Here is a 101,032-nt window from a genome sequence, read left to right on the forward strand (position 1 = left end):
TTTAGACAAAGTTAAGTGATTTTTCTTTGTTATACAAGAAAATAATTTAATTAACTTTTAAAATAAAAATTGAATGATCATATATAAAATTTCACCTACTCAATTTTAATTGTTATTTAGGGGAATTTCGGGCATAAAGTCTCTCTTTAGCCATGTGGGGATCAGATTTGCCATTTTTCCCATTGAGGTATAAGATATGATTATCTCAAGATAAAATGTAGGATTATTTTATATTATATTTTGTTGGAAATATTAGATAGTCTTGAGACTATTTATTTCACAATTTATATCACAATAATGAAATAAGTTATTTTATATACATAATAGAATAACTTAACCCAAAATAATTAATCTCAGAATAACTTATTCCTAACTAAACGATGCGTCTCTCTATACTTTTCTGTTTCTGACCTTGTCAGACGAGTGGCTATGCATGTTACTTGTACCCAACAAGAGTTTTAGTAGGCGTATGCATGTTATGCCGAACCTTGCGTTTGGCGCCGACAAGTGGATTACCTAGTGGTATAAATATTTCTAGTAACTGCTCAAACCCTGTATAAACTACAAGTCTTGAGAATAAATCATAAATAAATGATGATATAATGAATGAGAAAAAATAACAGAAAAAAGTATCATTACTAATAGAGAGACCCAAAAAAAAGAAAAAACTAATCTAGGTCTACATCATTCTGCCGACAAAGATAAATCTTCCATTTTTATTTCTTAGAAAAAAAATAAAATTGTATCGTAATTTTTGTTTCATTCACCCATTTTTCTCATCGTTACAAGTAAAAGCAAAATAAGACGTGAAATAGTTATCATGTCCTAGTCTTTAAGTTTCATTCAATATTCAGTATTTGAGTTAAAGTTTAGTGATTCGATTTCTAAAGACTAACTCGCACCACATAACGAAGAAAGCGCTTTCGGCCGAAATTCATTCTATTAACAAACCTTGAACATGAAATCTTTGTGATGGCCTAATATCTTTTGCTTCAAACGTGATAATGCTGACATATAAAAAGATAAAGCACCTTGTCTCAAATTACCACAAGACATGCAATAATTTGAGGGTCCTAGGATTTCGATGAATATTAGTACTAAATATTTGTCTCCATCATCAATGTTTTGATTAGAACTTGGAAAGCGACTATTAAATTAAGAAAAACTAAATTCATGTAGGCAACATTTTGCACTGTATAACTTTATTTAAGTGGACACCTGAGAGAAAGAAATTTACCCGCTAATGTGGCAATCTAAAATGATTATTTATATGGATGCGTGGTCGAGTTGGTTGAGCAGATGATCTCCAAATGAGAATCAATAATTCAAAAACTCTGCATATTTTTCGATTGAGCTTGTTACAAAGGACTTGTCTGGTATGATTCTCTTCAGTGTGATGCGAGCTATTATAATAAAAGCGGGGTAAATTATGTGCACCCAAAAGATAGTGTGTCAACAACAACAAAAAGGTATAGATTATTTCAAGTCCAAAGTTTTAATTAAAATATTACAAATATATGGAAAATACAAAATAACCAAAATGTCCCCCCATCATGAAAAAAAGTGAAGCGCTTTTGAGAATAAATTGTGTATAGTGAAGGTGATTTTCTTGAGCATGAAGCTTAACTAATGGAAGACTTTTAATTTATAGGTTAATTAAACTTTAGTATATATATATAATTGAAAAATAGTAATAGGAAAAGGCAAAGACAATGAAACTTCATTGTGACCCCAATAGCTAAAAATAATGTACTCTATTTAAGTATATATATCTGCCGAAAGCATAAAATAATTGCATGCACTAACAAAGTAGCAGGCTAGCGGCCTTATATATGACACATTGAGTTTGCTTATAGAAGTTTCCAAAATCTCAAATCAACTAATGATTCAACTGTTGTCATACCAAAATCTTTTCTCTTTTTTACTATTATGTGGTAGGACAATCTTACATTAAAATAACAACTTTTGATTCTTTATTCATAAAAGCTATTAGCAAAAGTTAAAGATTCTACTCCTGTGCTGATGACAGTACTCTCTTGTTATAGAAGCAAAGCACATCAATCAATTTATAATATCAACAATCTGCTGGATAAAGAAGGGGCATAATACCTTGTGTAAGCTACTGTACATATTAGGAATTCTCTTTTCACATTAGCCAAAAACAAAAATATAAATAAAGGGAAGGTAAAAAATACTCTTAATTATAATTTCTACGGTAATATATACTTATAAGAAGAAATAATAATTTAAAGGGGATAAAGCCAGGTACAAATTTGCCTCAGAACTTTGTGAAATGGTCCAAATTTACCCCGTTCATAGTTAGGGTTAAATTCTCCCTTGAAGAGAAAAGGGTTCAAATTTGCCCTTAAACTATACGAAATTGTCTAGACTTGCCTCAAAACAATCACGGCTAGAAGTCTACAGTTTTTTTCACAGACGTTCATGTTGGAACACCATCAGAAATTCCGTGGTAAGACGGAAAGAGACTCATTAAGTTGAAATACCAAGTAATAGCCAATATGTGAGATGTTCCTGGCTAAAGTGCAGAAACTTCACCTTAAAGTTAAGGGAAAACTCTGTTTTTTCCCCAAGTGTGGCTCATTCATCACATATTGGTGAAGCAGAATTGTGATCGAACTCATGAAGATGTTCAATTTCTACCAGAAAAAACTTTCTGACAACAGTAATTTACTGAAGCTGACATATTATATAAAATACTAGCTCCTGTTATATGCATATACGTGGATTCTTAATGATACAATGAACCTCAAAAGAAAAGAATTGAAACTAGAATGACAAAGACTTGATTACAAGTTTCGTCCTTTTCGCAATATCCTGAACTTTTGTCCCCTCTTGAAAGACAGAGACAAAGGGAACAAGAACAGAAAGAAAAATTACTTGCAAGCTAATGAATTACAATGTCACACAACTAAAGAGCTTCTATAGAAGAAAAATACAATCTATCTATTCACTAATTCATCTGTTTTATCGTCTTCTTCTGTTTTCTGTGCTAATACAGATATCTCTTTGCTCTTCGTTCCTCTTTATCAGCACAGTATCTCTACGAAAATTCTCCAAAGATTTTGAGTTTGGCATCCTCTGAAAATGGTTGCACGAAAGCACTCAAACATTTATTTTAGTGTACACGAGTCAATACAGGATGATTTTTTTTAAAGTTTCTGCTATTATGAGGGGACTATGGTGCCAATGTAGCCAAATCCAGCAATTGTGAAAGTGATGACTTGGAGGAAGATGTAAAGGAAGTAGTGGCTTTTCCCATAGAGGACATCATAGCATCCACAAAAGAAAAGGAAAACTGCGAATCCCAATTCTTGTGGAAGAATCCTGTACAATTAGACCAACCGATAATGCATGGTTAACAAACTGATGCAATATTCTAATGGTTCAATGATATCAAGAACATGAAAATAAAGCTTCACTCAAGAGAGTTTCTCACCTGTCTCCAAATAGAGATCCTCGGGGTTTCTTGGTTTGTTTTGTTTTTTCTTTGTTCTTGAGAGCATCACCTAATTTCTCCGTGACAACCCATTCGTTAGCTCTTTTTGCTTCTAGCAAACCGATAAATGTAGCCTTGGTTCGTTGGAAAGCCATCACGTTCTCAAAGAGAATCCAGTAGAAGAGTAGATGAATTGACCTGTCAAATTACATAATCAAATTAGAAAACTTCGGGAGGAAAAAATTCAGCTGAGAAGTAAACAAAAGAACTTTTTAGGCATATTTATTATATAGACCTTGGAGTTCCAACAGAATTCAATGTGGTGATAATGCAGGGGATGTAGATGGCACCCCATGTAGGGATTTCAACTTCAGGAACTAAAAGGCTCAACGGAAGAACAACGCAAAAGAAGAAAAATGTGACCATGTGAGCTATGATCTTTCGGACGAAGAAGAAGCTGTAGATCACGTAAAACTTCTTCCAAATGTTCACTCTCTGTAAACACGAAAACGAAAAAATTCAGAATCTGTATTCAAACAAATTTAGGGCCAACTCTGATACTATGTAAAAAATGAATCTTGAACCTAACTCAACCCCAAAAGCTAACTCGTAAGGGGGGTTTGCTCAAGTCCATATAAGCAGACTAATTAACCTCATCCCACCCGATGTGGGACTCAACATCATTTCTACACTGCATACCTTGTTCCTAACAATCTCCATCACCATTTTCCTGAACAAATTGGCGGGACCACACGACCAACGATGCTGCTGAAATCGAAATGCTTTGAATGTACTAGGTAGTTCACTTTTCACCTAGAGTTACAAAATTCAGTTTAGTAACAAGATAAATCTTCAAGTAAAATAAGGCAAAAACAGAGTTCTTCTATGAGGAATTTTATCAAACACCTGGAGATCACCAAGATAAAGAAACTTCCAGCCTTTAAGACTAGCTCTAACTGCAAGGTCCATATCCTCTACAGTTGTTCTGTCTTTCCATCCACCAGCTTCATTAATTGCTGCTATTCTCCACACCCCTCCTGTTCCTATAAAATCGAAGAACGAGGTTCACTATCAGACCTCTTTATAACAATCATGCTATGTTCTTTTTTATGTTACTTTTAGCAATAAAAATATTTACTATAAATAACGTTGTTATAAAAAAGTGTGACGTTACCATTGAACCCAAAGAATGCATGAGTAGATGAACCCACTTCTTGCTCCACAGTGAAATGGTAATCTAATGACATCTCTTGCATTCTCGTTAATAAGCACTCATTTGCATTCACTGTAATAAACAGAAGGATTAGCTCAGTTAATTACAAGTTACCACATAATTATTAGTACTGTTTTTTAACTCTAACAATATTCTAGTCACTTGGATGAAATGAATTAAAGTTTATATTCCATGTCATCAGACAGCCTGGAAATATCATTTTCAGTTTCGATTTTAATTATGTTGTCTCATTAAATTTTACTAATGTACACATCATACAACATGTTGTTCGAATGGAATAGTCGGAGAGAATTGTAGATAGCATAATAGCACATGTAGACACTAAAAATGACGAATCTACCCTTCCATTGACCTCACAGTTGACAAAATGACAAACCTACCCCGGATATTTAGCAGTTCCCCGCCGGTAACTGCGGGGTCTATGACTCGGTCTCAATAAAGGGAAAGGATAATAACGTCATTAGCAAATGTTGCTGACGCGACTGATACTTTAAAATAAATAAACCTCTGACAAAGTCTTCACAAAAATCTTTTTTAATTTCCCAATATTAATTGTGTTTAGGAAATCTTAATTCGGACTAATCATTAAAGAATGAAACTAATCATAAACTATAATTCTTTGTTGCATGCTATATACGACCACACTTAACACTTTAAGTTTGCATGTTTTTGTTCTTTTAAGGCGTCCTAAATCACTGGGCTTAATTACATTATTATGTCAAGGCTATTCAAAATATGTTATTTAACTATTTTATTTATTATTTTACTTATATATACAATACTTACTCCGTCTCATTTTATGTGCGGTAATTTGATTCAGCACAAAGTTTAAGAAAGAAAAAAAAACTTTTAAAACTTATGATTCTAAATAAACGATAGAAATTTGTGTAACTGTAAATCATTTCATTAAGGATAAAATAGACATTTTATAGTTAAATTGTTATTTAATATAAAAATGTGTCATTCTTTTTTGAACTGACTAAAAGAGAAAATAAATCACATAAAATGGAACGAAAAAAGTATAATTTTTCAACAAAGAATATCCAATTGAACACCTTACATGAGTGTAGCTATGCCATGAGTTTAACAAAATTAATGAGAGTTGAATTGGAAAAAAGAAATTAACCAATTCTTAATTATTGTTCCCACCACCGTGATTGATGGATTCTTCTTGGACCCACGCAAAAATAATTAACCAATCTTCTTTAAATAATCCTAGTGTCACTTCCAGAAAAGAAATTGAGAAAAAAAAGTTTCCCCAACGGGGCACGAATATGCGTAAGCATAAACGTACAGTAAAAGTAATTAGCAAGTAAACAGCAACAGTATGTGGAGTAAAGAGCACCGACACTTTGGTTTAGGAACATAATGTAATTTAATTAATTCAACTAATTGAGTAAATGATTAGCTTAATCATGATTAAAATTTGATCTTACCAAAACGCCAACGACCTTGAACGAGTGCAATTTCCGAGTTATGTACAAGAAAAGGGATAGCTCGCCGGAGAAAATCCGGTTCAGGCCGGAAATCAGCGTCGAAAATGACGACGTATTCGCAATCTTTAACATAATCACGTTTTAATCCTTCTTTAAGAGCTCCAGCTTTGTAACCTCCTCTGTTCTCTCTAATTTGGTATCTAATGTTAATCCCTTTGTTTGCCCATCTTAAGCATTCTTTCTCTACCAAATCCTTTAACATTAATAAATAAGTCATTAATTATTTATTCATAAATAAGAAAGATAAAATAATAATAAAAAAGATAACAAAGGAAGGGAACCCATACTCATTTATTGAGTGTATACTACATGAAGAATTTGGAGGAAATATGTAGGTTGTGGTGGGTGAAAAATGAAATGTGTGTAGTAAAAGCTGGACATTCTTAAATAAATTATAATTAATAAAAATGACCGATTATTATGGAGCTTAGAATATATATGAAAAGAAAGAAACAGAGAATTTTAATTAATAAAACTTTTGCTTGTTTTCCACTAGGGTTAAAGTATTTGTTTTGAGGTCTGACTAATTAAATTTTTCGTCTCAAGCACTTCCTATCATAATTTATTCTAACTAAAAATAGAGTGATCATATCCATCCCATCAAGACTTGATAATATATATGCTTAATGAGATACCTTAATGAGAGGATCAGTAGAATCATCAAGAACTTGAATGACAAGTCTATCAGATGGCCATGAAAGATTACATGCAGCTCCAATGGAGATCTTGTAAACCTGTCTTGAAACACCATAACTCAAATATTAGAACACTCTGTTTCTACAACTCAAAAACATAAAACAGAGCAAGAGAAATTTAGACCTCTTTTTCATTGAACATAGGGATTTGAACAAGAACCATAGGAAAACCTCCATTCCCAATCTCCAAATCATCTCTCATTGGTTCCCAATTATACCTTTCATCTGGTTTTTTCATGAAAAGTTTAACAAGAACAATGACTATACCCATATAAAGCCTTTCAATGAAAAGCATGAGTTCCATAGCTAAACAAATGTACACAGCAGCCCTTAATAATGGAACAATTAATGGAGCTTTAATCAATTCCCACATTAACCCAATTTGCCCTGCTATATCTGCTGCTGTCCCCTGAAATGTCTCTGGAAACAGAGCATTTGTAGAAACCTCTGTCATTTTTTACTTTCTTTAACTCAAAACAGAAACAAAATAGATATCTGCTTCAGCCAAAAAGCAATACTCCTCTAATCCTTTTCTTTTTCTATGTTAAGATAGAAGAGGATTGCTTCATTATGTAGAAAGAGAGAGAATATGTATGTGTGATTTGTTGAGTGAATAACTGAGAGTGGGAGAAGGGGCCCTGTTTTATAGGCAAATTTTGAGCTTATTTTAGACTCGTCTACAGTACACTGACTTTTATTCAGTTTTTACCCTCGATTAATATCTCATATGGTCACTCAACTTTCAATGCTTCTCTCAGAATGTCACTCAACTTAGAATAGTTTACTTGGAAAGTCACTCAACTTTGTTTTATAACTCAAAAGTTACTCAATTATAAGTATTTCATTAAGAAAATCACTTAACTATTGATATTTTACGTAGAAAGTCACTCAACTAATTTAAATATTTTTTAATTAAATTTTGTTAAAATCAATTTTTATTTTAAACTTATTTTTAGAAATTAATAAGATGCTAATTTTAATTATTTTATTAAATTTTGTTGAAATATATTTTTTGTTTTAAACTATTTTTTTAATAAAATAATAAGATTGCTACAGTTTTTTTTTTTTTTTTGGATTACTTTTTAACTTCTTGATTCCAACCTTTTTAAAAAACAAAAAAATTATTTTTCAGCATTAGTTCCAGTTAGACAATTGCTAGAATAGAAAAGAGAATTATTTTTTTGGCAGTCGCTACGGTACGTTTTTCACAAGAAAAATATAATTAAATAATTAGAGTGAGTGATAAGATAATTAAAATAGATATTTTATTTCAACAAAATTTAATGAAAAAAATATATTTAAATTGATTGGGTGACTTGATAAATGAAATATTAATAGTTGAGTGACTTTCTAAGTGAAATACCAATAGTTGAGTGACTTTTGAGTTATAAAACAAAGTTGAGTGGTTTTCTAAGTGAACAAGCCTAAATTGAGTGACTTTCTAAGTGAAGTATTCAAAGTTGAGTGACCATATGAGATATTACCTCCTCTCCTAGTGTTTCTCTTCTCTGTTTTTTACAAGTGGTTTGTGATCTTTTGTGTTAATTACTTCTTCTTTTTTTTGTCTCAATTTATGTAGTATCTTTTGACCGGGCATAAAAATCTAAGAAATAAAGGACATCTTTATTATGTTTATCAAATTGTTCTTATAAAACCTTTTTAGTTCTTACTTTTAGTTGATTTTTCTTCGCAATAAAATGTTAAGTAGGATTACATAAGGGTAAAACGAAGATTGTGCCGTAAAATATTTACCAAATGAGGAAATGTGATTTCTTTAGACTGTAAAAGAGAGGATATCGCATAAATTGGGACAAATAGAGTAATAATTTAAAGTGTTAAGTAAAACTACTGATGAGAATGCTCCACATGGATTGGGACGAGAACTCTAGCCTCATGTAAGGTTCAAAAAACCTTATTTCTTTGAGCTAGATTTTAGGATGTGAATTAGGTCAAGACCTAATTTGATATGGTATCAGAGTCAAGTTCATTGTGTCTGATTGATGTGAGGCCATGGATCGTGTGGGGTTGTGAATATACTATAGTCCTTGAATGTCATGCTCCCTATCAGATAAATAATATTTGGATTCGAGCATGTATGGGTGTTGATGAGAATGATCTACATCGGATCGGGACAACAATCATGGGCTCCTTTAAGTTAGCTTTGGCGTGAATCAGACAAAAAACCTAATTTGATAAAAACTCATATATTCATATGTTTTTCTCATTCGGTGTGCTTTGAACTCCCTACTAATTCAAATTTACCTTCATTGAAAGGGAAATGCTCCCCGATAAAAAAAAAAAGTCAAGGCTCAAACTCAATCTTTGAGAGATTTTTATCTATCCTACCAATTTTTTCTTTACGTTCATGATCCATATGGAAGGTAAAAAGAAAAGAAAAATGAGGCACTAACTCTATCAACCATTCCAATTTCTGGTGCTAACCTACCTTTCTACCAAAAACAAACTGAACCAATAATGAATAGGTCAACCTTTTTGCTTTTGGTCATCTGAAACACTTTATGGGGTGAAATTGAACATTTTAATAGAAATAAGTACAAAACTTAATTCATTAATGATTTTTTACACAATTATTATACTTAAAACATATTAAATATATCAATGTACTTGCTAGTAAATCATGGTAATGTGACATCTTCACCTTTTTTCTTGATCTTACATTAATAAGTGCATATTACTTGCTATTTATGATAAGTTACTAATTGGAGCTAGCTATCATAGAATTATCTTCAATTAGCTTATAAATAAGTTAATTATGTAAACATTTTTTGTGTCATCAGTGTGTAGAGAACTTAAATTCATGTGAAGAGTAGTTTGATTGGATCAAGATTCATGTGAAAAACAGATAGACAAATGCATATGAAGTTTTCCACAACCTACTATGCTGTCTCACCTTGTTTTTTTTTAATGTTAAGCCGCCAAATTTTTCTTTATGTGAACTACATGCGTCTGCGTATTTAATTTCCCTTTTCTTTGGGTACTTCTTTTATATCGGTTGAGGGTGATGTGATTAGGTATATTTATTATTTTATGATTTTAAAAATAAATAAAAATTAATTTGGAATTTGCAAGTCTGACACTCGTAAAGCTTTTTGGAAAATTAGAAGGTCCTTTTATATTATACTAGTATATAATTTGGAGAATTTCTTAGCTAAATTTTTGATAAAATATAAGTAATTCTAGTAGCGAAGATCGTTCAAATATAATAAATCTTAATAAAAAATGGATCTTGAATTGTCAAAATTACTTTCTAATAACAGTATAAAGTAGTTGAAGATTGATTGAAAAGACATGCTCAACCAATTTTATAAACGTCAAAGATCGGTAATAATATTGTCATCATAAATGTGGCAAGTTGATTGTCTCATATAAATGGTGCTTTTTTTTTTGTTTTGTTTTATTAAATCATGAAAATGACTAATGCTTCTCCAACAAAGCAAAGGACGATGCTAGGTAAAATGATTTAAGAAAAACTTTTAAGTAAGAAGGGAGAAAAGACAATGATACTATTTCCTTGAATTAAAATTCTGTCTCACCGGAAAATAGTACTAGAAGGTATTAATTATTATTGTCTATCTATTAAAAATTAAGGGATTGGCAAAATTTTACACAAATTAGCTTCTCCTAAACAATAGAGGCAGAAGTAATAATAGTGTTGCTTTTTTATTTATTTATTTTGTAATAATTATTAAAAAGTTGAAAAATAAAAGTAGTAATAGACACCAATAGTATTGCCTTTTATATATATATATATATATATATATATATATATATATTCTATAATTAGTATATAAATATTGCATTTTTATCTTTGGCAAGAAATCCTGACAAGGAAGGCCGCACTAGTTTGGGCGTAATTTAAGCATGGAGCTTTGTGTATGTGTCTCCCTCATGCATGCGCCTTATATTACTTGAAACTAATCCCATTAAATCCTGGAGAAATCATTGAAACTAAAAAATATACAAAAAAATAAAATAAAATTGACCAATTCTTTTGGCCCTACTCAAAATTCAAAATATAAAATACAATAGATGAATGTGAAAGAAATATAACCAAAGTAGTTCAAAAAAGGTTTTGGATTCGAGCTTTTTAAAAAAATCTTGATAAGAATCAATATTCCTTTTGAAGATCTTATGCTACATAAGAATGTGAATTATTCACGATATGATCAAACACCGAATGAAAAATGAAAAAAGTTTGACGGACCGTCAAAGTGGTAGACCAACGACCATAAAAGCGTCCACTAAATTCCAATCACGTTTATTCATTTCCATGTAGTTATAATATAACTAATCTCAACGGCGGCACAGAAAAGCAAGACCTTAGGAACTGAAATTATGCAACAATTGATGTCTACAATAAAGTCTTCAATATATAGAAAGAAGATACGCATGTTTTACTTTTTCTTTTCGAAAATTGCTGAGTCAAAAGAAATAAAGGCCCCAAATGTGTATGAACAACCGCAGGAATTGGCGCAATTTGCTCTAAAATTTTGGATACTCTACAGTACAATTTACTGTGCCCAAAAATAAGTCATCAAGTTTTGTGCACCAAATTACATTTGACCTATAATTATTGAAAATACATCATTTCGAACTTAATATCATGAGTATATATATATCCACATAATTTATATATTGTTTTTTTATTGCCTTGATTGTTGCTGTAATATATGCCCAACTGCTATATTATAAAATAGCATGGGAGGATCGTGGTTGAAGTATTCGATTTTTTGACTTAACCTTTTAACAAGATATGGCATGTCCGTTATGCCTGTAACATGAGTAGGGGTAAAGGGCTGCAGAATCTTTGAAAATTTAGTCAGTAGGAGTAGGAACATTTATTATGATTTTTGTTAATTTTGTTTTTTCATCATTGTGTGCATTTGGGGTTTCATTAATCTGAATTAGTGCCGGTAAAATGAGCCCATATTTTGGTAACCCGTCCATATTTAATGGATTGGGTGAGTGACTTTTTACATGAGTAAAATATGGGTTGATATCCATATTCAACCCATAAAAATATGGGTAAAATATGGATTAGCCAAATGAGTTAAGCTTCTAACTTTTATTCACTCAAAATTCATAATATTATCAAATATATTGTAACTTCTCTTCTTCTATAAAACTAATTATTTTTCTCTATAATTGAAAATGTGAAGTCTTTGGGCCTTCAAAAATATCTATTTTAAATGTACATTTCTTTTGTTAATTCTATTTTTTTTATTTGTTTAATTTTATATTGGATAATAAATAATAGTGTAAAATAAGCAAATCATGTACTAGTATTGACATTGCTTAAAGTGCATTAAGCATGTTTTAGGGTGTGTTTGCTATGAAGGAAAACATTTTCACCCCTACCCTCGACCCCCCCACCCCTTACCACCCCCCCTCCAAAAAAAAATTTAAGTTTATTTTTAAAAAATATTTTGAACTTCACATTTTTTCAACCCTACCCTCGACCCCCCATCCACCCACCGCCCTACCAGCCCCTCCACCCCCCCAAAAAAAATAATTTTAAGTTTGTTTTTAAAAAATATGGCGCATTGAATTATTACTCATTTTATGTTGACCCATTTTCAACCCACCCAAATTTGACCCAACCCGCCCATTTGCCACCACTAATCTGAATATGCACGAGAAATTAATCTGAATGCGCACGAGAATTCTACTTTTGTGTGGTAAATTTGATTATATGTGTTCAAGTGCATATTCATAATTCGATCATAAAATTGAAAGTCTGACTTGATTATTCTTGATAACTTGTTACCTGTCAACGATTGTCCAAAGAAGAGTATTTGTGTAATCGAAACATTATGGATGGGTCATTAGATAGTAATGGAAAAGAAAGAGAGGATCAAAATATTTACTTAAGCATCTCCATTAAGCTTAATTAAGCTAATTAGGAAATCATTAAATGCTGACAAAGGAAAACCGAATATATACGAAAGGTTTGATAATATTTGGATTGATATTAACAATAGACAAGCTAGTGCCTAGTGATTATATTAAGGAACAAATCTCATATCTAATGTTAGTACTTGTTAGTTTAGTATTACAAGGTTTACATAATTGACTCAAGAGTCTATAATTGCCAGCATATTAATTATGTATAATGCTTATTTAGGGAGTAATAATTGTTAGTAATCCCATCTGTACAAGTAAAATAAAAATGTACCACTACCAGATACTAATACTATATGGCATTCACAAGACACCTAGATCATATATATTATTACTAACAACTTTTGATAACAAAACATATAAAGCAAACTACATATATGTACACAATCTTATATCACTCCATGTCCAAAGAAGTAAAAAATATGTTTCAATTTTGATAAAGCAATTCTAGAGTACATTCCTCTTCCTCCAACAAAAAAAAATCCAGGTCTCTTGCTACCTCACGAGGTCGACTTTTATTAAAGAAAAAAAAAAAAAAAAACAAGAGAAAAAAAATGACGAGGTCACTTTTTTTTACCTAAGGTTACTTATTTTTGGTCGATTTTGATTGTTTTATTAGTAGTGAATTTTAATTTGTTAGGACAATATTTTTTTTCTTACTAAACGCCATAAAATAAATTCAAAAATTATTTATTTATTATAACAAATACTAAAGTTACACGTCTTTTCATTATTTTGTTAAAAATAAATTCTTACGTTGCTAAGGTTACTATAAGTCAAATTGATTCTCCTTTCTTGCAAGAAAATCCAAGCTCAAAAAGTTAGTAGCCTTCACCATATTCACCATCTAATAATACTAAATAAACCCATGAGCTATTTCAATGACATAAAAGGCTGTACTCTTATCTTATGTTTCTCATGAAGCCTCTCCTTCTTTATGTCAATAATTTAATTATTAGTATATTACTAATTGTCATTAAGTTTTATATACAATATGTAACCTATACACATTTTTTGATTGGATCAAATTCATAAATTCATTTTTTTTTTCACTTATGGGTCCAAGTGTATGTCTAATCGCATGAAGAGCAAATTGTCACGTCCCGCCATTTCACAATCAAATTTTGCAATCGGATAGGGGCGGAAGAGTCTAGAGTTATGGAGAGGTTTATAGAGAACTCTAGAAGTCCTTAGAGTTTTCAAGAAGGCTTAGAAATCCCTAGGTCCTTCCTTAGAATTATCTAGAATGCCTTAGATATTTTCTTGGAAAACCTTAGAAATTCCTAAAAAGTGAAGAGATTTCTAGAGAGGGACCAAAGTGTAAATAGTCTAGGGCCTTGTAAAGTAATTTTAAATTGCACTTTAGTCCCTAGGTGTTAGTATAAATAGAGGTGCCCCTCATTTGCTAGGCACCAAGAAAGAAAGAAAGCAATCACTCAAGTGTAAAACAATCTTCCAAGCTAAATACAAAAAGTCTTCTTTCAAAAGCTCTCTCTTTTGTTCTTTCTAAGTCTTTCCTTTCATTTTCTTAGCGATCATAGCATAAAAGGCTTACTTGAGTTTACAAGATCTTGAAAGACTAATAAGTAAGTTGTCAAGTGCCGCACGGAGCTTTAGTAAGACTCTAAGTCCGTGACAAAATGCTATCTTGTGACTTTTGAAAATTAGAAGTCAAAGAAATGTGAACATTTATAGATTGGAACATGAAAAATAGAATTACAATTATAACTATAATATATTAATGTTTTCTGAAATCCTATATAAATTTGATGATAATGTCACTTAGTTCTTCTTCTTTTTTTTTTTGCAAAGAAGGAACTAATCTTGGTATTTATAAAAGATTTTCTAAAAAAAGGTTTAATTTTTCAGAGGCATTTGCACAAAATTAATGGGGACAGAATTCAAAAGGTTGCCTAAAGAGGCCATTAGATGCAAATAACCAACTTTTCTTTAGCCCTCTAGCTGGGCTTGGCTTACTTCTTACTTAGGCCCAATGGACATGATTAAGAGAATCAAATCACACTCTTGGGTTTAGACTTAGGGTCATGCTTTTGCTAACCTTTTCAATTTTTGGTGTCGAATAGTGGCGAAGTTAGAAATTTCATAAGTGTATTCAAAATTAATATAAAAATAATTTTGGATTATATACATTGTGCAACTTTTTGATGAAGGGTGTAAGCAAGTCATCCTGCACTACATGTAATTACGTTTCCCAATCTCGTTTTCCAGATATACAAATACATATGTATCCCAGTTACATATATACAATTATTTAACAAATATACATATACAATTTGGCAGATATACATTTACAATTCGCCTCTATCCACTCTCCGCCCTCACTCGCTCGCCTCTCCTCCCTCTCCCAATCTCACTCACCTCTCTCCTCCCTCTAACATGTAGCTACGAATTGCAATTAACAAACTATAGCTATAAACATGATTAAGTTATTTTTGAGTGGCTATATGCGAAAATTCTCCTTTTAAATAGCTGAGAGTTTGAGATAGTTAAAGATGAAAGTAGGAACCTGATACGCTCAAATTACACCTCCTTTCAGAAGCATAAGCGATCGTTAGAACCCAACTTGTAGGTTGGGATCGATCCCACGAGGAAAATGGTTTAGACTTTACTTTTAACAAACAATTATATTCAATTAGTCAAATGATTTCCAGAAACAGGTAATAAAAAGGGGGGTTGTGCTTGTGTGAAACGAATAGCAAGACTTAATATTGTAATCAGTAATTAGATTCAACTTTGGTTGTTATCAAGATAAGAGAAATAACTAGGGTATACGTGTTCCCCATAATCTCATAACGCAGTACTCCTAGTAATAGCAATCATTTTCTAGTGTATTACATGCAAAGTGATAAGTTAGGTATCTCTAAATCCTTGGTCCGGCATCTAGAGAATTTCACCCCGCACCTTGGTCCGGCTACGTGTGTATAATTTACTAACCCTTACATTTACCTCATATTAGACATCATAATCGATGTTTGGCTTAGTTATTACTTCGCACCAATCGACACTAGCCTATTAGATAATATCACACTAAATCTATATTGATAATTCTTTTCTTGCTAATTACCTCCTTGGTCCGGCAAGTAGTAACAAGGCGAGTTCTAACGTTGGCCACCGTTAAAAAGACTTTTAAGCGAAAGAATTATCAATGCATGCAAAATACTAGTCAAGAATTGCTTATTTACTATTCATACATTGTTAATCGATCATGGTTCCCACAACCCTAGTTGTGGATTTAGTTACTCATATTAGCAAGAACACAATTCATAATTGTAGATGGAGAAATCATGAACTTACGTAAAGAGAATAATAAACCCAGAGAATTAACTTGAATTGCAAAGCCAAAATCTTCAAAAAATGAACTTGGGAGATCAATAATTGCTAGGGTTGCAAAATAATCTCCAAAGTTACAAAGCAAAAATAGAATAATAGTGTCTAACCCCTAAAAACGAGGTTTACATGTCCTATTTATAGAAAACAACTCCTAAATAAAAAAGGAAACAAATTAAGGAAAGTTTTGTTCAGGAACGCGTCTTCGATCCACGAGACTGACTTACGGACCGTCGATTGATCTACGGTCCGTAAGTCCCTTCCGTCTCGGGACTTAGAAATATTTCAGCATCCAAAAATCAGCTTCTCTGAAGCAAACGACGGACCAGCAGCACGGACCGTAGATCGACCTACGGTCCGTCAATCCCTTCCGTAGCTCCATACTTAGCATCTTCAAAAATCAGGTACTGGAACCCTCGCAGTCTCATTCTACGGATCAACAGTACGGTCTGTAGATCAATCTACGGACCGTCAATGGGCACCGTGGTTCCACACTTGGTCAGATTTCCCTGATTTGTCCTCAACACATTCCTGCTGATCTACGGTCATCACCTACGGACCGTGAATGGACCTACGGTCCGTAGATGACTTCCGTGGATGCCTTTTTCTGCATTTCCTTCAGCTGTCTCTAAACTTCCGCGCCTGAACACCTTTCCTGCAAAACATGATAAAATACATAAAAACCAATATAAAAAGGCCCTAGACACACACAACTTGTAAGTGAAATGTATTAGAAATACCGTAAACTCACGGTATATCAGAACCAAACTCTAACTTTATATACCGAATGATATAAACATAATTTATTATCATGCACGAAAAAATCTCAAATCGTTAAAAATCAATAACCTGAGATTTTTTTAAAGTTATTACCGATATCTTCAAACCAATAACTAACTATTCATAAATTAATAAAAAAAAATTCAATTTAAATTATTAATTTCACTTCATTTTTGAACCGCTCTAAGTTGGAAGACAAAATAATCATTTAAATTAGGGATAAAGGTTTGAAAAATACCCCAACTTTGGTCGGATTTGTTGTTGCGATACTAAACTTTCATAAGGACCTATTACCTCCCTAGACTATTTAATACCGTATTTTTTACCCCCTGAACTATTTAATAGTGTATTTTAAAGGTATATATGTGCCCACGTGGACACATTACTATTTATAATTTTGCATTATTTTTTATGTACACGTGGACAAATATATATATTTAAAATACAGTATTAAATAGTCTAGGAGGTAATAGGTCCTCATGAAAGTTTAGTATCGCAACAACTAATTCGACCAAAATTGAAATATTTTTCAGACCCTTGTCCCTTTAAATTAAGTTGGGATTGTCGATGAAAAAAAAGAAGAAGAAAAGAAGACAGTTAAAAAAATAGTAGAATTTCAATTTATTTTTTTAATTTCTCGGGATTCAAATAGCCTCACACACCGCCAAATTCGCCCGAGTCACGAGTTTGAAACTCAGAAAAACTGAGTTACCATATATTTCTAAGCCCACTAATTATATAAATGGAGAACCCTATTCACTATAAACTCCTTGTAGCAGAGTGTGGTTTTTCCGTTTAGGGCAGAGAAGCCTCGTCACCGTTCACGTTACAACTCCTCTCATCGCCGGAACCGTTTCAACTCTTCATCACTGGCGCTGCATCTTCTTTAACAAGGTATGTGTATGTGTGTGTGAATGTTCAATTTATCTATCAGTTTAGTGCCTATGTATGTGTGGATGAACACATTCCTTTTTCATTCGAATATAACGGTAGCCGGAGACTTATATGTTTAAGTTGAGTTCAAACCTTAATATCGACTTAAATATACAGATTGAATGCTTCATAATCTGCTGATTTTTTGTTGTTGTTGTTTTGAGTTATTGCCATCTATGGACAAAACCCTAACATATTCGTTGTAAATGTGAAATAGGTGCAATCCAAACCAGTATAAGTAACAAGGTGATCATCACTGTGGTGAATAACTGTTTTGTGTTGTGTTTTAAAAACAAAATAAATTGGTGTATGGTGTGATTTGGATAGATTGTGATTTGATTGGTAGAATGAGGGCTTCCGTGGACAGATCAGTGAGGCGAGGCAGAAAAAGGCGTCAAAACTATGTTCAGAATGATCAGGTGGATCCGAATGGAAAGAAACAGGCTACAGTGTTGAGGCCTAAGGCATTTTTGGGAACATATGTTAGGAAGGAGTTTAAGGGCTGTGGGAAATACATGGGGAAGATCATATCTTATGATACTGGTTTGTATAAGATTGTTTATGAGGATGGAGATTTTGAAGATGTGGATAGCAGTGAAGTGAGGGTGGTTTCGTTTGAAGATGATGAGTTGAATGGTCAATGGTTGAAAAGAAAGAAGAAGCTAGACAAATTAGTTGCTAGGATGGAGGCAACGAGTACTAAGTCTTGTGTTGAGAATCCAGCTGAGCCAGTTAATGGCGTAATTGATAAGTTTGAGCCAAAAGATCGGGGCATAGGTTGTTCAGATAAACTTGAGGTCAACCACCAAGGACGTGATTCTGATTTGGTGAGTGATTTGTCTGAATATTATATGGAGCAGGATTTGTGTTCGGGGGTAGAAGTGCCTCTAATTCCTGCACCTCAACTGCCTCCTTCATCTGACAGTATTGGTATTCCAGAGGAGTATGTATCATACCTCTTGTCTGTCTATAGTTTTTTACGGTCGTTTAGTATCAGATTGTTTTTATATCCGTTTGGACTTGAAGATTTTGTCGGAGCACTCAACTGCTCTGCTCCAAACACATTGTTCGACTCTGTTCACGTTGCCCTTATGTGTGCTTTGAGGCGCCACCTCAACAAGCTGTCGTCTGATGATTCTGTGCTTGCATCAAAGTGCCTAAGGTAAGCATATCTAATAATTTCATGAAGGAATTTTTCATCATGTGGTTGATTGTTTAAATGAAATTTTTGATTGTTGAATACTTCTAATGAAATTCTGTTTTCATACTTATTCCTTGAGTGCTGCCACCAGTCTTCCACAAAAATATATGAAACCAGAAGAATGTCTAGAGATCTGCTTGCAGAAAGAAACTAAAAGCTAGATAGTTAGACAGGGTTATCAAATTGATAAGCCCAATTTACCTATTGCATTTATGACACTATACAGTTTCATTTCTACTTGTTCTGCTGTCTGCCTGCACTTGCACAGGGTTGTTCTGCCGCTGATACCTACCTAAAGACATTGGAATGCCATGATTTTCTGATAGCCCTTTGGCTAAAAGTCAATCTACTCTAGATTGTGAATGAACAATTTCCACAATTCCACTAAAATCATGCAACTTTATTAGCAGAAGCCAATTGCCTTTTGGTAATGACATGATAATTCAACTGTCCTATGTTATTCTTATTGATTTACATTGCTCATTTATCTTTCTATGGATGAGCAAAAGTCGGGGAACTTCCCTTTGCATTGCATATTTATGCTTATTATTCTTAGATTATTTCATATCAGGTGCATTGTTGAACACCGACCGATGAAAAGTCTGAATTAACTTATGCTGCTTGTTGATAGGGGCATTGATTGGGGCTTGCTTGATACAATGACTTGGCCAGTGTTTTTAGTTCATTATTTAACAGTAATGGGATACATAGAACAACCTGGTTGGAAAGGTTTTTATCCCCATACTTTGCAGAGGGAATATTACTTGTTATCTGCTGGAAGGAAGATCATGGTTTTGCAGATTTTGTGTGATGATGTTCTAGAATCTGAAGAAATAAGAACAGAAATCAACACGCGTGAAGAATCAAAGTTAGCTATTGAGTCAGATATACTTACAGATGTTGCTTGTGTCAGTGCACCAAGAATAGTGCATCCTAGATATTCTAAAACTTCTGCCTGTAAGGAACAAGAAGCAACCGAGCTCTGTAAAGAAAATCATGAAAGAAAGCAGGGTTGTAGTACCGATAGTTTAGGACCCAAGGTTAGTAACCAAGATTATGTCTCTGGTGTAGTTCAAAACAGTAACAGTGATGAATGCTGTCTCTGCGCCATGGAGGGGACTTTGCTTTGCTGTGATGGGTGTCCATCGTCTTACCATGCAAGGTGCATTGGAGTTAGGAAGACACATATACCAGAAGGGGAATGGTATTGTCCTGAATGTACAATCAACAAAATTGAACCAAAAATTACGAGGGGAACAACTCTGAAAGGAGCAGAGCTTTTTGGTGTTGATTCGTATGGAGAGATCTTCATGGGTACTTGCAGTCATTTGCTTGTGTATGTCTCTATAACTTCTTTTCGGATAAACTCTGTTCAGTTTCCTTATTTGGCTGTTGGATGATCTTCTATTTGGAGATATAGAATGCAATTAATCCTTTATAGTTTATGCTGCAATCAGCTTTAGCCCTGTCTCTTTCTGAAACACATTCTGATCTTTGGTTGTAGGTTGAAGGCCTTGGCTGGCGCAGACTCTATTTTCAGATACTACAACGAGAAGGACATTCCCAGAGTCCTGCTAGCTCTTAATGCAAATGCGCAGCACAGTACTTTATATCTGGAGATATGCAAAGGAATAATGCAATACTGGAAAATTCCTGGCAATGTCTTTTTTCCTGATGGTGAACTGTCTGAAATTGGTTCCGACAGACCAAATGGAACAAAATGTACTAGTTTCTCTACATTGTCACTTAGTTCATTGATCAAGGGAAGTGCTGAACAAGTTGGAGTGGAATATATTGCACCTGGTGGTTGCCTTTACATGGGGTCATCCTTTAAACCTCAACAATACATAAATAGTTATCTGCATGGAGATTTTGCTGCATCTGCTGCTGCAAATCTAGCTGAATTTTCTCCCGGAGAAAACCAAGGTACTGAGAGTCATGCTTCAGACAATAGGCAGAAACTTTCTGCCAATGCTTTACTTCAAGCAAAAGCTTTCTCATCAGCAACAACACGCTTTTTTTGGCCGAATACTGAAAAGAAGGTTGTGGAAGTACCAAGGGAAAGATGTAGTTGGTGTCTTAATTGTAAGGCTGCTGTGACTAGTAAGAAAGGATGCTTGTTAAATGCTGCAGCATCAAATGCCATTAAGGGGGCAGTGAAGATACTTGCTGATCTTTGTTCTGCAAGTGTTGGGGAGGGAAATCTACATGGTATTGCTACATATATTATATTGATGGAGGAGGGCTTATGTGGTCTGACAGTTGGTCCTTTTCTAAGTACAGCTTTTAGAAAAAAATGGCGTAAACAGGCAGAAGAAGCTACTAGTTTCACTGTGATAAAGTCTCTTCTGCTTCAAGTAAGCTATTTAGGAAATTTTATTTTGTTGATTTTGTTAGCACTTTGTGTAAGTGTCTGTCACAACATGCTTTCTTCATCAATTTCAGTTTCTTGGTTGACTAGATGAAAACTAGGTTTGTTTCAAGGAAGGATGTGAACACCAAAGAAGGAAAAGTTGGTTAGTTCTCTTAGGGGTCAGAACTTGATGTGACCACAAATAAGGAAAAGTTGGTTTAGTTCTCTTAGGGGTCAGAACTCATAATTTCACATAATTTATTTTGTTATAAATGGCAGAGCTGTATACCTATCTAGTTTTATTCCTTCTACTTCCAAACTACAAGGGTAATATCAGTTATCCCCTCTTCTTACCTCCTCTCCTCTTGCCACTCTTTTTTCACCTAATCCAAACATTATTCCTTTACTGGACTATAAACTAACAAGTATTAGACATTGTAGTGGTTTTTAAGATAAACAACATTAGCATTCATTGTAAACAATTTACATTTAATAATACAAGAAAATCTAATAAATTAATGTTATTGCTCAAGGAAGCGACTTGTTTAGTATATGTTTTATATTATTAAGACAAATGTTGTTGGTATCAAATAATGAGAGAATCACATGGGAACTAAATGGAGGAAAAGTTACCATCAGGCATCAGCACTGAACAACTTCTAAAAAAATCTGTTGCTGGACGAAGTTCAGAGGTGCATCCACACTATTTGCACATGAAGCTTTTGCCCTCAACTTTGTGCTTGTTCATTGAGGAACTTTTTTTTTACCGCAGTGCAGTAGTGACATGAGCCTTGTGCATTGATTACACTAGCGGTTCATCAAACTAAATTTCAATAATGAATCTGGCATAATACTACATTGCAAAATCTAAATTTTCTTAAGTTGCACTCTTGATTTGATATTTTACGAATTTATGTGCTAAGAACTGAATACTTGTTATTTATAAACTGGTACCTTTGCATATAAATAAGAAGCCTTATCCCAGTTTAAACTTTTTCTATGAGTCCCCAACTGTTGATTTTCCAAAGTGCTATTGGATCCTACTGTATATTATAGCTATTATTTACATATGATATTACCTATACAAAGTATGTTCTTCATGCTCAAGAACATAGTGTATGCACTGCAGTTTGAGGAGAATATCCGGTTTGTTGCTTTTTCTGGGGACTGGTTTAAGCTTGTTGATTGTGGGACATCTGAATCTTCCATCACTCATTCAACTGCTGGTGTTGTGGAATCATCTCATAAGCATAAATCACAGAAGCGAGGTAGAAAACCATCGTTAATGGTTAAAGTAACAGCTGATGATTGCAAAAATAAACTGAAGGACTTCACTTGGTGGAGAGGAGGCATACTCTCGAAGCTTCTCTTCCAGAAAGCAACTCTACCTCAATCAATGTTGAAGAAAGCAGCGCGTCATGGTACCTTGTGTACCCAATGAACTTATTTTTGTCCTTCATAGAAGATTTAATATTTTTTGTTTTCATAAATTCAGTGAAATACAAATTTTGGAGTGGGGAAGAATCCACTAACAACTTTTACTCGAGCAGGTGGTCTGAGAAATATACCTGGTATTTATGATGCTGAAGGGTCCAAGACTGCCAAAATAAGCAGGCAGCTTGCTTGGCGAGCTGCAGTTGATCTGTGTAAGACAATATCACAACTTGCACTTCAGGTGATTTATGACATTGCAATAGATGATTTAATTCCTTTCGTTCTGCAGAGAAGTCTGAGTCAGGCTATGTATTCTGATAATGTTTGGTCATGTAACAGGTCAGGTACCTAGATATGCATGTGAGATGGAGTGATCTTGTTAGTCCTGAACAGAGCCTCCTGGATGGAAAAGGTCCCGAGTCAGAAGCATCTTCCTTTAGAAATGCTTCCATATGCCATAAAAGAATAGTTGAAAATGAGATTAGATATAGTGTTGCTTTTGGAAATCAGAAACATCTCCCATCTCGTGTCAAGAAGAGTATAATAGAAGTAGAGCAAAGTCAGGAGGAGGGAAAGGAAAAATATTGGTTTTCTGAGTCGCGGATTCCTTTGTATTTAATAAAAAATTATGAAGAAAACTTGGAAAAAGATCTCCCCTCAGCCAACAAGTTTGCTGATGCACTTCCCAAGTTGCAGAAAAGGTGCTTGGTGGCTTCTTGTAAAGATATATACTCTTATCTTGTACAGAAGAGAGATGGCAATGCTAAATATTGTTATGCTTCATGTGAAGTGGATGTGTTACTTAGGTATCCATTTAATGTTTATTTCAAATTTCCTTTCAGCTCTTTTATACAATCCTTTATTGATGTGATCTCTCTTTTCCAGAAATGTAGTCAAGTGCAATACATGCCAAGGTACCAATTGATTAGCTACTTAATGTATTATTATTTTTGGCTTGCACGTCAGTCAGTGTATCAGCAATTGATCTATTAAACTTCTGAGAATTTTTCTTGTAGGTCTATGTCACAAGCAATGTACCATTAGTTCAACAGTTATTGCTAATGAGGAGACTGAGTTTATGACCTCCTGTAAACAGTGTTATCAGAATACAGCTTTAACACAAGCTGAAAGTAGTCATGAATGTCCTACTAGTCCTTTACTGATGCAAGGAAAAGACATTCCAATTCCTGTGTCAGCCAGAAAAGGAGGAAAAGTTGGTAGTTCTAGCAATCCATCTGCATCCACTGCGACTCTAAAGCATTCTTCTAAGGTGAAGCATGCTAGTTCAAATTTGGTGACACGATGGAAGCACCACTGGGGCGTTATTTGGAGAAAGAATAATGAGGATACTGGTGATTTTAGATTTAAACACATTCTTCTGAGGGGAAATCCAGATTGTGGTTCAGTAAGACCTAGTTGCCGCCTTTGCTGTAAGCCATATGATCCTTATCTAATGTACATCCATTGTGAAACATGCACATGTAAGTTTTTTCTATGCAGGAATCTTGTATGTTTGTCTTGAGGTTGTTGGTTACCTTTCTTTGGGTTGACAATTAATCTTGTGAGTCACAGATTGGTACCACGCTGAAGCTGTTGAACTTGAGGAGTCAAAGATTTTTGAAGTGGTGGGGTTCAAATGTTGCAAGTGTCGTAGGATTAAAATGCCCATCTGTCCTTACTTAGATCCAACAAGCAAAGAAAAGAGGATGTGCGCAAGGGCTTCAAAGATGGATAGACAAGGAATTGATTCAGGGTTCATTTCAGAGCTACAGAAAGATGAGAATATGGCCACTCCAGCTTTAGAGGATAATAAGCCTCTTTCTGCTGTTGAAGAACTTACTGAGCACTTTCCAGTGGGTGATTGTGAACGGAATGTGGAAACAATGTCTGTGCCAGGTCAAAGAGAACAGTCAGTCAGAAGTCATATAGAGAATGAGACTGATTTGAAATCTTCTGAGTTATCCACTCCTCTTGGAGGAGGAAACAAAGTGTTCCCTAAAGATGAAATGCCAACTCATGTTGAACCGGGTGCTAAGCAGCCAGTAAGAAGACATGTAAGACTTGAGAAGGATTCAGATACCCCTTTTGCAAGCGATCCCTTGAATGTTCTGAGGAATACTTCAAGGGAGAGTTCTGAGGAATATAGTCATGGATGCAAGTATATGGAGTTTGAGCCTCAGACCTGTTTCTCTTTCAATGAATTACTTGCATCGGATGATCTTGGCCCATTGGATGGAGTTGACTCGTCTGCCACTTTAAACAAGGATGTTGAAACATCATCAAGGTTTCTACCCAATAAGAATGCTGATACGTCTTATGTCGAGCACGAGCCTGCAGTTAGTACAATACCTACTGCTGCTTTTGCAGTACCGTGTAAGATGTGTTCACGTAAAGAACCATGCCCTGATCTTTGTTGTGAAACATGTGAAATATGGATCCACCGTCATTGTTCACCTTGGAATGATGAGGAGTCTGGAGAAGATGATTGGAAGTGCGGCAACTGTAGGGATGGAGATGATCGATGCTTAATCACTATGTAAGGTGGTGCATCTTGGGCATACACAATGGCTGATTGAAGGGGCTTACACCATTGCTACTTTTCATCACAATTGGAGAATGAAACAAAATGAGAAAGCCCCTCGTGATGTCTGCCAAGTAAATTAGTCAGCTGCACCTTTTAATCAAGTTCCATCATTTGGTATCACTGATTTTGTCATAAAAAAGGTATAATTTCCCCATGATACAGGAGTAACTGGGTTGATTCAGAAAGACTTCACCATGCACAGATTCTTCGAGAAAAGATTATTAGGAGGCTGTGGTAATTCGCTCCAGCCTTGATGGATAAGCAACCTTTCTCATTGGTGCTTATCTGATATTTTTTACTGTAAAAAGAGGCCCTTCAGTTACCAATTCTTTTCGTTATTCTTGAAAGATCTAAACGTTTAAATAGAAAGAAGACATTATGATGGATATGATATATTTACCAGTTGTTGTCCTGCATTTTCATCCACTAGCCTTAATAGCTCAAGACAAGCAATAACGAAATGAAAAAAAATCCTATGCTGCTGAATTAACAAGCAGTCCGACAGGACAAGTTCAATTTAGATTATTGAGTGTTTATCATGTGAAACGCTTTTAACACATCTTCAAGACAACAATGGGCAAGAAATTCAATCAACGCTCTTTCTTTTTCCTAAGTATAATTGTAGGAAACTAAAATACATAGGGGCAAACCAATGTGTAAAGCCTGACTAAAGGCAAATATAAAATTTAAAGGAGAAGAAAGAAAATAAATTCACATCTAAAGACTACAGACCTCACAAAAGCACAAGATATATGTGCAAAAGAATCTCAAAACTCCAATTTAACGTCCCAGAAATCCAATGATATGCTATGCTGATCAGAAGTCTCACCCTCTCTTCCGCCAGCCCTGGCATCCCATTTCTCAATGTCCATCTTGCCTTTGGGACTTGTGGGTGTGCAATATAAACAAATTTTACAGCCGTCGTTTGTGGACAAAGTCCACCACAAATTGAAAACCACTTAAAGCAAACCAGCAAGCAGTGCCCCAGGGTCTGATACTGGTGGAGGTGGAGAGGTTGGCTGAGGAACTGGTGGTGCAGCAGCCGTGGGAGCAGTAGGGATAATAATCAATTGTTCCTTAATGAACTCCTTCAACCTACATAGTAAGAAGAAAGTTTGAAAGTTAATAATAAGTTGGTTATGAACACCAAAAAGTCACATTACAAATGCACATTTTGGTCGTACTCGAGTGTCAGAGTAGGATCTCCAGAAGCAACTGTCATACGCAGTTGAGTTCTATCAGCTGGATCTGTTTCTATTCTTACCTGTATACAACCATAGAAGTTAGATAATAATAACCATATGATACATTATGCCACTGACATCCTATGTAAGGTACAACAATTACCACCTCCAACAGAAGGAAATGACAACTTTTGACTACAGGCAAATGTAAAAGTTTGTGAACAGCTCTAACCAGTCACAGTTACCATATCATACAAATACAAGTCATACAATATCCAATTGAATCACTTTCAGATTAAGGACATTTCACAGAACATTAATGCCCAGAAACCACAACCCTTAGCTTACCAAACACAACATGGCACGTGTACTGTCAGAGTAGAAAGTTGTGCTAGCAACCAAATTATTTGCATTTGGATCCTGAATAAGAAATCAGAAGGGCAATTTAAGAAATAAATTCACATGGACTGAGCCAAACTAGAGGAATGATAAAAGATCAAAAACTTACAAGCCCTGGACAAACCATCAGGCGTAAACTGTTGAGCAGGTTTGTCATTTCCAGAAGTGACATTGGTCTTACACCTCTAACCTGGTCATATTAGCCAAATAAAGGGATGGTGATTGGGATTACAATAGAAACTACATACACAAAGAAAGAGAGAAGTTCCGGATTTTACTAGTAACGTTCTTATTCTAGTACATACAGATTACAGAAAGATATGTATATTCTACTAGTCAAGCAAGAACTAAAAAAAGACATACCACTTCTTGGAGCTTCAGTGGCGGCCCAGATAGTGATCTCCACTGCGGGAAAAACTCTTCGGCAGATACTGTAATAGGCTGAAGAAACTTATTCAAGATGGCAGGGAGTCGAAGTTTAACATTGACCTGTAAATGCAAAACTACGTCAATACACATATAACTATAAGAACTGTGGATTGATGATCAGAAAATAAATGTCTCATACCAACTGCACCCCAAAATTATATGAGAAGTCAAGAACCGCCACATCCCTACTTGGACGGAGGTTGACTACTTCAAGAGGACATTGAACCTGCAGGAGTTCATTTCACTAGGTAATCAAAAGGTGAAAAATGACTTACAAGAACAAAGTGCAGGAAGTCCAATCCTAATAGAAGCACAACAATAATCTAACCTGTGCACGAGGAGGAATTGTCTCGGGTACTAATGACAGTTCTATTCTCAGATGAGATAGGGGCAGTATCAGAGCCTGAACTGAAACAAGCGGAGCCGTATTCTTGTTTCCCAAGAAGAGGATCAGTCGTCCATGATGTGCTCGCCACTCTGCTTTTGTGCCAATCTGGAATTGCATAAACAAACTAAGCTAAGAGCTGAAAAGCCCATCAGTGATAGTACCAAAAAAATGACAGAGCAAGTACCTGAATATAAGGATCCTCATACAGTATACCACTGTCTTTGAGGACCAAGGCTTGAAACCTTTCTGCAATATTTCCTATTGGCTTCAACCATGAATCATAAAACAAGATGCTCAGAAGCATGAACTTAGAGGTGACAAGGGAAACTGAAGCAAAATTATAACTGTGGCAAACAAGCTCTCTGAATTTGGAATGTGGATCATGTCAGTCTTAGACTAAAATCAGTTAAAAGAACTTCCACTGGCCAGAGCCGTGTATTTGTGGTCATGGCAAGAATGCCCCTATTACTAGCCAAATACTATTTGGATCTTATTTTGAATTTAGTTAAATTACCATGGGAACCACAGACAGAAGGAGAGGGCAGCATCTTTCTTTCACATAATTAGAAGTCATCACATGAAACCCAGAAGGTAAAGCAAAATTACCAAAGTTGGATGGAAGCAGTACCTGGACTGTTGCAGTCTGTTCTTCAATAGGTGCAAGTGCTAGCGCATCCTCTGCATTTGGAGCAATGCCGACACCGGAACTCAAGTTATGGGCAGGTTGAGGACCTTCAATAGCCAATGGACCTAAAAGATCTCCCAGGACATCAGGTGAAGGTACTGAAGGAGGTTGAGGATCCACAACAGTCAAAGTTCCATCTGGCTCAGTCTCCCCTTGATCTGCTAAGTTACGATCCTGACCATGTAGTAAATGTTAATTACGGTCTTATACTCACCGTTAAAAAATTAAATCCACACTTCAGCATAATGGTGCAAGAAACATCTTACCGTGTTGGCCATGCTTGGAACCTTCACTAAACCAAGGTGACTGACTGGCAGAGTACCATTAGCAGAGGGTTGATCTGTTACTGCTAGAGCATTAGAGGTCTGCTGCTGTGTACGCAGCCTGATTGCGCTTTGTTCAGCAGTATCGGCCTCAGTATCTTCAGCCTTTTTAATTAATGAGGACTACATCCAAAGAGAATTTGTGGCTAAAATCAATGATAACTAAAAAAGGAAAAGAATAAAAACAATATATTGTACTCTTGTGAGGGAATAATAATGTAGCTGAAGGCCATCCCTCAAACCAAAAAGGTCAATTATGCAAACACAGTGTAGATAATAATTAATCAAACGTAAAGTTGGTTTCATACCTGTCGCTCAGGGAACTTAGGCATTTCAGCTAAGACATCCATTAAAGCTGCCCCTTTCTTACTCAACTCTAAGTATTCCACAGCTCGTTGCTGTATTTCAGCATCGATGCAACTCTCATATCTAGGATATTTGTGCAATTTTATCCATTAGCTGAATATATTTGGATATATTGGCACACTGAATAACATAAAGGATGCACAAATTACATCACTCTTAAAACTTACTTTCTGAATATTGCCAATATCTGATTCTGTAGCTCCGGATCTGGTGGTTGTGTGTGCATCAAAATTTTTGCATATGTCGAAAGAAGAATAGGAATTGTTGAAGTCCTGAACAATATCACTGGTGTAAGATAACAGAAAAATGATGGCAAACTGAGATCAAATGTTAAAATGCCCTTACGAAACAGTAGGAAGCTTCTCATGAATGAGGCTGAAGATTTCCTTTGGACTACATCCTGGCCTTCTGGCAAGAAGATGGCTGTATTCTCCAAGGATATATGAACTTACCTGTTCCATCATACAACACCCAAATTAAATATTCCATTAGCTTCGCAATAATGTTTTGTTTCCATCATTGACATGAGGTAGGACCCGCACACATCAAGATTTAGAGTAGAAACATGTGGAAAAGAAATTTTGCTCGTTGGGAGTTCATGTTTGCACTATTGCAATTAGTCTGTAAAACTTGAAAAGAAACTGAACACTAGGCAAAACTCTATTGACACATTTTTTTGTTTGTTAAAACTACATGACAGGGTTAGATATTGTAGCCAACAATGAAATACAAGGCAACCCATGTTAGTTAGAGGAGGCCATGCAAACCTTTTTTGTAGGTGTTATATGCTTGAGCTGCAATCTTGAACAAGAAGAGGCCCAAGCAGTGTTATTAAAAACCATCGCCTTTTCGTTTTAAGGCAAGTGTGCAAAGTGAGGTTATAGCTTCATGGATTAAGTCATGCGCTTCAAAGAAGTGTGCACTTCAAACAATAGCATGCAAAGTGAACCCTACTACGGTTCTATGAACTCTCAACTTCAATGAGTTGGATTAATACCGGCATTATTGTACATTGAATATAAATTAATTATTTTAATTGCAACTTGATAATTTTTATTCTAATTTTTTTTATGACAGGGTAAAACCCCCGCTCCTATGCAATAGCTCGCAAACCACATAGGAGAGGTAACCCGCACTAGGCAAGCCCAGTGCGACAAGCTCGACCCAGAAGGCAAACCCCTTGCTTTCGCTGGCAAGGGGTTTCGAACTTGAGACCTCCAACATGGAAGTCCCAAGCCCAAACCACTGGGCCACCCCGAAGGGTATTGCAACTTGATAATTATATCATTATAGTACTAAATTTATATATGTTTGGTTCTTTTAGATGTTGTAACAAAAAAGAATTGTGTTTCACATATCGCTTTTCACTTCAAGCCCCTTGACCTGGTCACCATTTGCACTTTTCCCTATTAAAAGCATTGGGCGCATTTAAAAGAGAGACATGCAAAACCGTAGCTAAAATTGATAAGGACATGGCTTAACTTTTGAATCTTCAAGAGAAAACTATTCCTTGTATAGGGTATGCACTAGACCAAGGTGAAGATCATAGAGAAGAAGTTGTTTACTTGTTTCCAGTGGTGTATTGACATCTTAGGGACATCTCAAGTCAACCTCTCTCTAAATTTTGTGGGAAGGGACACGTTCAGCTACTCTTCCACCTGGGAATCAAATATCTAAGACTTGGTTTTCACAACTAAGCATGTGCCTTCAGGTGATCGGAGCAACCTCTAGTATTTTATATGTCAATTGCCATTATTCAGATGTTCCGAGCACTCGTGAGTTCAAATAGGTAAAACAAAATGCAATCAAGCCTATGCAAACACAAACCCCTACATTAGATTAACCCCTTCAAACAGTTTACTCCAGTAGTTAGATTTCAACAATTTGAATTCCTGTCATAGTAGACACTGCACTGCAGTCTTAGTATCATGTGTTCTTACAGCTCATGCAAGTGTTCAGCGTATCAAATTACGGGGTTAGCCATTCCTATTTGCAGCTAGCAATGTATTGCATCACAATTACGCAGCCAAAATATCACAATTATGCAACAACAACATCCACAGGGTTTATAATTTATTATTTTGAGAAAGTAACATTTGTCGTATAATATTAACTGCAGCAAATAATGTTTAGCTGTCCATAATTACAGAAGAAGAATATAGAAAGATGTTCTAATCTATTAACAACTAACAGAGAACATCAACAAAAGATTCTGACTTCCATATATTCATGTTTACACCAAAAATAGTAAAGGACTAAGCAATATCCTCAGCTTCTGGATGGTTTATAATTATTCATTAACATTAACAGGGTAAAGTGTTATTGCAAAAGAACGCACCTTGACCATTGTTTCATGAATGGCAGGCTTATCAAGATATTCTCTGGATTTCAAAGCTGCATAAGGCTGAGGAAAGAAGTTTGAAAATAAGACACAGAGAAGACTGACCTCCACCTATATAGAAGCTAAGACCACACTGCACCAATGGAAGGACAACTATAGTTACCTGAAGATCTTCATTGTTTGTAACAAACTGCACAACACGGAACCAAATGTCATCACTGACAAAATCGCCGGCCTTGTCAATTAATTGAAGGATGACATCGACATACCTGCATGTGAAACAGGAATACACTCTTAGATGTCATCACATCATATACCAACAAGGAAACACAGTTCGCAGAAACATCTAGATCTGAGTACTCAACAAAAACACGAGATCTTTGTATGAAACAATCTCTCAAGCATGACTTCACATAGTACATGAAAACAACGTGCATTTTCTGTTCCATATCAATTTCATACCATGACAGATCAGGAGCAAACTTCTCTGCAAGAATTGCTATTTTAAGTGACAGTTCTTCACGCATCACGAACTCCGCTGTACTGAGATACTGGAAAGACATAAAGTTAGTTGCATATTTTCTCTTAACCTTCTTCAACATTTTCATTCCATAGAGGAGATATCCAAATACATTGAAAAGAAAAATACAGAAAAATTGAATATAACTCAGAGTCAGGTGGTTATATACCTGTAATAATTCTTCTACTATGTCCTTTGCATTAGAAACATCACACATTCCATAAAGTAAATCAAGGGCACGTCTCCTAATGCTGTATAGAGAGTAGTTAACATCAGTAAAGGAAGCAATTAAAACTCTGAGTTGGAGAACATGTGCTAAACTGAGTCGTAACGTAACAGGGGACAGGCTTTACAAGGAATCTCTTTCCCTGATTTTATCAAAAAAGGGAAACACAATTTGAACAAAGAACACTGCAGATAATCAAATAAGACTCCAGATGTATTATCAGACAAATGATAAGCAGCGATAGCCAACACGATTTCTTTAAGAAGTTACCAATTTCCAAAAGAGTTCTACTTTTGCTTACACGCAGATGTCATAATATAAAAATCTTAAAAATAGAATACTTCCAACTTAATACCCATACTCCACCTGATATCAGGGTCCTTCAGTGAGGTAATAATTTGAGCTTGATGTCGTTTTATAATGTCCTGTACATCTGTAACCATCAACATCCGAGTCATATTCTCCTGCATTTTGGCAATAATAACATAAGGGGAATCAGACAGTCGTCTAGGCTGGCATGCTGTTAACTGGATTTATTTGCAAGTTAGTTTGTGAGAAATTTGGCATATATAGGACCAACGTATTACAACATGCCACTGATGAACTATAAAACCTCTTACACAGGCAAAAAAAAAAAAAAATAATAGAAGAAATAACAAGAATAAACATGCTGCTACCACTTACCAAGCCAAGATAACGAATATTAGGTTCGCGGACAGCAATGAATTTCCCAAGCAATGCAACACACTGAGACATCATTTCCTTTTCGGCATCAAGATGCATGACCTGCAGTAAAGCGCTTAGAATTCAATCCTCAAATGTTCCAAGAAAGCAGGGGAAACAAGAGAATTTAACCAGCAGTCAAGTTTTTGAAAATCTGAACAGTGCCATATAGCATGTCTTAGCACGTAATGTGCACAAAGGGTAAAGAGTGCAATTTTTTTTTGATGAACAAGCAGCAATTTGATAAAAGGAGCAGCTCTCAAAGTGGAAAGAAGAGAAGCACAAGATCAGTTTTGAGTTTTGACTTAGAGATAACCATGCATTATATAAGAAGAGAACTGTTCTCCATAAAGAACAAATTTACTAAAATGTCATTTGTCATAGCCAATAGCAATGAAATTCACAAAAAGCACGGAACTGTACCTCAAGAATGTGCAAGGATAAGGACTTGATAATTAGAAACTTACAAGAGCAAGGGCTTCAAATAGGACTGCATGTGACGCATTATTTTTGTTCACATTTTTCACCACATCAGTTCCCATCAATATCCGTTGTAAAACCTAATTGATTAAAATGAAAATGAAATGAGTTCTAGGACATCACTCCAGATTATTATTTTTCCTGGCATGAACAAAAATATGATATTTTGCAGTAAAAAAACTTCTTATAGAGATGATTTACCTCAAACAATGATCTTCTAGTGCTTGGATCTTCAATAGTCGGGAAATATTGAAGAGACCTCATAGTCTTCACCTGAGATCAAAATTTAAGATGATATGTGAGCAGAGATCATGATCCTGTTCTTAAATTACTGGCATCGGTGCATCAAATTTGTGATTTACAGTACCAGTCCATCCATTCGCGCAATTTTCAATTTAACTACCATCCAATTGGGAAGCATAAGTGTATTTCAAGGTTCATGGGATCAATAAGCAGTTTTTATCCACAGTAAATACTGGCTTCGGTATATTCAACAGTAACAAGTAAATAAACCTGAAGCCAGGGAGACGGTATCCCATAGTAAGTGTATTCTTGTGGAATATCTTGGTTCCTGGCAAGCCTTTCCAACACTTTAACACATTTTGGAAGACAACTCCAATATGCTTCATGGTTACTAGCCACTAATGCAACTAGAAGGCTCATGGAAGATGTCAAGACACCAAAATCCCGTTCATCTAGTAGTTGTGCCATCCTATCTGACCTGGAATATCACAAAAACTCCAACTGTTGAAGGACAAGTTAAGTCATCCCATAAACCATTCAAATACAAAATTACACGTACCAGCCATCAACATTCACAACATCAGGATTTTTCCTAAAAAGACGCAGGAGACATAGGGCAGCCTTCTTCCTCACAAGTGGCCTACAACTACTTGATATCTTGCAGCAAAAAAAGGAAGGACAAAGAAGAGAGTCAACATCACTTTCAGACTCTGAAGTACCAGCTCAATGCTGCAAGTATCACTTACGAGTAACTTCTGAACATCAGGTGCCAGAGATTCAGCAAATTCCCTTCCCCCAATATTTCCAACCTGCGCATATACATGAAAATTTATAATTTGTAAAATATGATAAAAGAACCTCAAAGCTTCAATTCACTTAGCAATCAAAAAAATCCTTCTAGGAAAAGTAAATAACTGCATAAGATTTGCATATATGCAACTAAAGAACCACAAAACATTTGCAAGTCGTACCAAAGTCAATGCTAGACACTGGAAAGTTTCGTTGCGACCTATTATGTCATTGCGTACTGTATTAATTGCTAATCTCAAAAAATCATGGTTCTCATTGAGCAAACATGATGTCACTATGTACCCAACCTGCAAACCATCAAAAAGAAAAAATCAGTTGAACCTTTAGGTCCTTGCTTCAAATATTTACACAAAACAGAAGCTGCAGCATAGGGAAGACTAGAACATGCACCTCCTCAGTCTTATAACCAACTATTTCAATCAAAACAAAATCATGATTTCAATAGTTTTTAGAGAAAGTACAGCTGAATACATATCTCAACTTCTACAAAGAAATAGGATTACCTCATATTACCACAACATTCAAAGGTGATTAGTTATCCATGTGATTGGATGAAAGAAGAATGAGGAGATACCTGCTTCTCGGGATACTTTGGAGCAGATATCAGAGATACAGCTTCCATGTGACCAAAATCCACATCATAACCAAGCATATAAATGTAAAGCATTTTCCAGACATATTTCTTCTTCTCATAAGGTGTCAGCCCCTGTTGGAAAAAAAAGTACAGAATTCCATCAATAGGATTGAAATTTGAAGCCAATTAAATTTTGCAGACAAAACAGCTCTGACCACACCAAATAACAAATTAAGAAACACAGAAATTAAATGAGAAAACAGAGTAAAGTATAACTAGAATGGAACAGATAAACAGCTCTAGCCACATTAACTAAGCAAATTAAGAAACACCGAAATTAAATAAGCAAACAGAGCAAAGAACAACTGATGGAGCATCTGCCCCAGGTATTTAAGTGAGAAAGAAAGGAGCTATATGGAAAAACATTGTGATCTGTTGTCTGAATATTCAGAAAGAAAAGATGTTAGTTTTAAGGTCTGAACTTGATTTGTTTTAGTAATTCATAGAAAACAGTTCAAGTTATAATACAAGATTATGCTTTTATACATCTCAATATCCTTAGCAAGGTAAGGTGATGTACAACAACAGCAACAACGTTCCCAGTGTGGTCCCCGCAACGAGGGGTCTAGTGAGGGTAGAGTGTATATAGACCTTACCTCTACCTCAAAGGTGGAGAGTTTGTTTCTAATAGACCCTCATCTCTATTGTGACCAAATAAAGCTCTTGTTTAAATCCATATATTTGTGTTGGTACTATACTTTGGGTTTTTCCTATCTTAAAAGAGTGTTGTGGTCTACAATGGTTGAGAATGATGAACAATGGTATTTGTGTTGGTGGGAGGTGGCAAGTATCCTGTGGAATTAGTCGAGGTGCGCAAGTTGGCTCGGACACCATGATTATCAAAAAAATGGTTGTGAATGATCAAATTCACTAATTTCAGGGACAGTGAAGAAAATGGAAGTATAACTGCCTTTTCCATTTCCATGCAATTCAGATACAACATAATACCAAAATATGAAGACCACTACCTGCACACCAACCGTGTGTAGGGATCATATTGTTTCATTTGTCTCCAGTTTAGAAATCTCTTTTGTCTTTAATTTGAGCACCAATTAATTATATATCTATAGATTACTCAAATATATATTTATTGGACTATTTGTTGTCAGAACAACACATCCCAAATGGCGTGCATTTTCTTAGATTCTGTCAGTATGAAGTTGTTTTTGAACATTATTAGTTCTCTATAGTGGTGGAATAACGTGATTATCATTGCAAAAGGGATGTTGTTTTTGCTGTACCAACTGAATAAAAGTCTCACCTTATCTTTTTTTTGAGAAGGATAAAAGTCTCACCTTATCAAGAGAAAAAAATGGCAGACACTTACTTTCATCCAAAAAAAGCTTCATTTCCTATTAAAAAAGTTTATTTTCTGATAAACCTAAATAGTTTTTAAGCTTTCTATATGAGTATATTGGTTTGGGCTTGGGACTTCCATGTTGGAGGTCTCAAGTTCGAAACCCCTTGCCAACGAAAGCAAGGGGTTTGCCTTCTGGGTCGAGCTCGTCGCACCGGCCTTGCCTAGTGCTGGTTACCTCTCCTATGTGGTTTGCAAGCTATTGCATTGGAGCGGGGGTTTTACCTGTGCGCACCCAAAGGGTAGCAACTGCGGGTTTCCCTTGTCATCATAAAAAAATATCTAGTGAATAAAGACATGTTAATTCTAGTTCATAAGCACCTTTCATCCTATCAGAATTTTTTGGACTGATTAAAAGGATATACAAGAATATTTAACGAGGATATGCTACCGATCTTATTCAATACTTGACCTCTTAGCATCCTATAAGATTGGAAAAGGGTTCTTTTCTTTTGGTTTTTGCTAACTTTTTTTAGAACCAAGAAATTCCCGAGGACAAATGTGTATGGTTCAAAACTCAGTGAACATGGCCCACCTTCTCTACTCTTTCTGCTTAACAATACAGGCTTTTTTTCTTCGACAGAATTTGAACCATGCTCTTACCAGTAGACAGAATCCCTACGGATAAAGGATATACTGGCATTCTTATTCAATGCTTAGCCTCTTAGAATCCCTACAAGATTAGAAATGCATTCTTCTTATAGTTTTTCCTCGCTGTAATATTCAGCACCACCATAGTGCTGCTTTTATAATACACCTTTCTCTCTCTTAAGAGAAAAAAAAAAAAGAGATATACCAGCATTCTTATTTCTTGAAAAAATATTTTCATGTCGAGGATAAAGAATTCCACAAGTACTGACTACAACTTCCTATGACGTACAAACTTCTGGCATTAATATGCCCAAGCATAATGAAAAGGAAAAGTTTGTAAAGGGTTGAAATACTTGTCTTATTTCTTGAAAAAGAGAAGTTAGTAATGGGTTGTAATACTTGTCTTATTTTCCTGTCGAGGACAAAGAATTTCACAAGTAGTGACTATAATTTCCTATGACGTACAAACTTCCGACATTAATATGCCAAGCATAATGAATTTTCAGTCGCCTAGAAGAGAAAACTCCCAATGTCTTGTACTAAAATCAGTTCTTTTTTTCAGAAGGATGGCCTAAAGAGCAGGTCAAAAGAAGGATACATTAAATAAACCATTCTAAGTATTTCTAGAATGTTGAACCTCTGTGAAATGAATTATGATACTAAGCATCAGTTATGACATTGACCAACTCAGGGAAATGAAACCCAGAAATTATTACACTACAAGGATCCAAATGTGTTGCCTAGTGATCAATGAAGTGGGAGGAGAACCATGAGGTTCAATTGAAATCCAATTTCTTACCTTCTGTTCAAGCCTTGATAGACAGAGTTACCTAGTACGTGACCCTTCGGGGTGACCCAGTGGTTTGGGCTTGGGACTTCCATGTTGGAGGTCTCAAGTTCAAAACCCCTTGCCAGCGAAAGCAAGGGGTTTGCGTTCTGGGTCGAGCTCGTCGCACCGGGTTGCCTAGTGCGGGTTACCTCCCCTATGTGGTTTGCGAGCTATTGCATAGGAGCGGGGGTTTTACCCTGTGCGCACCCAAAGGGTAGCGGCTGCGGGTTTACCTTGTCATCAAAAAAAAAAAAAAAAAAAAGAGTTACCTAGTACATGTGCTGGTGGAGGCAGCAGGAACCAGCAAACCCGGATACTACCATCATAAAAATAATTAATTAACTAAATAAATAAGAAAAATATTATACTACAAAAAATTGATTAAGTTGATAAATTCAATCATTATAATTTCACTAATGCATTTGCCTTGTTTATAGCTGACTATTCTCCAATTCAACTACTATTTAAATAGAAGAGTATCAAACAACTATGAGCAAATTAGGCAGCTAAACTCCTTCCACTCTAATTTTTGCCCCCATCTGCCCGAGCCTTGGTGGGCAGAGTTACATGGTACCTATGTTGGGAGAGAGAGGTAGCAAGTAACCGATAGAATAATCGAGATGCACATACATGAACACAAATATCACTGTTTGCGAGCTATTGCATAGAAGCGGGGTTTTACCCTGTGCGCACCCAAATGGTAGCGGCTGCGAGTTTCCTTGTCATAAAAAAAAATTAAAAAAAATACCACAGTACAAAAATTGAACAAATGGATAATTCATTCATTATAATTTCACTAATGCATTTGCCTTGTTTATATCTGATTGTGTCGACTGTCCTCCAGTTCCACTATTTGTTTAGAAGAGTATCAAACAACTATGAACAAATTAGGCATCTAAACTACTTCCAATCTTAGTTTTACCCCATTTTGTTTGTAATAAATAGCCATATGTTGTGTCACAAACATTAGCTCAAAAAGAGTTTCGTAATTCTTCTTTGTCAAAAATAAAATCCTCCCTCCATCCTCTAATATCCTCTTTGATTGAATAAGAAAAGGAGGCATCACGAGATGTTTTAAAGTCTAGAGACAATGCCTTTGAAGATAATCAATGCTTACGAAATTGCAAACCAGTTAACTCTTGCCCCTCCTTAGAATAGCACCTCAATGAATAAAGACTTTGAGAAATCTTCATTAAAAATCTAATTCTACATTTGACCTTTTACGATTTTATTCCAATTAAAAAGAAATCTAACTCTTCATCTTTCTTTGTGTTTAAGCTTTGTTCAATGTCCCATATTTGAGGCATAGGATCTATGCTCAATACCTTACATGCAAGAACAGAAGCAAAGATAGATTTTTTGGCTAGTACAATATTCTCAGTAGATGAATACATACTACCGTGCCCCTTAACAAACAATGTGGGCCTAGCGAGATCATTATCTTGTATCAACAACATAGTACAAAGAACTCGACACTGTCCTGGTTGTAAAATCCTGCTCATATTCCTTTTACCTTACACAATATTCTAGTAAAAGCTTATAATTGCAGAATCATTGCACCCTCGGTAAGCAATACTCCCTCCATCCCAATTTATGTGACACTCTTTCCATTGTTATTTTTAGTCCTAAATCCCAATAAGAACGACACATTTCTATATTTAGTAACAATTTAACTTAAAACTTCTCATTTTACATAAATTGAGGCAGAAAGAGTAACTATTTTAGATGCTACTTCAAAGTCTTTAACTACTCCCTCCGTTCATTTTTACTTGTCCACAATTCCAAAATTAGATTTTCATTTCTATTTTTTGACAAAGGTAATGTTGACATAGATTTTCACTTTTACTTGTGACTTTTAACATATCAAGAAAAGACAATTATTTTTTTCCATGTTTTACCCTTAGCATTAATAATTACCTTTTCCCCAAATCATTTTCCAAGAGCTAATACTAAACATCAATTAGTATGGGTATTCTAGTAAAACACTCATATCAATCATTATTTCTTAAGGGGCGTGCAAAGTCCAAAGTGAACAGAGGGAGTATGTCGCATAGTAAGAGAACACCATCTACCAGCTCAGATCGAAAAAGTTCTACTGCTTATACCTAGAGTTTGCTTTAAACTTCTTGACTTTACATGATAACGCATATAAGGAATTCGGATTTCACTCCAGTTTAAATAATAACAAGCGCTCAATATTTTTCCTTTTGTCGCCTAGGGGCTAGGTCCAGCTAATAGTGTCAGATACGTCTACGAGAACCATTTCAAAAGTTAAAGTGAATTATGTGGATATATAGATCCACATTTAGATAGGAACAGTCAGCTTTTGCATAGACGACAAAATTGTTCCATTTGCACAATCACCACAAAATAATTCCACACAACTTCTTTGTCAAAAAATGATTCCACACAACTCTAATTGTTAATCACGCTAATGAAATCATTACAATTCCCTATCATCCGTTAGAAAATCTAAGATATGTCTTTTCCTGACAAGTGCCGTTACGATAGTGAATGAAGCTGGACAACAAGGCTCACGCTTCACACTTCTATCTTAACTAGCCTAAATCGGGGCATTATTTTCCTAACAAGCAAATAATTAAGCATCTCGCCAGTTCAAAACCGGAGTAAGCATCTCGCAGGCTCAAAACCCTTATACTGTAAAAGACAAGCATGAATTCAATAAATGCACTCTGCTTTCTAATTAACTACCAAATAAACCCATTCACTAGTGAACATTCAATTTAACCCTACAATACCCCCTTCCTAAGCAGTTTAAACCTAAACCCGAAATCAAACAACACCATTTACCACTTATATCATATAACCCACAGCATAGCTCATAATACCAAAAACCCAATAACCCTTCAACTGAAGCTAAAATCAAAGGAAAACAAATTAAAAGGCAAACACATCACATACATCTATCAACACATCTATAAGAGCAAACAAATCCAACCCAAACTAGTTTAGGATATATTAGCTAAAGGGAGAAGGCGTAAAGTTGTTACCTTTTCGTTTTTGAAGCGAGTACGAACATTGCCAAGCTCTTTATCTACACGAAGACGTTCCTGTTCTTTGTTCTGGCAATTACGAACATCGCTGATGAAAACTGACAAACCTCTCATGCCGGATAACGCCATTTCCGTTCAGATCCAACCCGAGAGGCTTTTTGTAGATCCCTCAAATATTAGCACCGAGATCTTCTCCTATAAGATCGACCCTCACAATTCACCTAAATTCAAGTATAAATTCCTGTTTCGCCTGTACATACAATATCTATGTATGTATATGTTGTACAGAAGGGAGGGTGGGGTGGGCGTGGGGTGAGGGCAGGAGGTGGACTGAGAAATTTAGAAAAGCCGTCAGGGCAGTGGAGGAAGACGACTTTTAGTTTAGTTTAGTTTAATTTGACGAAACACAAAGGCATAATTTCCATTTCCATTTTCATTTCTGGCAATTTGAATTTCTAATTTTTACTTTTTCGTTTTTTGCATCGATTTTTCTTTCTTATTTTCTGTTTATTATATTTATTATTAGAATTAATTGCTCACTGTTCGTCATGTCAATGTAACGTTTGCCCCCCCCCCCCCCTCCTTTTTGAATTTTGCATGGAAATTTTCGGTTCTTTTCTTGACCCGAAAATAAAATGTGGATCCATAGATCCGGAGGGGCTGTAATTTGCTTTGTATGTAGCTTTGTTTTTGTGATTTATGATAGTTTCAACTATTAAAGTTTTGCTTCAGACATCGATATATTGGAAGGTGGATAAAGTATTAGATAACATGAACGATACGATTTATCAAATATGAATCTGAATTTATAAAAGATGGTCCTCGCCAATTACTTATTTTTTTTCCCCGCATTCCACTAAAAATGATGTGTATGTTTTTTTCTCAACTCTACCATTGCTTTAGGATTATCTTCTCAGTCTCTTAGGAACTCGTGTATGTTCAATAGCAAGAACTTAGTTTTCATGTCATTCATTAAAACTTATTAGAGGTATCACAACACGACTTGAACTTTTGGTTCAATTCTTAAAAATGATAGAGATTTTTTCTTAAAATAACATTCTTATCTTCGGCCAATAAAATAATTATTTACATATATAATAAGATAAAAATTTGTAAAGTAAAGTCGACTACAATACGAGACCTGAAGGATAAGTTTATAACGGTTAGCTTTTAACACTAAATATTAGATATCAGACATTTTGAGCTGAAAGGAGACAAATGAAGGGCTGCCTTTGTATATGACAATAATAGTTAAAGGATATATATAGTATTTTATAAAATCTTTTAACCCAAATTGAGAATAATAAATTCACCAATTCTCTCAACATGTATCAGTGATTGCAAAGAACCTTGAGATGATTTAGATGGATGCCTAATAAAAGTATTGGCATGTGGTAGTTGGATCTGATAACACAATGTTTCTGGTGAAAGGTGCCAAATTAAATTTTTAAAAGAAAGGGAAAAGTAGCATAGCAATAGGAATTTAGAAAGGATGTGTGTCATGATTATTCTTCTATCAAAAATTCTTTATTAGCTGGCTAACTCAAGGATAAAAGACACCTAGATACCATTATTAAATTTTTGCCACTTCTTCCCTATTTTGGACATTTCATTTGGGTGTGATTCACATATTTTCTTTCTTTTATTATAAGTATATACATATTACATGTAAATAATAACATCTCCTTTATTTGTTTTAACATATAATATTTGTTATTTTCTAAATTTCAAATCACAGTATAAGAAGATTTAATGGTAAATGTCTTTTAAAATGATTTAAAACAAAAACATCACTATCGTAAGCTTCCTTTGGATTAAGACAAATATTGATCAAAGCAAACAAAATAAAAATGAAAAGCACACCCGGTGGGACTCGAACCCACAATCGCCTGATTAGAAGTCAGACGCCTTATCCATTAGGCCACGGGTGCTTTTATGGCATCTTTAACAGTTTTAGTTATTTTATAGATTATAAAACTAATAAAAATTTGTCTTTTAATCAAAACAGTTCTTATTCCCTGACACTTAACTATTAGGCATAATATATAAATGTGTCATTCAACTTAGCTTGAGTTGACATCTATGCCGTCTAACTTTGGGTGTGCACAAGTAGACACTTATATTTGTATAAAATTGAACAAATATACACATCTATCTAACGTGGCATCCCACATATTGTCATATACGGCGTCCTACGTGTTTTATGCCATGTAGGACGTGTGTTTACTTGTTCAATTTTATCTAAGTTTAAGTGTCTACTTTTGTTCACAACAAAAAGTTGGAAGGCATAGATACCAGCTGAAGTCAAGTTAAAAGACATTTATGTATTATGCCTAACTATTTAAGTAAACATGAAAAGGACACTACTGCTGCTAGCAATCCGAATTGTGTGTATTAGGTGTAAATGTAATAGGGATATTAACGGGGCGGGTTAGAGGCTTAGAGCAGGTAAAAAATTTCTTTTGCCTTGACTAATTTTATTTAGTATTTTAACTTTCAATTAATTAAATTTAACTACCATAATAACCAATTTAATATAGTCACGTACAAAAAATATTTAAGGATTAATCCAAAATAATATTAAGCATATTACTACAATCTAAGGAATAAGAAAAAGCATTCGAAGACTCACAGACCTAAACGTTATAAAAGTCACATCTTAACGTAATTCATAATAAAAAGCGAAAAAGAATGCAACATTTCCCCATTTTCAGCTCCAACGACTAAGACCATCCAATGTCATATTTAGGGCCAATCATCTCACAATGCCATTTCAGATAGATATTATAAATCATTGTCATATATCTCTGACTCTCACCTATCAATTTTGGAGATTCAGAAATGGCTCAAAGTTACTTATTCTCCCTGCACCTAGCTAGTTTTACCCTCCAGTTCACCCAACACCCCCTGTAAAGAAACCAGATGCCGGTTTGTTCCTAAGGAATCAGTAAAGAGGACATCCATATTCAGCCCCGTCAGATTCAGGGAAACTTATTCATTGACAGCTTAACGTATCAGGAACACAGTAAATGGTGAGTATTCAAGGGTGTAACACAATCATCGTCCAACAATAAAAACATTGAAATTGGATCAGATCTTTTCGTCTTAGAGCAGAGCGAGACTTCTGCCATTAGTGCAACGAATCAGAAGGAAAGCCCAGTAGCCAATACAGCCATAAGCACTTCAAACCAACAAAATGCCAACCCCCCCGGTACAAATATCTCATTTCCAAACAAACTACCAGTAATATTTCCACACAAATCATTTTAAAAGGACAATCTGATATATAGATGAAACAAATGACTACCGGAGACAGCAGGTCTAAAAAATTATACAAGATGCTTTCTCATACAGAAGAATCAAAAGAATGAACAACAAAATACGAAAAGGACATTACTACAGGCTTTCCTTCATTTTAGTGCCTGATAACTGTTGTTGGCAAGTCTCTCTAGTAACAACATTACATCAACCTATGACACAATTCCCTAATGACTGCTGTCACGACTTACAACATAGGATACATGATGCTTACAACCATCAGCTGTTATAGATTTTCAAAATGTGAGTGGCAAAAAGAAGTTAAACGTATATGAGCAACTGCTCCACCTTCCCTCAATTTGCAGTTGACTTTGACATGGCCTGCTTGATAGCCTCAGCATATGTCCTGTGTTGGTAGGTGAGTGTTGATTCAAGCAAGTCCCATAGGGATGTTTTCGGGTTCCAAGCTGGTCAAACAACAATTCAAATGTCAGAATATTCTTAAAACCTGTAAAATGTATAAATTATTCAATAGATGAGAAAATACATGCATACCAAGCTGTTTGTTGATTATAGTCATATCCGGAATTCTCTTGTCACTGTCATCATACCCTTCTCCATAAAATTCTTTGGAACTTACATCAATGGTAGGCGTTTCAAGAGAAGATTCTCCACTCACCTTCGAATAGACCTGTTATGCAAGAATAGGAGCTGAGGAAATGGATGGACAGATGCCACACTGAAATGTAGAACTAAAAAAGCCACCACACCAAGAAATATCGAGGGAAAAACACAAAAGTAATCACTCAATTAACCTTGGTCATCATTTCAGCTAGCTGTCGCACAGTAACTTCATTGTTAGGATTGCCCACATTAAAAATATGACCATTGGCCCTCGCAGGATTTTCCTGATAGAAAAATAATTGAATCAGCATATAGTTTTATGCATCTGAAAAATTCACATGAAAGAAGATGGAGGGCAAACTAACAATCATCAAGAGAACAGCTTCAATAGCATCCTTGATATATATAAAAGTTCTCTGTGATTCCCCACCATCAACTAATTTCAGTGGTTCACGTCTTAAGAGGTTCTGAAAAGAGAGAATGAAATAATAGGAAGTGAGATTCAAGTGAACATATTTAAGTTTCAATTCAATTAAAATAAATCAGAAAACAAATCATTCGTACATTACTAAAGCAAGCTAACACTCTTGGAACACCTTCACTAGGACCATCAATGCCCGGAATGAAATCCATCCTGGGACCAATCCAATTGAACGGCCTTACAATTGTGAATTCTAAACCATTCTCAGCACCCTCAGCTGCAAAATAGTATGCATAAGAATTATAGGAGAGAGAGTATTCAACTTTAAAAACAGGCAAAACTCCACATACCATATATCAACCTCTCAATCAATTGCTTTGCACAGGCATATGACCACCTCTGCTTCTCAATAGGTCCAAAAATGCAAGGGGAGGTGTCTTCCTTAAGCACATAGTATGCAGGATCCTAAGAGATAATCAGGAGAAAGAGTTAAAACATCTCCAAAATTTGAATAATACCAGAAGATAGTAAATGAATGAGTACTACAGCATCCATGATTCTACAACAAAAGTAACCATATAGTTAAAAATGCACAAGACGGAATGATTCCTCATCCATTACAATTCAATCTACATGATAATCCATGCAACATACAAAAAAAGAACACATTGTTGTCAGTTTTTAATCACTTAGCAATTACTCAAAACTCCCAAGAACTGTGTATCAGAGAGGATTACAAATATATAAGCACACAAAGTATCAAACACTTCCTTAAGTTTTATTTTGATATTAGGAGGAAAAAGATGCTTTATAGAACAAGTTAAATCTACCTAGAAGAACTATGGAACAAAGCAACTTAAACATTGTATACTAAAGTTGTAATAGTATAAACTAAGCCCAAGTAAAACCTAAAAAGAGCTCTGGGCAGGACCTATCAAGATCACCCCACACATAAACACAACTTCCTCAAGTCAGTGAACGTCAAACCGATGTTTATAACCGAAACTCTGTGACAACACAGCTAGAACAACTTGAGCCAACTTTTCTCTAACTACTAAAATATCTTTGTCCACAATTTGCTGAATCAATCATCAAGCTTTACACAAGCTGTCATAGACAAAGATAACTGGCTTCATAAGCTTTTCCTATAATTGAACATTTTCAAGGTAATTCCTTAGTTTCTCCTTAACTGTACTCATTTAACAAATTCATGCAGTCCAAATATATCTTAAAATTCACAGAAATATCAATGTATGCCGAACATATTGCAAACATGGCTTAATCAGTAAACTAAATAAGCCAAAATCACAATATTTATCATTGAACGAGAAAGGGGGAGGAAAAAAGGACCAAAAAGAAAACAAGAACCAGAGGCAGACGATGTTTTTTATCAGGAAAGTAAGATTTCATTAGCAATTGCATCGAGAAGATGCTAAAATTACAAGTTGTAGCAAAAAAATTAGCTCCTGAAAACAAAAGAACTATTTGCCCTTTAACATTGAATAGTACTAAAAAGAGAAGAATGAGATAAGGAACTTCATTCCAAGTCATAATACCTAAATAGAAACAAACTTCCAAAACAACTTTACTTAATTAACATCACTAACACGTTTTGTTATAATAATACCGAATTCAGAACATCCAAGTATGCTATAGAAATATCAAATAACCTAGTGAACATTAATTATCATTTATAAGGATAGGACACAAACTCCCTGAAATGACATGATATATGAAGAAAACAACAAAGCAAGATTTACCTTAAGTTTTGCATTAAATATGGCAGAAATAAGATGTTAGTGAAGTCTCACCTGCCGCAGTGGGCTGTCTTTGGGTAAAAAGGCTCCTATTGTTTTCCCATAAATTTCACAGGTGGAAAAGTGAATAAGACGCTTTCCATTTTCTGAGCAGTACTTCACCTATATTAATCAATTCACATAAAGTTCACACAGTAAATTCAAGAGAAAAGTAATATTCAACCGTCAAAGTATTAACCACAAGAATCAAAACTATCTATCTCAACTAGATTCATTTCCAGTAACAACCATCCGCTTCACTAAATATGAGCAATGAAAGGCTGCATGAAGTTAAAAGTGAGAGATGCATACCACTGGAAGAGCATCAATGAAGTTGCTGTAAATAGTATCAAGTGGACGAGTGTTGTAATCAGCTGGAGTGCAGATCGCAGCAAGATTGATGGTCTACATCACAAGAAAAGACAGAAGTCAGCAACAGTCAATGATTTGACCGGATCAGCATTTAAAAATTCAAGGAAAATGGGTCTAAAGATGTGTCGGTGCATAAAGTAGTCCATGATTACAGCAAGATCACACTAAAATGATAAAATAATCCAAACATACAGGATTAAACAATACATTCAAGGACATGTTATTCATGGACACAAAAGCTTTAGAGGCCCAAAATAGCCACATGAAAAAGCCTCTGGAAAATCTCTTTCATTTTGAGAATCTGGGAAAATTGCCTTACGCAACACGACAATGATGAAACTCAGATCCAATAAGATCTCAAATTCACTAAGTAGATCCCAATAAATGAATATCCAATACTTATTTCAGAATGTTATGCATTAAGCTAGCTATGAACGCTACACATAATAGTAAGAACAAAATTAACGAACAGAATTTCGTGATAACACGATTCCCTATTCACAACGCATAGATCCATTTTTCATGCAAATGAGAAGCAAACAAAATGCAGAAAACAAGAAGGAAAATAAAAATGCGCGGGGAAAAAAATAACAATAAGAAAGAGCGAAATGAAATTACCAGATCTGCCATCTTGATAAGGCCTTCAAGACGAGAATCGTTCTTAATGTTGATACGGTGGAACTCAATACGATCAGCCCAGGCGAGAGTAGCCGGTTCGAGGAGATGCTTGATCTTGTCATTGCTAACATCGACGGCGAGCACCTTGTGCGGCGTCTCCGACATCAATTTCTCACATAGATGCGAGCCAATAAAACCTCCGGCACCAATCATACATATTGTAATCGGCTTAATCGTATTTCCGTCCAGATCTACCCTTCCTGCCATTTCCGAAATTCTCTAGAACTGCTACTTCTACGTTAACTTTCACTCTAAAAGATAGAAATTCGTTGCTTCTCTGAAGGGAAAATGGAAAAAATGACGGTGAAGAAGAGGAAATAATTTGAGGGGATGTATTTAAAGGAAGTAAAAGGAGGGAGTGTGTGGCTGCATTCATTGCTTGCCTGCCTATGTACGCGTTTAATAAAATACTGCACACGGAAAATGTTACTAGCCACTGGATTTTCTCTGCTTTTCTTCATCTCTCAACAATTCGTTATAACTTGCTATTGCTAGTAAGATATTTTTCCTCTTCACCTTCCAAATATTTATTCACCCTTATAAAAGTAAAAATTGATTTTCTATCGATAACCGGATAAGAAATAACTTATTCACGTAAATATATTATGACTTATTATATCTTTTTTATATATTATTTATAAATATATAAATTTCATTATATAAATATATTTAAGCATAATTTTTCATCGAATTTAAACGATTTAACTCTTAAAAAATAAAAATCATCACATAAATTAGGACAGAGGAAAAACATAAATACATTTTTAAAAAATAGTTAGTCATTATTATTATTGACTTATTAGACAAGTGAATCTTTATAAGACTATATATATTTGAATGTTTGAAATAACATGCGATCACAAATTTATTTATAAAAAGAAAATATGTAAGATTTGTGATTTATTAATATGATATATTAGAATATTTTAACAACTTATTTATAAGCATGATGTGTTCATCTACTAATATTCCTGTTTGCATATAAATTGGAAAAGTTCTGATAATTTTCATGAGAAAATATTTTACTTTTGAAAATAAAATTATACGTCTAAATAAAAATTTAATTAATATCAATTGAGCAAGACACCATAAAAAAGCTTCCAACTGTGTCGTGTGATTGAGCAGCAGTCAACCAATGAGCTGTCCACTCTTCATGCTAACCTGTCCTACACGCAACCAATGAGCAGTATTTTACACTAATTTTAGTATGAACCATGGAGTACTGGTTTTATTTTACAGGAGTAATCAGAGATTATTTTTTTATAATCTCTACGCGTTTGATCATAATTTTTTTTTAAATTATTATTATTTTATTTGTAATTTATAATGTTAAAACTAAAGATTAAGTTATAGGTTTCCCAAGTTCATTATCTATTAAAGCTATCAAAATTGAATTTACAGATATAAATACACACGTGAATTCTGAACTTAACACTAATATCTAGTTTTAATATCTAAATTAATGATTTTTTCTACTTATGCTTCATCTCTAATAAATATGTGCTTATAATTAAAAAAAAACTTAATTGACAATTAGGTAAAAGGAGTATGATTCATATGTAAAAGAAGTGGTAAATTGACGAATGAGATGTAAGATAGTAGTAAAAAAAATAATTAATATATTTTGAGACCAATAAATTATGATAGGATCTTAAATTTGAACTCATAAATCATTAATTTACTTTTAAATATAGTGTGAAAGTACAAAATATATTACTAAGGACTAAACACTTCCCTATCCTTAAAAATAGTCTTAAAATCATTAGTTTAAATTATGTATACTCTAATCTATTTAACTTTTAATACCATCAATAATAATCCTTCTCCTTGGTTCTTCATTTTTGGGCCATAGGGATTAGGAGGTTGAATCAAAAACTTAGAATTAAGCAGAAACTTATCACAAGCAAAACCATTTATCATTCAAATTAAAGTTGCTCTTACTAGTTTTCATCACGAATACTTAAAATAATTTTTTGACAGCAATTTAAAATAAAATGTGATAGATAGAGAGTATGGGATCATCAAAGATGAGGTGTACTGGATGAGGCGACTTCACCTTTAATTAGAGATCTAGGTTTGTATCTTGGGTATGAAAAGATCTTTACCCTAATGAGCCTTTAAGCGGAGCAAATCCAAGTGATCGGCTCCATTATGGATTGAAAAGCAAAAAAGAAAAAGAAAACAAAAAGGAGTATGGGGCCATTTTGGCTATTGGCCAATAGTTTAATTGCAGCATTGGCCAATATTTAAAAAGTGGCCATATTAAATAGAACTATTTGGCGAAGTTAGCTGATCCAGTACTCCGACAAGGCTAGTACTTGGGCCGATCTACTAAGCCCAGTTAACCGTCCGAAGCCTAGTCCCCTTCCTTTTCTAGGGCCTTTCCGATTTGGATCCTTCGCAAACAGATCAGATCAACTATCAATGAATATGGTGCAGTGAATATAACTGTTTCTTCTTTAATTAGAGTTATCGAATTTGAGCCGCAAAATCCTCTAGCGAGAGGTTTACCTACCTCTGCATTACAGTCTTCATCTTATAATTTATGTGTAAACCAAACGACCCCTAAATTATATAAAAGGGAATTAGCTATTCTACCTCTATTTTTTTATTTTATTTTTCTGCTTGTTTCCCACTAGACTATTTTAGATATCTGTGTTTTCTAGTAAGGTGTGCTATTTTCCCGATAATTCGGGTTCTACTCTTGGAATTATCTATTTATCTCGCAAATAGAGAAGTGTTGACGATTGAGTTTTGAGATATGTCATCTTTTGCATGTAATGCACAAGGCAAGGAGACACGTCTTTGTAGACAACCCTCGATTTCATCACACAACAAAACGTTAAAGCTTGCCAAAAGACAAAAGACTCCATTCTCATACTCATTATATTTTTACCAATAGTTCGACTGGACACTAAATTTAAAGGAAAAAGGGTTTGAAAAATATTTTAATTTTGGTCGAAATTGATTTTATGATACCAAATTTTATGGAGGACTTTTTACCACTGCACTATTTAATATCGTATTTTAAATATATATATGTGCCTACGTGGACACTTTACTATTTATAATAATGCAATATTTATGATGTCTACGTGAGCACATATATACCTTTAAAATACATTATTAAATACTGCAGAGGGGTAAAAGGTCTTTTTCAAAGTTCGATATCGTAACAACAATTTTGATCAAAGTTCAGATATATTTCAGATTTTTTTCCAAATTTAAATATTACGACCGTCCACTTTTAATTGTTATAACTTCTATTTTTAAAGTCAAATTATAAAAACTTTGACTAATATTTTACGATATATTTTTTCATCATGATGTGCAAAAAATTGCAATTTATAATACTTTTCGTATAGTTTTTGAATATGTTAATTTTTTATTTAAAATATCGAATTAATGTAATTTAATTTAATTTTTAAAAATTAATTAAATTAACTTTTGAGTAACGCAACGTAACAAATAAAAGTAATTTAACTTTCTGGTCACCTTTGACTCCATCTATTGCCACGTGTTCCTAGCGCTTACTACTAACTTATCACCTTGATCACTTCTCTTGATCCTTCTTACCCTTACGGAGTTTCATTATTTTCCAAAATTTTGTTTGTTACTCTGCTCTTCTCAATTCTGCATTCTGAATTGATGGGGTTCTTCCATTTCTTGAAAACACAGCTTACTACAGTTTTTCAGGTCAATCTGAGTGTTATTTCTAATTATATTGATGGTAAAGTTAGAATCTTTAATTCAATTCTTCAATTTTGTAAGCTCTGTTTTCTTGAACTAGTAAAGTGTTCTTCAGATGAATCATTTGACAAGAAACAAGAAAATGCCGTGTATGTTTATGAAAATCCAAAACACAAGAAAACTAGCAGGGACGCTAATGAATGGAGGTGTATAGATAACTGTTTTTGGATAATTGGATACTTGTGTATAACTTGGTGGCTACTTTTATTTCTATGCAATTTTTTGCCTGCTATTTTGCCAGGTTTTAAATTGGCTGAATTACCTGGGAGTAGGCTAAAAAATGAAGGGTTGAATGCTCATCACCCTGTTGTTTTGGTGCCTGGAATTGTAACTGGTGGTCTTGAACTTTGGGAAGGCAAGCCTTGTTCTGAAGGATTATTTCGTAAGAGACTTTGGGGTGGTAGCTTTGCTGAAATATTCAAGAGGTTTGTCTTTGTAGACCCCGTTAATTTCATGTATGATCATTGAACTTTAACAGTAAAATTACACCGTCCCAATTTATGTGACACTTTTATTTTTTTGGAGACTTAAATTATGTAAAGTTTGACTTCCATTCTACTGAAACGAGAAAAAATTGCAATTTATGGTACTTTTCGTATAGAATTTTAAAATCTTAAGTTGATCTAATTCAATTTAGCTTCGAAAATTAATCAATTTGAATCTCGAGAAGCAAAGCATCCCACATAAGTTGGAAGGAGGGATGGAGTAACAATACTAGGCTCTTTGTGTCTGGTAATTGGAATGAGTACAATCTAAACCTGAGCATCCATTGGAGGCCAGGTCTGTGTCCAGCTTTCATAGCATATATTTAAGTTGGTTTGGTTAAAAAGCTCGTAGTTGGACTTCAGAATGACTAACTTTATTATATTAGTTCGTAGTTGGACTTTAGAATGATTAACTTTATCTATTAATATAATATTTAAGTTACAAAGTTATGTTGTGTCACGTTAAGTAATTGTATTTTACCAGCTATAACGATAAAGTTCAGTGATCATTCGTGAAATTAACCATTGCAGAATTGGAATTACCTTTGATTCAATCGGATAATGTAGAGTTTTAAATCTGAGTTGAAAATCTTTTCTGCAATTGAATTAGGCCATTATGTTGGTTGGAACACCTATCTTTGGATAATGAAACTGGGCTTGATCCACCGGGAATTCGAGTACGTGCAGTTACAGGACTAGTAGCAGCTGATTATTTTGCTCCTGGTTATTTTGTTTGGGCTAATCTTATTGAAAATTTGGCAAAGATTGGCTATGAACAGAAGAATATGTACATGGCTTCTTATGACTGGAGGCTATCCTTCCAAAATACAGAGGTATTAAATTATTTTCTTCATTTCTTCGTTTTTACTATTACTTGCTGTTTTCGTTGCTACTATAATCCTGTAACTGCAAGCAAGTTGGGGTCGGCCGTATGAATCCTAGGTCACTCCATTAGTTGCAAATATTTTTAATAGACATATCAATATTTTGAATGAAAGAAAAAATTGTTTCTTCGTACATTTAGTTGAAAAAGTCTCAGGAAATTCTAGAATTTGAAGTTTCTTGTGGTTGTTATCCTTCTTGAGGACATTGTAGAGATAATTCTGATACAGTTTTAAAATTTGGAAACAAGCAGATCAGGGACCAATCTCTGAGCAGGCTAAAGAGAAAAATTGAGCTTTTGTATGTTACAAATGGTAACAAGAAAGTGGTGGTAGTGCCTCACTCGATGGGCGTCAACTATTTTCTCCACTTCCTTAAATGGGTTGAAGCACCTCCCCCTGTTGGAGGGGCTGGTGGCCTTGGTTGGTGTGCCAAGCACATCAAAGCAATCATGAATATTGGTCCAGCATTTCTTGGAGTACCAAAGGCTGTTGCTAATATATTGTCTGCTGAGGGAAAAGATGTTGCGTTTATCAGGTTTGTAATATAATTTATCCATAATTATCCTCTCTTATGTATTTAGTTAATTTTTAATGGCAGCATCTACCTAGGGAAGTTCCTTTTTTTTTTTGTAAAGACGTCATTTTGATCTGCTGCGAAGTGTCATTTGCATGGTCTATTTTTGCGTTATAATCACAGAAATGAAATTTCAACCAAGACAAATTCCTTTACTCTCTTTGTTTTCTGCATATAGGTTGGTCTATCACTGGTTAGTTTGATTTTGAGATAGCACTTGTCATCTGTAGATTTCGGAGAAGTAATTCTGCATGCAGCACCTCCAATTTTTCATTTGAAGGAAATTCAATACTACATAGGTTTTACCTAACTGTTTGAGAGATTACGTTCTTCAGTAGTTAAAATTCTCGATTTATGTTTTCTGTCACAAAATTTCTTTTGAGTTTATAATTGAAGGCACCGGTGAAGCTGGAATTTGATTTTTTTCTACTAGCAAGTGAGGTACTCATCACATTTACTTTGCAGAGCCATGGCTCCTGGTCTGTTCGATTTGGAGACCTTTGGTTTTCAAACCTTTCAACATGTTATGAGGGTATTTCGAACATGGGACTCTGTCATTTCATTGCTACCGAAAGGAGGAGAGACAGTCTGGGGCGATCTGAATAGGTCCCCAGAAGAAGAAAATGTATGTCATTCAGCAAAGACACAATACCTGCATTCCTCTTCAAAGGAGAGCAATGGAAATGATACTGACACTCGGAGGAGTATCCAGGAAAAAGAACTGGCAAAATATGGAAGATTAGTATCATTTGGGAAGGTAGCATCTGAGATACCTTCGTCACAACTCTCTTTAATAGATCCAAAGGTAAAAGCTATGAGTTCTACCTTTTTATCTTATATTAATATTCGGAAAGAACACTCTTTGATCAGACATACCTCTTATTCCCTTTAAATGTGATTAACAATGGAATGAGTGGTTTTATAACAGGAAATCTTGTATGAAAACGCGCCCATTTCCAGCACATCATGTGAGGAGTTGATGACAGAATATGATGGGATGAGTCAGGAGAGCATCAAGCGAGCGACTGAAAATAAAGCCTACACGGCAAGAACTCTAATAGATCTTCTCAGGTTTGTAGCACCAAAGACGATGCAGCGTGCTGAGTCACACTTCTCCCATGGATTAGCAGATAACTTAGAAGACCCAAAATATAGTCATTATAAGTACTGGTCAAATCCACTTGAAACAATGTAAGTGTGAACAAGTAGTGAATTTACTATCCCCCTTTTTATTTTTCCATCAAATGCACCTCCGTGACTTCACTTAATCCTAGTGCAATAAGTCAATCATGCGCTAATATGATGAAGCATGCTTCATTTAGGTCCCTTGTGTTTCTTAGTATGTTAATAGTCAGCATCATTTTTCAGGTTGCCAGATGCTCCGGATATGGAGATCTTCTGTTCATATGGAGTGGGAATTCCCACCGAAAGATCATATGTCTACAAGATATCACCTTCTGATAGATGCAAGAGCATTCCTCTTCAAATTGACATCTCTGCAGATGGAAGCGACAATGATTGCTTGAGTGGTGGAGTATACTTTGTTGATGGCGATGAGAGTGTACCAGTCGTGAGTGCTGGCTTCATGTGTGCAAAAGGATGGCGAGGCAAGACACGCTTTAACCCCTCGGGCATTGCTACTTATATAAGAGAATACCAGCACAAGCCACCAGCTAGTCTGCTAGAAGGGAGAGGCACAGAGAGTGGTGCCCATGTTGACATTCTGGGGAACTTTGCCTTGATAGAAGATGTTCTACGAGTTGCTGCTGGTGCCTCAGGTACAGAGTTAGATGGTGATAGAGTTTATTCGGGTATCATGGAAATGTCAGAACAGATAAATATTCAGCTATGACATCAAAGATGTTTTGATACATGGATGAAGAACAAAGTAAAGGTCAGAGGAAAGAGTTCAAAAGATGTTGGGAGTAAATATGAGTACACTAGTGTTGTTTCTAGCACTGCGGAACACAACTCAGGAAAGGAACTTGAATGACTTGAGACACAGCCCCACAAAAGAATCACCGCAAGTCAAGTTGGTAAGTGGGGCACCGTTGGCATTGATTGTAAGTTTCTAACTCGAAGAGTAGCATTTCTGACTTATCTAATCTAATTCTCAATTTTCTATAGCCAAGTTAAGTAAAACTCTGGTCGCCTTAAATTGTTTAGGTCTGAGGGGCGTTGATCAGTGTCACTACTTGTGCAAATTTCTATTACGGATTACATTGACGATTGGCCTCAACTTAGTAACATTTGCATGGGCATCACTTGTGAAATTTAAAATTCTGTTTTGCTAAGAACTACAAAAGCAGAGAAGAAATTAGATGCTTGAATATCACTTCAACCGTTAACTGCTGAAGAAATACTTATACGATTGATGCAGAGTCTTGTTTTTATTTTTTCTACTAACCAGGTTTCATTTAAGAGAAATTACTTGAGTACCATCTCAGGTTCGAAATTCCAATGTGAGTGTGGCGTATCTCCTCTTACAGATGGCCAGATGGGAAAAAAAGATGTATGTTCTGTGAGAAAAAACCAGCTTAAAATCCCCACTACCAACAAGAAAATCGTCTCCTTATGTATCATCTTGGGGTCAAAATCACGTCATTGGCAAGCAATAAATAAAATCCAAAGACAGCTTATATCATAGAACAAAGCTTGCTCTTTCCATTGACCACCAAATCCAAAATTCTATAAAGGTATAAACAAACAAGTTAGAAATTATTTCCTTCTCATAGAAGATCAGAAAAACAAGTTTTAGTTTGTCCATGATAAATAAACTTAAGCGGATATACGGACAACAGAAGAAGAGTACTGGACGGGAACTCCATGTTTTTCCTTTCCACCAAAGAGTAACCCAAACGACAGTACCATGCAGCAAAATTGGATTCTGAGTCCTGCCCGATTTCATCATAGATGCAACCGTGTCATCACCACCAACCTCTGGAACTATTCTACAAGTAAACAGCGAATTGGGCAAACTGCACAACGCTTACAAGAATTGTTGGATGGATTGGCGATAACCTCCACATGGGACAGTTTTCCAAGCCACCTAAGTTTCAAGGCCAGATACCTAAATAGTAAGCTGGGACGAAGGCTCATAGAATCAATCAGTACCATGTATTGCGAGTGAAGAAGAAGAGATTCTCCAGGATGTTAAACCAAGCCAACACTTTTATATTGTGCCACTTCTACAACATCAGCCAAACCACTTCTCCACGGGTCCTTTCAGAGAGATATCCTGAAGTGAGGTCATTCCCTTTTAGCTGTTTTACCACCCCTAGATTGCCCAGATAAATGATGAGCATGCATCATACTTCATCGTGTTAAAATTTATCAATCAATGGTTGGATCTTTCATGAGTTCTCCTCCCGCAGTATACCTGTGTCATTTACTTTGAAATGAAGATTGTATTAGCAGCTTAGCAAACATTTCTCTTTTCATATACAGTAGTATCTAACAACCATGAAAAAAAGATATAGAGCAAAGATAATTCTGAATTCATTTATGAATCAGTAAGTGGAACAATAGATGGATCTGAAACCAAATACAGTCAAATCGCCAAACACCAAACAGGAATGAGAATTCTCAAGCATGTCTGAATTCCATATAGGATGGTAACCAGAGAAAAAATAGAAAAAATCTTACTTGGTGTATTTGCAACAATAGTGCAACATTTTATCAACATCTCCTTCATTCACATAGCATCCCTCCATAGAAAGGGCTCCCTTCATGTGGTCGTCGAGGGTTTTCCATCGACTTAAAATTTCAACAATTCCGTTTAGCTATTCAACAATGAAAGAAAACAGAGAATTCGGAAGCTAACATATAAATCAATCAATTATGATCCAATTCCAAACTAGGTGGTGTCCGCTATGGGAATCCTCCATATCCGGTGCGCTTACATTCCATTCCAACAGTACCAGAAGGTAACATCAGTTTAGAAAAAGAAATGCGGACACTAGTGAGGAAAATTCTTTTATCTTCAACAAAAAAATAAAAAAATACTTCTGAATATATGTGAAAAGGATACAGCAAATGTTCTTGCTGTTAATTTGGTGGAACTTCTATGGTCTTCGCTGGAATCATCAACATTGTAGATAAGAAGTTCATCCTCAACCACCTCTGACTTGCTTGTGAGAACTGAGACATGCTGGTGCAGATTTGACGGATCAGTTTTTTGAATTCGCACCAGCAACCTTGCAAGAATGCTCCAAATTGCACTCCGTGCTTCAATATCATCAGAAGCAAAAGGAAACACACCAAGTAGACCCTGTAAGAAAAGTGTGTCTGAAAAGATCCAAGTGTCATTACTGATTCGATAAATTGAAATAAACTAAGGCCAAAAAATTCAGGCTAGCATATGTTGGTGTAATTATGAACTCACCCTGTGATATCTCTAAAGCCAGATCAGTTGCATCAGTCAGAATATTTGCTGTCAAAACTGAAGCAGTAACACAAGAGTTGGCAAACTGCAGGCAATGCATATATTAGGAAATAGCCTCTGCTTAAGGACTCAAATATTGCAGTAATATTTCTGCACTACCTTATTCTTCTTCTTTTTGGGGGATAAAGTTCTATGCAGCCTACTTTATTGTTTACTTCCACATTTTGTTCTCTCAAGTTGTTTGATAGATGCATAATAAGGGAAACTGTGCTTTCACTGATCTTTGGCTCAATTTGAGATACGTAAGGATAAAAATGAGAAGGTTCTGCAAGCTGTTAACAGCATACCTCAGCTTTATCTGGATGCTTGATCAATTGAACAAGTAGTTGGAAGAGTTCCTTGTTTGAGCAGATTTCTTGTGAATAATCATCAATGACTGAAAGCGCTTCAACAGTCTGGAGAATCGAATCTAGAATGGAATACCTGATGTAGCACATAGCCACTATATCAGTTGATCAGTGAACTGCAACCACAGAGGTTCACCACAATGATAATTGAAAGGAAAGCCTCATGCATGGGCATGAGGGGGGAAGGAGGATGACTGCAAAAATGATGAGCTGTAATCTGTTTCTATGTTATATAATTCCCAATTCTTGCACAGAGAAAACCTAGTAATGTGAACTCCAAAAAGTAGAAAATCTATTCACCACACACGATACGAATAATGTTTAACATAGAAAAATATTAAAGAGAAGTACAACATGCCAAGGAATAAAGTCCTGAAGAATTGTGGCACAATAATCAGCAATCATATTAGCAGAAAAAAAAATTAGCAGTGAATGGAGAATAAATTAAACTACTCCTAGAAAAGGCCATCCCAAGATAAGAAAAGACCAGACCTTTCAGGTGATCTTTCTTCAGGGGTTAACTTGCTTATCTCAACAGATAGGAGATCAACCAGACTCCGTGGGAGACCTAATTTTATCAGCGGTGGTAGCAGTATTGCAACCACATCCTGCTTACTTTCTGCTATTGCTAAGAGAAGATTAATGCTCTGTAGACATGAAAAAATTACATCAGATGCAAATACTGAGCAATAGCAGAATAGAAAGCAGCACAAAGGCCATTAAAAAGAATAATAGGAGAACATTTCAGAAGGACAAAAGATGGTATTAGATCTCTTTCAACAAAATTAACAGATTAGGAACTTAATGACTTTATCTATCGGACAGATACTATTTCCAGATACCATCCTCGAATTGCATTTGATTCAAAGACAGTTGCTATGCCACTAACCATAAAATAATTTATATTACAAAAAGAAATTCAACCCTTTCGCAACTCCTAGAGAAGTTATTGGTAGAAGTATTTGGAAGTGTGTCATCTATGAATCAGTGATGGTAAAAAAAAATGATGATGGTGACACCAATAACAGTGAGTATGCTACTTTAGCATCAAGTTTGTCTTTGGAAGGAGACATTTATTTGATATAGGGTGAAAGTCAGAGAAATACAAACAAACGCCATATATACTCATCCAATAAGGAACATATATACCACTTTTTAAATTGCAAGACCCAGATTCAAGAAAGTCAGAAGCAAGCTAGAGAGACAATACTGAAAAATGAAAAGCTACATGGAAAATTGAAGTGAGTCATTGCTACCTTCTCAAGAAGCTGAATGTTCAAAGTGTTCTCTACAATCCATAAAATACGACATAAAATATGTTCAGGTTGCAGTGCTTCTGCCAAAAAACCACTTTCGTTGCTTGGAAGAAATAAAGTTATCAGCCTGTAGGCAATGCCAACTATAAGAAAATTTGATCGAGATAAAGCAAAGGCTACAGGAAACTATGATGCATCTTATCACATGTTCTTAGAATAGAAAACAAACTCCCATACATTACTATACTGAACTGGGATCATCAAGTCAACGGTAGAGGACTTTCACAGTGACATAATGTGGGTTGCAATTTTATAAAAAAGTAATACTTAACAGTAACAAACATAACGATGATTCCAGATTAACAGTAACAAGCATAAGAATGATATCCTCCATGATAGCATTGTAATATAAATATTACTACCATTTATATTGCCCCCAATTCCCCAATCCCCCAAAAGAAGGTTGAAAGAAAAAACAGTGTGGGCTAAGTTATACTCCCTCAGTAAAGTTACTGATATTAGCAACAAGATAAAAAATATCAGGGCAGAATCAGTAACTAAATTCTGTCATAAAATAATATTATACCGGCATGCTTCACAGAGACATGCTGTGTCATCTAGAAACAATTGTTGCAGTACTGCTCCAATCAGACCATCTGTAGTAGTGATTTTTTTCCGTGAGACATCATGGCAAGCTAGGTTCCCAATAATACCAAGGTTAATTTCCTGTTTACATGTAATGACTTCATCAAACCATCTCTCAAGTTGAGTCATCAGAATACCTAAATATAATGAAGTAAACCTCCAAAAAGAAGGATCCAACAGAAGAATAAAGGAAGACTTACAGTAATCCGAACAGATTTTGAGACCATCAGAGTCGCCAAAAGCACTTCAAGAGCAAAGTTTTCAACCTGCACATAGAACTTAATCATCCCTCTAAAGACTTGAGTAGTGAACATGTGCATATGGAAGGCTATCTTCCCAATAAGCATATTCAACCCCCCTGACCCTTGATCCTCTTTTTCTTTGGATAAGTTTATAGAGCTTTGATCATCCAAATGGGAAGTTACTTTCCTAAGCTGTTGGAAGCTCTTCTCTAATTTGTATATACAGCAGGGTACACCAAGCACCAACCATCTGAAACGGAAAAATTGGATGCCAGTATCTACAGAAGAAACCTCGTCTTCTTTCCTGAAAATATTCTCAATGACACAAGAATTCCAGTGTCTACGCCTAGGCCTAAGTCTCTTCAGACAGAATAAATGCTTCTTAACCAGAGCTTCAACTAAGAAACTGGAAGGCCTCTTTTGCAAAGCCTTCAAAATGCCCCTGATTGTATAAAAAATTCTTATCACAACTATTAAAAATACACAAGGAACCTCATCTTCTTTCCTGAAAATATTCTCAATGACATAAGAATTCCAGTGTCTACGCCTAGGCCTAAGTCTCTTCAGAATAAATGCTTCTTTACCAGAGCTTCAACTAAGAAATTGGAAGGCCTCTTTAGCAAAATCTTCAAAATGCCCCTGATTGTATAAAAAATTCTTATCATAACTATATAAAAAAAATACACAAGAAACCTCCTCTTCTTTCCTGAAAATATTCTCAATGACATAAGAATTCCAATGTCTACGCCTAGGCCTAAGTCTCTTCAGAATAAATGCTTCTTAACCAGAGCTTCAACTAAGAAATTGGAAGGCCTCTTTTGCAAAGCCTTCAAATTGCCCCTGATTGTATAAAATACTCTTATCATAACTATAAAAAATACAGAAAACTTCTGCTTTTATTCTTAGGTAAATATCAAAAACAGAAAAGAATGGGTGAAACAACCCACTCTTCCTCCAGCCAACCGAAAAAGATCAAGTTCCTAGACAAGTAGAAGTTCTAAATACCATGAATTCAGCGTGAGTTTTACTAGCTGCTAGATCCCATAAAATACAGCCAAACTCTTCCCAAGCCTCTTCTCCTACTGCCACATCCTCACGCTCATTTTGACAATAGAACTTGTCATCTACTGATTGTTTGACAAAAGTTTCAACATTCTTCATATTTTCAGACTCATCAATAGACCAACTCTGGCCTTCTTCATTCTCAGGTGGAGAAGATGTGGTTATCTTGCTTCTCTCTCCATGCTTCACATTTTTTTCTGGTAGGAGCTTCCGGATCAAAGATATTATATAAGCAGGATCAACTGTGGTTGTTATATCAAATAGCTGCAGAATAAATCATAATGCCTTGAGAGAAGAAGCCAAACAAATTGAAAAAAGAATCTAAAAAACAAATGCAGGCATAATCTATCAAAATCTTTTGAGCAAGAAGTAACAAGTTTCTGACATAAAATATAAAGAAAAAATAAGAACACGCAAGTAATAAGTAGCAGTCTTCTATTTATGTGATGCACAAGCATTGCTAAACCAGCAGTCAGAAAGACTCAACATGCAATATTGGTCAATCTTCCACTTGTCAATGTTAAGCATGAGTAAGAGAAGTTTCAAATGGGTTACAGTTAGTGCCTCTGTATTTGGAGCTTCTTACAACCAACCAGATATTCCTGGATTCCAATAATTTATCGAAAAGGCCAATTTTGTATATATAGTCGTTAAGCTTTTAGCTGATGTACCAACCAAAAAAACCTTCACTTAACCACATAGTTCTTTGTTGTTGCCCTAGTAGTGCAAGTAACAAAGATGAAACATTCTCTTTGTGCAGTTTTCCTTTCTCACTACACTAATGCAAGGATTGTTGTCAGTCTAGAAGTATCTATCTTTGAAAAAAAAAGTTGATTAGCATTAGGGGCCAAAAGTCTAATAAGGTCGTCATCAACATAATATGAGTCAAAATTGGTAAAACATAGACAAATTTTGATGAATTTCCCTTCATTTCAAAGACATAATCCAGCAAAAGTGCAATAATTTTTCCTCACAAAGGCGAACAGGGTCAAGTAATATCTTTTTTTTTTATAACCGAGAAATCCGTCTGTGACCCGCCCTTAGGACCAATCACAGCCTTCTACACTCGGTGGATAATGGCCCCCCCCTCTACCCTTCTCCACTTAAATACCGGGCTTCTCTTTGCGTGGTGTGGGGCCTGAACCTGTGACTTAAGCCACAAATCCTCCACCTTTTTCCACTCGAGCTAAGCCTTGGGGGCAACCGGGTCAAGTAATATGAAACGGAGGAAGTGTTAAATTATAGAAGAAAACAATGAGTCCTTTGTCAATCCAGCAAAAGTGGAATCATTTTTCCTCACAATATATCAGCTTCTAGATATGGAGTTAGCAGGAATTGAGTACGCGGATGACATCATTTCAAGCAGATTCATTACATGATGCATTAGCTATTGCATAGAAAAATAAATAAAGTAAATAAATTGCAACAAACGCAAGTCTCCCACGAGTATTAACCAATAGAACCCTAATTAATTCAAATCTCAGACTATTTCTTGAATTTCAGAGAGAGAATTGGAACTTTCTGGAATCTTATTATTCAGTTACAACTGAAAATGAAAATGAAGAACTTCTACTTATATACATCATGCTTTTGTAACAACCTAACAGACTTAACAGAAAAAGAATTAAAGCTACTAATGGTATTTCATAATTAACTAACTATCTAATCGGTCACTATCTTCAATATTCCCCCTCAAGCTAGATGTACTGAAAACATTCAGAACACCTAGCTTGGCAAGCAAAAAATCATGTTGAGACCTGCCTAGAGCCTTAGTTAACAAATCAGCTTGTTGTTCTTTGGTGTTGATATAACTTGTATTAATTAGACCTTGTTGAATCCTTTCACGTATAAAGTGGCAATCTATCTCGATGTGTTTTGTCCGTTCATGAAACACAGGATTTGCTGCTATTTGTATAGCCGCCTTGCTGTCGCAATGAATGGTAACAGGATTATCTACATTCAACCCCAGTTCCTTGAACAAATTAGTTACCCATACTACTTCAGCTGTTAATGTTGCTAAACTCCTGTACTCTGCCTCTGCTGAGCTCCTGGAAACAGTGTTCTGCTTCTTGGATTTCCAAGATATCAATGAATTCCCATACTTCAATAAGTATCCAGTAATAGATCTCCTGGTATTGGGGCACGCAGCCCAATCTGCATCACAGAAGCCAGTGAGCAGCAACTTTTTTCTTGCACTCATAAGCAAACCTAAACCTGGTGCAGCCTTGATATATCTAACCACTCTCAAGGCTGCATTCCAGTGAGACACCTTAGGTTTCTGCATGAATTGACTTAGACATTGAACTGAGAAGGCTATGTCAGGCCTAGTATTGGTTAGATAGAGCAACTTCCCAATCATTCTCTGATATCTGGTTATATCCGCAAACAATTCATCAGTATCATCTTGAATGAAATCTGCATTTGTTAGCTTTACATTGCACTCTAATGGTGTTGAAGAAGGCCTTGCCCCTGTTAGTCCAGCATCAGAAATTAACTCCAATGCGTATTTTCTTTGATTCATGACAATTCCTTGTGTTGATCTGCAAAACTCAATGCCGAGGAAATATTTCAGTTCTCCCAAATCCTTAATCTTGAAATGGTGATGTAGAATTTGCTTAGTTTCTTGTATCAGCTTATAATCATTCCCTGTAATCAATAAGTCATCTACATATACAAGTATAATGACCAAAGTTGAACCCTTCCTTTTAGTGAATAGGGAATGATCCAGTTGACTTTGTATATATCCTGAGTTTGTCAATGCATCTGTTAACTTGGCATTCCATTGCCTGGAAGCCTGCTTAAGACCATATAAAGATTTGATAAGTCTACAAACTCGATGCTCCCCCTTTCTAGTAAAGCCCTTAGGCAATTCCATGTACACTTCTTCCACCAAGTCACCTTGCAAAAAAGCATTAAACACATCCATTTGGTATATCATCCAATTTTCAGCTGCTGCAATAGCAATTATAGATCTCACAGTGACCATCTTCACTACAGGTGAAAATGTTTCGTGGTAATCAATTCCTTCTGTTTGGCTGTATCCTTTAGCTACAAGCCTAGCTTTAAACCTGTCAACTTGACCATTAGCTTTGTATTTAATTTTGAACACCCACTTACAACCTATTGCACTCTTTCCTGATGGCAGTGGCATGACATTCCAAGTTCCGTTATCCTCTAATGCACGGATTTCCTGCTTCATGGCTTCCACCCATCGAGGATCTTTAACAGCCTCTTCATATGTTCGTGGTTCTGTATCAACTGATATAGCACTCAAATATGTTTGATACGTAGGAGACAACTTCCTATATGTCATATAGGTAGCCAGTGAGTGTGGTATAGAATCTGTCACAGTTGCAGCATAATCCTTCATCCACAATGGAGGATGAGACACCCTGGTGGAAGTTCTATGTGGTACAACATGTTGAACACCTTGTTCATCTTGGTCCCTAACCAAAACATCCACATCATCAACTTCAGGATCCACCAATGGAGCAGGTTCTACCAATGGAACAGGTTCAGTCATCATTAAATCATGTTCTGACTCAGCTTGCTGTGTGGTGTTTTCTACAGCATGATCAGCATGCCCATGAATATGAGTGTCATGTAGCGTAGTATCATCGACAAACAGCTCATGGCCGGTAAAAATTGGTATATGCTCATCCTGCTGCACTTTGTTAAATGGAAAGACATTCTCTTTGAAAACAACATCTCTGCTCACTATAAACCTTTTCAAACTCAAGCTATACAACAAATACCCCTTCTGAGTAGGTGAATAACCCATCATGACACAAGTATAAGCTCTAGGAGAAAACTTGTCATCCTTGATTAACTTAGTTGCATAGCACAAGCAACCTATTGTCCTCAGATGATCAAGTTTAGGTTTGGTCCCGTGGAAAATTTGGTAAGGGGACTGCCCTTTCAAAACATCAGTAGGCATCCTGTTTATAAGGTACACAGCAGCTATTACACATTCACCCCAAAACCTTATGGGAATGGAACCTTGAAACCTAAGAGCCCTTGCTACTTCAAGTATGTGTCTATGTTTTCGTTCCACCACTCCATTTTGTTGTGGGGTGTGTGGACAACTACTCTCATGAATAATCCCTAAAGATGAGAATAAAGTGTTGCAATCTTTGTTAAAAAACTCAGTTCCATTGTCAGATCTTATTCGTTTCACCTGCTTGTTAAACTGATTACCAACCAGTGCAAGAAAAGATTTTAATACAGCAAAAACATCACTTTTGAATTTCAGTAAAAACAACCAAGTCATCCTTGACTTATCATCTACAACAGTCAAGAAGAATCTGAACCCCTCATGTGTAGCAAATTTATATGGCCCCCATACATCTAGATGAATAAGATCAAATATATCATTTGTAGTAGACAAACTAAGTGGAAATGGAAGTCTCGTCTGTTTTGCCAAAGGGCAGACTGAACAATTGTCACAAACTTTTACATCAAAGTTTTTTTCTACTAGAGATAATTGTTTCAACACCTTGATAGAGGGATGGCCCATCCTGTTATGCCACAGCATGCAACCTGTATCTCCTGCCTGTGTCATCAGTACTTTGCTATCATCACTAGCTGAATTTTCACGAAACTGATTTGAGAAGTAATACAGACCTTCTATCTCCTTACCAATCCCCTTCACCTCTCCATTGAAGAGGTCCTGAAAAACACAGAATTCAGGAAAGAAACATACAGAACATTGCAGCTGCCTAGTCATTTGAGATACTGATAATAGGTCATATTTAAAATCAGGCACCACCAATACATTGTCTAACTTTCCACAGCTTCCTGAATGTGTGACTAAAGTAATTTGACCATTAGGCAAATGTACTCCTCTACCTACATTCTTATTAAAGTCATCGACATTATCCAAACTAGCAAGAGTTGAAGTCATATGACATGTCGCCCCTGAGTCAATTATCCAATTAATTCCACTTTTAAATGCATTCGGCTCATTCTTAGAACTAGCACTCATGACTGCTACGCAATCTTCATTTTGTGGTAATAAAGAACAAACTGTTACATTATGGAAGTTACCTGCCATATTGGCTATCTCTCTAGGCTTCTCATCCTCATTCAACAACTTCATTATCTTTTGATATTGACTGGGAGTGTAATCAGACCTTGCAGCAAAGGCCTGCAAATTAGCATGAATTGAATTGAAATCATGAGAACTACCTTGTGCATACGTTTGTCCTGCATTGACTGCCCCAAAGACATCACTTCCTAAGTCTTCATCAACCTTCTCCAATTGTACATTATTGGCAACATTCTTCCCTTTGCCTGAATTCATTCCTCTAGCTGGATTAGTGTAGCTCTGTTCTCCACCCTGTTCTGACACTTTCTTTTTGAATTTCCAATCAGGATATCCAATCAGCTTAAAGCAATTTTTCTGAGTATGACCATATATTTTACAATGATCACAAAACAGATTCCAATTTACTTTTTTCTTTGTTCTCCCATTGTACTCACCCTTGCCACCATCATATCGTGTGTCTTTAGAATAATTTCCTCTTCCTGCATATAATGCAGCAGCTTCTATCACATCTCCAGCTGTACGCATACCTGAGGTAACTCGTTGACTTTCGTCTGAGATTATCATGGCATAAGCCTTGCCAACACTTGGCAAAGGGTTCATCATCAAGATTTGGCTGCGTGCGTGCCCATACATTTCATTCAAACCCATCAAAAAAGCAAACAGACGCAAATACTGAATGTGATCCACATAAACTCTAGATCCATCACAATTACATGAAGGCGGGGGCACAATTGCATCAAATTCATCCCACATCAATCGCAATTTGGTAAAATATGCTGAAACAGTTGAATTACCTTGGTGAATTGTGCAAATTTCCCTGTGCAATTGATAGATTCTTGATCCATCGATTTTGTCAAATCTCTCTTTTAGATCTACCCATACCATTGCAGCATCCGATGCGTAAACGATCCCACTCAGCAACTCCTTCGACACTGTGTTCATTATCCAAGCGAGAACAAACGCGTTGCATTTCTCCCATTGCTCTGCTAGCTCTAAGGTATAATCGTTTCTCTTACAGGTTCCAAGGACAAAGCCCAGCTTACTCTTCGCCCTCAGGTTGATTAACATAGATCTACTCCAGAGTGAGTAATTCTCAGCTCCGGTAAGTTGAACTGTGGTCAAGATACTACCAGGAGTATCTGACGGATGAAGATAAAGAGGATGATTCCTCTTCGACTCAACTATCGCAAGTGTTTCCGGTACTTCGATCGCAACTGCCGATTCCTCAGTCGAAGCAGGCATTGTTGCATCAATGGATGAACTCCAGAATCGAATCGTCAAATTGAATCAAACAATTGTTGATTCACCGCTCTGATACCATCTTGAATTTCAGAGAGAGAATTGGAACTTTCTGGAATCTTATTATTCAGTTACAACTGAAAATGAAAATGAAGAACTTCTACTTATATACATCATGCTTTTGTAACAACCTAACAGACTTAACAGAAAAAGAATTAAAGCTACTAATGGTATTTCATAATTAACTAACTATCTAATCGGTCACTATCTTCAATACTATTCAAAGACACAGTATTAACATGAATTGGTATATTTCTGGGTGATGAATACATTTTCATGGATTACCTCACCGGAAGGAGCAGGAGGGTGATGAGTACTGCTCTGAAATTCTTGTTCCGGTGCTTCTTCGTTATGTTCAGAGGGAGATTCCGGTGGAATTGACATGCCGTAGCTAGTAGAGACTATAAGCTAGGGTTTTCGCGCTCTTTTATCCTTCTTTTTCCCTTTTGAATGGCTGAATTGAGGAAAGACAGCTTATATAGTACCTGATAGAGTATTGCATTTTTACATTTGATTATACAGTGGTTAATTACGTATTGTTTTTTGGGATCAAGATATAGAGTAGACTAACCATTTCCCTTATTCAAATACTATATAATTCCAATCCAATCTCACATATATATAATTTTTTATAATTGTGATGTTCAAACCAGCTTGCATGCACAGATAAAAAGAATTTAACTAGTATTTTATCTTTACTAAAATTGAACATAAAGACTTCTTGATGTCCAACCTACTTCATTGACCACAAGAGCACACCTTTGGGTGTCTATCTCATACAGTATAATTACTTATCCGAACGTTTTTAGATTTATTAGATTTTCATATGAAGCAAATTTTCTTACCCTCAATGGTTGCGTTGAAAATGACTATAATTATGCGCCTTACTTTTAATGCGTAATTTTCATTTACATTTCGCATTAAGAAATTGCTTGAATTGGCCGTCAATACAAGGACAAATGGATCGGTGATTCACTATTCAAAAGACAACATTAGTAATCAGTATTCATATATGGACTGATAATGATCTCAGGGGCGGAGCTATTACGTGTCCACCTTCATCGGAAAAAAATGTCATAAATACAAGTAAAATAATATACAAAGTGATTAAATAACATATTTTGGACACCTTTGAGTTTGACATAACAGGTTGTTGTAGCCTAGTGCTGTCAGGCAACTCAAATGAGCTAGTACTCACGTCTTCGAATTTGACTAGCAATAATTGTGCCTGGAGACCCTTCATGAAATTCCTGGCACTACCACGGATTATGATCCATTAAATCACCATTTAAAAGGCAACATGATTCATAGAACCTACCTCAACAATTTTAGTATTGAGGTTCAATTGATTGATGATAGAGTTGTTCCACCGACAACCTCGTAAATATACATTGAATAGATCTTCTTTTTGTTGTTGTTTCAGCTTTGTCCAATGTACTCCTATAATATTGTTAGTTAAGAGCCAAGGGAAATACTGTATCCAATTGGCGATTCCCAGTTAAGCCATTTGAGATTTAGGTTTCCATTTGGCTATGAGTAGATGGCTCTGCAGCATAATTTATAGCTAGCGCCATCATGTGTTTTGTGGGACTTGGCATATACTCTTGTAATTTGTTACAGTAACATGAATTCGGTATTCATTTTCATTTCATCCATAAGCTAGATCCTATGATTTGCTAGGAGCAAAAGAAAAGACAGTTGCTGCAGAAACCGCATGGGCAGTAAGTTTATACCGCGGCTGACAACAATATTGCAAGTGTAATCCTACAAAGTGAGGCATGTAGAGGTTGAGAGTATACACTGATGTAACCTTACATTAGAGGTAGAGAGTGGTTTCCAATAGACATTCAGCTCAAGGAAAACAATTCAAAGCAGTTTGGAAGAAGAAATAATGACAGTGAAGGAGCCAAGTCAAAACATTATAGAAAACATGACAAAACATTCTAAACAGTAAGTTAAACAAAATAAGAGATAAACAAAGTACAAGAAACAACAATAAATAGTTGAAGCGAAGCATAAGATACTTTATTGTTATGTAATGTAGCAATTAGCATCCAACCATAGGTCACTAGATTTTGACATCAAAGATTTTAATGTGTTCTTTCACTTGCATCATCAAAGGAAAGCCAAAATAATAAGAATCCAATCGAAGGGTGGCTCATAAATTGTCCACCAAAAGTTATACAACCAAAAGAATCTGTTTCACTCACCAAACCAACACCAACGTGCTGCTTCGGTACATGTTTAAACCTGCCTGCTCCCCTAATGTTAGAGAAAGAAATTCTATCAGTCAGGGCCCAGCCTAGCTAATGGATAGTTATTAGTATTTGCTTAATTCAACTCACAGTTCATGTAAGGATGTACGATTCTACCCACAGTGAAGCAAAGGAGTCATTCCTTCAATTTCCAAATGCTCACAGCACTGCATTCACCTGAAACAAAGCTGTCAATTGCAGGCGAACAGTATCAACTGTTTTTTTTTCTTTTTCCCTGTTTGATAAATTAGAACTGCAGTAGCACTAATGAACACCACATGAACGTAGGATCAGGAGAAACAGGGACAGAAATGTAACATCACATGGATGGTAGGACAACTAAAATACAAAGATTTAAGACTAGTAAGTTCTCAAAGAAGCCAAGAGTGAGTACATGATGTTCAACTTAAAGTACAATTTCCAGATAACAAAGAGAGCAAACGAGCTGCAGTTTGCCCAGTTACTCTGACACACTGTAGTAAAATGCTTCAACCAATGACACAATGCCGCTGAAGATTATCACCTTAAGAGATTGAAGAGGGGCAAATAAAATTGGCATAAAAGAAATAAAACTAATCATGGTCCATTTTCTAACTTTGATAAGGGATCAAAATTTAAATGAAAATGTTAAGTAGCGCAACCTGGACCAGTCAACTATGTCTTCTTAGCAAGATTTGAAGATTGAGAAGCTTTGACTGGGCCTGGAGCCCCATCAATTGCAATATTACCCACTCTAACTTCCATTGCCTCCCTTTCATCCTTCTCTCGGTTGTTCTTCGGACCATGGTTTTCAGTTGCTTCAGATAGAGAATTAGTCGAAGAAGTAAGATGTCGAGGGCCTCCAGTAATCCATGGATGACTAAGACATTGAGCTGCTGTCGGTCTTTTCTCAGGCACAAAGTCGAGCATAGGTATAAGGAAATCTGCCATCTCATTCGCATCTTGTTCGCATAAATCATACTTTTCCATGAGCACTTTACTGAGAGTCCAGAACCGCAAGCGCCTGATGTGCCTCAGTTCTCCATTTCGGTTAAAAAATTCTCTTGAATGGCGTCCACCTAAGGCAATCTGCAGGAATATTGATAATTAGATATATTGCGGGGTTATTTCAATCAGAATCAGCCTTTGGTTGCTTCTTGCCAGACATAGAAACACACCTTGCGTGGCATCGTCCCCAGAAGCTCCATCATGAGGGCCAAGTGATCCTGTCAACACCATTTAAGTGAACAATTAAGTAGGTGTTCGGACATTAAAAATGTGATATTTGAAAGAAAAAATGGAAAAAGTTATTTGGAAATTAAATTGTGTTTAGACATGCGTTTAACTTGAAAAAAAAAGAAGTAAATGTTATGCAAGTACAAACAACATCATTTACAAAACTGGTCAAAACCACTTTTTCAACCTTGAAACTCATCTCCAAATTTACTTTTAAAAAATCAGTCCAATGTATGATCAAAGACCTATTTGATTTATTTTTTAAAAAAAAGGAAAAAAATACATGTCCAAAATGAACCCTTAAATGAAGCATTAAAAACTAAAGAATTATTTAAAAAGTTTCTACAATGAAATCAGACGGAAGTTAATCTACCAATAAAGATAACATGGCATTAGAACATTGAATAGAAGCAAGCAATCTAGTATAGAATAGGGTCACACGAAAAGAAAACATGTTTATCAGAAAGACTTGGCAAGCTAGGGCCACTAAAAAGAATTCTTGCTTTCACTGAAAGTGAGTCAGATTTTTATAAGCAAGCTACAATGACGAACAATAAATTTTAGCAAAACCATTAAAGAGTAACAATAAATAATAGTCCCAAGTGACAAACAATTTGAGCATCCATGCAAAAACTGAAGGCAATGGATGGAGTGACCGAAGAAATTATTAACTCCCTTAGATCTTTAACAATGAGGATGGTGGTATGCCCCTAGCATCCACCCCACGCATGTAACATGGTTCTAAAGTTTATTTGATCATCTTTGAAGACTTAAATCTTTTATGGGGTTCCCACGACATTTTGTTTGCTAGGTTAAGTCAATATCTAAGAGATGCTATTGGAAATGTATAAAGACCTAAACTAGTTAATGGGACCCAAAAATCTAGCTGTTTGAGCGATCTTCGCTCTTTCTTCCTATACAATGGACAGCAAAAAACATTTTCATAGCTATCAATGCAAGAAGTACAGAACCTCAATCTTTTAGTTATAAAAGACATATGTCAAAAGGTGGGGGATGTGGACTCAGCCTATCTGAACATTTTTTAATCATAACAAGAAATCCTGCATGCTACTGAAACAAAGTGGGTGTGTAACATTTCTTCAATGAAGCAACATGTTTTTAGTTCCAAGATTCATCATTTTCTCACTTTGAATCTTGTTGGTGAACTTAAGGAATTGCCTAGAGTGTGCTTGCTTCTTTTACCTCACCAAAACCACAACACTGCTGACATAAGTTTCAAGAATCATCAAGCAAAAATAAAGCACTTTTGATATACCAATAGGCTTCCATGACATTAGAGTCCATCAAATTGGCACATCATGCTCATAACATACACATAATAATTAGCTTAAGCCACAAATAGATTTAAACACTAACCAAAGTCCTACCAAAGAAAATTGTTTGTGCATGTCAGAATGGAAATGGTGAAATGATCAAAAGTAAAGTTGTTGTACCTCATCTCTGTCATAATTGTCACCACTGTGAGGATCAAAAAGAACATCACCTGTGGTGAGCTCAAAACAAATGCAAGCAAGGGACCAAAGATCTGCTGAAGTAGAATACTTAGCGCCCAGTATAACCTCCGGACATCTATACTGTCTTGTCTGGATATCACTTGTAAATTGTTTATACGTCCAACATGCATTACCAAAGTCAACTAATTTGCACTTAAGGTCAACATCAGCCAATAGCTTCTGCCTATCAGACCGGCTGCCTCGTTTATGTCTCTGAATTCTTTGGCGCCCTTCCTTTGTTGAGACATCTCCACTGGCTTCAATACTAGTTTGTTCCTCAACTGAGTTCGCTTCAGGTTTTTCATCACAAGTAGAGTCTTCAGGACCAATAGTTTCATTATGTGGTTCAGTCTCCTCAGAAGCTTCCTTGTCGGCACACTTTTGAGCTACCCGCTTAGCCTTTTTTCGAATTTTCTTTTTCTGGTTCTTGGTCAGGTCACCATTTAAACTCTTCACAGCTTTAGAATCCCCAGATTCAGAGAGAATCTTACTTTTATTGGAAGGAAGAATGACAGGAGTCCCTGACTTTGTAGGATCTTTAGCTGGATCAATCATTGATAGAAGCAACACATTTTCTGGCTTTAAGTCTGTGTGTATGATGGAAAGTTTGCGATGTAAATAATCCAAACCCACCAAAACATGAAAGCATATTTCTTTAACTTTGTGGATAGGGAGCCCTCGGTAGTCTGAATACTTGATAAGTGTCAAAAGATTATCTCCCAAGTATTCAAATACCATACAAACATGCTGCCCATTAAGACCAGAATGCTTAAAGTGATCCAATAGCTTCACAACACACTTCTTATCATCTGGATCTCCCTCAGCAACCTGCTTTAATATTGCAATCTCATCCATTGCCGCTTCAGTATAATGCTGAGCACTCTTTTGAACTTTCAGAGCTACATATGTCTATTTCCGCACAAAAACATAAGCAGCAATTAGCTGAACAATCCATAAGCCTGACAAGTTAACAAAATTTAAGCATCTTTTCTCACGACCATACTCTAAAACTCACTATCTACCACTAGTTCACAGATGCAGAGTACGGAGGATGAAATTGCATCCTCTGAAAATTAGAATCAAAGCGAATGAGGGGAGCATCTTATTTGCACATGAATGTCCTCAAGATCCCATTTTCAAGAAAAGAGTAAAGCTATATAATGCAGGATTACAATAACAAAAATTAAGTTGGGACTAGCTATATAAATCCTCTAAATCCATTCCGCTCCATCTGAACCTATTTCCTTCCCGTAATCAGCATTTTTATCTTTTAAAACAAATAAGTAGCTCTCCAGAACTATAGATTCTCTAGCGACACACTTGTCAGTTGTCATTACACTGAAATATACATCTCTAAGTAAACTAAAAGAAGACTTTCGGCAATCACCAAAATGTGTAAAAGACCAAAAAATAAATCACGATAAGCAGAATTTACAAAGAAACCAGAAACGAGCTAAACAGGATTTACTGATAAATTATGAGTAATTAGAAGAACATAGAATAAAACTAACAGATTTTTGGATGTCCCAAGCGAGCCAAACAGTTGAGAAATGGCCCCAACCGAGCTTGCTCTGCACAACGTATCGTCCGAGTTTGAATGTATCTCCGATTCGTACAGCGTGGTATCCTCCGCGCTTGTAGTCTTCCGTTCCTTCGTCCTCCGATGTGTAGTCACTCGTCTCACTTCCATCGCCGCCGTTCCTCTCCTCTTCTTCGGCCATCGACCGATCCAATATCACAGAGATCGAACACACAAATACTGGAGCGGATGTCAGTGATAATGGAAGAAAATCAACCCACTGTGAGAGAAGAGAAGGCCCTGCAAATAAGACAGGGAGACGGGAGGGAAGATTTTTATTTTATTTTTTCAAGGAAGAAGAAGTAGGGTTTCTAATGTTATTTGAGTGGAGAGGGAAAATGACTCAAATTAGTTTTTATTTTTGTTATTCCTAGTTCATTCGTACTTCATTATTATTTTTAAAATATTTATTATAATAAAGAGAATTTTTAAAAAATATTTATTTAACATTAACTATTTATTTTTCCTCTCCAAGATGTGCACTATATACTTTTAGTTTTCCTCATCATAGTTTCATCTTTAACCATTTTGATAGTTGGTGGTTGGAGTACAGTATCAATCTAATCAACTTGTCAAAATTGAGATTGAAAGAATCGATTATTTCTAATGAGATTACTTTGTGTATTATTATTTGAAGCACACATTTTTCTGAAGAGCAGTTTTTTTTTTTTATCACTTAAAGAATTGTCTGATATGAAAGTTTCATGCATGATTTTTGAATGAGACAAAAAAGTGACGACCGTACTCATGAAATTGTTTCATTCGATAGCTTTTAATACTACTCACACACCACATACGTATATTGCATATGTATAAGTATTTCCTTTATGCATGGCTCATATTAAACAGAAAAAACGTGAAGCGAAGCTGTAGAAAGACATTTAATAATTTCTGATATTTCTCATATGAGGCTAAATTGTTATCAAAGGCAAAAGCTAAGTGGGTTCATGGGTTCGTGCAAATTCAATAATTTTTTTCGTAGATCTTGTATTTTTATTAGAAAATTAAATAAATACATATGTATATTAACCTGTGAATCCCCAATCAAACCGATTGACGGTTCAGTGGTAAGGAATAGGCCGTGTAAATGCTTTTCATGCTATTTTTCTCTTATGTCCCACAATTTAGAACCTCAAACTCCTAATTCTGATTTTGCATCTGATTGTTATGCATCATTATAAAAATTAATAATGGACACAATTGTTATGCATCATTAAAAAAGTTAATAGATGCCAAACCACAATATCTTCTTGCTACACATCCAGTTCTCTTTAATACTTCTATGCCAATTTGCCATCTTGCATAAGATTGTATGTAAATAATGTCAACTTGTTGTCACGATTCTTTTGGTAAGTCCATCTAAATTATATTTACTTTGTCATTTTTTTTCAAATGATATCTCCTGTCTTTTGCATGGGTGCATATTTTTATTTTGGTGAAAATATATTTTAAGTGAAATATATGATTGAAGAATAACAAAAATGATAATGCGTAATTGCAAAATAAATGATCCATGCATGTGATGTGCGCTGTGGAGATCTGTGTAACAAACAAACTTCAATGTAATCAAGATACTATTTCCTAGATGAATGTTTCTTTTCTACCAAACAAATACAGTTCATTTGGGGTTACGTATATATTGTATTTGTCTTATATTAGTTGATCATTATATTAAAATATTTATTTTATATTAATTGATCATTTTACTAAATCAACAAAGCATTAATTGCTGTAAAAAAATTCATTTATTACCCTTGTAATTATTTCTTTTAAAATATTCATGTTTGTTTGTAAAATTCAAAAAAAAAAAATTAAAGGATAAATTATTAAAATTACCTTCTTATTTATAATTTCGCAAGCATTGTACAAAATGAAAAGTGATCAATAATATGAAACCGAAGGAATACTAACTAATTTTTCCAATTTAGTGGACAAGTGCACAAAATACAAATACCAGGGACGCGGATATATGGAATCACATTATATTCATGATTAGTCAACCTCCAATCTTGCTATGATGGCCATCAACGAACAGGTCAAAGATAGGGGTTGACGAGCTTCTAAGATAACAAGCTTTCGAAAAAAATGGTGTGCGTACATACATTTTAGATGAATTTTATATCAAATAAAAGGGAAAAGTAAAGAACTTTATAAAGTATAACATTAATTTGTGTATTTAGACTTTGGGTTGTGACATTTTTCATATTAGGTCGTCCCAGCAACAATGTAGTGGTTAAGATGCCGTAAATTTAATGCTATATATATAAAAAAAAAAAATTGCCAAATTTTAGCGGTAGGTATAGCTATATGCATGCTTGAAAAGGAAAAATTCAACGTTAACATATTCATTAAAATTCCACAAGTATAATTTGAAGAGGATAGAGTATACGTAGACCTTATTCTTATCTCGTAGAAATAAAGAGATTATTTCGATAAACCCTCAGCTTAAATAAAACATATCAAAGCAGACAACAGTATGGAGATGAAAGTAATAACAAAACAATGAAATAAAGTGAAATAAAGAGCAATGTGTACCCATCGAAAAACAACAACGAAATAATAGGAGAACTGAACCATAAAAACTACAAGGGTTAACTAAAATCATAGAACAAGAAACTAGGAAAATAGTACTAATACTATTGATAAAGGTAGGTACGTACAAGCTAAGTACGACCACCAAGTATATTCCTCAAAATAAGCGAGCAATAGCTCAATTATCAACTAACATTTTATCTTAATTTACGACCTTCAAATCCTCCTATATTGTCATATCATCGATTAGATCAAAATATAATACACCACACCATGTCTAATCACTTGCCCCCATACTTCTTGTAATTGGTACTTTTAAAATGACTTTCAAACGTTTTTTAAATTCTCGCGTGTTATAAGATGAATTGTTTTCTATTTCATGATATATTTTTCGTCTTCCACATGAATTATGAAAAAAAGTTAAATAGAATGATGTATGAGATGAGGTGTTTACTCATATTTCTAAGCTTATCCATTGATCAAATTTGCCTAAAATTCAGGAGCGATATATACATTATAGGTAATGCTAAATGGCCAGTAAATTTAATCAGAATTTGATCAATAAAAAATCTATAATATTTTTTTTATTTTAAAATAACTGATCTTTTTTCCATTTTTTAATTAAAAGGTATTAAAGTTTAAAAAGTAAAAATATTTTAAAAGGTAAAATAACATAGATAAAATATCATTCTGACCTTTTTACCATTCTGGCCAAAAGGATTTTTTTCATATATATAAATAGAGAACTTGAAATTTCAACTAACTAACATGTGATTATCCAACTACATCCCAACAAATCCTATTATTTGCCTAGCCAGATCTCAGTATAAATTCAAACAAAATAAGGCAAGAACAATAAAATACTATGGCAATAGATTATTGAAGAGCATCTTGAAGTAGTTAGAACCGTACCAAATTCTTAATTCCCCCGGCTATAAACTTTTGTTTATGAACCATGGTATCGGAGCCAGCTTTCACGCAACTATACTTGCCACCTCCCATCAGGGACCGGTAACTCTATTACCCAAAATTAGGATAAATGAGAAGAATACCTAGTAATTTTTGTTTTCGCTAAGTTTTAAACTTGAAACCTTAGGGTCAATCTCAATCACTTTATTGATTACTAGGCTACACCCTTAAATGCTCCCGGCTATAAACTTTATTGCACCAATAATGTCAAATTATTAACAGATAAAAGAGAACTGAATAAATCTTAAATTTAGGATAACTTATTTAAGCCATGCCATATTATAAATCTTAATTAAATTTGCTAGTAGCTAGCCGACTACTCCAATAATCCTTATGTTGAATTAATTAATCACTTTATTAGCATAGTTGACTGCGCATGTTCCATAGTTAAATCACAATTAAAGTTTTAAACAATAATTAGATTAAAACCATCGTCGACCACAATGTATGTGGACATGTAATTAAAAAATCTAATGGACCGACAGAAATTATTCTCTAGAAAATAGATAATACCTTCATTTCCTCATTTTAGGCAAGCAGATTAAATGAGGTAGTACAAATCATGATAGATTATTAAGGGTGTGTTCAGTACAAAAGAAGATGATGCAATTTTTTAAAAAAAAATTTCATGTTCGATTGATGAGATAAATTAGAAAATATATAGTACAGTACTCTTTGAGCAAAGGAATTAGTTACCATGGCATAACACGTTAATTAGTTTTTCCATGAAACGTGCCATACCTGCTCGTTTTAATTATTGAATTCACAAATTAAATGATTATATATATTATATAAATTATCTACTCTAAATATGATATATAAATAAAAATTATTGAGTTCAATTAAATTCGTAGCTATTATTATGTACAGCTCTGTCCATATTAGCTTAACCATCCACTAATTAATTAGGTTGACAACAATATTCGTAACAGTACCAAGGCGCCATCCAGTATAACGTGGAACAGGACCACAGGGTCCAATTGTCAAAGAATAGGTATATAAATTTATTTTACTATTATATACGTGACAAGCTTCAACTTTACCAAATCATTAATTGATGAATTATCTCCTTAATTCAAATAATATAAAAGGACAAAGAAGTAGTTAGGGGACAGAAAAAAACAACAGTGATACAGTAAAACATAAATAGAGATGGGCTTATTTTGGGGTGTGGAGATACGAAAAAGAGAAATTTCCGTCTTTATTTTCCGTGTTTAGTATTCATATTGAAGTTCGATAAAATTTTGCATCTAGTTAAGATTTAAAAATGAAGTACTCCATATATCCACAATTACTTGTTCACTTTTTCTTTTTTAATTGTCTCTAATTACTTGTCCATTTTGACAAATCAAGAAAAGATAATAAAAATTTATCTATTATACTCTCAATTAATTACTTTGAAAAAGGTAGAATTTCTTGAAAAATCTTAAATTTTTAATTCATTTAGTTCATAATTAATAGAGATAAAATGGTAAACATTATGTCAAATCATTATTTTCTTAATAGGTATATTAATTCAAAAGTGGACAAGTAGTCATGGACCAAGGGAGGGAGTAGTATTTAACATTTCACCGCAGTCTTTGTTGTTGGTATGAATAGATATGTTAGTTACAAAAAATGAACTACGTCTGCCTGTCTTTTTTTTAAAAAAAAAAAAGTTGGCATAGAAGTTAAATTTATCTTTTTAAGCCGAAAATAACCTCTCGATCGACTCTAAGTAGTCGCACGGGTGTTCAAACAAATTAGATATTGATTCAATAGCAGTTTAGGAGTTTCAAAATTCACCATAAGGTTTCAAGTTCAGTTCGTATGTTAAAATTCGTTGGAAGAGATCCAATAGGGATAGCTAGTTCTATTATTCAACAAAATATATATATATAGAAATATTTCCCATCCTCCCTTGCGCTTAGCAATGAGGAAGAGTAAAAGATTAAAATTTAAAAACATAAAATGGAATTAGCAAATGAATTTTCATATCATCACATAGTTTAGGATTAATATCATTGAAGTAATTAATTCTCAAGCAAGTCTAAAGAATAGCAAATTTTCTTGAAGGTGGGCAAGTTGTCTTGAAACAATGGAATGAAAGCATCAATGCTTCCATCTCCAATGAATGATGGTAGAAGAAACATCATGCCTTCTGTTGGGAAATATGAAGGCATGAACATGTACGGACACCCCGTTCCAAAATCTAAGTCGTAGAATGGAAACCTTAACCAACTATCAACTTCGAGATTAGGACATAATATGTGCTTGCTCATGTCTGCTGTTGGTATGAGATCTTCTTCTTTGTGATTAGCAAAGTCTATGAACGATCTGAAATAGTTGTTGTTTACTTTTGTAACCGCGTCATGAATGAGCTTTGTTGCATAAGGAAGAGGCTCTCTTAGAAGATCCTTCACTTTTGATGTTGGAAATGCCCAAAGTACTAAGTTCCCAAAGTACTCATTAGGTACTCTGGGGTTCAACCTCATTCTACCATTGACTGAGATTCTTATATGAGTTGTCTCAAAGCCACTTAGGCCTCGCGCTTTAGTGATGGCCCTCCATAAATGTGCAACAAGGCTCTCAAATGTGCTATAAGGTTTATTATTGTTGTTGTTGTTGTTATTCATCGAAGAGGCTTTTGCCTTGAGTTTCGCTAGAAACTCAACGGTGAAATGGACTTTGTGCACCACTATATCTTCCGTTACATGATGAGTACTTTCATTGAGTGAATTTTCCTTTTTAACTGATTTTGACATAAACTCGGTCCCCTTATGCTCATACTCGATGAGAGGAGGGTTTCGAGGGTTGAAAATTGTACGATCATGTAAAGGAAGTGGATTAATGCCAAGCCCTCGACAGGCTTGACCCCATGCAACTAAAAAGTTGCTAGTGGAATGGCCATCAGCCACAGTATGGTGGGCGGTGAACCCGACCACCAACGAGCCACAAGTAAACCTCGTGACTTGAACTTGCACCAACTCGACCACATTGTTCAAGCTAGGATGTAAGTTAAGCAAAGAAGCTGAAGGCTTAAAGGGCATAACTTTATCAAGAGTGCTATCGGCTGATGCCTCAACGAATCGAACACCCTCATCGTTGAGCAAGATTACTGGATTATCATGTTCGTCTTTACCTAATCTCCCTGCCCACTCCCTGTAAATCGCTAGGGCCTTTTGAAGCCCCAATTGAATCGCCGCGTTTGGTGGAGTGGGAGGGCGATAGGCATAGATGATAGCAATTTGGGCTTCATAAGTGACCTTATCAAAGACACTAAGGGGAATATAGGTTCTAGTAGAAGGAGGGATAATGTTGTCTTCATAGAAAGGCTTAATGAGTTTTGAACTTTCTGTTTTGACCTTCATGGTTTTCTCTAATTCTTTGATTTTGGATAAGTAGATAGAGAGAATTAGAAGAGAAGAATGGCTAAGCTCGAGTTATGATAATGGCATGACTTTGGGTTTATATAAGTATATAATCATTGAAAAAACAGTCCTATAATATAATTGGTTAGTTAGACGTGTTTTTATGTTATAGAGAAGAATGAAGAATATTAAAAATTGGCAACAGAAACTAGTGGAAGAAAGAAGAATATTAAAACTCCCGCTATGTGCAGGGTTCGGAAAGGGTTCGACCACAAGGTCCTAGCATTTTTGTCAGAGACCATTTTCAAGGCTTGAACCCATAACCTTATGATTACATGACAGGAACTAGTAGAAGATAAAAAAATAAAAAAGACAAAGGAGGAAATTAAATAGTGGACCTATATTATATCATTCAATTAGTGTGGAAGTGCTTAAATCTTAATTAGTTCTTAGTCAGCTAGTTGATTAGTAGCTCTTGAAGATGCTGCATAGACAACTAAAATATTACTCATATTATTTATATTAATTTGTGAATTAGGGCTGACTTTCTTCATTAGTGTGGTGTTAATTTTTGATAATTGAATTACAACCTTGTGACTGAGTTCAGTACTGATAGTCATGTGATACCAACAACCTTCTTGTTAAATGTACAACTCATTGACAACTTCGAATTGTTTTTTTCGTACTTAAATCCATCTTTTATTGTATTCCCTCCTAAAAAGACCAGGTCTTTTTTACTATTCTGTTTTTTTACCAAAAGAAAAAAATTAAAAAATATGCCTAAAATAAAAAAATTCGACCTTAACGAATCGATAAGATAGTGTGAATCCTCAATTATTAACGAGTGTTGACTTACAATGCATTGAACAAAATATTCATCTTTAAAAATGTTAGGTAATGAGGTGCCCCGTGCCCGCAGTAAAAGTTATTCTAAATTATTACTCTATCTCCTAATTTATGTATTAACTTTAACTTGATAAGATTTGTTTTGAAAAAAAAGAAGACATTTTTTGTATATTTATAGTCTACAACAAACATTAGATATGTATTTGATTATAAATTATTTCAAAGCTTTAATAGGAATTTGAAAGTTGAGTAATTATTAATAATAATAGAAAAGTGTCATTCTTTTTTAAATGAACTAAAAATCAAGCATGCCACGTAGATTGAAATGAAAGTAATAATATGTATACTCACATAATGAGCCCTACCAAACTAATCATATTCAACAAAAGTTGTTATTAATTGAATTTCGAAACGAACTATTAAATATTTGATGAGGAAAAAAAGAACTCTATCATCGTGTTATGATGGACATCTAAACGTGTGTGATCGGCATATAGTCGATAATTACAGCTATGTTATAAAAGGTAACATGTGTTACCTTTACTTCTTAAAATTTCCTTGAAATGAGCCACCTCAAATAGCTAGGAATATACAGTAAATTCTCCTTTTATAACGCAGGAAGAAAAATATTTTTCAATTTTCTTATGTTTGACTAGTTTATTTATTTTGAAAAAATATTTTTCTCAAATTTTAAAAAAATAATTTATTTTTCAGAGAAAAAAATATTTTCCAAAACTCTTTTCGGAGCTCACCCCTCAATTTTTCATTCTAACTCAAGTCTACCAGTCCAAATACTAATCCAAAATTCTGACTCTTAATTCTCGAGACCCAACTGACAACTTTTTATCGGTTTCTTAATGGCAGCTAATATGGTAACGAAAGAAGAGTTGCCAGATGCCCATATCCTAAAATAATTCATTAAGGCAACAATATTAAATTAAGAAAAATGAGATTTTATTTTCACCTATTCGAATACTTTAACTAACTTTGTAAGAGCACACTAAAGAATTTTCAATGCCATTTTGCACTTACACGGATTATAACAATGATGACAATTTTTTAATCTCTTCTTTACAAAATCTATGAAAATGACTTAGATCTTAATTAGATGAACTATCTTGGCAATGTTGACATGATCACACTTAAAAAATATTGTTTAATTTGTATAGTATAGCTAAGTTTTGCCAAATTACTTTCTCTTGGCCAATTCTACTGGTGAAATTTGAAAAGAGTGAAAGGTGTACAAATCTTATTTCTTTTTTGGAGATGATAAAATTATTTTCGAAAGACATCCAACAAACTTGAAAAACACATTCAGAACAATTAATATGTCATGCATATTAGTGTAAAATAAAACTCACAAAATCATATTTTTTTCATTATTATTTCTGAAAGATGATTTTTTTGCGATAAACTCTCTATTTTCTAATGAGTTTATTATATACATTTTGACAACTCAAAACATTCTTATTATTCGCATATATATTTCTTCATATTTTGAAAATACAATTAATATTTTGTCAAGAAATTTAAATAAACATTTTACTCTCATTTGGCTCTGCACCTAATACCAAAATATTTATATATTGTTAGTGTACATAACTTCTAAGTTCTTTTCTAATATTTTCTCTCCCCGTGACTTAATTCTTTCTCTCAATTTTCTTCCTTTCAAACTTCATTTAGTACACATCTACTTTGAATTTCTTGATTGATATCTTTGAGAATCGAAATCGCTAGGAGTCAAATTATTACCCCTAAAAGCAGCTGAATTAGGTGAAGACAATAAATACCTTAGTAGAAAACGTTACATTTGGCAGAATATATCTTTCACTTTAATTGGGTTGGATCGACTTTTAGACTTCTGGTACATGCGTACTGCTTGAATAAGACTTGTCCGTCTACTCCTAAGAATTAAATTGGCATATTCGAACTGGACTTCCTATCTAAACAACATAATAAAATTAAAAATGTTTACGTATCTTCGATCCACGTGTCACAATGTTAATAAAAGGACAGCAATTCTCTCTCTATATATATATATTGAAATTGATAAATGATTACTAATTGTAAAGCAGGTAAAATTAGTTACAAACTTTCGTACCTATAGCCTATAGGATTTGCTTTTATAGTAATATTTATTTTATAGTAGCACTTCATTTTGGTACCCCCAATATTCACATTATATTCATGCAATCTCACAATCTTAAAAGTAATTCAGGTGTATACCATTGAGCTTTGATAGAACTAGCAATCTCAAGTCAAATTGAAAAATATATTTTTTATGTGGGTTTTAAACACATGATTTTAATTAGTTGAAATTTCAAAATTGATACGAAGAAAAAAAAAGTGAGTATAAAGTAAGCGATCGATAGTGATCCTGCACCAGACATGTTGACAATGCATGGAAAAAATGGTGTGGTAGGTGTCATTGTTGTACGTATACTATGACTCTTTATCTAAAAAAATTTCAAGCAAATTAATGCACGTAATTTGTTTTTAAAGAAAAAAGGTGGTTAGCAAAGTCCTAATCTAGGCCACCCGTGATATAAATGGTCCATATAAAAATATGTAGTACTCGATGTGACAAAGAGTCTAGACGTGGCATTATATAAGAGACCAAAATCTTTTTCTTTTGATAAATGATAATGTGTATATATGTTACTTTGTTGGCCACAAAAAAAAAAGTATATATTATAACGCCTTGAAAAATTTATAACATACGTATCATGAACTTACATTGTAACAAGTATACTATCAAATCAAATTCCATAATACAATAGCAGAGTAGCGGACCTTAATTTAGCAAAGTGCATTGAATTTAATCTCAAAGGAGTGTTTGTGATCATGTTTGCGGTGGAGCACAAATTTATGAGATCAAAAGACTTTTAAGTTGACAAATATTCGAAAAAATAAAATGTGTATGGTATTCAGAAAATTTTACTATAAAAATAGGGGGGGGGGGGGGGGGGGGAGTAAAATGTGGTATAAGTAATTGTACACGTACGTTAACATGATACGCACATTTTAAGTTGCTCATATATAAATTAATTTAGTTTATTAAAGGATAATTTTGTAAAGTTTCTCGCAAATACTTCTACGTAGGATTGTTCACGTTTTAGATAAAAATCGATTCAAGTCGAAAAATTAAATCAAATTGTTTAAATAACTCGATTTTGATTTAGTTTGATTTTGATTTTGATTTTATTTTTAAAAAATAAAGAAATAACTGATTCGATAAATTATATACATATTTTATAATATATTACTATATATATTTTTTTATGAACAATTTAAAATGTCAAATATATGTTTTCATTTAAATTTAGTAAAAGGACCAACTCTATTTATAATTGTATATACATATTGGGTTAACCAATTATTGATAAAATAAGTTGGCAAACATGAAAACAATGATGCTTGTTGCTCAAAATGATTGGTGTTTCATAAGATTAAATAGCAATATGAAGTTAAATATAATTAATATTTTGATATAAAAATTATAAAATCCAGTTCTTTTGAAACGATCAATTGTTGACTTCTTTTCTCCTTCGAATGAAATGTTTTTTTTACTTTGATTTGTGAGTAACAACTGAACAATCAAAACAAACCAATAATTTCAATCAAATCGGTTAAATCAGTTGATTTCAATTTTTAAAATTTAATAATTACTTAAATTAATTTAATTTTAATTTTAATCTATAACCAATTCAAATTGACCGATAAACACCTTACTCCAAAGTGTGAGGCACATCAATGAAGGGACAAAGACGTGAGAAGCGGCGACATACAGAGTTACAGACCATAAAATAAACATAACATAATTAAAACAACTTGTATAAATTTTACAATTAGTACTTAAAAATTGTTCTTTTGCTAACCAATTAATAAACTCACATAATTCCAGCCCTTTTATTTATTTATTTATTTGCCGGTCTCCTACTTCCAACGCCATACGCACGTCACTTTTATTTATTTCGAGACATGTCATTTTTGATAAATTGTGATTATTTTCATAGGTAGATTATTTTTTTCGTTTCTCAACAATTCACGTGTTTATCTTACAAAAATCAAATTAATTGACATTCGACCAATATATTGAAATAAGAAATTTTTTAATTTATATATTTTTCATATACTTTTTGAATATTTAAATTTTAATTTAAAATATTGGAAAGAATAAGTCAGCAGTAGGTTTATTTCTGTATTGACTTTGATGTCTACTTGTTTTTTTATATATATATATATATATATATATAAGGAACTGTAATTATATTATTATGGTCAAAAAATTTAGGAGCTAGCAAGCACTATTCATTTATATACTTCAAATTGCTAATTTAATGTTTGACAATTGACATAAACAAATTTTGTCTTATTTTATAATGGAATTGTCACTACTTGCTTTTAAATCGATTTTTCCACATATAATTCCAGTTATTAAATAACTTTGACTAATTTTTGTTTATTTTTTGGTTGAAATAACTTTGATTGTCGAAGTTATAAAGAGTTACAACGTCTGGGGTTAATTAACAAGTAATCGCCTAATTTCAAATAAGACGTCGCATAAATAAAAGGTCATCTTCAATTTAAAATCCAAGCATTGCAATTTTTTATTTATATATATATAAATAAATATAATGTTTAAATCCCAAATAAATTAAACATATATCTCCGAAAGAGGCACTATCCAAAAAAGATAAGAAAGAGATTTTGATAGTATGTTTTGTATTTAATTATGTATGAAAATAGTATCAGCATATTTTATAATATTTTTATACATAATTACATACCTTTCTTTAGTGTAAATTTTTAAAGTATTTTCTCTTTAGGGTAGTTGGTGTTGGTGATGTAGATTGAGAAGCAAACCCTCATATCGAAAATTAAGTGTTCTCCAATAAATGTGTTAGCTATTTTTATATAGGATGATTTTACTTTTCAAAGCAAATAAACCGAACTTTTTTATTTCGAAAAAAATAGTGGGCAGTTACCAAGGTCTACTATTATAAGTTATCACCATGTTATATTGTTTATTTGTTTTAAGTTACATATTGAGCAAACTATTTTTTCTAATGAACAATTTCAATAGTACGAATTTATTTATTTTTTCATTGATATCTTTTCGATCAAATTCATCGCATTAAGCTTGTCTAATATTATTCATTGCTATTCTTTGAGTACGTATATGATAAATTTCATTTTAGTATATTAGATTGTAAAATATCGAATGCATAAATTATATTAAGCAAGCTTTGTGCGACGAGCTTGATCAAGAAAGAATACTGAAAAATTTAAGACTCCTTATTTTGAAGATGACATGCTCAATCTGTCATCCTCAAATGAACAAGCATCGTGTATAATAAGTATGTATTATTTACTATTTTCTTTTAAAAAGAAAAAAAAAAGTCCACATAAAATGTGAACAATTATCTAAATATTTACAGTCGCTATGGTCCTATAAGTCCATGGAACTTGGAAGGACAAAAATATGGGAGGCGGCATACAGATCATACTCCTACATAACAAACATAAATTTCAAAAAATAAAATAAAATTGGAACTTTGGACTTTCTATTCTACCACTAAAGTAACACATACAAGTAGTGGAACGAACAGGAGTTTTGAACTTTTAATTTAAGATTTTGATTCGCAAGAATTGTAGAATGATTTGTTCTTTAGCTGGTCTTATGTGGCACGACTTTATTAATCGGTTCGATAAATTTCAAACAATAGATAATTATACTTTAAAACACTCAATTCTCGGTGTGGTGTCACACACTATATTTTGTTTGTTTTAACATTTAATTTGTTGTAAGTAGTTTAGGAACGAAAATGCTGTGCCTCCTAACTTTAAATTTTCCATTTTCCTTTAATTGACTATTTCCCTATATGCATTTGAGAAATACTCGTGGATCATTATTTGGAGAAAATGCTATTCATATTAGAAATATCTCTGAGCTTACTTTGATGTGCACTGTTTTTCTATTAAGAATTCCTTAAACATTGTTTAAGTTTGCTCATTCTTATTTAGAGAAAAATTAAAGCTATACCGAAATGTAATTTCATTCCTAACAAAAACAGGGAAAATTTTGTAAATAGTCACTATAATAAACTTAATTAGGCTCCTTGGCTATAATTTGCATATTTACGGGTTGTATAGCTTACTCATTTGTATAGCTTACTCATTTGTATAATTCGCGGCTACGTTTATATAATTGAGTTATTTTCATCCGTGTTTATATAGGTATAATTGTGTTGTAGACTTTTGTACTTATATATTTTGTATAAGTAAAATATAGAAATATACAATTAATAACTATATACAGTTACGAATTTATACAAATATGGGTGCAACTGTAGATCTAAAATTGGATCTGTTTTTTCGGAGTAATACAAATTTCGGAATTATACAAATATGATAAAACTGGAAATAACGAATTTATACAAACACAAACATCTGAACTTTAAACAGTTATACAAATTACATTATACAAAAGTTATACAAATTTCGAAAGCTACACGTTTATACAATTCATAATAAGTTGGGTAGTAGGGTGATAAAATTAAGGGTAATTTATGGAAATCACGCTAGAAATTAAACTAATTACTTATATATACACTAGTTTGCAATATTATGAATCTTATTAGATTTTGATTCATCCAGATACATGTATCTCGGGATACACAAAATCAAAATTAGGTGTAATTTATTCTAGATACAATGCATTCAAATGGATTCGCATGTATCTGTGATACATAGACAAATAATCCCTCGCCTCTTTTTCATCTCCCACACCCTTGTCATATATATCTGGTATTCCAAATACATGTAAATCACACTAGATACATGTATATAGTGTGAATTTAGTGTGATTTATGTATATCTGAAATATAGAGACAAATCTCGCTCGCCTCCCTTAGGTTCTCGCTCACCTCTCTCCCTATTTCATTGTACTAGTAGCAAAAATATGTATCTGACTTGACTTGAAATCTGGTAAGAAATTATTAATTAGTGATATAAAATGTAATTGTCTCAAATTATATGGAGAATTAATAGATATGACAGAAATATTTGTGTAATTAGATAGTTTCTTCTAAATTGAACCCATGAAAAATATACTCCGTTCAATTCACTGAAGTTTTAGTTAATCATCAACTTGTCTACTTATTAGCTCAGTCTATTTCAATGAAAAAATAAATGGGTTGCTATACAATTCATATTGATTTATGCAATTTTGTTATCGAAACATATTCGAAAAATATATTTTTGAGGTATTAACATATACATACAATCCCTAGATAAAATCGACATTTTTAATCAAATATTTTATTTAAAAAATCAAACCTAAACGAGATTCACGTCATCTCCTTAAATCTTCCATTTTTTCCTCTTTCATTTCATTGTTGTCTCTGATCTCCAATTAAAGTTGTTCTGTCAAAATATATTCCATGTGAATATGGTAATGCATACTAATATCAGCTAAGATATGTTATATACATAATAATTCACATTGTATATTTGTATGTATACTAGCATAATATATCTCTAATGAATGAATTATATACATATTGATATAAATTAATATATACACATATTATTACAATTATACAGAAGACGAGTATGTATACATATTATTCCAGCTATACATACTAATAATATTTCTCATATTTTAAAAAAACTGTGTACTAAGGAAAAAATATGGGATACATTTTGATAGATTGTGAATTTGATTAATTGATAGGTTTTAACTTTTTATTTCAAATGTCGTAAAAGTTTGTCAAATTATTTCTTCAAATTGCAACAATACATTAGAGAAATATGATTATGAATGAAGATATTCATTAAGACAAAGTGAGAGTGACTTTCATGCTAGACAAGATGAGAGAGGTGAGATTGAGATGGTTCAGGCATATGAATAGTATTTGCACAAATGCCCTACTGAGGAGGTGAAAGAGATTAAAAGCGGTAGGTATAAGAAAAGGTAGACGTATGGCAAAAAAGTATCAAGGAGTTAACTAGACAAAACATAAAACACTTACAAGTTACCGAAGATATGATCTTAGATAAGAAGATACGAAGGTCGAGGATTAAAGTATAAGATTTATAAATAATCACATGTGATCTAGTTTCATTAATAAATATTGTTATTTCTACTCTCATATCATCGTATTCTTGTACTTTAATATTACATGTAATTCCATCGTTTCAATTATTTTAGTTCCAAACTTAACGGCGAATATTTTACCTTAATTCCGCGTGCCAATCAACTGGTAAAAGGTACAAGTCACAAAGGGGTGTCAAATGGGAGGGTTGAGTTGAAATTAGAGATATTCAAATGGATTGAAATAGAAATTGAGTTAGGTCATGATCCACCCAAGTTTACTTTGGACTCAAATGGGCTAAAAAAATGGTTGGATCACGACCCACCCAATTTGATCCGCTTAATCTCATTAATTTTAACAAATTGTAATTTAACTTTTATAACCACAATTTGAATTTCAATTCAAGAAAAAAATAATACAAATGGATAGATAAATTCCAAAAGCTATAAAATAGAAAATAAGTTGAGTTCAATTGAAGATTCTTTTAAAACAGGTTAAAGCTTGAACTCGTTGAATTTGAACTCAATTCAAATTATCTTGAGTCCAACCCACAAAATATTGGGCGGATTACCTATATTGTGCTCATTTTCAACACCCTAGTCACAACTAGAGTTGTCAAAAAGGGTCAGCCCAGCCCCAGCCGACCCAAACCTCACGAGCCAAAGAATTTGATGGGCTAGGACGGGCTGACCCTCCATTTGGAAGGGTCTGAAAATGCTCAACCTAATCCACCCCTAGAAGAACCGCGGGTTAGCACCTTTTTTTTCTTTATTCATTTTTTCTTTTCAAACTTAAAATTTTATGACATCAGGAAAATAAGAAGATTTTCAAATCAAATATGACAAACAATGATGTTGTTTCAATAATAGTAGCAAAAAATCCAGTGTGCTTAGCATGTAGGATACTATATACGCGAGATACATGTATCTAGTGTAATGCATTCCAAATACGTAAGTGGGATATAAAGTGGCGAGCGAGATGAGAGGGAGGCGAGGGCAGGATTTGCTTATATATATATATATATATATATATATATATATATATATGCGAATCCACTTGGATAGAGTGTATCTAGAACAAATTACACATAATTTTGAGTCCATGTATCTAATGCACCAAAATCTGGTAAAATTCATAATATTACAACATAACGTGCATCTAAATAATTAGCTCATACACTAGTAAAATTCTATAAGGTATCGTTAAATAAATATTTTTGGCACATGGACCGATCCTAGCCCGGCCCTGATCAAGCCTCAATGACTAATGACTTATATGGATCGAACTTTTAAGCCCTAATTTTATATGGGCTTAAAAAAAATCCTATCTCAATAATAGGTTAGTTGGGCCGACCCACAGGCTAATCTCATTTTAACAGCTCTAGTAGCTCTTTGAGTTCTGACCCTGCAAAATCGTCGGCGGATGGTTCGACCCGAAAATAGAAAACGAGAGGATCCGAACACAGGGTTTAGGGTTTAAGTTACCGCGCATCTGCAAACCAACATTTTCCTCTCTCGCGCTTGGCAGCTCCGGCGAATTCATCTGCTTATCTGTCACCGTTCTCCGGTGAGGTCTACTAAGGCTTATAGCTCAAGTAAGTTTCTTCAGGTTTCAATTTTCTTTTCTGTGTTTATGTTTTTATTTGTGCAAAGTGCTTGACGTTTAGTGTGATTATGTAAACAGAGATGGGTGTTAAAGCAAGGAAGAAAGCAATAACGAAGAAATTGAAAAAGGGAGCAAGCGATTTTTCTGCTTCTTCAGCTTCTAAAGATGAAGCCCGTGAGTTTCTGGTACGTTGTTTGTTCGTGCGGCTCCATCATATGAGCAGTTCATCCACTTTCTTCGAACTATATAGATGTATATAAATATAATGAAAACTGAAAGAAAATACCTCAAATTATGTATATATAGTTAGTGGTGAGCTCACTCTCTAGATTACTGTTTCTTTCCCTCGATAAGAAGCAATTGTCTCTTTTATGGGATTTCGTGTTAGTATATGCTTTAGTTTTTATGATTTTTGTGCTGTATGTACTCCTTAATTGTGCAACTTGCTTGGTATATGTGTATAAACTTTGATTGTCTGGTCTGTGATAATGTGGGTGGGCAATGGTCTTCGTTAGAATTGTTACTGTAAATTTCTCCATGGCAATTGGTGTGCTGTGTATGACTTGTTTTTGTCCTTCAAATAAATAGCCATTAGAAGGTGGGCCAGCGCAGAAGCTCCCAAAGACTGAAGTAAGGGAAAATAAAGCAACAGTGTTATATATCGGGAGAATCCCACATGGATTTTATGAGAATGAAATGGAAGGTTTGCATTTCTCTCTTTGAATTTGTCTGAGATTGAGCCTATTTAGATACTTGATATTTTCCTCTTATGTAAAATAAATGTGGTCTTCAGGTTTCTTTAAGCAATTTGGTACCATCAAGAGGCTTAGAATTGCAAGGAATAAAAAGGTTAATTTTCCAGGCTAATTATTATTGGTCAATTGTTCATCTGTTTGGTTAGAGATTTCTTTCATGTTTACTCTTTAACTCACTTATTTGATGTTTTATGGTTATATTATTGTTATGCATTTGGCATGCTTCATTCTCCCTTAAATGGCACTGTGCCATTAATTTTGTAAACCATTGATCAATTATGTTTTACATGAGTACATCTTAACCAGTTGAGGTGTAACTCACCTTGCTTGCATGGTGGCAGCCTCCTTCATTTTTTCTTTTGTTAGTCTCCTAATGATTTTGTGTAATTTTGAAGAATCCTAAGCAATCAGCAAACCAGAATGCTTCTTACTAGAAAAAAAATCAGTAAACTAGATGCTTCTTAACCCTGACAGAACAACTCTTAACACTTCAAATCCACCGTAAGGACAGTAAGGATCTCTCCACCCCGTCCTAATCCACAGTGCAATCGTCTTTCTCTCAATCTGGGTATTAGACTTTCTCGTGGAACCCTTAACACAATCGTGTTGGACATCCAGCTACTTTTTATTCTTCCTTCTATTTCCTCAGCTACCAATTCTCTGTTCCACCCTATGCTCTCTGTACACCTTATCTTAGTATCTCATTCATGAGTGTAGTGATAGATATATCATCTTTAAGAAACAATAGAAGTCTGATCGCTAACATCTGCCTGAAAATACCTTTTTTTTTTACCTTTGGATAAAGGAAATACCTTGATTATAGCACCTATTTTTGAACTTTATGAAGTAATTTTCATCTAGAAAAGAAATGAAATTGTAGGCCATAATTATGTAGAGGAGTATGGCGATTCATTGGCATTCACTTCATTTTCATTTTTCAAACTACTCAATTCATTTCTTAGTCCATTGACAAATTTATTGTTCTTTCATTATGGGCATGCACTGCACTCCTTTAAGCTACACATCATATGTTAATCCACTGATATACCATTATTTTCATTTAAGGTAATTTTCTTTTTGTTCATTGACTTATCCTGGTTTCTCTTCCTCAACAGACAGGAAAATCAAAGCATTTTGGCTTCATAGAATTTGAGTCTCCTGAGGTAGTACTTGTCCTAGTGGCTTTGTAGTGTCATAGATATGCTTAAAAAAATCCGTCTGATCATTATCTTCCCATTTTCTGGTTGTCTTTTTGGGTAAGTGCAGGTTGCAAAAGTTGTTGCGGAAACTATGCATAACTATCTCTTGTTTGAGCACTTACTGCAAGTTCAGCTTATTCCTCCTGAACATGTACATCCAAGATTGTAAGGACCCCCCTCCCTCTCCTTTTTCCAATTTGATGGAGGGAATGGTAATTTAATTATTTTATGTCCAAGTGTGAGGAGATTGTCAAATTTCTTTGGTTTCTTCCATCTCTTTCTTTTTCTTTTTCTTATGTTTATGGTTAGGTTGTTTTTAGGGGGTTCAGTGGTCTGGGAGCTTCTTGTTGTAGGAGGTTTGTAGGCACTTTGTAGTCTTTCATCACTATAAATTGGAACAACAACTAATAAAATACCAGATCTTTTTTTTTTTTACTGGATTAAACTTTAAAGAATATATTGACCTGCAAATTTGCTCCTGCTTATATATCGGGATCTCTGTTTTATAAATTTCATGCTGCTAAATGCTAATCACAGAAAACATGAAGTCTGATATTATTCTTAATCTTTCCCCTACATAATGAGTTATAAAATGAGTTCGGCATTGCATTTGAGCTGCGCAAGTTTTCTGGTTTTGTGATCCAATGATTGGCGACCACCTAATCTCATTGTAAGGGAGCAAAAGATATGTCTAGAAGCACGGCATTCTCCTGATTAATTTTTAACTTTACAAGGAGTGTGAAGAGTTGAAATTTAGTGGTAGGTTTATGATACTTTCTTTGCATGGAGATGCAAAATTGGGTCATTTTCTGTTGGTAGTTAACAACTTTGATTTCTACATAGGTGGAAAGGAGTGAACCGCTGGTACAAACCCTTGGATTGGGTTAAAATTGAAAGGAAGCGTCAGGACAAGGTAATATTCAGTGGGATATAACATTTTTGCTTTTTGTGTTATGCTAAATGTGGTAAGCAGTTTAGTATTATGACGTCTGATTAGACTTTGCAAACATAAACTTGTTGAGTGTTAATAATCGTCCAGGAAAGAACACTGGATGATCACAAGAAGTTGGTTGAAGGAATATTAAAACGTGACAAGAAGAGGCGAAAGAGGATTGAAGCAGCTGGAATTGACTATGAGTGCCCAGAAATGGTAAGACATATGGCTTTCTTTAATTCAACCCTTTGATGCTGCAAATACACCCTTATCGCTGCAGGTTACTGGTTGGAGTATGGGAACTCTTCTATTTGGTGAATCTAACTGTTAATTAACTATAATTTGCTCTAGATGATGCTTATAACAGGATTGTTGCGTTTTGGCTAGTGTGATACTGTTGAACAATAGTTGAGTAGTGTTCGAGTATATTTGTTACAAGAATGCTAATTACTTCCTAAATATTAGAAATAACTAGGATTAGGGAAGTGACAAATGAGTTGCACTGAGCACACAATGAAAGAGTTGTTAGTTAAAGCTGAAATCACGCCGCACTCCATCAGGAGATAACATACGATGGTGCATGTCATTTGCAGGTGGGTTCAATTCAGGCTGCACCAAAGAAGATCAGATTTGATGCAGATTAAATCTTTCCAGCAGAACTGAGACAGCATGAAGATTAGTATTTGGCAGTTTGCATTTCAATTCATGGTCATGGCATTGGAACTGTGCGCTACTGATTGGATGCTGTGTGCTGCTTAAATTTACTAAATTGTCAACGAAGGTGGAAAGATTGCTAGCACCATACATTTATCTGATAGAATTAGCATTATCATAGACGACACCGAGGCTGTAAGACATTCCAAACATCTACTTGTATTAGCTTTAACTTTTGTAACTCCGACTCGAAATGACTAGTGGAATTCTTTGGGTGATAAATGAATTCTGTCCAGGCTCTGGCTGGTAATGTATCTCAATCAAAGTGTTTGGACTTTGATGTGCCAGATTTGTGGTTTCTTTTAATCCTTATGTAACATTTCCTGCGGAAGGTACAGTTAGTGAATTACATAATCTTAAATTTGTGAACCTGCATGTTATATTTAACATCTTGTAAATTTGTGAATCTGCGTGCTATAATTAACATCTTGTAAAACAAAGCATCGTGGGGACCCTAATTTTTTTGTTTACTTGCAAATTTTAAGTATTACTTACTGCATGAGCGAACCAATCCTGTTATAATACGAAAGGTGATTTTTTTTCTCGAAGTCAAATGGAAAATTGGAGCATTTTATTGCGAACATAATAATTTTCGGTTGATCATGTTCCTGAAAAAAGAGAATTTACCCATTAACCAATTTGGGCTTATTGCAGACTGGGCCTGCATGTTCTGTTAATTTTCTTCTCCTAGAATCAGTAAACCTTCCAGTGGGAATCTTCATGAAGATATAACATAGTTTTAACTTCTAAGGACCATTTCGCCATAGATTTCTCAAGAAAAATTTGGCAAATAGTGTTTGTTCATATAATTTGTCATTATTTGGCAAATCTTTTCGGAGAAAACGACCAAAATGGTCCTTGATATATGAGGGTTGGAGATTTTTGGTCCTTTATATATATCATCTTATTGAAATAGTCCTTGATGTATAGAAAAAGATGACTATTTTGGTCCTTAACCTAAAACTAATCATAGAAGTGGAAATTTTTGTTAAACTTAACAGATAACTATTTTGGTCTTCCTTCTTTCACCACCATTAGAGGTGATGCTCCATTTTCAGTTCACTCACTTATCATATTCTTGTAATATATATATATATATATATATATATATATACTACACTCATTTGTTAGTTCCCCTTTGAAATAATAATTCCGAGCAACTCCCATTTTTAGACAGACAAAAAAAGTGATCCATTAAAATAAATAGTATGAACTAAGTAAATTAGATAAAACACTCCATTTCTCTTTTACGAGATCTCCATAAGTAAACTCTTTTCAAGTTTTAAACAACTATTCTCTCTTGTTGAAGGGATCTATGAGAAGAATATAGCTTTTTCTTATTTTGTCATTTTTAAGATTAATAATTTTTTATGTATTATTTTTTTATTCCGTTGTTGACATTAAAGGGTGAAAACGGAATGGATACAGGTGGAAAATAGAATCTTAAAATTTTCTTTGAGATTTGAAGAGATTTTTGTGTGTCAATTTTATTTTTTTCTGGTAAAATTTGGTTTAAAAAAGGAGGAGGTAATGGAGAGAGAATAAATCAATTGAAAATTGCAGCAGAAGAAAGAAGATTGAGGGAGAAGGGTTTGCCATGTGACAATTTTGTGGGATCCACAGTTAAGTTTAACAAAAAGTATCACTTGTATAATTAGTTTTAGGGTTAAAGATCAAAATGGTCATATTTTTATATATATTAAGGACTATTTTAGTAAGATAATATATATAAATGACCAAGAATGTTCAAGCCCCATACATCAAGGACCATTTTGGTCGTTTTCTCAATCTTTTCACAAATAATCTAAATTCCCAAAATATTAGAAAAACTAGTATTTGAGTCAAATCTCATTATTTGGGAGCACTTTTAAAAATTCAAATTCTATACAATTTTTTTATTTTTTACACAAACACCATTTATAGTAATTGTTTGCACTGTATTATATAATTTTTTTACATGAACATCAAAGCAATGATGGAATACTCAGTGAATATGAAAGTGATGATATGATTGTTGATGAAAATGATGAACAATCGGCTTAGGATAACAAAGTCATTTGCTTTATCTATTTCACGATTTATGAAATGATGTTTGTTTCACTCACTCCGAACTACTACATTGCTCCAGTGTCATGAACACTGCTTGTTATTTACTGCAACAAAGATCCATTTGACTTGTTGCAAAAGTCATGAATCTTGTTACATCGACGTTTCTATCTTGCTATGTAATACAAACTTATGGTTAGTTTTGATAGTTTTTAAAACTTATGGGTATAAATCATATTTCTTAAAAAAGTGAAATATATTTCTCAAATACTATGACCAAACACATGTTGAAATTTCACCCAAATAATATTTGTCAAAAATATTTGAAAATCTATGATCAAATGCTAGCTAATTACGTTACACTTTGCAAAAAAATAATAATCAATTATACAATAATATGAGATAGGTCATAGGAGTATTAACTATCAAATAATTTTAATAGCATGTTGCTGCTCATTGACTACATTGCAGGCATTAAGTAGACTCTCTGAATAAGATTCAGTTACAAGCAAAATAAGACTACTATTTGGGGTGGGTTGTGGGGGGAGGGGGGAGGGGGGGGGGGCGAAGACCATAAACAAAAGGAAGCCAAAAAAGAGAAAAGAAATACAGTGCATAAAGGATTCTTGTTTCCTTTTCTTTTATCCAACTAAAGTAATGAGTACAAATGTAATTAATTAAAGCTGGAGGGACCATGTTTAGGACTGAAAAAAATACTGGAGGAACCTTGTGTAGGATAAAGCAAATAGTACCATAAAGATGTTTGTTTCATACCTTAAAAGTGCATCATTTCTCTGGACTTAGCTTTTTGTGTTATTTCATCTCTTTTGGACAATATTTGTATTGATGAAGTTGAAAAGAATTGATATGTGATTTGGAATTACAATTTCATGTCAATATGTGAACAAGTGAGTGAGATCATGATTTTTTAAATCTCAAATTCTCCAAAAAAAAAAAACATTTGAGATTCTGAATTGTGATTTCATTTTTTAAAAATGTAAAACTTGATATATAAGTTTATTTTTTTGTAAAAAATAACTTATGATTGATTAGAAGAGATTGAAGAATTATATTGGAAAAGGGCTAGTTACTACTTTATTTCAATTGAAATACTTAATATTTTTGACACCGAAAAGTTAATACTACCTCCATCCACTTATAATTGTCATAGTTTTCCTCTTTAGAGTCAAATGATAATAAATTTGACTAACATTTTACTATGTATTTGTTCATCATATTGATATGTAAAAAATTAGAATTTATAGTACTTTTCGTATAGTTTTTGAATATCTAATTTTTTCGTTAAAAATATCAAATTAATGTAATCTAGTTTGACTTTAAAAATTAGTCAAATTAACTTTCGAAAAACGCAACATGACAATTAAAAGTGGACAGAGCGAATATTAACTAATATTGATACTAAACTTCTGTGGGGAGAAATTACCTCAAAAGAGTGAATCCCTTATTGGTCAGAAAGAGCTACAAGGTAAAATGAGTCAATTATTCTAATCACCCGTTTGAAAATTAGCTTATATATACGCAATATTGTGGGAGAACAAGATATAAATTCTTACACTTTATAACTAAAAGTACTTATTAAATTTCGAGTCATATATCAAATTTACTTATTTATTATATAAAGATAGTATATTTAAAATATTTAAAAGATCTATGAAAAATTTACGGTTAAAGATAGACTTGTTTGAATCTCAAAATTCGAAAAGTAACACATAAAATGAAACAAAGGGAGTCTAAAATAGTATATTCAGACGCCTCAAGCTAAATTATATTTTTCATACTAATATTTGTCTAACTTGAACTTGTAAATAATAAAGCTCCCTATTCTCACTACTATTAATAAAGGAAGACAAATTGACAACATCATAGCTCGCAAAATTTTTAGGAAGTGATTTCGATTTTTAATATTGAGTTATAATTAATAAATTTCTTAACGTTCTGTGTGAAAAACATAAAATATAAATACAATCTCACAATAATTGCTTTATATTAAAAAAAAGAGTGAAAGAAAAAGATCAAATATTTTTCAATTGCCTATAAGAAATAGGGTTAATATGTGTACTCAAGTACCATTAGTGAAGATAAAGAGTAAAAAATGATGCATAATCCAGTTCCGTTGGTTTGATTTGTTTTTATTTGATTACAAGTTTTAAGAGATGTCATGTAAGATTATGTTTTATATTAAATAAATAATTAACATTGAGTTTTAATTAATAAATTTAATAATATTCTGTTTGTTCCGATTAATTAATTAATGTGAAATATAAACACATTATCTCACATTAATTACTTTGTATTGAAAAGAGTGAAAAAATCAAATCTTTTCAATAGCTTGTAAGAAATAGGATTAGTAGGTGTACTCGAGTATCATTAGTGAAGATGAAGAGCCAAAAATAAAATATAGTCAATTTATGTCTGTTTGAATCATTTTTTTTCAGCTAACGAGTTTTAAGAGTGTAATTTACATTAAATAAATAATTAACGTTGAATTATAATTAATAAATTTATTAACATTCCATTTAACTAACTCAAAGATCAACAAGTTTGAAAAATACAAAATATAAACACATCATTTTCACATTAATTACTTTATATTAAAAATATATCACCTTACAATAATTTATGTGGCATTTTTTTACTTCATAAAAGTCAATTTAATTAATCTTTGAAGCTAAATTGAATTAGATCAATTCTATATTTTAAAACTCAAATTTAGATTTTAGAAACTATATGAAGAAATATCATAAGTTATAATTCTTCTCATGTCAATATGATTTAAAAATACATTTTAATATGTTAAAAACATACTTGAAACTCGAAAAGTAAAAAGTGACATAAATTGAAACAAAAAGTATTTAATTACATGTTAAAATAGACACAAAAAAATGTAACACTCCCATCCAATTTTATTTGTTCAATTTAAAAAATTTAAAAATAATTTATCATTTAATTTTCAATTTATCTTTAGTATTAACTATAGTTATTTTGAAATGCATTTAAAAAATATTAACTTTATTATATTACAAAAATGATATGGTAAAATCATTATTTTATTTATTATTATTTAAAAGATGTAAGCGACGAGCATATTAATTGCTATACTCGAACTTGTTAAAGCTGTGAAATTCTGAATTCTAATGATGACCTTAGCCTATAAGTAATTAAATTACAACCTCAGAAGCATTAATGAAAACCACAAAAGTTAAGTATTTGATCAATAAATATAAATTATTCACTTA

The 101,032-nt window shown here is 34.2% G+C and overlaps 9 protein-coding genes, 1 long non-coding RNA gene and 1 other non-coding gene across 17 annotated transcripts; 3 read left to right on the plus strand and 8 right to left on the minus strand.

The window, feature by feature from the left end:
• Positions 1-2,767: 2,767 nt before the first annotated feature.
• On the minus strand, positions 2,768-7,414 carry LOC125808035 (glucomannan 4-beta-mannosyltransferase 2-like). Its single transcript, XM_049487812.1, has 9 exons — positions 7,007-7,414; positions 6,823-6,921; positions 6,128-6,380; positions 4,632-4,742; positions 4,364-4,500; positions 4,157-4,270; positions 3,753-3,952; positions 3,458-3,655; positions 2,768-3,345 (listed from the first exon to the last, which is right to left on the minus strand). The coding sequence occupies exons 1-9, from the start codon at positions 7,334-7,336 to the stop codon at positions 3,186-3,188; spliced, it is 1,602 nt and encodes a 533-aa protein (XP_049343769.1). The 5' UTR covers positions 7,337-7,414; the 3' UTR covers positions 2,768-3,185.
• A 10,224-nt stretch (positions 7,415-17,638) lies between these two features.
• On the plus strand, positions 17,639-25,518 carry LOC125808038 (DDT domain-containing protein PTM-like). Its single transcript, XM_049487816.1, has 10 exons — positions 17,639-17,826; positions 18,083-19,027; positions 19,698-20,402; positions 20,571-21,423; positions 22,549-22,840; positions 22,970-23,094; positions 23,193-23,659; positions 23,739-23,767; positions 23,870-24,334; positions 24,426-25,518. The coding sequence occupies exons 2-10, from the start codon at positions 18,213-18,215 to the stop codon at positions 25,391-25,393; spliced, it is 4,719 nt and encodes a 1,572-aa protein (XP_049343773.1). The 5' UTR covers positions 17,639-17,826; positions 18,083-18,212; the 3' UTR covers positions 25,394-25,518.
• LOC125808039 (uncharacterized) lies at positions 22,771-23,304 on the minus strand. The gene is made up of 3 exons (XR_007441676.1): positions 23,202-23,304; positions 22,988-23,136; positions 22,771-22,873 (listed from the first exon to the last, which is right to left on the minus strand). It is a non-coding gene; the product is annotated as an uncharacterized LOC125808039 (long non-coding RNA).
• A 380-nt stretch (positions 25,519-25,898) lies between the features above and the next one.
• Positions 25,899-41,401, minus strand: LOC125808034 (AP-2 complex subunit alpha-1-like). Its single transcript, XM_049487811.1, has 27 exons — positions 40,977-41,401; positions 35,129-35,260; positions 34,716-34,841; positions 34,491-34,553; positions 34,304-34,401; positions 34,015-34,222; positions 33,703-33,774; positions 33,489-33,581; positions 32,983-33,084; positions 32,665-32,762; positions 32,242-32,323; positions 32,015-32,103; positions 31,716-31,821; positions 31,550-31,615; positions 29,557-29,663; positions 29,379-29,483; positions 29,154-29,274; positions 28,789-28,968; positions 28,466-28,696; positions 28,022-28,102; positions 27,778-27,942; positions 27,589-27,675; positions 27,384-27,509; positions 27,130-27,210; positions 26,970-27,041; positions 26,622-26,701; positions 25,899-26,532 (listed from the first exon to the last, which is right to left on the minus strand). Exons 1-27 carry the CDS (start codon positions 41,106-41,108, stop codon positions 26,397-26,399), a joined length of 3,039 nt encoding a protein of 1,012 aa, XP_049343768.1. The 5' UTR covers positions 41,109-41,401; the 3' UTR covers positions 25,899-26,396.
• A 1,436-nt stretch (positions 41,402-42,837) lies between these two features.
• Positions 42,838-42,910, minus strand: TRNAR-UCU (transfer RNA arginine (anticodon UCU)). The gene has a single exon. It is a non-coding gene; the product is annotated as a tRNA-Arg (tRNA).
• Positions 42,911-44,273: 1,363 nt separating this feature from the next.
• Positions 44,274-48,500, minus strand: LOC125808027 (UDP-D-apiose/UDP-D-xylose synthase 2-like). The gene is made up of 9 exons (XM_049487801.1): positions 48,069-48,500; positions 47,391-47,483; positions 47,094-47,201; positions 45,633-45,747; positions 45,426-45,559; positions 45,227-45,328; positions 45,053-45,145; positions 44,793-44,928; positions 44,274-44,704 (listed from the first exon to the last, which is right to left on the minus strand). The coding sequence occupies exons 1-9, from the start codon at positions 48,333-48,335 to the stop codon at positions 44,592-44,594; spliced, it is 1,161 nt and encodes a 386-aa protein (XP_049343758.1). The 5' UTR covers positions 48,336-48,500; the 3' UTR covers positions 44,274-44,591.
• A 3,185-nt stretch (positions 48,501-51,685) lies between these two features.
• Positions 51,686-55,766, plus strand: LOC125808024 (putative phospholipid:diacylglycerol acyltransferase 2). Its single transcript, XM_049487794.1, has 6 exons — positions 51,686-52,303; positions 52,974-53,196; positions 53,499-53,782; positions 54,287-54,626; positions 54,750-55,012; positions 55,190-55,766. Exons 1-6 carry the CDS (start codon positions 51,777-51,779, stop codon positions 55,671-55,673), a joined length of 2,121 nt encoding a protein of 706 aa, XP_049343751.1. The 5' UTR covers positions 51,686-51,776; the 3' UTR covers positions 55,674-55,766.
• A 1,406-nt stretch (positions 55,767-57,172) lies between these two features.
• Positions 57,173-68,621, minus strand: LOC125808026 (uncharacterized). 3 transcript variants are annotated; one of them, XM_049487798.1, is made up of 10 exons: positions 68,449-68,620; positions 61,761-62,081; positions 60,714-60,779; positions 60,455-60,594; positions 59,869-59,995; positions 59,105-59,259; positions 58,553-58,688; positions 58,206-58,290; positions 57,852-58,108; positions 57,448-57,603 (listed from the first exon to the last, which is right to left on the minus strand). In XM_049487798.1, exons 1-10 carry the CDS (start codon positions 68,545-68,547, stop codon positions 57,463-57,465), a joined length of 1,527 nt encoding a protein of 508 aa, XP_049343755.1. In that variant the 5' UTR covers positions 68,548-68,620; the 3' UTR covers positions 57,448-57,462. The 3 variants fall into 3 exon arrangements, with proteins under 3 accessions (XP_049343756.1, XP_049343755.1, XP_049343757.1); XM_049487800.1 differs by having other exon boundaries at positions 68,454-68,611; XM_049487799.1 differs by lacking the exon at positions 58,206-58,290 and having other exon boundaries at positions 57,173-57,603; positions 57,852-58,091; positions 68,449-68,621.
• A 1,652-nt stretch (positions 68,622-70,273) lies between these two features.
• LOC125808025 (uncharacterized) lies at positions 70,274-75,040 on the minus strand. 3 transcript variants are annotated; one of them, XM_049487795.1, is made up of 6 exons: positions 74,659-75,040; positions 73,088-74,056; positions 71,576-71,623; positions 71,060-71,486; positions 70,509-70,585; positions 70,274-70,425 (listed from the first exon to the last, which is right to left on the minus strand). In XM_049487795.1, the coding sequence occupies exons 1-4, from the start codon at positions 74,866-74,868 to the stop codon at positions 71,073-71,075; spliced, it is 1,641 nt and encodes a 546-aa protein (XP_049343752.1). In that variant the 5' UTR covers positions 74,869-75,040; the 3' UTR covers positions 70,274-70,425; positions 70,509-70,585; positions 71,060-71,072. The 3 variants fall into 3 exon arrangements, with proteins under 3 accessions (XP_049343752.1, XP_049343753.1, XP_049343754.1); XM_049487796.1 differs by having other exon boundaries at positions 70,509-70,595; XM_049487797.1 differs by having other exon boundaries at positions 73,088-74,106; positions 74,659-74,866.
• A 5,035-nt stretch (positions 75,041-80,075) lies between these two features.
• LOC125807967 (agmatine hydroxycinnamoyltransferase 1-like) lies at positions 80,076-81,672 on the minus strand. Its single transcript, XM_049487728.1, has one exon. It carries the CDS (start codon positions 81,575-81,577, stop codon positions 80,240-80,242), a length of 1,338 nt encoding a protein of 445 aa, XP_049343685.1. The 5' UTR covers positions 81,578-81,672; the 3' UTR covers positions 80,076-80,239.
• A 10,352-nt stretch (positions 81,673-92,024) lies between these two features.
• LOC125807629 (uncharacterized RNA-binding protein C1827.05c-like) lies at positions 92,025-96,016 on the plus strand. 3 transcript variants are annotated; one of them, XM_049487365.1, is made up of 9 exons: positions 92,025-92,116; positions 92,206-92,312; positions 92,716-92,830; positions 92,921-92,976; positions 93,998-94,045; positions 94,149-94,246; positions 94,925-94,994; positions 95,121-95,231; positions 95,609-96,016. In XM_049487365.1, exons 2-9 carry the CDS (start codon positions 92,208-92,210, stop codon positions 95,657-95,659), a joined length of 654 nt encoding a protein of 217 aa, XP_049343322.1. In that variant the 5' UTR covers positions 92,025-92,116; positions 92,206-92,207; the 3' UTR covers positions 95,660-96,016. The 3 variants fall into 3 exon arrangements, with proteins under 3 accessions (XP_049343322.1, XP_049343320.1, XP_049343321.1); XM_049487363.1 differs by having other exon boundaries at positions 92,025-92,088; XM_049487364.1 differs by having other exon boundaries at positions 92,043-92,130.
• The last annotated feature ends 5,016 nt before the right edge of the window (positions 96,017-101,032 follow it).

The sequence above is a fragment of the Solanum verrucosum genome, unplaced genomic scaffold (assembly GCF_900185275.1).
Source record: "Solanum verrucosum unplaced genomic scaffold, falcon-dt-bn FXZP01000183.1, whole genome shotgun sequence".
Classification (NCBI taxonomy): Eukaryota; Viridiplantae; Streptophyta; class Magnoliopsida; order Solanales; family Solanaceae; genus Solanum; species Solanum verrucosum.

Bases quoted from the DNA above. Each gene is read 5' to 3' on its own strand.
- LOC125808038 (XM_049487816.1), top strand. From the start codon at position 18,213: ATGAGGGCTTCCGTGGACAGATCAGTGAGGCGAGGCAGAAAAAGGCGT. The intron at 23,095-23,192 runs GTGATTTATGAC...GTCATGTAACAG, and splicing joins TATCACAACTTGCACTTCAG to GTCAGGTACCTAGATATGCA. The intron at 23,768-23,869 runs GTACCAATTGAT...TTTTTCTTGTAG, and splicing joins CAAGTGCAATACATGCCAAG to GTCTATGTCACAAGCAATGT.
- LOC125808027 (XM_049487801.1), bottom strand. From the start codon at position 48,335: ATGGCAGGAAGGGTAGATCTGGACGGAAATACGATTAAGCCGATTACA. The intron at 45,560-45,632 runs GTATGTGGAGTT...ACTATTTTGCAG, and splicing joins GATTGAGAGGTTGATATATG to CTGAGGGTGCTGAGAATGGT. The intron at 45,146-45,226 runs GTTAGTTTGCCC...TTTTTCTATCAG, and splicing joins AAGCTGTTCTCTTGATGATT to GAAAATCCTGCGAGGGCCAA.
- LOC125808034 (XM_049487811.1), bottom strand. From the start codon at position 41,108: ATGGCGTTATCCGGCATGAGAGGTTTGTCAGTTTTCATCAGCGATGTT. The intron at 33,085-33,488 runs GTAAGTTTCTAA...GCTTTACTGCAG, and splicing joins TATTTGAAGCCCTTGCTCTT to GTCATGCATCTTGATGCCGA. The intron at 27,510-27,588 runs GTATGAGACATT...TTGCATTTACAG, and splicing joins ATAATTTTGGGGTGCAGTTG to GTCAATGTTAAACTTCGACT.
- LOC125807967 (XM_049487728.1), bottom strand. From the start codon at position 81,577: ATGAAGGTCAAAACAGAAAGTTCAAAACTCATTAAGCCTTTCTATGAA.
- LOC125808024 (XM_049487794.1), top strand. From the start codon at position 51,777: ATGGGGTTCTTCCATTTCTTGAAAACACAGCTTACTACAGTTTTTCAG. The intron at 53,783-54,286 runs GTTTGTAATATA...TTTACTTTGCAG, and splicing joins AAAGATGTTGCGTTTATCAG to AGCCATGGCTCCTGGTCTGT. The intron at 54,627-54,749 runs GTAAAAGCTATG...GTTTTATAACAG, and splicing joins TCTCTTTAATAGATCCAAAG to GAAATCTTGTATGAAAACGC.
- LOC125808025 (XM_049487795.1), bottom strand. From the start codon at position 74,868: ATGGCCGAAGAAGAGGAGAGGAACGGCGGCGATGGAAGTGAGACGAGT. The intron at 71,624-73,087 runs GTACAACAACTT...TGGTGTTGACAG, and splicing joins ACAATTATGACAGAGATGAG to GATCACTTGGCCCTCATGAT. The intron at 71,487-71,575 runs GTGTGTTTCTAT...ATATTCCTGCAG, and splicing joins TGGGGACGATGCCACGCAAG to ATTGCCTTAGGTGGACGCCA.
- LOC125807629 (XM_049487365.1), top strand. From the start codon at position 92,208: ATGGGTGTTAAAGCAAGGAAGAAAGCAATAACGAAGAAATTGAAAAAG. The intron at 92,977-93,997 runs GTTAATTTTCCA...CTTCCTCAACAG, and splicing joins GAATTGCAAGGAATAAAAAG to ACAGGAAAATCAAAGCATTT. The intron at 94,995-95,120 runs GTAATATTCAGT...ATAATCGTCCAG, and splicing joins AAAGGAAGCGTCAGGACAAG to GAAAGAACACTGGATGATCA.
- LOC125808035 (XM_049487812.1), bottom strand. From the start codon at position 7,336: ATGACAGAGGTTTCTACAAATGCTCTGTTTCCAGAGACATTTCAGGGG. The intron at 4,501-4,631 runs GTAACGTCACAC...TCGATTTTATAG, and splicing joins TGCATTCTTTGGGTTCAATG to GAACAGGAGGGGTGTGGAGA. The intron at 3,656-3,752 runs GTCTATATAATA...GTAATTTGACAG, and splicing joins AATTCTGTTGGAACTCCAAG to GTCAATTCATCTACTCTTCT.
- LOC125808026 (XM_049487798.1), bottom strand. From the start codon at position 68,547: ATGTCAATTCCACCGGAATCTCCCTCTGAACATAACGAAGAAGCACCG. The intron at 62,082-68,448 runs GTAATCCATGAA...TTTATTCTGCAG, and splicing joins CTCCTGCTCCTTCCGGTGAG to CTATTTGATATAACAACCAC. The intron at 58,291-58,552 runs GTATGCTGTTAA...CATTGCCTGCAG, and splicing joins AGCATCCAGATAAAGCTGAG to TTTGCCAACTCTTGTGTTAC.